Here is a 144,179-nt window from a genome sequence, read left to right as displayed (position 1 = left end):
AGCTAAGCTGGAAATCTGGGTTGCCATAGAGGAGGTATGTTCATCTACTCACGCTCCAGTTGTTAACTGTTCATGGATTTTGGATAGTGGGGCATCCTGATATATGACTAGCAAAAAGGATCAGTATAGTTCCTGGCAGACTTTACAGGAATCCATCAATGTTATTGTCATGAATAATGCTAAATGTCCAGTCGAAGGATCTGGAACTCTCGTTTGTGGGGCAGCTACATGTGAAGAAAAGAAGCTGTCTGATGTGCTCTATGTGCCTCAAATAAAGAGGAACCTGCTCTCAATTACTACAATAACAGATCATGGCCTTGAAGTACGCTTCAAGAAAACAAGAGCAGAGATTCTAGATGCTAACAGGAAGATAGTTGGCAAAGCTATGAGGAATACAAATTTGTGCGAGTTGAGTGCTCTTACAGCTATAGCAAACAAGGACACAAGCAAACTTTGGCATGAGCAATTTGGTCACATCGGATTTTTTGTGCTAAAGGAGATACAAAAAATAGGGATGGTGGACAATTTACCTGCATTTATAGAATTGCAAGAACTATGTGAAGCTTGTATGATAAGCAAGCACCAATGGAAGGCATTTCCATAAGAGAGCAGCAATCAAACAAAGTCTCCTCTAGAGCTCGTACATGATGATCTTTGTGGTAAGATGTCTACTGCTTCATTGGGGGATCTTCTTACTTTATGTTGCTAGTCCGACAATTACAGTAGGAAGATGTGGGTTTATTTCCTCCGTGATAAGGCTAAAGCTTTGGCAAGTTTAAACAGTGGGGCATAAATTTATGGAGAATGAGACAGGATAGAAGGTGAAGAAGTTCTAGAAAAATCGAGGAGGAACGCTTTTGGGTGAGGTCAATGAATACTTCAAGGAGCATGGCATCAAGCGCCAACTCTTGCTACACATACGCCTCAACAAAATAGAGTTGTGGAATGCCACAACCGCACAGTCTTGGAAATGGCAAGGTGTATGATGAAAGGGAAAGGGTTACTAGACTCTTTCTCAGCTGAAGTAGTCAACATTGTAGTTTATATTCTCAACAGATCCTACACAAAGGATGTAACATACTCATGTACGTATTTTTGGGTCCATTTGACTTGGCAATTTTTAGCATTTATATTTAATGTTGAAAAGTAGGAAATACTTAGAGGACATAAAAGATTAAGTTTGGTCACAAATTAAGTAATTTTAGATATGTCAATTTTGGGTCAATTTGAAACTTTTTATGCATGTTTTGTGGTGTCATTTGTAACTGATTTCTATTCTATACTTAACCATGTTAGATAATGTGTAAGAGGGTCATAGTGAGTAGTTTAGCCTAAAGCAAACTCATATGGGGTTTACATAGTAAATATAACTGCAACGAGCGCCCGAAACGGGACCTGGACACCAAATTGACCCTTAATTTTTAGTAACGGCCTCGCATGAGGGTGTAGATAACTTTATTTGTCAGAGAGACATATTAAAGAAAGTTAGTTCATCACAGGAAGAACAAAGTCGGTGTTCAGATAATTGGGAGATTCTGCATGGGATGGTCGATATTCGCGAAACGAATCCGATACCACTTTCCAGTGTTTTTTTTTTAACGTATCTTCCCTAATTTGGTTCGAGACCATGTTTTTAGAAGGGAATTCTATCTTAAACGTTTTCGTGCATGATAGTCTACTAACTCTCATGAGCTATTTTTTGGCTTCTTCCAGAGCCTTGAGGATTTCTGTGCACGATATAAAGAGAGAGAGATTTCGAGATTCAAGCCAGCCGTCCTAGATAGGGAACACTGAACACAAAACGTGATTTATGCCCTCTGGGAGCCATTTTGTAGAACCCAAAGTGGACGAGATTTACGAGGCATACCCGAGATAGCCGCCGCGATGTCCAGCATGGTAGTTGGGTGGACGAGCGTCGGAGAAAGGCCCTATTAGCTAGATTTTTTTGTTGGTGATTCTCTCTCTAATTTTGAGCTTTTGTATTGATGAATATTATTATTACTTTGGATTTGTAAACGATTATGGTTTATTGAAAATCGCTTTGTTTTCTGAAGTATGATGTGATTTTTCTATAAGTTTCGAGAAATTTTGTGCTTAGATCATGGAACAGAATATGGGTATGTTTCAGTTGGTATCAGAGCCTAGGTTGGGCAATCCGCACTTGATTGCAAATATTGCAGGTCTTGGGTATTGCAGGTCTTGGATGACTAGTATTATTTTTTATTTTTGTGATATAGCCAGGAGTTTCTTTCTCTTGAGAATTATTATGCAATTTTGTTGTGTACAGTCACAAGATGGTTGCACATCAAACAAATTCAATAGTTAACCCGAGGCCAAAAAAAAAAAGGAGCATTTACAAGGATTATTGCATGTAGGTGTAACTCCAGAGGAAGTTATCAGACTTATTGACAGGAATCAAGAATTGGAGGAAAGAATGAGAGCCATGCGCGCTCGAGCTTCCATGAATTTAAATGAAGAAGACAGAGATGATCGAGAATATGGGGAGATGGAAGATCGTCTAAATTTTGATGAGATAGACAGGGTCAACGCGACGAGAAGGACAAGGAGCAAGAAATTTTGATGAGCGACAAGAAGAACCTGGTGAAATTCCTATAAGCCCTCAACTAAGAGCTGCTGCAAAGGTTGGTTGCAAAGGCTGGTTTCAATTTTTTAGTTCATCGAGCTATTAAGGGGTTGCAGGATACAAGCCATGAAAAGTTCTATGGGCATCGGGACATGTAGATGATTTTGCCCTCAAAACAAGTTACAAAGAAAAGGTCTACCAACCTTTAATGGAAAGGGAAAGAGGAGTGAAGAAGCAGAAGCATGGATTGATCAGCTTGAAGATTATTTTAGAACATGTAACTTCAGTGAGGAAGCTAAGGCAAAGACGGTAGTACTTTTTGAAAGTTCTACAAAATTATGGTGGAAGTCTATTATGCACTTACAGAATGAGGACATCACATGGCCCCTAATAAAAAGGCATATGATTTAGCATTATTGTCGCCAGAATACCACATGGAGGAAATGAATGAATTTTTGAACTTGGAACAGATGGCACTTACTGTTGCAGAATATCATGATAAATTTTGGGCCTTGCAGAAATATATACCCTCTTTAAAAGAAAAGGAAAGAGCTTCTCGATTTGTGAATGGCTTAAACAGGAAAATCAAATTTCTGGTTAAGGGTAACAAGCCAACTACAATCCAAGATGCTATGCTGCGTGCCATGACATATGAACATATGGGAAAGTCAATGATGTTGTTCATGTAGGTAAGGCCGAAAACCGAGCTTCAATTATAAAAATTCCTATCAAGATTGCGAATAATGTTTTTCAAGTGTTGATTGACTCGAGAAGCACCCATAGTTTTCTATCACCCTACGTGACAAAACAGTTAGAAATAACTGAATTTTTTCAAAAGAAGCTTATGGTAGAGCTTGCTTCGGGAAAGCAACAAACATGTAAGGATTATGTCAAGAATATGCCTTTCGTCATAGGTGACCTCAAGTCAAAAGAAGATTTTCATGTGTTGCCTTTAGGAAGGTATAATGCCACATATTTTCTAAAGATCTGCGATCTGGATATCATCAGATTCACATCAGAGACAATGATATAGCAAACTACATTTAGAACACGTTTTGGGCATTATGAATTTGTTGTGATGCCATTTGGATTAACAAATGCACCTGCTACTTTTCAGTGTGTGATGAATCGTATTTTCTAGGAGAATAAGTACCCATTGCCAAGAGAATGGGGGAGCTTTTTGATCGGCTTGCAGGGAGTTGCATATTTTCTAAAGATCTACGATCTGGATATCATCAGATTCACATCAGAGACAATGATATAGCAAAGACTGCATTTAGAACACATTTTGGGCATTATGAATTTGTTGTGATGCCATTTGGATTAACAAATGCACTTGCTACTTTTCAGTGTGTGATGAATCGCATATTCCAGGAGAACTTGGATGAATTTGTGTTGGTATTGTTTAAATAATTGGGAGATTCTGCATGGGATGGCCGGTGTCGCGAAATGAATCCGACACCACTTTTCAGTGTTTTTTTTTACGTATCTTCTCTAATTTGATTCAAGATCATGTTTTTAGAATGGATTTCTATCTTTAACGTTTTCATGCATGATAGTCTATTAATTCTCGTGAGCTGTTTTTTTTTTGGCTTCTTCCAGAGCCTTGATTTCTGTGTAGGATATAAAGAGAGAGAGAGAGATTTAGATTCGGGCCGGCCGTCCTTAGACAGGGAATGCTGGACAGAGAACGTGATTTATGCCATTTGGTAAAACCCAGAGTGGACGAGATTTACAAGAGGCATACCCGAGATAGCCGCGAGACATCCAACATGGTGATTGGGTGGATGGGCGCCGAAGAAAGGCCCTATTGGCTAGATTTTTTTGTTGGTGATTCTCTCTGATTTTAAGATTTTGTATTGACGAATATTTTTGTTACTTTGGATTTGTAAACAATTATGGTTTATTAAAAATCTCTTCGTTTTCTGAAGTATGATGTGATTTTTTTGTAAGTTTTGAGAAATTTTATGCTTAGATCATGGAACAAAATATGGTACGTTTTTCAAAGGAGCTCAAAGGAATCACACCATATGAGGCCTATTTGAGTAAGAAACCTTCATGTTCTCACTTTCCAACAGTCGTTGTTGTGAATGTTACATGTATATACCACATGCAAATAGAACTAAGATTGCTACCTAAAAGCAAGAAATGTATCTTCCTTGGATATAGTACAAAGTCAAAGGCATATCGACTATTTGATCCAGAGGCTAAGAAGATAATGGTTAGCCAAGATATGGTATTTGTGGAGCATCCACATTTAGTGGAGGATAGGGAACCGTCCACTTTATCATTAAACGGAGAAATAAACCACCATGTACCCAACCCAAGCACCAGAAAAGTAAGGAGGAGGAGTTTTTGGATGATGAAGACTCTCAGAAATCACACCAGCCTTCCCCTACACCTAAAGGACAATCACTTCCTACATGGGTAAGACAACTCTCTGATGATCGCAACCCCCCACTTGATGTTGCAAAAACTTCAGTAGATGGCTTACACAGATCAAGGAGAATAGAGAAGCAAAGAAGGTCTTCTGAACACATTGTCAATATGGCCTGTGGATTTAATGAAGAAGCCCACAAATGTAGAAGAAGCTTTAGTAAATCCAAAGTGGAAGACAACGATGCAGCTAGAGTATGACAACATTATAAAAAATAACACTTGGGAGCTTGTTGATTGGCCACCAAAACAAAAGGTAATATGCACCAAGTGGGAGTGTAAAGCTAAGTATAAATTCGATGATTCATTTGGATAAATACAAAGCTAGGCTAGTTGCACAAGGTTTTTCACAGGTTAAAGGTTTTGATGTCAATGAAACCTTTGCCCCAACAGCTCGAATGACCACTATTTGCACAGTACTTGCCTTGGCTACTTATAAGAAGTGGCTAGTTTTTCAGGCATGATCTAATTGATACCTAAGAATATTGTTCAATTGTACAAGGTTTAAAAGATTGAAGAAGAGGAGCCACAACCTTAAAGAAATCAATTGAGTTATACATGAAAGAGTTCAACTCGAGGGTACAAGAAGTGAGGAATAGGAAGAACAAAGAATTTGTAGACTCGACGTATAAGATGACTCAGGATATTATGCACCAATGGGGGAAGAGAAGTTGAGACCTCATGCAACATACAAAATGGAGGAGAATTGGAAAGTTCTTCCTAGAGATTCTGGAGCATACCCGAGGAGAGAGGGAACATTGGTGTCCTTATTGTCAAGGAAATCACACTAAAAATGAGTGTCCATTCAATAGGGAATCGATGGGCTCATGGTGTGGTTACTGTAGGAGATACACAAATCACTATACTCGGCAATTGTAGGCAAGAAGGAGCATAAACTCATACGAGAGCAGCTAATGGGGAGAATCCAAAGTAGGATCCTTTGTCCAACAATAATAACTAATCTTAGTGATTTTAGATAGAAATAAAAACCCTATAAACTTTGTAAAAAGGGTTTTGAGAGTTTGAATGATTCTCGATTTTATTGTTTATTATCTAAGCCTAAAAGCTAAGCCTTCCTAGGTTACTTGTACTCTCACTATTAGTGTAATCCAAGCTTCATTTGTATGATGACACCTTTCTACAATATAATGGCAATCCTTGTTGATCACATCTTAATTGTACATGTTAATCCTTGTTAATTGTTGCAATGAGACTGAGCTACAGCTATCTGGCGAACTGAACCCAACCCTCTCTCAAGTTGACAAGAGGGCTAGACTGCTAGTAACGACAGACTAATTCTCAAAAAGCACCCCGAACAACAAGTGTCAAGATCGAGCGCGTTGGCTGAAAACCCAAACAAGTTCTCCACCAGTGACAAGGGACAGGTGATCCCTCCACCAATGTAGACGAGGGACCATCTACACTTTATTACACATGGAGTGAGACCGATGATCCGTCTGCCTGCCTGCTGGTGGTGGTGGTAGAGGACCATCTACACTTTATCATAGAGAGAACAATTCATCAAAGGCCAGATCTTTTGCACACAAGGTTGTGAGATAGGTGATCCCATATGATCCTCTGGGAAAATCAACCTTGCCAAAAGATGATGTGAAGAGGATAGTAATGTCTTATACACCACGTGTGAACAGATAGGTCATCATGGAGTTATGGCTGATATCAAGAGCAAAGCACTATGGGACATAGTGGTGAGGGATGCCAATCTCTTAAATCCCCATCTTGCAAATCTATTGGAAAATAGAATGTTTACCTTTATCATTCACATGTGCTTTCAAAGATGGAGGAATAAACATCGATCTGCGTAGCACGAGGGGGTTATACAATCATAGAAGAAGACAGAGTTACATAGAAGTAAGGATGGTATGGCAATTAACTAGAGTGAAGAAAGAATATCCAAGAAAAACATTACTACTCAAACATCTATACCAATGCACCATGCTCTTCAAGGATTGAGCCCACTTACATGCCACATGAGAGAAGGTGGTCACATTTGAAGTTTCACAAACTCCAATGCTAGGATGCCAACTATGTTTACAACTTTCCAAGGTTGAATCAAGCGCATCAATTTTCTTTCTTTAACTTTAGGGCCTGCATACTCTCCCTACTCTTGTAGTGATCCCTGACCTAGATGTTGGTATAGTGTAATGCTTCCTCAACCTTATCATCATCTTAATCGACTGCAGCCAACATTTTGGGGTACATTACACTTTATTTTTTATCTCAATGAAGGCTCGAATGTGAATCATGTAGCTTTCTACCATTATCAATCATAGTACAAGCCAGACTAGCATGTAATGTTTGAAAATATGATCCAAACGCACTTCTAGACAACATATGCAGTGGCTCACCATCAACACATGCATGTCCTCGATCATCAACAACAACTCAACTTTAGGGATAAAAAATAATTCACTTGCAACCCCAAACAATTTAGAGTCTACTCAAAGCCCAAAATGTGGTGGAGAGTTGTCAGTCTTGGTCAGTCTTTGTAACATTTTGTGTTAGGCTTTTCTTTATTTTCCCATTATTCATCATTGTCCAAATCATGTGTGCTCAAGAGGACATACATAAGAGTCTAAGTCAAGTTTTTTGTGTCAAGATGGACAAGCATAAAGTGTCAAACAAGACATGTATTTGTGGAGGGAGAAGTATATATTACAAAAACTCTTTATGGTTCTACATCACTCATGCACAGTGCACTAACATTCATGCACTATGTGCACCATGGTTAGAGCCTTGATAATGAATGCCCTCCCCTATAGATACTCTTGCTTACAGTGCATACAGTTTTACTTTTATGATGCATATAAGTAGTACGTGCTTGCACCATTCAAGCATATGAATTAAGCATCCTTACGTGTATGCACCTAGGCACATGTATTTGCACCAACATCCTTACGTGTATGCACCTAGGCACATGTATTTGCACCAACATCCATAACCTCTCCATCAACAAACCTCTAACAATGATCCCTCCGTGATTCCTTAACCTCACCACATCCGCACCTACATTTCCTAGGCCGCCCAAGCATAGATCTAGAAATGAGAGGGGGAATATAACCCAAGGTTCAACTATATTGGGTACCCAACATCACTTCCACACTCATAGGCCACATGAACACTAAGTGAAGGGAGTAGAAGAAGCCATTATTAAGCAATAAAGTATAAACAAAGCCAAACAAACCTAAGAAATCAAGGTCATGCAAGCTATGAAGTAGATATGGACTCAAAGTAGCATACCCTATGTGTACATGCTTGCCTAAGCAAGATAGGATTAATTCTAGTGTGTTATAATCTTGCATAAATTGCACTTTAAGTTGTAACACAAGGGACGGACAGGCCTTATGTAAAGCCAGCATCCCCACACTCTTATGCCTACTTTAGACCAAAATTATAATAAAGTCTACTTGGGTCCCCAAAAGTGAGTGAAGTCTTGACTTAATGCCGAAGACTAAGTGACTTGTATATAAGTGAACTTATCTAATGAGAAAGGGAAATTCCATTGGGTTGGATTGAGAACTAATCTCTTGCCCCTTGTGCTCTTACTCTCTCTAGCTCCATGCTCTCTTGCCTCTTGGTAGTTCTTTGCTTGTGTGTGGGTGTGAGAGTATGTGTGCCATTTCTTCTCTCTCCCATAGGCCTTGTTGATGTTAGTGAGAGTGTGAGGGTGTATGTAAGGAGAGAGCTATTATCTTGAACCTATCTTGGAGCTCTTCAACCCATGGAATTCCCAGGCTCAACATAGACAACTTCCATGGTGACAACAAGAGAGGCAGTCTTCTCGATGAGTGCTAGCTTACTACAGCAAGGTTGCCTCTTCTCTAAGATTACGAGTAAGCATCCAAATTTCCCACAACATGAGAAAGGTAAGTGCAATTCACTTGGTTGTATTTTGGCTTTCCAAAGTGACGCAAAGCTATGGCATGCCCACTTTGGTCACTTAAATTTTGGCAGTTTGTTGCACCTCAAACTAAAAGAGATGGTGTCAGATTTGCAAAGCTTGAGTCCCCTATCAAACATGTATGTCAGGGATGCATTTTGGACAAGATGCAACGAGCATCATTCTGAAAATATGTATCAATAAGGGCTGCAGTTTTTACATACTAATATATGTGTTCCTATGAAGATACCATCGATCGAGGTATATATATATCTACTTTGTGACCTTTGTGGATGACTACTCTAGGCACACCTAGGTGTATCCGTTGAAGGCAAAGTCAAAGGTTTTTGCATGCTTTAGGCACTTTCTTTGTATAGATGAAAATGTTTCTATATGTAAAGTTGGCACCCTTTGTACAGATCGAGGGGGGTATATATTAAAGGAGTTTCTATGGCTAAAAATGTTTCTATATGTAAAGTTGGAACCCTTTGTACATATTAAGGGGGGGTATATGTCAAAGGAGTTTCATGCATATATGACTGAAAGAAACATTTTTTCTTGCGTAGAAGGTATGCTATCTTGTGGTGGCAAGGTACCATGTAAAATTGAGTCCATGTCTGCAGATGTTCCTATTGTTCCTTATGTGTCTACCACCTCTGTGGATGAGTCAATATGTGTGAGTGGAGACAAGGATATCACCATGATCCATGGTGGGTGTAAACAAAGAGCTTGAGAATAACATAGCTCAGAGAGATGAATTGAAAATCCTTATTGAATAATGTTTTATGTGTGGGAGGGTAACCATGGGACGGTCGCATGGTAGTCAGTCACATAAAAGAGAAGTTCTTTGACACCAAAAGTTGGCAACAAGTGAGAGTCTTTTGCACAGTCATTGAGATTGCATTGTTGATGGGACTTTAGAGAATGAATATGACAATCCTTATTATATATATTTGCAAGATTTTTTTGTGAACTTTTTGATGGGGTTATTAATCAAATATATTTATTTTCATATTGTTATTGTTGTGTAGTCTATCTGTGCATGCCCTTGTGGTGCCAACTCTCAGAGACGAGGTTGTTATCAACACTGCTAACATTTGCAAGCCTAACTCTCAATATTATTTGAGAGAGCTTCCGAAGTTGGATGTAAACACAATAGATGGAGAACCACCAAGGGAGTTCCCCTTGACACGTAGCTATCTTGGGAACCTTGTGTATAATGTAGGTTCGGATATGCATTGAAAAATTACTATTAGTAGATGGATTGTGTTGTGTAGCTTGATGGACATGCTTATTTTGTCAATATAGGTGCAATATCAAAATGCATTGAGAAGAAGCTTGGTCCTATCAAAAGTCGAGTTTCAAACTAGGAGTATGCAAAGGTACAAAAGAAAGAAAGTGAGAACCTCACTAGGAAGTACTCTGATAGAATGGACAAGGTAATAAAATTCTTATGGTAATGGCTTCTGGATGTCTTGAAATTCACTTGTCACCCTTGATTTGGAGAATGGTTTTGCTATCTTCACATATCTTGAACATTTTGGATCCAAAGTTGGGTGATGAATGGAGGAGGGCATTACTCTCTTTGAAATGGACTAAGGATAGTGTTTCTTCATTAATGAAGCTTAATCTCCTTGCTATGAACGATGTGAGCACGGATGTTAGGTTTCTATGGATTTCTCTTTTTGAAGCAAACAAGTCTACAAAGGCTATGATTTTCTCTTCCTAAAGGTGACCATGATTATCAATTATGATCTTCCTTCTCTTTTCTACTACTTGGGTTGTTTCTTGTTTTGAAATTCCTATCATGAGGGATTGATCATGTGTTTTGTTTGATATTCCACAGATGGCTCCCTCGAGAACTTGTTATGGACAAAATCTAGAAACGTTCTCTTGAGATTTTGGCTAACTTTGTTGCCATCTTGGATGGCATTGTGTTGCCATCCGATCGTTCTCTTGAGATTTTGGCTAACTTTGTTGCCATCTTGGATGGCATTGTGTTGCCATCTGATTTTACCCTCTAGGATTACTATGAGGAGGTGAAGATAGAGGCAAGGAGATGCCTGTTTCCAATAGTAAGAATGATTGAAGTGCGTTTAAGAGAAAAACAAGTGAAGCCTCTCAAGAAGGTGGATATAGTGTAGATGGCAGCACAATGTCTTTTGTTCACGTGTAGAAAACTTGTGCTTATGCATTGGATTTGACTCTTGAGGGTACCACCATAGTATTTGACTTATTAGCAACACGGTGTAAAGTATGTTTTTTGCTCTTCTTAAATTTAATTGTGGATTGTAGGCAAGGCAAAAAGGAAGAAATCACAGTTGTTATAGAATAATTTCAGTGCTCTAAATATGTTGCATGATTTAACTTATTGTAGTTGCATGTGGAAACTAAGACACTAAAATAACAATACGTATCAATTCCCCACATATGTGTTTAAAGTATTGTTGGTTTAGCACATATGTGGAGAAAAGCTTTAGCATAAATGTGGATCATAACTTAAGTAGATAGCCATATATGGTTTTAATCACTTATGTGGGCCATAGCTTAAGCACGTATGTGGGGCATAACCTAAACACATATGTACTTTATAGTACTGTAAAGTATGTTTTTGGCTCTTCCTAAATTTAATTTTGGATTAGCAAGCCATATATGGTTTTTGCACTCGCTCGTGTTTTGGGCTTGCTCGGTTACATTTGCTTGGTGTCTTGTAGCACTCCACACAAGACAAGCACACATATATGGTTTTTGCACTCGCTCGTGTGTTGGGCTTACTCGGTTACATTCGCTCGGTGTCTTGTAGTACTCTACACACAAGTCAAGCGCACAAGAGAGATGGATGGCTGAATTTTCTTCTATCCTCTTCTCTTCTCTTTTAAACATAAACAAAAGAGATAAGAGTATATATGTCACGTAGGCTGTAATGCCTGTGAACCGACGGCAGACCAGATGGCCATATCCGGGGTTCAGTGGGAGAGGACACCCATGAGGAGACATGGGCGGCCAGGCTAGTGTGGACGGCAGGCCACACACTATATAGCCTGGGGGATGAGGGGCAATCCTCATTCTTCCTCTATGGCTGGGTGGTGAGCCAGAGGCCGTCCCCTCTTGTGGTAACGCCCGTAGCGGCGTTACGGATATCTAACACTGGTATCAGAGCTAAGATAGGAGTTTATCAGAGGAATTTCAGGATGTTTTTCTTGATGATTTACCAGATGGTTTACCACCATCTAGAGAAGTAGACCATGGCATCGAAGTTATGCCAGGATGCAAACCTGCTTATAGATTAAGCCACTCCAAGGCACAGGAGGTGGAAAAACAATTGACGGAATATTTGAACAAAGGCTTTATTCGGCCTAGTTCAAGTCCGTGGGCATCACCTATTCTTCTGGTAAAGAAAAAAGACGGATCTATGCGGATGTGCATAGACTATAGGGCTCTTAATCAGATAACAATTAAGAACAAGTATCCGATGCCACGTATGGATGAGTTGTTTGATCAACTCTATGGATCGAGATACTTCACAAAAATAGACCTGAGATCTGGGTATCATCAGGTTAGAATAAAAGTAGAAGATGTTGCGAAGACAGCATTTCGGACCCGTTTCGGGCATTTTGAGTTTTTGGTTATGCCATTTGGGCTAACCAATGCTCCAGCGACGTTTATGACGCTAATGGACAGCATTTTACGTCCATATCTGGGAAAATTCGTAGTAGTTTTCCTAGATGATATTCTTGTGTACAGTAAGACATAGAAAGAACACATAGAGCATTTGCGTCTAGTGTTCGAGTTGTTGCGAGAGCACAAATTATTTGCGAAGAAGAGCAAATGTGAATTTTTTGAAACAGAAATTCACTATCTTGGCCATATTATATCCACCGATGGTACGCGGATGGAGCCAGAAAAAGTAGAGGCTATTCTTAAATGGCCAGCGCCGAAGAATCTCGAGGAACTGCAGATTTTTCTTGGCATGTCGGGGTTCTACCGACAGTATGTGAAGGACTACGTGAAGATCGCAGTCCCGTTGACTGACCAGTTTACGGTCAAAAACTAAAAACATTAGTTGGGGGGACGCCCAGCAGAAAAGCTTTGATAAGCTCAAGGTGACCGTAGCAGCTGCTCCTGTTTTGACAATTGTCGATCCAAATGAGCCGTTTGTTTTGGAAACAGACGCTAGTAATGAGGCCATTGGGGCCGTACTTATGCAAAGGGGACGCCCAATTGCATTTGAGAGTAAAAAGTTAGATCGTGCGCAACGTAACTACTCGACTTACGAGCGAGAGTTACTAGTGATAGTTCATGCACTGAAAAAGTGGAGACACTATTTATATGGTGCCACTTTTGAGGTCCGGATGGACCATGAAAGTCTGAAATGGCTTTCAAGTCAAAATGAACTGAAGGGTAGAAAAGCTCGGTGGGCGAAGATTCTACAGGAGTTTGACCTTCAGATACGTTACCAGAAAGGTAAGTATAACGTGGTGGCAGATGCACTTAGTCGCATGCCACAAATTAATGAACTTAGTTTCACAGTCTTCAAGAATGATTTCTTGGAGTCCCTACGTGGTTTATGTGAGCACGATCCATCTTTTACAGAGGTCTGGCGTGCTGTACGCGTACGCACTTCTTCACAGACGCGACCACCTCCCTCATTGGCACGTATTGCTAGTCCGGAGAGACTGGCCGAAGGTGCAACGGGAAGGGAAGCGAGAGTTAGTCCAGAGAGACTAGCTGTGTCTTCTGGGTATAGTTTGGAGCCGGAGAGTTCTGACGTAGGCCCTTCATCACCTTTGACTGCCACGGCTTCAAAGGAGAGTGATAAACTTCGTCAGGGGGAGAAATATGCTAATTACTCCATTGACGACGGGTACTTACTCTACAAGGGTAGAATATGTGTACCAACTATTGGTGACTTTCGGGCCCATATTCTTAAAGAAAGTCATGATAGTCCAAGTGCGGGTCATCCTGGGATTCAGAAGACCTATGCACTAGTAAAAAGACAGTTTTATTGGCCTAGTTTGTTTAAGGACGTCCAGACTTATGTGCTGAAATGCAGTAAGTGCCAGGTCAATAAACATGAACGTCTTAAGGTTGGAGGACTACTCCATCCGTTGGAGATTCCTCAAGGGAAATGGGAAAGCATTTCCATGGATTTCATTACCGGTTTACCCAAGACGAGTTGAGGGAATGACTCGGTGTGGGTGGTAGCGGACAGGTTAACTAAAATGGCAAAGTTTATTGCCACGAAGAAAACTGTTAAAACGCCAGAGTTGGCAAAACTCTTTATTGAACATCTCTACAAGCTATATGGCCTGCCCGCAGATATAGTGTCGGATAGAGATAGAAAGTTCAACAGTCATTTTTGGAGGGAAATCTTCAAAAAGTTGGATACTACTCTGAGTATGAGTACGGCAGATCATCCGGAGTCTGATGGTCAAACTGAAAGAGTTAACCAAATTCTAGAGGATATGTTGCGTTCTTATGTTAGTAAGAAGCAATCTAATTGGGAAGAGTACTTGCCCTTATTGGAGTTTGCCTATAACAGCTCCAAACACTCAGCGACTGGATTTACACCATTCATGTTAATGTATGGATTCCAGCCGAGATCTCCGATGGCTGTAGGCCTAGAAAAGGAGAAGATTCAATCTATCAAGGATTTCCTTGAAGATATGAATGATATGCTCAGAGCCGCACGTGAGAGCATTCATAGCGCCCACGATCGCGCTAAAACTTATGCGAATAAAGGACGAAGAAAGGTGACCTTTGCAGAAGGTGACTTTGTATTCCTCAAGGTTCTTGCGCAGTCAGAAACCATGAAAACGAGAAAGTGTAATAAACTTTCTCCGAGATATTGTGGTCCTTTTAAAATCCTTAAGAAGATTGGGGACGTAGCATATAAACTTGAGTTACCGGAGAGTTCTCAAGTCCATCCTGTCTTCCATGTCAGTAAACTGAAGAAATCAGTTCACGGGTTAGAGAACGCAGTTTCTCCAGAGATTTTGGTGGACTTGATAGAGCCACCAAAGATACCACATGAACCTGAAAAGATTCTACAGTATCGTGATAGACAAACCCGACATAAAGTGTACCAAGAGGTACTTGTTAAATGGACAGATAGGGATGAGGAGGTAGCTACCTAGGAACGCCGTAGTGCAATTTCCAAAAGGTTTCCCCAGTTTGTTTTCGAGGACGAAAACTCTTCTTAAGGGGGAGGTAATGTCACGTAGGCTGTAATGCCTGTGACCGACGGCAGACCGGATGGCCATATCCGGGGTTCAGTGGGAGAGGACGCCCATGCGGAGACATGGGCGATGGCAGACCGGATGGCCATATCCGGGGTTCAGTGGAAGAGGACGCCCATCTGGGGTTCAGTGGGAGAGGACGCCCATGCGGAGACATGGGCGGCCAGGCTAGTGTGGACAGCAGGCCACACACTATATAGCCTGGGGGATGAGGGGCAATCCTCATTCTTCCTCTATGGCTAGGTGGTGAGCCAGAGGCCGTCCCCTCTCGTGGTAACGCCCGTAGCGGCGTTATGGATATCTAACAACATACTATAAAAGAAAGTACTCTCCTACTATAACATACAACGTTCGGTCCATAATGTGAACCCAGCTACATGAACTGGCACTATAATTATGCCGTAACTATAGTTTACCAAAGTGGCTCTCACACAACCTATAAACCATTAATGACATATCGCCCATAATCTCACCAACCATGCCATGGCGTAAGTGTAGAATCTATCAACCAGCTAGTTCATTAATATTTGCAACATTAGTTGAGCTCGATATCTCAACATGCAAGTGCTAGAACTAATGGGAGGATCTCATAATTAAGCTAAGATAGGAGTGTGCAAGGACCAATGATGTAGCACGCTAATATTAACCTTGTCATCCTTGGGAACAGGAAATTGAAGTTGGGGCTTCGAGTCCAAAATCAATATTGTTGTAATGAGTTAAACAATGATCATCATGCGAATATCTATAAGGCAAATTAAAGATCTTTTGACTTTTTTTAAAAATAATTTTTTACCTTGGGTAGCCTAACATCCGTGCATAAAAACAAGAAAGGATAGAAGGCTACATGGCAATGTAATAAATAAAACGAAATGCCAAAAAAGAAGGTTAAAACACACTTTAAGGTGGACACTCTTCCTATGGAAGTCCACGACTGCTCACCACATCGTCCCTTCTGCCCCCTCCCTCGTGGCGTACCTCCTCCCTTGCATGCCTTGTCTCACTGCTTCTCATTGCCTTGTCTCATGGCTGCAGCCTCCCTCCCTTATCTTCATCTCATCCTGCTTCCCCCTCCCCGTGCATTGCCTCTCCATTGCAGCACCTTTTGGCTACTTTCTCATCCTCATCTGTGCTTCTACTTGGGGGATTAGAGGATATGATCTTGTAATTTTTGAAGTGTATTCTCAAGGTGATTTCGGTGCTTGTGGGGTTTGTGGAACTTAGTTTCATGTATTATGTGTATGCCACTTGTGTTGGATATGCTCCATCATATGCACACATGAACATCCTCTTGATAGAGTTCAATCTCAAAGGTTATTGAGGCATTAGACTTGGCCCTTTTTACTCTTGTAATAAGCTCATAGATCAACCATAAAAGGCACGCCTACATTCCCTTGCTTTGGAGATATTCTTGGTTTACTAATCAAGCAAGAGGTGGAGATAATCATGGAGATAATGAAGGATAGGATTATGGAAGATATTAGTACCTAATATCTTTAGCTTATTTCTTTTGGCTGCCCGACTGAGCCTTAAGCCTTTAAGTAAGGCTTTGTGTAAAGCCTTTCCATAAGGCTTATTAAAATTCAATAAATTCTTCATCACCTGAGCGGGGCATGGGGCGAAGCTGAGCTGAGTTGAGCTAAGCCAGGTCTTCAATAATAAAATTCAAGGTTTGAAGCTCAATTCCATTGAAGGATCTAAAATTTCAAGATGTGGAGTCCTTCAATTCCATTGAAGGATCTAAAATTTCAAGATGTGGAGTCCTCTCTTATGGGAGAATATAAAAAGAAACAACTACAACATGAAGCTTATGAAGAGAAGCAGTTGGATTAAGCATATCTCACTCAAAAGAAGAATGTCAAACCTCCTCAATGTACTCATTGTGGTAGGATTGGCCATCTCATGAAAAATTACTATCATAAGGATAAACCAAAGCTCTGATGCACAACATGTAGAAAGCTAGAACATCTTGCAGAGAAAAATGCTACAATAACAAGGGTGGAGAAAACATTGCTAGCACACATGAAGCAAAAATTGCACTATGCAATCATGCGCAGACACATCTTATGATGATGAAGAGGCATCATGGAATTTTTAAAGCCATGTAATGCTCTCCATTACCCATATGTAAATCACCTCTAACCACCTATTGTTAAAACCCTCAGGCATAAACTCATCCACCACCCCCAAGCCCAAGGGATGCACACATGAAATACAATGAAATACAATGAAATACATCATACCTCTACCTTGATGTCCTATACCATCAAGAGGTATAACTCCAATCCAATAGCATGTAGCTATAGTGTGAAATGGTAGGTGAGTAGATATGATCCTCTACACAAGAGAGCATAACATAGCCTTGGCCTCACAAGCCCAAGCCTCCTTTGAGTGTGCCCCATGCCCCTATTATATAGGAGGGCCCTCAAGTGACTCTTGACTCTCCATTTCCCATGTGTGACCCTTGGATGCCTGACCCTAACCTTAACCCTTAAGGCTAGTCCTAAACCATGCTCCACTAGAGCTTGTTTCCATGCTCCCATGCTCACAAGCCTAATGTGGGTTAGCCTCCTAGTATATGCACACATAATGTGCTTATAACATACCTCCCCTCTCTCAAAATATTGTACTTTTGCAATGAAAAGAAGGAGAACTGCACTGAAAATTCTCAACTGACTCCCAAGTCGAATCCTCTATTTCCCTATCTTTCCACCTAATTTTAACCTCAGGGATTAGTCAACTACAAAGTTTTCTTTCCCTGAATTCAAGTACCTTATCAGGTTCATGTGGAACATAGAATAATTCTTCAACTTCAACAAGTTCTTGAGGAGTAAGTGTGTTATCCTCACCTCCCAGTTTCCCTTTCAATCTATTGATATAAAAGACTGGATGAACTCTAACATGTAGAGGTAGTTTTTTTTAGTTCATACGCAATCGTGTCAAACTCAAAATTGACCACAATATTTAGGAGATAAATTCGAGCATTTTTCTTTTGACAAAGTCTGAAAATCTTTAGGAACTTTTAAATAAACCAAGGCTCCTGGTTCAAAAGACCAAATTGAGCATCCTCTATCAGCATAGAACCGTGCCCTATCCTAAGCACTCCTGATAGAATCCCAAGCTTTGGTCAGTATTTCCTGCATATCACGCAAGAAATCCCTCGATGCATCAAGCTCGATGTCCTTAAGACCGACATCAATAGGTGCCCTGGGTTGATATCATACATAAGCATGAACGGACTAAAACCAATAGCCGTATGTTTAAAACTGTAGGCAAATTCCATCACTGGAAGATAATTTTTCCAATTTGATGCTTTTCCAGAGACATATGCACGAAGCATATCCTCTACAATCTGATTCATACACTATGTTTGCCCATCAGACTACGGATGATCAGAGGAATTCATACTCAAAGTAGTTTCCTCGTTGTAAACCATTTGGAATAAAGTAGGAAAACATGGCATTATAACAGCAGGAACCAGGGATTCATCGGCGCCCCGACGTACCCACATCTGCACATGGAATAATCGACGCCCCGAGTTACCCATATCAACATAGAGAGTCATCAGCGTCTCGATGAGTCACATATGTTCATCTGTAAACCATCAGGTTGACTGTATAAATCACCTAAAGTACGGAACTAGAGAAAGAAATGCCAACAAAGAAAAAATCCAAATTTCCTTAATCTGATTACAACAAGATAAACTCATTGAAATTCTAAAGAAAAAGATTTCAACAAGTGAAAGTGTCAACGAGATTACCCTCATCAATACATGCAGGCTATAGATAAAAGAAGTTTATCTAGAGAATGCCCACACTATAACTTCTAGTGAATTTAGAAAATGAGATTATTTTTGAATGTTGAGGTCAACATGCTAAGTGATGTAAGCAAAGCAACAATCTTGAGCCCAAATTATTCCATAAGATAATATATATGAGGGATCACTAGCATCCCATACCACCATGATACCACCCATACATACCTTAACAATTTGAAACTCCCTAGTATGCCGTCCAGGAAATATAAATAAAATCCTGTATACAAGAAATAAGATGGCCTTATCCTAGACTTTCATATACTAAAATCTGTCTCTATATACCTAAGACCACATCGAGGAATAACTCTTTCCGAGTACATCATTAGAAAAGAATTTTGAATTATTGGCACCTTTCTAATGATAACTACCCAATAAACAATAAAGTTAAGGTAGAAAAATAACTCACCTAGATACATAAGCAACTAGGTATCCGAGTTGAAATATGTACAAGAGTACAAGGAACACAATCCAAAATTATGTGCAAAAAACAAAGGCAAATGCTACCTTCAAAGCACATGAAATTATTCAAAAGATCCTCATAAAACCATGGATAAAAGCATAGAAGCTCCTTGAATCCATAACAACCATAGTTGATCATAACAATTACTGCATGCCATCTAATGGTCATTAATCATGCCAAAAGAAGCATTAAAATTGGTGGCCAACTCATCAATCCCTCTAGAGTGTATGAACGTAGTGTTGTTCAAACAAAACTCCAAAGTAAGCAAGTGAAACACGTGTGTAGCACTCATTAAAAAACCCCTAGACACAAGTGATCTAGGCAAAACGTGATGAGTCCATATAAAACTTGAAAAACATCCAATAAAATCCACCAAAATAAACCGATCAACTGACCCATGATAGAATTTGTCTTAGGCTTAAGAAATTAAGCATAGACCACACTTAAATAAGTGTAAAATAAATTATCATATACAAGTGTCAAAGGTGAGATACACTTTGAATGCAAATTATAGCCATCAAAAGTATGAAACATGTCCAAAAAGAATGGCTAAAAAATGGTAAAAAATCATGAAAATATCGTTCAGAAATAATCCAAACAGAAATATCTACTAATACGAGGTATAACTATATTAATAATATGCGAATAACCTGCATCTATCTGATGTCAGCAGCACGAGAAAACATACTTCAACATTAAATAACCCTCAAAAATATTAAATTCTCAAGAAAAAAATTATCATGATTTTTTTAAATTTTTTCTAATTTATAGAGTCTCAAAATACGATAATTTGGAATTCCACCAAACCTATCTTATGGCATTCCAAACCTATATTTTTCCAGAAAATTTTTAGCAAATAGATTTGCTAAAATACCATTGATATTTTAAAAATACCAATTTCAGGATTTTTAAAAATAATCTCTAGAATATTCCTAATTTCTCCTAAGAATCCCATCGTTCACGAAATTTCCATTCCACCCGATAATTCTTAAAACCAATGAAAATTTATAATTTCAATGGATTTTCCAATTTTTTGGGTCAAAAAATATATTTTTTAAAGGAATTTGAATGTTCATGGGCACATGCCAAACACTAACCCCACATTTTTCAGAAATTTAAAATAACCTTTGTCTAATTTTTAGGAATTTTTTGAAAATTTTAATTAACCCCGAAAGCACTTAGAATACGAACGGTCAAAAAATTTCGGAATCCCAATGGTTTTCCCGGAATACGGAAAGCCAAAAGTTTTAGGAAAATGAAAAGACAAAAAAAAAAAATCAGAATGTAAAAGGTCAAAATTTTCCGGAATATGGAAGGTCTAAAGTTTTTTCGGAATTCGGAAAGCCAAAAGGTTTTGGGAAAACGAAAAGCCAAAAGGTTTCCCGAAAGATGAAAAGCCAAAAGGCACCAAGAAAAATTTCCAGAATTTTTCAGAGATTTGTTTTCCTCATATTTCAAATTTTCTCTAATTTGTAGGCTTTTTCCAAGCTTTTTTTGAAACAATTTCAAAAGCTTTTTTTTTGTAAATAACAAACTCATTTTTTTAAATAAAAAAACCAATTTTAATAAAACTTTATTCAAAGCTTATGAAATATTTTTTTTGGGGGGGGGACATTTTTTTTTTCACCGGCGGGCTGCTGCCCCCCCCTGTGTGCAGAAATGTGGGAGAGAGAGAAATCATCTCTCCTCTCCATCTTCTCCACTCAATTCCTCCTCCTTCTCTCCTCTCCATCTTCTCCACTCAATTCTCCCTCCTTCTCTCTCTGTTAATAGAGAGCTTAACATTACATTAACTTTTAATTAACCTTTTAATCATAATTATGATTAATATTAATTAAAAAATATGTTTTTTTAAGAGAGGTTTATACACATGAGAGGAAAATTCGAAATTGAGAGACGAAGAGGATCCCACGTACACGGGAGAGCATTCCATGCATCAACATGCTGCCTCCTATACTGAATTTCAGCAGAAAATCGACAGAAATTTGATCGCATACCCGCGGAAAAACCCACAAAAATGTATTAAAAAATACATTTTTAACCATAAAAATTCTGTAAAATTTTCTAAAATTTTAGAAAAAATTCCTAAAATTTTTAGAAATTTAGAGAATCCATTCTACCAAAAATATCTATAGTAAAATATGTGGTACTTTTGTAAAAATTTTCATTAATGCTTATTTTAAACCATAAAAAATAGAAAAAAATAGCATTAAACTCACGAAATTTTTCCGCAACGTCGATTCATCCATTGAATAGTAGTAACATGCGTTCCAATCGCCATATTGATGATCCACGTGCAAATCATCAACATAAATTAATAAAATAATATTCTTATTAGTAAATATTAAATTTTACTTCAAAAAAAGCTAAAAATTATAATAAAAAATAAAAATCAACAAATAACTAGAGATTGCTCTGATACCACTATTAAAACCCTAAGATCTCTCTAGATAATTGTTATGCATAAACATGCATAAATCATGCATAAACTCATCCACCCGACCACCCCCGAGCCCAAGGGATGCACACATGAAATACAATGAAATACATCATACCTCTACCTTGATGTCCCATACCATCAAAAGGTATAACTCCAATCCAATAGCATGTAGCTATAGTGTGAAATGGTAGGTGAGTAGATATGATCCTCTACACAAGAGAGCATAACATAGCTTTGGCCTCACAAGCCCAAGCCTCCAAGCCTCTTTTGAATGTGCCCCATGCCCCTATTATATAGGAGGGCCCTCAAGTGACTCTTGATTCTTCTCCATTTCCCATGTGTGACCCTTGGATGCCTGACCCTAACCTTAACCCTTAAGATTAGTCCTAACCCATGCTCCACTAGAGCTTGTTCCCATGATTAGAACTTGAAAAGGCTTTATAGGCAACAGTGATAATGCCACAAGGGGTATTGATCTTGTGGTTCAACCACCAAAGCCTTAGCAAGTCAGAGAGGTGCTTCATAGTTATGTTGAGGGATACCCTTGCATTGACATTAAGGAACTTCTTTGCTTGTTTGGCTTGGTTGGTTTGAGGCCCCTGTGTGATCTACAAAAAATGAAGTATAACAATCTGTGGTATCATTCTACCCATGCTTCCACCAAGCTTTCCCAAGAAGAGCTCTGTATACGGGAAGATCTAGCTCTAGTCAAAGCTTATTTGCACCCTTCTTGGACATGATATAATCATTTTAGAGGATTGGCAAACGGTACTTTAGAGGACTATGCATGATATGTATGCCAAGTGTGGTGCTTGCATGTCCTCTTTAGGCTTAGCTATTTGATCAAGCTGCCTTGATAGTCACTTTTGCAGGAGAAGTTTTGCATGCATCTTAATTTTGTTGCTGATTTGAAAGTTTTTTTTTGCAGATTACAGATTTGGCTATGAGGTTGAAGATAACTTGTGCACGCTGATAGCGGTTATAGCTCTACATTAATCAGCGATCGTGAACCAATATCACATGAGACTCGTCGCATTATCGACTTTAATATCGCAGGCTGACAAAGATATTTCTATTTTTCTCTCTTTTATATTCAAACAAATTTATGGCCACTTTTAACATCAAAGGTGTATCATTGATCCACTTTCGATATCGAGAGTGTTATTTGGTAAACGAGAGAAGGGCACGTTCTCTTATGTTTATAAAATTTTGGGAAGGACTGTGCCAACTCCCCTTAAGTTTGATTTTTTTTTCACTTACACAAACAAACACAAAAGTCGTATGACTTGAACAATGAAGTGTAACTCAAATTCAGATATAGTAACTAATTTGTAATTATCTTTTTTGGGAAGTACTTCAAGATCTCCATCAATCATAAACGTAGAGGTGTAGCATCTAGCACCCTTTCAAAGTATGTTGAAATAACTCTTGGAAAAGGTTGAACTGGCGTGAGAGGGGTCGAGAGGAGCGACATGATCGATCGATCGCTCACGCATGCCGTACACCCCCTTGCCCGTGAAGTGCATGGAACTTGTGTGGTTCATCCCTTTCCCATTGGGACGTGAGGTTTCACCCTGTGCTACCCCCCTCCACGATAAGACCTTGGCCGTCTCTCTCCATGGGCATCGGTCCAGCTGTTCTCGCATTTGCAGGGGTCGAGCAACAGTGAGAGCAGATCCAGAGCGACCGCGAAGCTACCAGTACAGATCCCAATTTCAAGCTGAGACAGTTCTTCCCATACATACCGGCAATGCTAGCTCAATCAAGACTCCTGAGAAGGCCAAAAAGCTAAGCTCCGGGAAAAACAAGCAGTGGCTACACTTCATCGGCATCGGAGGAGCCGGGCTTTCGTCCCTCGCATTCTATGCACTGAAACAGGTGACCTCCTTTTTACCCTTTTAAATTCACTGAACAACATCCAAGTTGATTCGGATGCACTGAGCTCAAAGAGCAGTTAGTCATGGGTACTCTTTGGCAGGGTTGGCAAGTTAGCGGTTCTGACATCTCTTGGAGCAGAAAAGTGGAGGACTTGCAGAACGCTGGAGCAAGGGTGCACATAGGTCACCATGGATCTCAGCTTTTGGGGGAAGATGGGAAACGACTACCCGATCATGTCATTCTCTCCGCTGCTATCCCATTTAGCAATGAGGAGCTTGTCATGGCTCGAAACTTGGGTATTCCAATGTAAGAGCCCACAACCCTTTTGCAGATTTCCTTCCTGCTTGTACCTCTGCATTTCAATAATCTTAGTGGGATAGAATAAAGACTTCATCTCTCCAAGCAAATTCATTTGTACATACAACCGTACCAAACCTTGATGTGCTTTGTGCAAGCATTGAAAACCTCCGTTGACTCCTGCTGCATTTTTCTATACCCCCTAGAATTTACATCTCAATCACGAGATGTGGTGGGGATGCTTGCTGCATGCCAAAGTGGAGACTGATGTACGTGGTGATTCCACCACCTTGCCTAGCTAGCCACCAGTAGTGGATGTATATCATGGTTTCCTTGGGAAGCTTATTACACAACCAAAAGCTCATCACTGCAAGTAGTGCATCAGTGTTCGAAGAAGCATGCTGCCACATAGTCGATGGACAATGGAATCACCTTTTTTTTTGGGGGCGGGGGTGGGGGGTTGGGCTGCTGTAGAATGCTTCAGAGTGAAACACACCTGAAGCTGGCCCTGTCTGTTTTGTTGACGAGTTGGATGGGAAATTATCTTGGAAGTGGTGACGAGATGGCTTTCTACCCTGATTTGATTCATCAAGATGACAGAATCGAGCGTGATGGAAAGCAGCTGGAGATGGTCTGCTGAGAGTGCATTTTCTATTGCACAGAGGTCCTTGTGTGGAAGAGACCAGAGGAGAGAAAGCACAAATCTTAAACAACTAGGAAGACTGCAAAGAAGATAGGAGAAACCAAGTTTATAAGCAGTATTAGGTGGAAAAACAAGGAAACAGGGTATATGCTTGCGAGCTAGGAAGACGTGAGGAGGTAAGGAAAGAGTGGCTGGAAAGGTAAGGATTTGCATGTGCTCATGAATGGGCTTTGGAGGTGTATGTGCTAGCAAGGGGGAAGAGGCAGTCCTGTGTACACACAAGGAGAGCATTTGTTACATTCTCTGTATTTATGGGAGAAGTGCAAGGATGGTAGGAGTGCACATGGTCCTTGCTGCTGCAGGAAAGGTCATAGCTTTAGCTTGTCTTGCTGCTAGTGCAGTTGTTTGCAAGGGATATTTTTAACATTATGTCTGTTTGGCTTCTCAAATGGAACTCTCAGCATTACAGACGGGTTTCTTGAGGTACACTTTGGTTCTAGTCGATAACTCTAATGATCTGCTTAATAAAAGCGCTATACCACAACACACAACTTATGCTTGAGAGTTTCTAGGTTGTTCTGCAGCTAATTGTTCTGATAAGCCAAACATCTGCTTCTATTCTTGTTCACCTACCTGAGTCTCTTCTAAATCAAACCTTTTCTCCTATTTACTGATTATAATCATAGTTATTTTTCTTTCTTTTGGTACATTTTCTCACTTGCAGTCACAAGAGGGGCTCATGGCTTGCTAGAATCACGAGTACTTACGACCTGATTGCTATTAGCGGCTCCCATGGTATTCCCTTGTTTTTCTCTTCCATACTTATCTAGTGAATGGCATATTGCTCTAGGAGAATTAGCTTCTCTTGACACGATGTCGGGAAATCTGATCATTATTGTGCTAGACGCCTTTTCTTGTACTTTTTTTTTCTTCAAAAATTTTCTAAGTCAAGAAGATTGTATGCGACATTCAATTTGAAAACTTTAGATATAATATGAACTTATGAAGGTATAATTGCAAGAATGTGATTATCTATCAAAGGACATCTATGCAAGGGAGTTTCACAGCAAACTGTGCTTAGAGGAATGCACTTTTGCTTTGAATAAGACATGGCAATGTCGTAGTTTGTACTCTTTTGGGGCAGTCCTTCCCCACTACTCCACCACTATCAGAACCGGCTTCAATCTTTGTGCTTAAAGAGGTGCTGGTTGAGCTAGGGAAACAAGAGAATTGAATTGGTGGGTGTGCAAGCTTGCAGCAGTAGGAGGACGAGCTGAGTGAGAAGCGGAGAAATGGGGGAAGTGTTATGTACCTAATACTAACCCTTGCGGTTAGGGACTAATCTAGCAAGGTTAGGGGAGCCTTGAGATTAGAGAAACCAAATAAAAGAGGTGCAGGCAAGCTCACTAGCCAACTGTAGGTTTGCGTTGGCAACCTCCCTCGAGCTAGGGCCTAAGGTTCCATTCCTAGAGTCCATGCCAGTCAACCTTGGCGTCCCATAAAACCAGTGCTTGCCCACAAGGGCCCTTGGCAAGACTACATGTGATCCATGTCCATCGCATGAGAGCCTCTTGGTCTAGGTGTGAATCACAATGAATCAACAATAACCTAAGCCTCACTTATATAGTGCTTATTGCTGCTATAAATAATAGTCCATTTAACCCTCTTTGTCTGCCCATCGGACTGAAGATGATAAGAAAATCGAATCTCCGGATGACTTGTTGTAGGAGCGTCATGACAATTATAAGAGCTCTCTCTCCTAATCTTAGCACAATCCGGCACAGAGACTAAATCATCACGAAACAGCAACGGGTTTCGAATAAGGTACTATGTCACGTGCATCCCGCACTTGGATGCCACGTAGACATACCTGTACAGAAGGTGCAGGACCTGGGGTGGAAAACTGGTCCCATGTGAGTCTAGTCTGGGACGAGTCAGCCAGGGTTCCACTCAAGTCGTCCGATGTCAGGTGTGCATTGTCCTGCACATGCGTCCAAGGTCAGGTGTGCATTGTCCTGCACATGAATCAGTGCCAGTCCGCGTTGAGAGTCTCCCTCTAGAATGATGTCAGTGGTTATGTGTATATGGTATGACACTGGATGCCAAACCGTTGTTTAGACAGGTAGGATTTGCAAGTAGAAGGGGGCATCTGTTAGTGCTACCCTAGAAAGGGGATTATACCCCATGGTTGGGCAGGGGGTAGGCCTTAGGCCACCCCAAGGTCTCCATGGCCCTTGCCCACTAGCCCAAGAGGGGCTGGGCAGGCTGTTGGCCAGACCAAGAGGGCTTGGCCAGGCAGCCAACTTGCCTTGGGCCAGTCCATTGGGCAGCGTGGACTGCAGGCGGCCAGAGCCCAGCAGGCTGTCCAGCAGCCTGCGCAAGTGGCCAGACAGCCCAGTGTGAACACACCTAAAAAAACAGAATTTAATGCCAGATAAACAGGTCGTGGAGGGAAATATAGCCAGCCGACCAGCATAAGTTGGGGGTATAAATACCCAAGGCATATTTCAAGTCATTCATCTCATATTTCACCAAGTGCTGAAGCTACTCAAGGGGCCAGGACAGCCAAGGAGGAGTTAACGCAAGGGTGGATTCTGAAGGTCAAGGGCAGAGGATTATCCTCAGCTAAGAAGGTTCAGGTTCAGTCTTTTATTTTCAGTTTTGCATCATTCTAATAAAAGCAAATACACCATTCGTGGTGGGGGCCCTACAGAGGGTATTCGGGATCCAATACTGTGTTCTCTTCTCCCTCTCTCTCTCTCTCTCTATTTTTCTGCACATCTACATTCAGTTTTGTGTGTTAATTTCGTCGTTTGACAAGTGTGCTGATTTCTGAGCATTGAAGTTACCGATCTCCCCCGAAGCTTCTACATGTTACAGTGGTATTAGAGCACACTTCAAGTGTAAAGATTGAGCAAGAAACCAGAAATTTTTTCTCGCTCGTGTGGTTGGTTTTCAGACTCCGGTGGACCACCCCTTTCGGAGTAACTCCTGTCCCTCGAAGTACGGTTGGTTTTCAACCTCCGGAAGCCTCCGGAAGTCTCCCGCACACATAGTGGATGGTCAGATTGTGCTTCGGAAAGGAGGTGCATTTTCTTGCTATAGCAAGCTTCGACAACGAGAGAGACCAAGAACCTTGGGACCAAAGTGCACCAGGCAGCCCAGCTAGGGCATTAGGCATGAGTGTTAAAGAGATGTTCCAACAGATGATGCGAGCAAGCGCAGACCAGAGTACCAAGTTGGAAGAGCAGAAAGCAGATATTGGCTCTGGAAGAACGCACCCGTTCTCCAGCGCTTCGCTTTTCGTCTTCTCCTCCCTCTCCTTTCGTATCCCAGATTCCAGATCCTCTACACAGGGATCCTCTAGAAGGGTCATGACCGCAGCCGAGTTCGATGCTTGAGTTGTAGATGCATGGAGATCTCACAACGTGAAGACGAAGCTATGCGATGCGTGGAACATGAGCGATACCTTGCGGCTTTGGACGCAAGAGTGACACCAGCGGCTTCCTCAAATCATTTTCTCGAGAAAATGAATTTCAATAAGTATAATGGTAAACTCGACGCAATTAGGCTTATCTAATACGGACAAGAAAGGGCAATTTCTATATGGCCTTGACACGCAAATCTAGTGGGAGGTGCGTATGTTTCGGCCAGCCACCTTTGAAGACGACTCTCGTGCTGAAATGAAGCACAATGGTGTCAAGCCCAAGACTTCCGAGCCGACTACTCCCAAGGTTACCACCTCGGGGGGAAAAGGCCAGAACCAGATGGGGTCTTCCCCAAGACAGAGCACGGGACTCTCTGGCTCCAAGAACTCGACCAATACGCCCAAGCTTACTTTAGACCAGAAAGCGGAGGCAGGCAAGACGAGGATTATTTTGCGGATTATCTTGAACTTCTGAAGGCCTACTTGGAAGCTTTTCAGTTGCGGTCAACTGCTTAGAAGCCGGGGGGGAATGTCCCAAAATTCCTTACAGCTTCTATTTTTCTACTGTTCATGTGTGGCATGTGGAGCCTGACATGACATACATGTATGGTTGGTGTAGCCTGACATGGTGTGTCTGTGTGGCATATGGAGCCTGACATGACAGTACATGTATGGCTGGTGTAGCCTAACATGATAGTACATGTGTGGCTTGTGGGGCCTGACATGGTGTACATGTATGGCCATGGAGCCTGACATGATGAAAGTCTCTAGGTCTAGCTATCTTGGAGATCTTGTGTATTTATGTTCTGGGAAGGTTCCGGAAGGATCATGAGCCTTGGACATTTTGTCGGATACAACTGTGCCAGATGGGTGTTTCTTCCAATATAATTGCACTCATGTGTGCATGACTTTGATTTTATCTTTGGATGACTTGTCTTGTTTGCTTGGACAATGCCTGAGATTTTTGCCTGTGTTGTCCATGGGGCCGGGGACGCCTGGGCACCCTGTGGACGTGTATGTGCACACCTGTTTGGGACTGACAGGTGGTCTACATGTGTTTTGCACAGGTGGTAAGTATTCCCAAAAACTCAATTTACAGCTTTATGAGTTCACATGTTAATAATTATGGGTGCAGGTTCACCATAGTCACAAGGGACGGGGGACGGTGACGGGGGACGGGGACGGGGACGGGACGGGGGACGGCCATAAGTAGGGAACGGGGACGGGGGAGGGAACGGCACTCAAAAAATACTTTTTTTTAAATTTTTCTACTCTACACTTATTCTACTTTGGAAGTACATCAAAATGAGCACAAATTTACACTAAAATGGTAAGCTTTTGAGTCATATTAATAATTAAGTAGATACAAAATGAGTCATGACTCAAGACTCAAGAGTCAGGAGTCAGGACTAAGCCTTAAGGAGGCAGAATACATGGACAGACTCAAATGAGTCAATGACAAAAAAGTGCTGAAGACTAGAGGCTAGAGGCTAGAGCTAAGTAGTAAGTCCCATGAATCATGATCCATGAATGATCATCCACGTGAAGTGCTCGCCTCATGGTCATGGGTAGCTTGTGCCAAAGAAGCATCAAGCTCATCCTCAGTCTCATCCTCACTGGCATGCTGCTCCTGCACCTCATCCTCTTGTTGCTCTTCTTGTTGACTCATCTCCCACTCGGTGAAGGAATCTGCCTTCTTGGTCACGCTCTTGCAAAGCATTCGCAAGTTCGCGCTGACGAAGACAAGGTCATTGACACGCTCTACCCCGAGTCGGTTCCTCTTCCTAGAGGCAATGTGGCTGTAGGTACTCCAAAGTTGCTCCAAGCAAGAGGAGTTGACGGCCTGGCTAAGTATGCGGATGGCAAGCTGCTGCAGCTCCGGTCCATCTGAACCAAAGTCCTCCCACCATAGAGCAGCACCAACTTTGGAGCGGTCAACCTGTGCATCATGATAGCCATAGGAGCCATGAAATGACCTGTACATCGAAAGCTGGTCCCTGATCTTGCGCCTAACCGATGCATCCGGCACAAGACGATCCAAGATGATCCTTCATATAGCGCTCACCTCCCGGTCGCTCTCCTACTTGTTGCCTTGGAATTCTGGGTCCACCACATAAGCTGCTGCTGCTGCATGCAATGGAGAGTAGTAGGAATTCCACCTTCCTAGACACAAGGCATGGATCTCCTCGTATCTGTCTTCGTCAGGCACGAAGTCTTTCAACTTCTCTATCATGCGATCCATGGCCTCGTAGACCTTGCCTATGCATGGTTGCATAGCGTCTACAATCCTCAATAGGTGGACTATGGGCCTCACCATAGCATCTGTGGTCTTCACATGCTCCCACCAAGAGGCGTCATCCGCCCGTAGCCTATACTCTTGGCCAGTGTTTGTATGGGACTCTTGCATGGCGACAAACTCGTCGCTAAGGAAAAGCCTCCTCAAAGCACCGCTACAATCCTTCAACCGGTCCAACATGAGAAAGTTGTAGGCAAACCGGGTGTCGGAATATTTGAGGAGAGAGAGACAGGATCTCTTGTTGAACTCATGCCGAAGTCTCTGGTGGTTGAGGACAAAGGAGACCATGGTGTTGGCCTCCTCAATGAGCGGGCTGATCCATGGTAATGCCCCGATGTCCTTGAGGAGGTTGTTTAGGCAATGAGCCATACAAAAGGACACCGTGACATGTCCATACATACCTTGGAGAATAGCTCCCGCCGCCCTATTGGAAGGCTCCCCATCCGCAACAAAGCCCACTACATGCTCGGGACCAACGATCTCCATGGTGGTAGCCCACTCCGCCGCAAGCACATCCGCACTCTTCTTAGTGCCGGATGCATCATGAGATGAGATGAAGTACATCTCTCCGCGGGAATATGCAACCATGCCGTGAATACTCCTCCTGCGGGTGTCACTCCATCCATCCACAATGAGGGAGACTCCGTTCCTCTCCCATTGCCGCTTTGTGTTGTCGGGCGACTGCTCTACAATGCGCTCTCGAGCAATGTAGTGCGCAAGCTCTCGGATGAGGGGGGCGTATAGGTTGAGCCATACTCCCCAATCTTCTTAACCATGACCTTGAAGTATTCCGATCTATTCAAGAAAGTAATTTACTAATGAGAAGGGGACTAGGATGATGAAAACATGAATGATGAATTGGCAATGATCGATTGCACTTACCTAGCCGCTTGAAAGGCAATGTGGTCATGGAAGAAGAAGCGGGCCACTGCCATATCCACCTCCTCCTTTCAATTTGGGGTTCCAATTCTCCCCAAGTGTAGATTGTCGCAACTTGGGAATTCTCCCCAAGTGTAGATTGTCGCCGTGGGCCACGTAATGATTGAGAGGCCGTGGAGATGGAGGGTGCCGGCGTCGTGGATGGAGTAACATTCCGACTTGATGGTGAAGGTGTAGCTGGGTCTAATCACAAACCCATCCTCCGTGAGCTGGAGAAGATGATCTCTATAGAAAGCCATCTTCGTACCAAGCTCGTGTGTCGGCTGTATCCATGTCCTCCTAGTGTCCAGCTGAGTCAAGTCCTGCCTGATAAGTTTGGTAATCTCTGCCCGTGTGAGAGAGAGGGAGGGTGCATCCAGGGAGTACTGAAATGGAGGTAGCCTGTCCATACTAAAGCCATGCAGCTGGAACCAAGCTGTCATCTGTGCATACCAACATGATCCGTCTCCTTGTGATGCCAACTGTCGTGAAGACTCCAGGGCTAAGCGAGCATATCTGTCTCTAGGGAGAGCCCAAGTGCTATGTATAAAGGAGACTGATCGAGTGAGTGCCTCTACTACCAATGGGGGGGCAGCCATCTTTGCACGGATAATATCATGTGGTACGGAGGCCTTGGCCCTAATCATCCAAGAAATCATAGAAACCAAGGACCTCTCCATACGTCTCCATCCATCGGTGCTACTAGCTCGGCTGTGGTGATTCACTGAGGGTCCCCATATCTCCATACAGCATGGCTGAAGTGACCAAAGTGTCAATGAGCCAGAGCTTTGTTCGAGGTACCTGAAACTGAACCTGCGAACACATCCTCTCTAGTCTCCCCAATGCTGCATAAGCTCTGGTCAATCTGGTCTCCGTTGCTCTCCTCAAGGAAAATAGTGGGCCACTAAAAACCACACCAAGGTAAGAGAGAGAGAGAGAGAGAGAGAGAGAGAGAGTCTAGATTCTAGAATCTAGATAGTAGGGCGGCGGCCCGCGGGCCTTGTGTGAGAGCCTCGGCCCTAGAGGCTTGGAACTTGGAAGCTGGAAGAGAGAAGAAGCTTGAGCCTTGAGAGTTGTGAACTTGTGTGTGCTTGTAGCCTTGTAGAGGCTTGTTCTTATATAGATAGGCAAGAGAGAGAGAGAGAGGAAAGCCTCAAGGGCAAGAGAGAGAGAGAGAGGGCCAAGCCTCAAAGAGCCAACAGCCATAAACGGCTAGAAATGGGAAGCGAAACGGCTAGAAACGGGAAGGCGCAACGGCAAAAAACGGCGACCAACGGCTCTCTGTCGTCCCCGACCGGCGTCCCCCGTCCCTGCGCCGTCTCCGTCGCCGTCCCCTGTGAGAAACGTGCTGTGGGGGACGTCCGTTCGTCCCCGTCCGTGGTCCGTCTCGCATCGCCGTCCCGGCGTTCCAAGCCTCCGTCCCCTCCGTCCCCTGTGACTATCAGGTTCACACTCACTTATAAGTAACCGGACAACTTATAAGTGAGTACACATCGAGCAAGACTTATTTAATACACGTGGCGGCCAAAGACCAGGCACTGGACATTATTTGGAGGCCCTTCATGTAGGCGCCCCTTTCTAGACCAGAAAAGCACACGTGTGGGCTATTTTCAGCGGGGAAGCCTCTATTATTGCCAAAACTCTAGATTGGAGGGGGGCGCATGCTTTTAAAGGGTGCATGAGGGCTAGTCGGCTGGTTTTTAGCTTGTTGGCAAGTTTCCGACTAAAGTTCACCGGATGCATGGGAAAAGCTGGCCGACTCCTTCTGCATGTTCTCCACTGCTGTCCGGTGGATTTACAGCTTGAATAGAGGCTGGACAGAGGTTAAAAACAGGGAGGAAGAGCTGGTCGTGGGCTTCTAGACAGTTTTCCTTCCGACCGGAGGTTTGCAGGCTTGTGCACATGTAAACCGGCCTGACGGGCGGTGAAACAAACACTCGCACATAAAACACTTCAACACCATTGGGGACCTAGAAAAGGAAAACAAACAGGGGGAGCTAGAGTGCTCCTACAAACAGTACATGGACACCGATTGGCCCCAAATCGCAGTGGCGCCCCTTGCGGTATTTCTTTAATTGATTATAAGAGCTTTGATTACAATAAGGCTGGAAACTCAGCCGTCACAGTAGAACCCCTGAAGCCTGCAAAGAACCTGCATCATGGCTTCTTGTCCACTCGGCATCCACAAACAAGTCCAGCCATTGTTCGCATCGAAAGACTCTCTCACATTGAGTCTGCATACAGAAGCTTTCTCCCATGATCAGGGCTGCCACAACCATCCATAGCCTCTCACACTATGAACAACATCACACCCTGACACATCTAGTGCTTCTGCATCACAACACAGACTCCCAAACTGTCTCTCAAAAGAGAACTCGTATCACAGCACAACATACCATACAGTCGACACACCTGTACCAACCCTCTCTACCTTCCAAGGGTACTATCCATCTCTGTCATGGATTCCCTGTCCCCTGCCCAATCAGTAGCAAGGCTATACCAAACATGTGTCCATTCCTGTACCTTCTGCCTGCATGTGACCTATCTCCTAGAGAAACCCAAAAACATGTCTCTTCGAGAAAACCTACGACCTTTTCCACATGAAACCCTTAGGCCTGTTTCCCTTTGAAACTTCTGTCCTGTTTCCATACATCTAGTTACCTGTTCCCTCATGAAACATCTAGCAACATAGAGATGCCCATAACTGTAGGTCCCACTGTTCCTTTCTAGCAGGAAGAAAACAATCTGCTCCATGAGCACGCAGCCATGCGAGCTTGTTTCACTCCCATGCCAAGAAACATAACCAAAAGATCTGTACTTGTAGCCAGAAACCCAAGTACATTGCTGAATTTGCAGCCAAACAAAAACAGCCCATAAACTGTCCCAAAACAGTCCCGGCTATGCGCCTCCTTCTGCCCGCCTCCTTGAGAGAGAGAGAGAGAGAAAAAGAGAGACTGTGCGTGCTGCCCTACCAACCTGCCAACCTGTTGCAAAGAGGGAAAAGCCTTTGTGTGCTGTGTGCTGCAGCCCGACTGTGTGCCCAGAAAGAGAACCAGCCAGCGTTGCTGCCCAACTGTGCGCCTGGAGAGAGAATCAGCCAGCGTCGCTGCCCGTCCAGCTCACTGCTTTTCCACGATCCCCAGGACCTGCATGCAGTCCAGCCGCCAGCTCTTTCCACCTCCAGCAGCCCTGTAACTGCCTGCACAGCTTTTCACCAGGAAGGGGGAGAGACCCACGCTCTGTTCAGTCCCTGCCCGACTGTCTTCTCCTCCATGCAGCTGACTTGTACCTGCTGTCCAGCCCATGTGCAGTCCAACCACGTGGAGTTCAGGCTATCAGACGACAGAGAAAGACCTAGAAGCTCCCCCCTTCAGAATCCAGCAGTCGCCTCCCAAAAAGCACATGCGACTGGAATTGCAGCTCGACTCCCTCTAAGAAAAGCATAAGGCCACGATTATCCCCTAAAAAGGGGTTCTTTTAAAAAAAAAGGCTTTTTAAACCTTTATCCCCTCCAAACCCCTTTATCCCCATGAGTTATGAGAGAAGACTTTAATCACTTGGCCCCCTTCACACTTGGGGTTGTCCACACATGGGCTTACTTTTTGACTCCAACCTGATGCCATTCACACTGTCCACCATGTCCCCGTGCACACCTGCATATTGTCCAGAGAAAAACACAGGGTCGTGACATACCCCCCTCTTGAAAAATGGCAAGCGTCCTCGATTGCACTCAATGGCACAGTAAAGCATCTTATGAGCAAAGACTCCCCATATGGCAAAAACAATGGCCCTTAAATGCATCTGGGTGATGAAAACAATCATCCTGCACAATAAGCCACACTGTCACACCAAAATGACAAACACCTCTTGCTTGTTCCTTCAGAACCTACAGCAAAAGTCTAAAACCAAATGGAAACACGTTAACTGTGTTAGCCAAAAACAAAACCATGCATCATTCTACATATGACAAACATATGCATGACACATATATGCATTCGCAAACAATATACTCCTCAAAATGCTCTACCTACTCCAAAGTAACAGTCTAAGGGCTACTCGCAAGCCTTACGCCCATGGGCATCCCGCAGGACCCACGATTGATGGTACAACATAAGCATATGCAAGCACTCAATGCATCCAAACACTACATCCACTAAGTACTTTCCCACATATGTTTCATGGCCATCCTGCAAGAGTTACACCCAGTGGTGCATCCATGAACATAATAAAGCACTTGATGTATCATACCAACATACATGCAGCACACGACACAATGCAGAGTATTTCCCAATGTATTCTCAATGGTACTTACCAGGATCCAATGGCACCAGAATACAAAAATACCTCTACCTCAAAAAGTGTATGCATACATGCACAAATAGAGTTCGATCCATATTTCCATGAACCAAACCAACTCTAGGATTGCTCGCGAGACTTATGTCCTCCATAGAGTTAGCCATAGTTGCAGTTATAGTTCAAGGTGCGCGCGACTGTGAACCATACTCAACCACCATCTCATGTGACTAGTACACAAGATCATAGAAGTTCCATAAGTAGATGTACTGTCAGCCTCAGTACCTTCGGGTGAATACAAAGATGTCACCAAGCGACTCCTAGATGACAACTGAGCCTGTCTGTAACAAGGGAGCGGAGGTGCTACCCCCCTCTTGAGCATCAGGCAATGCTCCAGACCTATGCTCTGCTGAACCTGAATGAGCCGTAACAAGAGTCGACTCCAACTCATAGGCATCAAGATAAAGCTGCAACTCCTGAGGTGAATCTGCTAAGTCACCCTCCTCCATCCACTTCGCATCCATCAGTGAACCTCCTCCATCCACTTCGTATCCATCAGTGAACAGCTCTTGAACTTCACAGGATTGGGACGGGAAACCTTACCCTGTACCTTTCTTTCCTTATGTGCCAGTATATGCTCAGGAATAAGAACCTCGTCAAGTTCCTCCACTTCCATCTGAGCCTGTACCTTTCTTTCCTTGTGTGCCAGTATATGCTCAGGAATAAGAACCTCGTCAAGTTCCTCCACTTCCATCTGAGCCTCATCTGATACATCCTCAGGCACCCAAAACCTGCTTGCACTCCCAAGTCCTCGATGAAGCATAGTAGATCACCACTGCTAAACATAGAAAGAAACTGTCTTCCGAACCCATGAAGCCTCTATGAAGATACCACCGGTAACAAACTGGCGAAAGCCATAGCCTTCAACGCATCTCCTGCACCATAACACTTCAACTGCTTCTTGTTCCTGGCCGACTACTTCTTGTCCTTGGTGTCTTTTCTCCTGAGCTTCATCTTCAGCTCTTGCTCTTCACCTCATATAGGCAAAGACACAAAATCCTGTACTGTCCTGCACTTCCTTTTCACTTTCCTCATGTTGAAGCTTTTGATGTGACTCTCATGAGACAACCACGAGCTCGCCCCCTTAGGAAAGTTGGCGATTGTCCCGACCAAAGCAACCACGGACTCGCCTCCTTGAGAAAGTCGAAGATGTGTCCCGGCAACGGAACCTTGTAAACTGGCCTGACGGGCGGTGAAACAAACACTCGCACCTAAAACACTTCAACACCATTGGGGACCTAGAAAAGGAAAACAAACAGGGGGAGCTAGAGTGCTCCTACAAACAGTACATGGACACCGATTGGCCCCAAATCGCAGTGGCGCCCCTTGCGGTATTTCTTTAATTGATTATAAGAGCTTTGATTACAATAAGGCTGGAAACTCAGCCGTCACAGTAGAACCCCTGAAGCCTGCAAAGAACCTGCATCATGGCTTCTTGTCCACTCGGCATCCACAAACAAGTCCAGCCATTGTTCGCATCGAAAGACTCTCTCACATTGAGTCTGCATACAGAAGCTTTCTCCCATGATCAGGGCTGCCACAACCATCCATAGCCTCTCACACTATGAACAACATCACACCCTGACACATCTAGTGCTTCTGCATCACAACACAGACTCCCAAACTGTCTCTCAAAAGAGAACTCGTATCACAGCACAACATACCATACAGTCGACACACCTGTACCAACCCTCTCTACCTTCCAAGGGTACTATCCATCTCTGTCATGGATTCCCTGTCCCCTGCCCAATCAGTAGCAAGGCTATACCAAACATGTGTCCATTCCTGTACCTTCTGCCTGCATGTGACCTATCTCCTAGAGAAACCCAAAAACATGTCTCTTCGAGAAAACCTACGACCTTTTCCACATGAAACCCTTAGGCCTGTTTCCCTTTGAAACTTCTGTCCTGTTTCCATACATCTAGTTACCTGTTCCCTCATGAAACATCTAGCAACATAGAGATGCCCATAACTGTAGGTCCCACTGTTCCTTTCTAGCAGGAAGAAAACAATCTGCTCCATGAGCACGCAGCCATGCGAGCTTGTTTCACTCCCATGCCAAGAAACATAACCAGAAGATCTGTACTTGTAGCCAGAAACCCAAGTACATTGCTGAATTTGCAGTCAAACAAAAACAGCCCATAAACTGTCCCAAAACAGTCCCGGCTATGCGCCTCCTTCTGCCCGCCTCCTTCCAAGAGAGAGAGAGAGAGAGAGAGAGAGAGAGAGAGAGAGAGAAAGAGAGAGACTGTGCGTGCTGCCCTACCAACCTGCCAACCTGTTGCAAAGAGGGAAAAGCCTTTGTGTGCTGTGTGCTGCAGCCCGATTGTGTGCCCAGAAAGAGAACCAGCCAGCGTTGCTGCCCAACTGTGCGCCTGGAGAGAGAATCAGCCAGCGTCGCTGCCCGTCCAGCTCACTGCTTTTCCACGATCCCCAGGACCTGCATGCAGTCCAGCCGCCAGCTCTTTCCACCTCCAGCAGCCCTGTAACTGCCTGCACAGCTTTTCACCAGGAAGGGGGGGAGACCCACGCTCTGTTCAGTCCCTGCCCGACTGTCTTCTCCTCCATGCAGCCGACTTGTACCTGTAGTCCAGCCCATGTGCAGTCCAACCACGTGGAGTTCAGGCTATCAGACGACAGAGAAAGACCTAGAAGCTCCCCCCTTCAGAATCCAGCAGTCGCCTCCCAAAAAGCACATGCGACTGGAATTGCAGCTCGACTCCCTCTAAGAAAAGCATAAGGCCACGATTATCCCCTAAAAAGGGGTTCTTCTTTTTTTAAAGGCTTTTTAAACCTTTATCCCCTCCAAACCCCTTTGTCCCCATGAGTTATGAGAGAAGACTTTAATCACTTGGCCCCCTTCACACTTGGGGTTGTCCACACATGGGCTTACTTTTTGACTCCAACCTGATGCCATTCACACTGTCCACCATGTCCCCGTGCACACCTGCATATTGTCCAGAGAAAAATACAGGGTCGTGACAGCACAACTGTTGATCGCTTTCTTCTGTGGCTACTGAGGGCTGGTCGACTGCTGAAAACAGCCTTTGAGGGCTGGTCGACTTGCTCTATGAGCTAGACAGGAGGAAGATGATGATGTTGAGTTGTCCCGGGCTGATGTGGGAGTGCTATGGGCTGTCCATAGTTGTCCTGCATGTGCTTGATGCCAGGAATGCTCACTTGTGCTGAAATTATCAGCTAATTGAGATATTGTGATGTTTTTTCTTGTTTTCATATTGTATTGGAAGAAACAGGTGCAGCCAGTGGTGAACCCTGGGCACCCGCAAAGTTGTATTGGAAGCAGACTCCTTTTTGGTAATCTAACCATAAAGGGGGAGGGGGGGGGTGGGGTCAGCCCATCTTCTGGTCCCTAGTGTGGTGTACTGTGCAGCTTTGTCATCTTGTTTTATCTGGCATGCATATGTGTATTTTCAGATTTCATGATTGATTAGATTTTCCGTGTTTAGTTGCCCCTTCCGTTTACATTGGTATCAGAGCCTGGCTTTCTACACAGTTGTGCCTAATATGGTGCTGGATATGGCTGTAAGGAGTCATTATCTGTGAGAGAAGGTTGGGATTCTGAGGTAGCCCTCGTCTTATTGTCGTGCCTCGAAAGAGGTTACCTTTGGTTTAAGTGGCAGTGAGCGTGTGGAAAGACTTCGTGGCCCTCCTGCTTGTGTAGGGGCACTGTTGCACCCTTGTAGTCTATTCGGTATCATACTTGGGAAACTGGTAGAGAGCGATTCCGGGGCAGGAAAAATTCTTTTCTTTCTGAAAAGCTGAAAGACACATTATGGCATGCCAGTCTGATCATTCTGTGGAGGACTCTATCACCCGTATTCGCCGCATGCGGGAAGAAGATAGAGATAGGGATCATGTTGGGGCTTTGGCGGGTAACGATCCACCGTTATCTGCTAGGGCTGAGGATCAGCAGGATATTGATGCCTTGATGAATGAGCTTGAAGAGCTCCGTGCTTTGCAAAGAGATCCTGATGTACAGAGGGTCATAGAATCAAAGTCTTATGTCAAGGCTGATGTGGTCACTTTTGATGCAATTGCCCAATAGATGGGAATCGACAAACCTTGAGAGTTGGCTGTTGCTTATTTAAAAAGCCGTGGCGAAGTTGTTTCCGATGATGAGGGCAAGTGGGTCTTCACACGGCAGCCTCGTAGGCTATCCCGTGAGTGAAGGGAATTCCGATGATGTTGTGAGAGGGCATGCAGCCCGCACCAATGATGTGAGAGGGCATGCAGCCCGAGCAAGTGATGTAAGTGGGCATGCAGCTTGAGCAAGTGTTTTGAGGGGGCTTGTAGTCCATGCAACAGATTTGAGGGAGCATGCAGCCTGAGGAGATGATGTACATCGACATGCAGCTCGTGGGAATGATGAGGGGTTTTCAGCCCATTTGAGAGATGCAGAAGATCTTCATGCATTGTCGGTGGTATCTCCACCTTCTAGGTATGTTCCTGCTCCTAAAGTTCCATCTAGAGTGGAGGGTGTTACGCGGGAAATCAGCCCTAGATGTGGGCATTGTTGCCAACGTAGGCATGATGAAGAGGATGATGTATTAGAGTGTTGAGATGCCCGTCATGGCAAGAAGGCCAAAGAGTTCAAATCAGAGGACAAGGACATTAAATTCGAGAGCTATAATGGAAAGTTGGATACTACCAAGCCACTTGCTTTCATAAGGCAATTTGAAATAGCCTTTTGCACTGAGGAATTTACCGAGAAATCTATGCTCAGGCATGTGGGTATGCATCTTAAAGAGACTGCAAGTGATTGACAGCTGCCTGTACATGGAGTGCTTTCAAAGAGCAATTTTATGATCAGTTCCTTCCTCCTCACTGTGAGAAGGATGTACGAAAGGAATGGGATTGGCTAACACAGGATGAAGGCGAATCCGTTTTTTCTTATGTTTCAAAGTTTTGGCGGATTCTTCTCAAGGTCACACCTTTCATGGCGATTAGTGAGGACGAGAAGAAAAGAAAGTTTGAGTTAGGGTTGCAACGAATCATACAAAAGAGCCTTGCAGTGTACCCCCAGTGCCCACAACACTTTACATGAGCTCATACACTCAGCAACTGTTTCTGAGGAGTTGCATGGCAAGGGAGCATCAAAAAGACAAGAATTCAGCTCATTCAAGGGAAAATTCAGAGCTGGAAATGAGCAGAAAAAGGGTAGATAGCCACCTAAGTTTATGTCTCATGAGTCCAAGGATGAAAAAGGGGGCTCAGAAAAGAAGCTGGGGGGTAAAAAGGATGATCCTAAGCTGTCCAGACAGTATATCTTTGATTGCATGAGAGAGGGGAAGTGCTTCTCATGTGGGAGCAAAGATCACATGAAAGTTCAGTGCCCCCAGAATCTCAAAAAGAATAATGTGCAGGATGTCAAACCAAGTGTGAATGTTATACCCGATGTTCAGGGTAACGCTAGAGAGCTGGATTTTATGCAAAGCTTGGGGCAAGTTAAAGGACCAAACAGCTTTATTCCTTTTTGATAATGCCTCAACAGATAACTTCATATCCATACAGATGGTTGTTGCTCTTGGGTTAAAGCCTGAGGAATTGGGCATAGACTTTCATGCAGATGCTGCCTTTGAGGGCAAGGAAGTTAAGGTCGCCCCCCATCATTGGGAAGCTTTGCATACAGATTCAGGGATATTTGGATCATGAAGACTTCCTCGTGGCACCACTTACGGGATGTGATATGATACTTGGGATGCCTTGGCATTATCGTTTGGATCCCAAGATTCTTCACAAAGAAAAGAAAGTTATGTTTACTCATAGGGGTAGGGAAGTTTGTATTGATGCGGGTACACTACTGGGAGTACCATACCTGTTGTAAGCCATATATCTATTTCAAAGGCAATAAAGAAATTAGCTTGTTCGTACTTGGTCTTTGTACGTGATAATGTTGAGCATGATGTTGTAGCTCCCGTAGATCAAGATAAGATTGATTTCTTGAGTGAATATGTTGATTGTTTTGCCGATTCACTTCTAGGACAGTTACCCCCAGAGAGACCAGAGGATCATTGTATTGACATAATCCCTGGGAGTTCTCCTCCTAACCGACCTCCTTATAGGGTGAGTGCGGCCCAACAAGAAGAAATCACGACTCAAGTAAATGATTTACTTTATTGGAATATACAGAATGTGTGTTGATTATAGGGCCTTTAACAAGATTACTATCAAGAACAGGTTTCCGATTCCTCGAATTGATGATATTCTTGATAAACTTGTGGGAGCTGCTTGTTTCAGTCGCATTGATCTTAAGAGTGGTTACCATCAGATTCCAGTGGTACCTTAAGATGTGCACATGTCACATGCACTCTGCACTAAGTGCATGGTGACAAGATGGCTTATCATCAGAAGTGCAGCATTTGTACAGTTTTAGAACCCAATAGGATGATAATTGTCGTACGCCGTGACCCCATTGTACATCCTCAGTCCAGGATAAGTCAGGCACGAGCTACGTAGGTCATTCCTCAGCCTTAGTGGGTCAGTCAGTCAGTCAAGTCCCTTAACCCACTTGGAGAGAATCATTCATGCATGTAGAGTCAGTAGAAGCCTTAGGGTTTGCATCAGAAAGCACTCTGCATCTTGCATAATATGCATACATATGCCTGTGCATCATTTAGAACATCCCCAAAGCCTTAGGGAATTTACTGGGATTTATCTGGTATTTTTTCCATATTTATTAGTATTTATTTATCATTATTTGCATTATTGGACATTTATAAATATTAAGTTTATTAAATGACCAACCTCCAGTTAGTATAAATAGGCTTGCCTAGAGCCTCTTTTGCTCATTCAGTCTTCATTGTGCTAAGAGCTCTCCTCTCTCTCTTGCTCTCAGCATAAGACTAATCCATGCCCTAGTGCCCATAAGCTTTCTTCTCCAGCCTTTGAGAACCATAGCTTCAGTCCAGCCCTAGGTGTTTGTCCTCAGCCTCTAATCAGCCTGAATTCAGCATCAGTTCATGCCATAGATTCAGCATACTCCTCAGCATAGTTCCACGCTAGAAATCAGTAGCAATCAGCCTGCATACCTGCGTTTTGGTGCAGCCGTACAGCAGTTTACCTGCGTTTTGCTCCAGCCGTACAGCAGCAGCACTACAGTCATCTATTGCTCATGCGTTTCAGTCCACAGCCCTCTCCAGACACCTGCGTTTCTGTCCACAGCAGAATCCAGCCTTGAAGCAACAGTCTACAACAGTTTCCAGCCCTGAAACAGTTGTTTGCATCAGTGTCCAGCATTCTGTGCATCATCAACACATTCAGCAGTCATCTGGTGAAGGTAACTCAGCATTCATATGTGTTTTCAGCATTCTAACAGTGTGTAGAACAGTCCACCTTCTTCTTCTTTGAGCCTCAGGTGTGCAGCCCTTCCTCATGCCCTTGGGAGGAGTGCATAGGCTCGAGATCAAGTCATTGAGGTGTTTCTACAGCAGTGTACAGATCAGCCATACTCCGATCCTCCGAGATCTTGCGTTTGGCTTATCTACAGTCCAAAGTCATTCTCTCTAAAGTAATAAAGCAAATACTATCTCGTTATCGGGATAGGGGGCCCTTCAGTGGGTAATTCGGGACCCAATCTGGTGTACAGTGTTCATATCTCTCTCTCATCTCTTTAAAGTTTGAAGTAAATGAAATGGATTGCTAAACTCACGAAACTCAGGATACAGAAGACGGTGTGAGCATATTGTGTGACAGGATTAACCAATACAAAGACTTCCGCTGCATATCACAGCACAAAACGGCTTTTCAAACATCATTTGGATTATATGAGTATTTGGTTGTGCCATTTGGACTTACGAATGCTCCCGCCACTTTCAATAGAATGATGGACATAATTTTTAGACCTCACCGCAAGTTCACAGGAACTTTCTTTGATGATATTATCATTTTCTCAAAGAGTGAGGTTGAACATAAAGAGCATCTTGCCATTGTTTTTGAAGAGCTAAGGAAACATAAGCTTTTCATCAATGGGAAGAAGAGTGAATTCTTCTTGTCAGAAATTCACTATTTAGGGCATATTGTTTCCAAGGATGGAGTACGCATGGATCCCACAAAGATTCAAGCAATCAAGGATTGGCTAGAACGCATGGATCCCACAAAGATTCAAGCAATCAAGGATTGGCCAGAACTGCAGAATGTGCATCAAGTTAGGAGCTTTATTGGTTTATGCTCGTACTATCGTCGATTCATTCGACACTTTACTTTCTTAGCTTCACTGTTACATGATCTAACGAAGAAGAAAGTAGCATTCCGTTGGTCGGAACCCGAAAAGACAGCTTTCAGAAGTTGAAGGATGCCATCATATCAGGGCCAGTTCTTATTATTCCAGATTTGCCTAGGCCTTTTGTGGTCGACTGTGATGCATGTGGAGATTGTTTGGGAGCTGTTTTGAACCAAGAGGGACATGTAGTGGCTTTTGAAAGCCGCTGCCTGCAACATCCGGAATTGTATTTGCAGGTTTATGAGAAAGAGTTGTTAGCCGTTATTCATGCTCTTCAAACATGGAAGCGTTATCTTTTGGGAGTTGAATTTATGGTAAAAACAGACCACTAGAGTTTACGGCGCTTTCTTACACAGCCTAAACTCTCGGAAAAACTTCTTGTCCATGTTCCATTTGCAGATTTTGCATACCTCGGGCAAGAAGAATTTGGTGGCGGATGTTTTATCACGCAGGCCGCAAGTGCATGCCGTAACTACCGCCTACCATCAAGACTTATCAGGGATGCCAGAAATGTATGCTTTGGACACAGATTTCAGCTTATTTGGGCTGATTTGAATCATGGTACTGCTGTCCCATCCTATTCGATTAGAGATGGGTTTCTGATGATACAGAATCGTATTTGTGTAGTGTGTGAATTACGCCAAAAGGTTATGGAAGAGTGTCATGCTCCGCCATATGCTGGTCATTGTGGTATTCTGGCTACTACAGAGGCTTTGGAAAGATATTTCTTTTGGCCAGCTCTACGCAGGGATATTGAAGCTTATGTGCGAGAGTGCATACTGTGTCAAAAAGTCAAGTTTGACAGACACACGACACCTGGTTTACTTCAGCCCTTACCCATTCCACAGAAACCATGGGAAAGTCTTGCTATGGATTTCATTATGGATTTGCCGAAATCGGCACATGGAAATGATGCTATATGGACTATTATAGATCGTTTTAGCAAACATGCACACTTTATTCCTGTGAGAAAAACAATCAAGCCAGAGTACATGGCAAAGTTCTTCTTAGCTCAGATTTTCAAACATCATGGCATGCCCAAGTCTATTGTGGGGGATAGAGATTCTCGGACTACCAGTTTATTTTGGCGGGCATTGTTTGATAATATGGGCACAAAGTTGAGCTTTTCATTAGCCTATCATCCTCAAACGGATGGTCAGAGTGAAATAGCAAATTCAGCTGTGCTTGACTTGCTCAAATGTTATGTATCTTAGCAGAAGTCAGATTGGGAAAAGTATTTGCCATTGGTTGAATTTGCATACAATAACACAATGCATTCTTCAACTAATAAGACACCATTTGAGATAGTCTATGCCATATAGCAAGGTGGTGCTTCCACCTATCTTACGAACGAAAGATGAAATCTTTGCAGCAGATGAGTATGTCCGTGATTTGGATACTGCGTTTGCACAGGTTCGGACAGCCATAGAAAGATCTCAAGCTAAGCAGAAAAAGGCAGTTGACAAACACAGGCAAGAGGTGGTTTTCAAGGAAGGTGATTGGGTATTACTAAAGTTTGAGAAAGCACGTCTTCGGAAATGGCCAGGTAAGGAAGGCCGGTTTCCTAAGCTTTCAAACAGGTATTACAGGCCATTCCAAATTTTGCAGAAAATAAATGAAGTGGCATATAGATTGGTATTGCCCGATCAATGGAAAATCCACAATGCCTTTCATGTCAGTTTGTTAAGACCTTATGTGGGACCACCTCCTATGGAACCAGTTTTGGAAGATCCACTTGAAGTGGATGAACTTGAGGAGGTATTGCAACCTGAGCAGATAGTTTTTCATAAAGAGCGCAAGCATGCAGGTGGCAAGCTAGTACGTAGGTATCTTGTGAAGTTCGAAAACTATTCGGCTATGGATGCAAAATGGATGGACGAGGATTATTTTGCGGATTATCCTGAACTTCTGAAGGTCTACTTGGAACCTTTTCAGTTGCGGTCAACTGCTTAGAAGCCGGGGGGGAATGTCACAAAATTCCTTATAGCTTCTATTTTTCTACTGTTCATGTGTGGCATGTGGAGCCTGACATGACATACATGTATGGCTGGTGTAGCCTGACATGGTGTGTCTGTGTGGCATATGGAGCCTGACATGACAGTACATGTATGGCTGGTGTAGCTTGACATGATAGTATATGTGTGGCTTGTGGGGCCTGACATGGTGTACATGTATGGCCATGGAGCTTGACATGATGAAAGTCTCTGGGACTAACTATCTTGGAGATCTTGTGTATTTATGTTCTAGGAAGGTTTCGGAAGGATCATGAGCCTTGGACATTTTGTCGGATACAACTGTGCAGATGGGTGTTTCTTCCAATATAATTGCACTCATATGTGTGCATGACTTTGATTTTATCTTTGGATGACTTGTCTTGTTTGCTTGGACAATGCGTGAGATTTCTGCCTGTGTTGTCCATTGGGCCGGGGACGCCTGGGCACCCTGTGGACGTGTGTGCAAACCTGTTTGGGACTGACAGGTGGTCTACATGTGTTTTGCAGGTGGTAAGTATTCCCAAAAACTCAATTTACAGCGTTATGAGTTCACATGTTAATAATTATGGGTGCAGGTTCACACTCACTTATAAGTGACTGGACAACTTATAAGTGAGTACACATTGAGCAAGACTTATTTAATACACGTGGCGGCCAAAGACCGGACACTGGACATTATTTGGAGGCCCTTCATGTAGGCGCCCCTTTCTAGACCAGAAAAGCACACGTGTGGGCTATTTTCAGCGGGGAAGCCTCTATTATTGACAAAACTCCAGATTGGAGGGGGGCACATGATTTTTCAGGGTGCATGAGGGCTAGTCGGCTGGTTTTCAGCCTGTTGGCAAGTTTCTACAACCATCCATTATGACTAAAGTTCACGGATGCATGGGAGAATCTGGCCGACTCTTGCTGCATGTTCTCCACTGTTGGCCGGTGGATTTACAGCTTGAATAGAGGTTGGACAGAGGTTAAAAACAGGGAGGAAGAGCTCGTCATGGGCTTCTAGACAGTTTTCCTTCCGACCGGCATAGTGACAGGGGGACGGCAGGACGCCCACGTGGGACGTGAGAACGCCGTCCCGAACAACGACATTTGCGTAACGGTGGCGGGACGGCCTGGGGGACGGTACGGACGGGATGTGACCAGGGGACGCCCGTCCCCGCCCGGGGGGACGGGGGGACGTTGTCAGTCGGGGACGGGGGGACGTCTGCAACGGCTACAATTCCAGCCGTTTTTTTTTCAGATAACGGCTACTAGCCTTAGGCGGCTGGCCGTTTGAGAGTTTGAGAGAGAGAGAGAGAGAGAGAGCCAGCTGCCATATTCTATATAATGGGCTGCTAGCTACTCCTCTTCTACTCAAGCCTTCCAAGACTTGAGTTCCTCTCCACCATCTCCCTCTCCTACTCAAGCTTTCCTCTCCACTATATCCCTCTCCTACTCCACCACCTTCCTCTACACCCTCTACTACTCCACCACCTTCCTCTCCACCCTCTCCTACTAGACTACTTCAATCTTCCCTCTACTTCTTCTCCTACTCTACCCTCTAAGCTCTCTCCACCCTCTTCTACTAGACTACTACTAAGTTACTAACTATTCATGGCATCCTCTTCTCGTGCGGGCGGTAGGCGGGTGGTGGTGCATCTTCATCTACCCCTCCATCACGTCCTCCTCGTGGCACTACTCGAGGCTTCACACAAGCCGCCTTCTCAATGCCGCAACCTAGTCCACCCTCTCTCTCTCGTCGGCAAAGTACTCTTGAGGGGAGTTGGGATCCCAAAAAGAAGGAGGAGGTTGATGCCGCGGTGGCCCGCTTCTTTTTTCATGACCACATTGCTTTTCGTATGGCACGGTACGTATTTCACTCACATGATTTCATCATCATGTCTCACGAGTCACGATTCACGGGTCACCATTTTGCCATTCTAATTACTTACCCTCTTTTTTTTTGAAATGATAAATAGTGTTGGGGTAAAGGCGTTATGCTCACCCTTATAGTGTGTACAAGCCCATAAGTTATAGTACATAGTACACTTAGTACTTTTAATGTACTAAGTGCACTATGTGTACTAGTGCAATATACAGGGGAGTCACACACTCAATATCATGAGTTGACTTATCCCCACAACTCTCTCTCTCTCTCTCCCTTGTTCTCTCTGTGTATGTCTCCCACATGAATTACTCTAACCCTAATTCTCCCATTCAAATAGGTCCGACTACTTCAAAATGATGGTGAAGAAGATTGGCGAGTACGGTCCTCACTACACACCTCCATCCTCCGAAACCTTGTGGACCGCTATGCTTGACAAGGAGAAACGCCTTGTTGAGCAAGCGGCGGCAAACACACAGAGACAATGGGCTCGCAATGGAGTCTCTTTGATTGCAGATGGATGGAGTGACACGCGGAAAAGGTCTATCCATGGCCTTGTGGCATACTCACGGGGGGAGATGTACTTTGTCTCCTCACATGATGCTTCAGGGACGGGAAAGAGTGCGGATGTACTTGCTGCTGAGTGGAGTAGTGCTGTCGAGATTATCGGCCCCGAATGTGTGATCGGTTTCGTCACGGATGGTGAGGCGACAAATAGGGCAGCGGGAGCTATTCTTGAGAGTACGTATCCTCAAATCACCGTCTCTTTTTGCATGGCACATTGTCTCAATAATCTTTTGAAAGATATTGGGAAATTGTCATGGATTGAATCGGTGATTGATGATGCATGTGTAATTGTGACCTTCATCAACAATCACACATACCTTCGATCCGAGTTTGGGAAGAGGTCCACAAAGGTCCTTCTCAAGTACTCGGACACTCGCTTTGCATACAACTTTCTTATGTTGCATCGCTTGAAGGATTGTCAGGGTGCCGTGCGGCAACTATTCATCAGTGATGAGTTTTGCTCCTCATCTTTTGCACGTACACAGGTAGGGATTTCATGCAAGAAAAAGGTCGACGATGCTGATTTTTGGGAGGACCTCAAGCGTACTGACGCCATGGTGCATCCCATTGTCCACTTGCTCAGGATTGTTGATGCTATGCAGCCATGCATCGGCAAAGTATATGAAGCCATGGACCGGATGATAGAGAGTCTTGAGAAGCTTGAGCCAGACGTAGATAGATATGAGGAGATCCACTCGCTTTGTGTGGCGAGATGGAGCTCATATTCCTCTCCTTTACATGCAGTTGCTTTTATGGTGGACCCAGAATTTCAGGGAAAAGGGCAAGAGGGTGATAAAGAGGTGAGCAACGGTTGGAGACTCATCTTGGATCGCCTCATGCCGGATGCAGAAATCAGGTGCAAAATTAGAGACCAGCTCTCTAATTACAGGGCATTTCAAGGCTCATATGGATGTGCAGATGCGCAGTAGGACATATTCAAGGTTGGTGCAGCATTATGGTGGGAGGACTTCAGATCAGATGGACCAGAGCTACAACAGTTGGCGATCCGGATCTTGAGCCAGTCCGTTAGCTCTTCTGCCTAGCGCAATTATGGTCCTCCTACAGTCACATTTCATCAAAGAAAAGAAATCGGCTTGGGGTGGAAAGAGCTAATGATCTTGTCTTCATTAGCGCAAACTTGCGCATGCTTGGCAAGAGTGCAAGATGCAATGGCGATACTTTTACACAGTGGGAGATGGAACAAGAGGAGGCAGCTACAACTATTGCACAGGAGGGTGGGACAGATGGTTCATCATGAGCCTTCATCGGATGACACAACCCCCATCCACACTTCACGCACTCATGATCATGAGGCTAGCACCTCTCTTATTGGGAGCGCAGAGTATGAGAGCGAGTGACTTATATTTTGTATCGCCTAGGTCCCAACATCTTTTGAGTATATCTATTTAATGTTATCAACTTTAAAGTCCTTTCTTTTCCGACTTTGCAAGTCTTGACTCTTGACTCTTGCACCTCGTAGCGTAATTTAATTTTAAATGTAATGTGTATCATGATTCATAACTTTTGGAGTTAGAAAGCTTGTTGTTATTGATTGATTAATCTTGATTCTTTACTCCTCTAAAATTAACAATTTTGAGTGCCGTCCCCACCCCCCGTCCCCGTTCCCTACCTTTAGCCGTCCCCGTCCCCTTCCCCGTCCCCCGTCCCCGTCCCCTGGTAACTATGCCGACCGGAGGTTTGCAGGCTTGTGCACAACTGCTGGTCACTTTCTTCTGTGGTACTGAGGGCTGGTCGACTGCTGAAAACAGCCTTTGAGGGCTGGTCGACTTGCTCTATGAGCCAGACAGGAGGAAGATGATGATGTTGAGTTGTCCCGGGCTGATGTGGGAGTGCTATGGGCTGTCCATAGTTGTACTGCATGTGCTTGATGCCGAGAATGCTCACTTGTGCTGAAATTATCAGCAAATTCAGATATTGTGATATTTTTTTTGTTTCCATATTGTATTGGAAGAAACAGGTGGAGCCAGTGGTGAACCATGGGCACCGCAAAGTTGTATTGGAAGCATACTCCTTTTTGGTAATCTAACCATATTTTGGGGGGGAGGGGGGGGGGGGGGGGGGGGAGTCAGCCCATTTTCTGGCCCCTAGTGTGGTGTACTGTGCAGCTTTGTTATCTTGTTTTATCTGGCATGCATGTGTATTTTCAGATCTCATGATTGATTAGATTTTCCGTGTTCAGTTGCCCCTTCCGTTTACATGCCACCCGTGTATGACCAGGATGGCGTCTTACCTATGGGATTGTCACTCCATAGGAAGACCAAGACATATATTCATATTTCTGTCGTGCTAGTTTTGTGCCCGACATGAACTTTTTGTACAAGTTTGCATTTATGACTGTATGCATAAACTTATTTTCGCATGATTTTTTTGCATGTGTTTGCTTGTTTTGCCGTGCCAGTACACTGGACGGGGACGCTCCCAATGTACCGTGGGAGTGCAACTTGTTGACACATTGGTGTGGCGTGTGAACAGGTGGTAAGTATTACCATTTTGGCCATCTTAAAATGTAAAATCCATAAGCTATGGTTAACTTTAATGTTTATAAGCTAATGTGCTCACACACATTTAAAATTTGGGCTGGATATTTTCTTTGGATGGTGCCCATAAGTGTTAAATAAGTATTAAGGCTTTATAACCTAAAAAAAAAAGGTTTTGCATGGAACTTTAGAATATCGCCACACATGGATGATGGAAGGAAAAAAGAGCCGGCTATTGAACCCTTGTTGTACCCGCCTCCAATTTGATTGTACCCGCCTCCCATTTGCACCCGTGTGCTGTACCCGCCTCCAGCTCCAGTCCATTTGCTACTGTACTTGCACCCATGTGCTGTACGGCTGCTGAACCTGTACCCGTCTGCTGTACTTCAATTGTACACGTCTGTAACTAGACTGTACCCGACTGTTATACCTGAATTGTACCTGCTGAACCCGCCTCCAGTTGCTGCCAGTGTGCTGCACTTGCCTTGTACTTGCTTGTAGATTGCACGTGTATCTGTTGTACTTGTTGTACTTGAATTGTACTTGGCGTATCAGATCTGAACTTGTTGTATCGGATTGTACTAGACTGTACTTGATGTACGAGCCTGTACCATATTATACCAGCATGTATCAAATTGTACCCTGCTATACCACATTGTACCCTATTGCACCATATTGTACCTTGTTGTACCTGATTGTACCATGCTGTACCTGAACTGTATCAAATCTGTACTTGTTGTATCAAGACCTGTACTTGCTGTACTAGGATTGAACTTATTGTACCAGGATCTGTACTTATTGTACTAGGTGGACCTGATTGCATAGTGATAGGAATGCATCTCCATTGACTCCTGCTATACAAGCTATACCAGGTACCTTGTATTTCCTATTTGTGTAAAACTAAAATTTGTTAAATTAAGTTCAAAGATTTCTTTGAGTTTTGTGTAGAGCAGCAACAAAGCATGTTTATGCTAACCTTACTCAGGAAGCTTTCCTAGTTTGGTTAATTTTTTCCTGAGTGGTAGTGCTAACCATGCCTTCATAATTTCTGAGAGCCAGTGAAGGCTAGAAACACTAGGAAATCCGGGAGCAAAGCTTAACTGGGAGAACCAAGCATAGTTTCCTCCGCGGTGTATCCCTTTGCCTGTGCTAGTACGGGCGTGCCTGTTGGTGCACGGTCCCGGAAGACCAGTGAAAGGCAGGTGTGCACCCAGTGAAGGTGGGAGTGTGCCTGTGATTTGGGACTTCTTCGGTTGTCCAGACTTCATCGACAAGCACCCAATTTTTTGAGTTGTATTCACTCCATGTGAGGAGAAATCTGGCCTATTGGCCCGTGACACTTGTTTATATAAATAGTCACAGGGAATGGGCATTTTTAGGCTTGGGAATGTTGGGGATGGCAGCATCTTCCCGTTCCCATTCCCGTCCCATGTCACTCTATAGTCACAGGGAATGGCCATTCTCAATCTTTTCTGTCCCCGTTCCCCGTCCCCGTTTCATGTCCCATGTGACTATGGTTATTGGTCATTTTCAGTTTTAATGTTGCTAATAATGTCCATTGTTGGTCTAAAAATGTGTATTTTGTCTTCCGATTTGTAGGTCTCCTCTAGGGAGCGATCACACGGCGGATCTCACCGATATGCTTAAGGGTGGTAAGACAAGAAGGCAACGGATTCGAATGACTCCACGAGCGTTGGAGGCATTCAAGAACCTCAAGGTGGCTTTATCAGAAGCGCCTTGTTTAGCACTTGTCTCGTGGGACGAGCCATTTCAGGTGATCATCGATGATTCAGACCACTAGATTGGATTTTGTTGGTACGTGACTTGACGACATGAAGCACATGTACGTGGATTCTGAGGAATTCGGTACACAATGGGAACAGGCATTGGATGCCACAAGACCATGCCACTTTTTGATACGCGATGGTTGGCTCTTCTACAAAGGCTGACTATGTGTCATGAAGTCGTTCAGGGCAGCTCTTCTTCATGACGCCCATGACTCCATTATTGGTAGTCATAGGGGCATGAATTCGACTTTGGAGAAATTGGAACGGCGATATTATTGGCCAAAGATGAGGCAAGACGTGTTTTCATATGTACAACACTGTGATATTTGTGAAAAGGTGAAAGCTCCTCGTGGGAAGAAGATAGGGTTGTTACAGCCCTTGCCAACTCCTGAGGGACCTTTCCAAGATATTTCGATGGACTTTGTTACGAATCTGCCTCTCAGTCCGGGTAAGCGTAATACTCGGTGCTTGACTATAGTTGATAGATTTAGCAAATTTGTTATGCTTATCCCATCCAGGGCCAATGTGACCGCGTCGAGGATGTTGCCCAATTGTTCATTCGGCATTGGTACTTGATCGGCGGGATTCCTAGAACCATAGTGTCAGACCGAGATGCCAAGTTAACCACTCATTTTTGGAGGTCATTGTTTGATAACTTTGGTACTAAATTGATTTTTTCCAGTGCATTTCACCCACAGACAGACGGCCAAACAGAAATCTACAACCAGTTGGCCTTTGATGTAGTGAAGTGTTATGTCCACGATCAGCAAGATAAGCCGGAATCATATTTGCCTTTGGTTCAAGCTGTTTTGAATGATTCTTTTTCTTCAGCTATTGGCAGGACTCCATATGAGGCAGCGTTTGGAAGACCATTCCAGTCGCTAATAACCAGAACTTCGTCTTCAATACCTGAAGCGAACAGATTGATGGAGTCTTACCAGGAGATTTTGGAGTTAGTAAAGGACAGGTTGGCTAAAGCGTAAGAGGCCTACACTTGACAAGCCAATAAAGACCAAAGGGATATGAAGTTTTCGGAAGGGGATTGGGTTTATCTTCGGATTATGAAGCAAAGGTTGAAGCAGGTGGGCAAGCGATGCCCAAAGTTGTCTTTTAGGAGCTTCGTACCTTTTCCCATCTAGAGAAAGATTAACGAGGTTTCAATGAAGTTGAAGCTACCTCCGAGTTGGACTATGCACGATGTGCTCCATGTCAGTTGGTTAAAGCCATATGCAGGTCCGATCCCTTCAGAAGTTAAAGAGGAGGCGGAACCAGATATTATTGTGATGAAGCTGAAGTTATGGTTCCAGAACAGATCTTTTTGCACCGCTTCAAGCATGGCTTAGGCCGAAGACAGAGACAGTTCCTCACAAAGTTTCAGGACCGGGATCCACGAAGCGGTATGACTTGTCAAAGAGTTTTTCGACGACTATCTGGCGTTATTGACGGATTATTTGGAGGCTATGTAGCTTCTGTCAAGTTAAGCACAAGGGGATGTCACGTGCATCCTCCACTTGGATGCCATGTAGACATATCTGTACAGAAGGTGCAAGTCCTGGGATGGAAAACTGGTCCCATGTCAGCCCAGTCCGGGACGAGTCAATCAGGGTTCCATTCCAGTTGTCCAAGGTCAGGTGTTCATTGTCCTGCACATGCATCCAAGGTCAGGTGTGCATTGTCTAGCGCATGAAACAGTGCCAGTCGGTGCTATGAGTCTCCCTCTAGAATGATGTCAGTGGTTCTATGTATCTGGTATGATACTGTATGCTAGATCACTGTGTAGACAGTTAGGGTTTGCATATAGGAAAGAGGCCAGCCCATAGGGCTACCCCAAGGACAGATATGGGTATGGAGGAGGTGTAGAACCACCGCCATAGGGGCCAAGAAGGCCTTGGCTGTACCCACCACCCATGGGATGGCCATGGAATTGCTGTAGGACAGTCGTAGGGCTCTTGGACAGGCAACCGACAGGGTACACAGCCCTAGAGGACTGTAGGCCAGGTGTGGGGCAGCCCAGCAGCCAGAAACTGAGGCGCGTGATGGCCAACAGCTTTTTTTAGGTGATGCTCAGATTTTATAGCATTTAATGCTGATTATTCTGGTCGTGGAGTATTTTTCAGTCAGCCGACTGGTGTTATTCTAACTGACTAGCATCCTGATATAAATACCCATTGCATGTTTCAATCCATTCATCTCATAATTCACCAAGTGCTGAAGCTGATCAAAGGGCCAAGACAGCCAAGGACAAGCTAACGCAGAAGGGGTGAAGGATTGAAGGTCAAGGGTAGAGATCTATCTCAGCCAAGAAGGTTCAGGTTGAGTCTTTTATTTCAGTTTTGCATCATTCTAATAAAAGCAAATACACCATTTGTGGTGGGGGCCCTACAAAGGGTATTCAGGACCCAATACTTTGCCACCACGGAGGAGCCGGGTGGAGGAGAGGCTAGTGAGTCTTCATACTCTGTCTTATCTGAGGAGATCTCACACTATTCGACACTGGGAGAAGTCTTCTTGATGGGGGACTTCAATGCACGGACTCAGAGCAGACAATGCGAGATCTATGACTTTGAGGATCCCTTGAGACTAGAGCCGCTAGCTACAGAGGATACGGGGACCACTTGGATCTCCGCTGTGACGGAGGAGCTGACAGCACTGGATATGGGCAACATTTGCTGGAGCTTGGGGCCCGACACCATCTCGTTATTTATAACGGGATGACTCAGTGGCCAGATTCAGGTGGGTTGACTTGCTTTCCAGTGGGAGGCGACACTAGTACAATGGACTATGTGATGGGATCCCGGGAGGCAGCAGATATGGTGTCTCACTTCACCGTACCACCATGCCCCATTGGGGCGGATCATACATACCTATCCCTCACTTTTAGGAGCTTATTGGAGACCCACAGACCCATCATACAGCCACCACGCACTATTTTCCACTTCACTCAGGACCTAGCCGATGTGTACGACTATCATGTTCATGATCAGCTATTTGCCTTAGATCCATCGGCACCCATGGCTATGCTCACCTCCCAGCTCTCACATGTACTGCACCCCGTAGCTGCGAGGAGTTTCCCATACCACATACAGACAGGACAACCACCTACATCTGGGAGCATGCCCCAGAACCGATGGTATGATGATGAGTGCAGAAACCTTTACCGCAGTCTCCGAGTGCAGAGGGCTCGCGGGGAGATCACCCAGAGGTAGGCAGGCAAGAGGATGCATACTCTCACCCGCCGTAAGCGGCGAGCTTATGAGGAGGCTCAGTACTGGGACACATCACATGCTCATGAGCAGGGATGCTGCTGCTGCTTGGAGGAGACTCAGAGAGCCCCGTCCTCCCACACCTATTACCGATCCTCAGACTTGGCAGACATATGTAGAGAGACTTTATGATGTGCCTGCACAGCCCCCTATACCACAACCCACAGAGCCATGCTCCACAGTCTCCACCTTCTTCACCCCACCTATGGTTAGGAGGGCCATATGCCGACTCCAACATGGACGGGCGACGGATCATACAGGATTACAGGGAGAGCATCTCGTCTATGCTATTGATACATTGGCACCATTTCTTGCTCATCTCTTCAACAGAGTTCTGTCAGAGGGGTTTCCGGCTGAGTGGACGATGCACACTATTGTGCCGATCCATAAAGCGGGAGATGTACTAGACCCCGGGAACTACAGGACAATCATGATTGGCCATATATTGGCCAAACTATACGGGGCAGTTTTGGAGGCAGAGCTGAGCACTCATGCAGAGGTTGGGGGATTGAGAGCAGCAGGCCAGGCAGGCTTCCGTCGAGCCTTCTCGACCATCGACCACATTTTTACATTGAGGTGTCTGATTGATCAAGCCAAGGCACGGAGGGAACGGCTCTATTGTTACTTTGTGGATTTCCGCAAGGCATTTGATACTGTGTCCAGAGAGCGCCTCTTTCGGCGACTACAGACACTAGGCATACCTTCAGACATGATGTGGGGCATATACAGGCTATATGAGCAGGTCTTTGGGAGAGTCCGATGCCCAGGAGGCTTGTCCGACACAGTTGCTAGCACCATTGGTGTGAAGCAGGGGTGCCGGCTCTCCCCCACGCTCTTTGGGCTCTGTTGGGGTAAAGGCATTATGTCCACCCTTATAGTGTGTACAAGCCCATAAGTTTTATAGTACATAGTACACTTAGTACTTTTAATATACTAAGTGCACTATGTGTACTAGAGCAAATATACATGTGTGATAGGGGAGTCACACACTCATACTGTGAGTTGACTTATCCCCACATGTCTCTCTTGTTGGGAATAAAGTCCCAGTTTCGCCTCCGGACCTTGATCATCGCGTAGCTCTTTTCGAGAGCTTCGCGGCCATATATTTACTTGTACATTTGGCCCCCATTTGGGCCTTGTAACGGCATTCTTTGTATTTGGTCCGCCGGGCGCCCCATAAGTTGGGCGCCCGCCCATACCCTTGTATCACTATAAATACGAGGTCTCCCTTGAGCCTCATCAAGACAATCAAGATATTCTTGAGCATTGTGTGAGTTCTCTCTCTCTCTCTCACTCTCACTCTTCTCTATCTCCTCTGCACTTCCTTGGCTGCAAGCTCTTGTGTTTGAGTCATTCTCTTCCAACAACTGGTATCAGAGCTATGGAGGGAAGCTGTATGCAGAAGCTATGGAGTTAGAGGTGTCTTCCACCACTTGACTACGGGATCGTCTGCGTTTTTCGCGTCAAACACCTCCCTTCTATCATCAAGATGGTGCGTTTTTTTTAGAGTGCTGCTCTCCTTTTTTTAACGCAGGAGACTGTTTTGCGTTTTTTTCTTGCTCTTCCCCTCTCCTGCGTTTTCTGCTCCACTCTACGCTGCCCTTCTGCTGAGTTTTCCTCTCCCCTGCTGCCCCCTTTGCTGCGTTTCTGCTGCTGTGCTGCTGCAATCAGCAGCGTTTGCTGTTCTGTCCTCTTCCTGCTGTACGGCTGCCATCAGCAGCAGCCAACGCTGCTGCCAGCAGCCCCACGACCACCACCAGCAGCTAGGGCTGCAGCCAGCAGCCCCACGGCCACCAGCAAGCAGTCCGGGCTGCAGCCAGCAGCTCCACGGCCACTAGCGACAGCCGACGCTGCCTCCAGCAGCCAGGAACTACGAGCAGCCCCCAAAGACAGCAACATACTGCCCCTCGGCGGGTTTACATCGACATCGGGTGATTCTCTTCCGCCGTCTCCTTCACTTGAAGTTGTTTCATCAATCTACGAGCATCCTACAGTCAACCCATATCTGGTACATAACATCTTGCTATTGCTTACTTTCTGAAGTGTCAGTTTGATAAGTCATGGCGTCTACAAGTGATCTTAAGGGTCTACTAGAGATTAAGAAGTTTGCAGGCACTGGGTTTGATCTTTGGAAGGTGAGGATTCAGAATATCCTCTATCTGCGGGAATGTGATACTGCACTTGAGCAGTTCAAACCCGCTGCTATGACAGATGATGAATGGGGAATCCTGAACAGAAAGGCCGTTGCCTATCTCCAGATGGCTGTTGCTGATGAGGTTCTTGTAGACCTCAAAGGGCTGACAACAGCCTATGCCGTCTGGGAGAAGCTGAGAAGCACCTATGAGATCACCACGCCAGTGAACCAGGTACATCTCATCAGGAAACTCATGAATATGCAACTTGATGATTCTAAGAATGCAGTAGAGCATATTACTGCTTTCACAGGGGTGCTTAATCAGATGCAGGATTCTGGATTGCCTGTTTTTGATGATAAGTTAAAAGCTATCTTTTTGCTCACTACTTTGCCTGACTCTTGGGAGACACTTGTGGTGTCACTTGGGACAAATCCCAACCTAACTTTTGATGGAGTCAGGGGTGCTATTCTCAATGAAGATATCCGGAGGAAGACCTCAGAGACTAGCGGTTCTGCAAATGTCTCACGAGGGAGGACGACCAAGCGGGGAAATACTACTACCAATTCAAAGGGTAGAAGCAAGAGCAAGGGCCAGCAGTCTGATGTTACATGCTACCAGTGTGGTCGTAAAGGCCACAAGAAGCCAGATTGCAAGTTTTACAAGATGGAGCAAGACCGGAAGAAGAAATCCAGTCATTCAAATGACAAAAAGAAGGAAAAAGAGAGTAATTCCAGCAAAGCAGAAGAGTTCGAAAAGGACAAGAGCAAGGCCAATGTGGCCTCTGGTGTTGTCATAGAGGAACTGTCTGACTCAGATGATGTGCTATGTGTTTTTTCTGCTAATGCTCTTGATGTTCATAACTTGCATGTCACAGAACCAGATGCTATTCATGCCTTGATGTATGAATCTGATGTGCTTTCACAGACTTGGATTATTGACACGGGTGCCTCTTTTCATGTAACTCCTATCAAGGAGTGTTTTGCAACTTTCACTGCAGGCTCCCGAGGAAAGGTGTTCTTGGGGAATGATCATGCTTGCAATATTGAAGGTATGGGCACCGTGAATTTGACTTTGCAGGATGGTAGTGAGTTTGTGCTGCCAAATGTGAGGTATGTGCCTGGTTTGAAAACCAGTCTCCTGTCTGTGGGCCAGCTTGATGCCTTGGGATACACGGCCATATTTGGAAATGGCACATGGAAATTGACCAAAGGCACAAGGCTGATTACAAAAGGATGCAAGAAAGGAACATTATATAGCCTTCATGGTCAGGCTTTGTCTGGTAAGTTTATTGCTTTTGCAGAGGTACGCTCCCACATGGAGCTTTGGCATAAGAGACTTGGCCACATGAGCCATAAGGGTCTCTCCATTTTGTCCTCCTTGAACAAATTTGATGCAAAAGGAAGCAAGCTTGATTTTTGTAATGATTGCTTGTATGGGAAACAGAATAGGAGTTCTTACTCCTCTCGTGCCTCTCGCAAGGCTGAAAAGTTGGACTTGGTCCACTCTGACGTATGCAGCATGCCCATTAAATCTAAAGGTGGTTCAAAGTACTTTGTGTCTTTTGTGGATGATCACTCACGAAAAGTATGGATCACTTTGTTGAAATCTAAGGATGATGCTTTTGCTGCTTTTCAAAAGTTTTATGCATTTGTTCATACTCAAACTGGAGTGAAGATTAAATGCTTACGCACTGACAATGGGGGTGAGTTTGTTAGTACTAAATTTCAGAAATTTTGTGATGATAATGGCATTAAGAGGGAACTTACACCCCCTTATAGCCCCTCTTCAAATGGTGTGGCTGAAAGGTATAATCGTACACTGTGTGAAAGAATTCGATGCATGCTGTCCACAGCTAATCTCTCTCAGGATTTTTGGGGAGAAGCCTTGAAAACTGCAGTTCATGTTTGCAATCGATCTCCACACACAGCTTTGAAAGGTGGAATCCCTGAGGAGGTTTGGTCTGGCAAACCGTCCTCATATGACCACTTACGCATCTTTGGTTGTGATGCATATGTGCATATCCGCAAGGAAGACCGGAACAAGCTTGATGCTAAGTCCGAGAAGGGCACCTTCGTTGGCTACGGTGATGAAGGTGAGATGGGCTACCGTGTGTGGTTGCCATCAACCAACAAAGTGGTTCGCAGCCGGGATGTTGTATTTTATGAGGCAAAGCTGCTCCGTAATGTTTGTGCCTCTCATGGTGATCAGAAAAAGGTCAAATTTCAGCAAGGGCAGCCACCCATTGATGCTGAAAATGAGCCCCAGGATGCTTCACAAAGGGCTGAACATAATGAGTCCGTGATATTTGAGCCAGAAGAGGTTGGACAGCCGCTTCATGCTCCTGGAGGTGTAGGGCAGCAACCCCTATATGCTGAAAATCAGGCTGTTCGTGAAAACCCGCAGCCTTTTGATGCTGAAATTATGATTCCTCCCGATATTGACCCCCAACCAGCCAATGATCATTGGGTACGGAGGTCTACTCGTTTTCGGAGGGAACCTCAGCGTTTTGATCCCTCTTTGCAACATGTTTTGCTTACAGATGAGGGTGAGCCTCTTACTTTCAAAGAGGCTAAGTCTTGTGAACTCCGAAACAAGTGGGAGCATGCTATGCAGGAGGAGATTAAGTCTCTACATGCAAATGACACTTGGGACTTGGTTGAGTTGCCCAAAGGAAGGAAGGCTATTCCTAACAAGTGGGTGTACAAAGTCAAGACAGTTGACGGCCAGCCTAAGTATAAAGCCCGCCTTGTTGCTAAGGGCTATGCTCAGAAGGAAGGGATTGATTTTCAGGAGGTCTTCTCTCCTGTGGTCAAAATGACCACCCTTCGTGTTTTGTTTGCTCTCACTGCTGTTTTGGATTTAGAACTGTATCAGATGGATGTAAAGACAGCTTTCTTACATGGTGATTTAGATGAAGAGCTGTATATGAAGCAGCCTGAAGGCTTTGTCATTCCTGGCAAAGAACATCTGGTTTGTAAGCTGAAGCGTAGTCTCTATGGGCTGAAACAAGCCCCGAGGCAGTGGTACAAAAAGTTTGATGCTTTCATGCTTAACCAAAAGTTTAATCGTAGCCATGCAGATCATTGCTTGTATACTAAAACTGATGCAGATGGCAGCCCAGTGATACTTGTGCTGTATGTTGATGACATGCTTCTTGCCGGGAAGAATAAGAGCGTTTTGGAAGCTCTTAAGGACCAGCTGAAGTCAGCTTTTGCTATGAAGGACTTGGGTTCAGCTGAACATATTTTGGGTCTTCGGATTAGACGGGACAGAGCACAGAAGTTGCTTTTCCTCTCGCAAGAGAAGTATATCCAGAAAGTCCTTGATAGATTTAACATGGCTGATTCTAAGCCTTTGGGTGCTCCATTGCAGCCCTATGTTAAACTATCCAAGGATGATTGCCCAAAAGATGATGATGCAGCCAGTACTATGCGTGGGATCCCTTATGCTTCTGCTTGTGGATCTCTTATGTATGCTATGGTTGCTACACGGCCAGACATTGCTCATTCAGTGGGAGTAGTCAGTCGTTTTATGTCCAACCCGGGCAAAGCACATTGGGATGCTATAAAGTCTATTTTGAGGTACTTGAAGGGGACACAGAAGAAATGCCTTATGTATGGTAAAGGTCCACTTGAGGTGCAGGGTTATTGTGATTCAGACATGGCAGGTGATTCTGATACCCGCAAGTCTACTAGTGGGTACATCTATACTCTTGCAGGTGGTGCTGTTTCTTGGTGCTCTAGACTCCAGAGGATAGTAGCACTTTCTACTACTGAGGCCGAGTACATCTCCGTCACAGAGGCTTCTAAGGAGGCCATTTGGTTAGCACGCCTTGTCACAGAGTTTGGATTGCCAGAGAGGGCTCCGGTCCTTGGTTGTGATAGCCAGAGTGCCATATACCTGGCTAAGAATGCCATGTTTCATGCTCGTACCAAACACATTGATGTACGGTACCACTTCATCAGACAGGTGCTAGATGATGGTTTGGTCAGTTTGGTCAAGATTGGCACTCATGAGAACCCTGCAGATGCTCTCACCAAAAGTTTGCCAAAAGCACAGCTTGATATGTGTCTACAGCGGGTGGGAGTTACATAGCTTAGAGGAGCTTCACTGGCCCTTTAAGTGGGAGGTTGTTGGGAATAAAGTCCCAGTTTCGCCTCCGGACCTTGATCATCGCGTAGCTCTTTTCGAGAGCTTCGCGGCCATATATTTACTTGTACATTTGGCCCCCATTTGGGCCTTGTAACGGCATTCTTTGTATTTGGTCCGCCGGGCGCCCCATAAGTTGGGCGCCCGCCCATACCCTTGTATCACTATAAATACGAGGTCTCCCTTGAGCCTCATCAAGACAATCAAGATATTCTTGAGCATTGTGTGAGTTCTCTCTCTCTCTCTCACTCTCACTCTTCTCTATCTCCTCTGCACTTCCTTGGCTGCAAGCTCTTGTGTTTGAGTCATTCTCTTCCAACATCTCTCTCTCTCTCTCTCTTCTTCTCTGTGTATGTCCCCCACATGAAACCCTAACTCTCTCCCTTCAACTGGTATCAGAGCCAAGGTCGTCACCGTAAGCTGCAACGTGGGCAGGAGCTATTGGGCAGAAGCTTGTGTAGGTGCTAAGGCACATGTGTGTATCGCTGCTGTGTGCAGAATAGGGCAAACCAGCTCGAGGTCAACGCCAGCATTGGAGATGCTGCAGGTGAAGCGCAGGCAGGTAGCTTGCAGGTGTGTGTCCAAGCAGGCATGGGTGAAGGTCGACAGCCTGTGCGTGTGAGCATTGGAGATAGCGCTGGACTTTGGGCAGCGTGAGCAAAACACGTGGTAGCGGGCGGCAGCAAGAAGCCGGCGAGCGAGGAGGAAGGGCAACGGCGCCTCACCAGCACGCTTAAGGAGTTTCGCGTGTAGCTGGAGGAGTCGGGCGCCGTGCGGGAGAGGCTCCGTTCCAATCGGTAGCTCCCTACCGTCGACCGTGTGACTGGTTCGTCTTCTGGCAGCTCCCGTCCGTGTGCTTTGTCACGGCCTCCACTCCGCCGTCTGTGACTTCCCAACATCAGCCCTTGCCCATCTGCTCTACAGTCGTAGCTGCCGGCTCCAAGGTATAGTCGCCCTACTCGTCTGCACGTTGCCGGTTCTCCCACGCCGCCTGTGTTTGCAGCCTGCCGTCTACGACTCAGTCCGGCAACCACCTCTTCGTCATAAGCTCCCGCATGCGTAGCTCAAGGTTCGCTCATTGCAGCCTGTGAACTCGGCTACACGAGTCAGCAAATACGACGCAACCCCCTTTCTGCAACAGAAATCAGAAATTGTCTGAGGTATTTGCTTCAATTTTGGGATTTGTTTGTCCATTATCATCAATTGAGCAGGTACAGGTCCTAATGGCTCAGATTTGAGCGCAATTGGCAACATTGGGTGACATTGGTCACATCCCGGGTCAATTTGCAAGAAATTGGGTGTCAACATTTGGGGCTTTTGATGTAATTGTGCCATTGGGCATTCATACATGCTGTATGATGTGAGCAATCTCACATTCGGGGCTAAATTGCAGGAAATTCGAGTTCAAATCAAAGGGCTTTTGTGCCAATTGGATTGATTTGCATGCAGGCACTGGCATTTGATGCTTTGGGCAATGTGTTGATGCTTGTCAAGCACTCAATGTGCCAGTAAATCAAGGGGCTTTTATGTATTGGATGTATATGTGGCCAGGGGGAAGCATTGTGAAGACTCTGGATGCCTTCATGTGCATTAATGTGCCATTCATGATCAGAAATTGATCTTGAATCAAGGGGCTTTTCAAGATTTTGTGCTTGTTGAGCTTGGCAAAGCAGCAGGGAAGACTTTTATGCCTTGAACCCTCAGTAATCCACTTGCAGTCAAGGGGCTTTTGCCCAATTTCTGTCCGGGACTGTTGTATGCAGTGGTGGGGACTGTCAAGGTCTGATTTTCACTCATTTGGACAGCCAGGAGAGCATTTATTGCTGTTGTACTTGCTGGTACAGATTTGGTACAACTTTGTACAAGTTTTGGCATGGCTGTACATTGATTTGAGTGAGGAAAAGGTTCATTTTCAGTTGCTGTACTTGCCGGTACAGATTTGGTACATCATTGGTGAGCACTTAGTACTGTTGTACATTACTTTGGAAGGGGAACAGAGCACATCTAAGGTGTTGTCATAAATCTGCAGCAACCAGATTTTGGTGATTTTATCACATTCAGTGGGAGGAGAGTTGCATTCTTGCTTCCGCAGTGGGAGATAAACTTTGGGAGAACAATTGTGAGCACTTTGTGTGCTTTTGGTGCAGTGTTTGCACATCTTGCAGGGAGTCAGGCATTGACTGTGTCAAAGGTTGCATATTGCTATGGCAACCCCACAGGTGAGAGCTCTTCATTGCTTCACATCAAGAAGCTTGAAGGCTCACATAATTATGACATTTGGCAAACCCAGTGCTATAATGTGTTGCTCCAGAAGAAACAGCACAAGCCCATCAAAGAAAGGGGTGTAATGCCCGCTTCTCTTACTGCTGAAGAATGGGAAGATATGGATGAGCTGGCAAGATCCACCATCATGTTGTCTGTGTCAGACTCTTTACTTTTCAGCATACGTGAAGAGAAGACAGCTTGGGGAATGTGGCAAAGATTGCAGGACTTGTATGCCCAGCAAAGTGCCTCAAGCAAAGTGTATTGGCTGAAGAAACTCATAAGTCTTCAAATGAAGGAAGGGGCGTCTATGACAGTCCATCTAAATGAGTTTAATGGTGTTGTCAGCCAGGTCATCAATCAAAAGTTGGCAATGGACGATGAGTTCAAAGCCACCTTTCTCTTATCACTTTGCCAGAGAGTTGGGACACATTCAGGACAGCCACTAGCAATTCAAATGCTATGCTGTCATATGCAGATGTGAAGGGTGCTCTCCTTCAAGAGGAGATGAACAGGAAGAACAACTCTGTTGGAAAGTCCAATGCAATGAATGCACGTGGGAGATCCCAGCAAAGGGGTAAAAGCCAAGAACGGGGAAGGAGCAAGTCTCGCTCCAAAAAGGACTTGCAATGCCATTATTGTGGCAAGAAGGGACATTTCAAAAAGCAATGCTACAAATGGAAGAATGATCAAAAGGAAAAGGGCAAAGGAAAAGACAAAGACAAAGATGAAGCCAAAGATGCAAAGCCAAAGGGCAAAAGTGGAGTCAAGATTGAAGAAGTCAATGTGTACATGCGGGTGACAGTGAGGATGAAGTCCTATTCACGTCTTCACTTGATGCCCATTCACTCCTTGCAGGAGATGGTCATGATATGCACTCATGGATCATTGATTCAGGTGCCTTCTTTCATGTCACAGGTTGCAGAGACTTGTTTGTCAGGTATACCGCTGGCAATGAAGGAGTAGTTTATTCGGGTGATAACCATGCATGCCAGATTCTTGGCAGAGGTGATGTGAGGCTTGTGTTTTCAGCTGGCTCACAGCTTATGCTCCATGATGTCAGGCATGTGCCTGAGATCAAGAAGAACCTGATTTCTACTGGACAGCTTGATGATGCTAGTTATGTTACCACATTTGGTCGTGGAAAGTGGAAGATTAGTAAGGGCTCACTGGTTGTTGCCAGAGGCTCTAAGGTGGACACTCTTTACCTGATGCATGCTAATGTTTGTCACCATGCCAATGTAAATGCAACTAAGCTGCCGGAAATCTCTATTTGGCATAGCCGGTTGGGACACATGAGTGTCAAAGGAATGCAGCAATTGTCTCGTTATGGTTACTTGCCTTCTCTAAAGTTCGCAAGTTTTCAGTTTTGTGAGCATTGTATATATGGTAGGCAACTCCAGTGCCCCCACAAGAAAGCTCTTGGACAGAAAGATGCTCAGTTAGAGCTTGTGCATACAGATGTATGTGAGATGCCTCAGCTTTTTTTGAAGGGGCAAAATATTTTGTCACATTCTCAGTGTTTGAGAAGTTTGTTGCTCATGTTGAGAGTCAAACTGGCAAAACACTGAAGGCTTTGCGTTCCGACAATGGTGGAGAGTATATGTCCAAACAGTTTCAGGACTTTTGTGATGCTAAAGGCATCAAGAGGGAGCTCTCTACTCCGTATGATCCTCCACAAAACGGGACAGCAGAGAGGATGAACAGGACCATTTAGGAGAAGGTCCGTTCTATGTTGTCACATGCTACGTTACCTCATAGTTTTTGGGCTGAAGCTATTATGACAGCCGTTCATCTTATAAACAGGTCACCTAACACGAGGCTTGGTGGGAAAGTGCCAGAGGAAGTATGGACAGGGAAGCCTCCGTCCTACAAGCACTTGAGAGTGTTTGGTTGTGTTGCGTACGTGCACATACGCAGGGAAATACGCACCAAACTTGATCCTAAGTCTCACAAATGCATATTCCTAGGATATGGTGACAGAGGTGAAATGGGGTATAGACTTTGGGATCCAGTGAATAGAAAGATTACACGCAGCAATGATGTCATTTTTGATGAAACATGCATGTATAAGGAGCCTGCAAGGCAACACGAGCCTGGCAGAGTCATCTTTGATGATGATGGACATCATGGACAACAACCAAGGGCTGTAAATCAGCCATTACAGCAACAAAACCAGCCCTTAAATGGTGCTGAAAATGGTCCAAATGGACAGCCAGAGATGGCAGAAGATATCCCTATGGATATCCCACAGTTAGAGGACATATCGGGCATGATCTTTCAACCTTATGGCATGGAACAGGAGCCACGAATAGGTGATATGCAGGCTGGACAGCAACCTGCAAATGATGGTCATTGTGTAAGGAGGTCCACAAGACCCTCCAGACCCCCTGACAGGTTTGTTCCAGGGGTTGACTACTTGATGCTAACTGACTGTGGGGAGCCCTCTTGTTATAAGGAGGCTTTACAAAGGGCAGACAAGGCTCTTTGGGAGCGTGCTATGAAGTCAGAGATGGATTCTCTGCACAAAAATGGAACATGGAAGTTGGTGCATTTGCCTACAGGCAAGAAGGTTCTGCCATGCAAGTGGGTTTACAGGCTCAAAGTGTGAGGATTACTGTTATTACTTAGTATTTCATCCACTTATCTGTGTATTTAAGACTGAAACTGAAAGTAGACTCGAGAGACTTGAGCACAGATGTTTGATTGATTGATTGAAACTGTGATACAACAGGCTCCTTATATAGGAGTCCAAGAGACACGAATGAAAAGACACATCCCATGACCAATAGTCATGACTCTAGGCGAAGAGACACATCCTTTGGACGAATAGCTGCAACCATTGGGTGAAGAGTTGCAACCTTAGAGCGAAGGGGTGTGACCAGTCGTCGAAGGAGTGTGGCTCTTGATGAAGAGGCATGTCTCTAGAGCGAATAGTCGTGACCATCCGAGTGTAGGGGTCCTCTGTAATCATGTCACTTCAGTATCTGTAACCATGAGGAGACTATGTATAATGAACTAAGTCACAATCGTGACATTCCCTCCCATTTAAAATAAAACCCATGTGATTAAATGAGAGTCTGTCGTCTGCCAAAGAATTCTTGGAGGAGTTGAGGATATTGTTGCATTTCTTCATCTGTCTGCCAAGTAGAATCTGACTCATCCAAGTCCATCCACTTAACAAGAAATTCTGTAGTAATCTTCCGTCTTGTTTCTTTCTGACGAACGTCAAGAATCTTCTCAGGAACAAGAATAATGTGATCATCTTCAATCTCAGGAACATAAGAAGATAACTCCGGAATAGATGAATCTCCTTGTATGTATTCCTTGAGCCAAGAGATGTGAATTGTCGGATGAATTTTTTCCCAAGATGGTGGAAGATCCAACTTATAACTGACAACTGAAATCTTCTTTATAACTTTAAATGGACCATAGAAACACGGTCGCAACTTCGGAAAGATTGACTTTACTGTCTTATATCGATGCGGTGCAACATAAAGCAAGACCAAGTCACCTTCTTGAAACTCAGTATGCCTTCTGTGCTTATTCGCATACTTCTGATACTTCTGCTGAACATGGACCAGTTTGTCTCGAACTTGCACAAGAATATCTTGCATTTCTTGAATCAACTGATCTGCTAATGCCACCTTGTGTTGAAGAACAAAGTTTGTAGGCACAAGCGGAGTGTGACCATATGCTGCTTGAAAAGGAGTCATTCCAGTGATTGAATGCGGAGAATTATTATAAGCAAACTCCACAAGAGGCAAATATTCTTCCCAAGAAGCTAATCTTGTCTGAATATAATATCTAAGCATTTCTTCCAAAATTTGATTTACTCTTTCTGTCTGTCCGTCTGTCTGAGGATGATAAGCAGAACTAAACAAGAGATTCGTACCAAGAGATTTGAATAAGGAAGTCCAAAAATGTCCAGTAAACTTCGGATCTCTGTCTGAAACAATAGATCTTGGCAATCCATGAATTCTGAAAATATGCTGTACGAACAACGCTGCAAGATCTGGAGCAGAAACTGTCTTCTTGCAAGGAATAAAATGTGCCATTTTGGAAAACCGATCAACCACTACTAAAATTTGAGCATTGCCTTTCTGCGAACGCGGCAAAGTAGTGATGAAATCCATGCTTATGCTTTCCCATCTTTCTTGAGGAACTGGCAAAGGCTGAAGCAATCCTTGAGGAAGTTGTTGTGAAGCTTTCATAATTTGACAAGAGTGACAAGCTTTAACAAACTTAATGACATCCTGTAGCATCTGAGGCCAAAAGTATGTTGCTGATAACAGACGATATGTCTTGTTAATTCCAGGATGAGCTGCAAAGGGTACTTCATGATGCTCTTGAATAAGGAGTTTCCGCAAAGATGCATTGTGAGGAACACAAATGCGATCTAAGTAATAAAGTAAATCATCTGCAATTGTATATGCGGCAAACATATTCATTTCTGCAACAGTAGGATGAAGAGATTTGAGAGCTCGAAAGACATGTCCAAAGTCTCTATCTGTCAAATACTCATGCTTAAAACATGCAGGAATCTCCATCTGCACATTTGAGATAGCAAAGTTCGTAGCTCGAGGCATGCGGCTCAAAGCATCTGCTACCACATTCTGTAATCCAGGAACATAGAGCATCGCCATGTGAAAATTTGCCAAAAATTCAACCCATCGTCCTTGACGAGGATTCATCACTGGCTGAGTAAAGATGTAAGTCAAAGACTGATGATCTGTCTTAACCACTGAATCTGCACCAAGAAGATAATGCTTCCACGTTCTATAAGCATGAACAATTGCCAAAAATTCCTTGTCATAAACGGGATATCGCATTTGAATAGCCGAAAATTTATGACTATCAAAAGCAATAACACGATCATTCTGCATAAGAACGCCTCCAGATGCTCTATCCGAAGCATCTGTCATGACGTCAAACGGCTGAGTTGGATCCGCAATAGCCAAAACAGGCGTAGTTGTCAACACATGCTTAAGATCATTAAAGGACTTTTCAGCTTCAAGTGACCAGTGCAATTTATCTAACTTTGTAAGGGCCGTCAAAGGAGCAGCAATATCTGAGAACTTGTGAACCTTGGTGTGGTAAAAATTTGCTAATCCCAAGAAAGATCGCACATCTGAAATTGTAAGTGGCAAAGGCCAATCAACAATGACCTTTATCTTCTTAGGATCAACTGCAATACCATGTCCAGAGATGATGTGTCCAAGATATTCCACATGATCTTTGAAAAACTAACTCTTCTTCTTGTTGATGTACAAGACATTCGTATGGAGTACGTCGAAGACAATCTGCAAATGCTGCTTGTGATCTGCTAAAGTCTTACTGAAGACCAAAATGTCATCTAGATAAACGATGACAAACTTATCCAAGTAAGGACCAAAGATGTCATTCATCAAAGTCATGAAAGTAGCTGGGGCATTGGTTAACCCAAAAGGAATGACCAAAAATTCATAATGTCCATACTTTGTTCTGAAAGCTGTCTTATACTCATCTCCAATTCGAATCCTGATTTGATGATAGCCTGACTTCAGATCAATTTTCGAAAATACCTTCGCACCAAGCAACTGATCAAAGAGCTCATCGATGCGAGGCAAGGGAAACTTATTCTTGATTGTCTGCTTATTAAGGGCACGATAATCAATGCAAAGTCGCATAGATCCATCCTTCTTCTTGACCAATAAAAGTGGAGCACCAAAAGGACTTTTGCTTGGACGTATATGACCTTTATCCAACAACTCTGCCAGTTGTCTCTGAATTTCTTGAGATTCTGAATAAGAAACTCGATAAGGAGCTCGAACTGGCGGTGGTTGTCCAGGAATTAGATCAATCGTATGATCTACAGAACGTCGAGGAGGAAATGTCGTTGGCAGCTCGTCAGGAAATAAATCCTTATAAGGTTGAAATAAGGGCTGCTGTAAATAAGAAATATCTGATGGCGAGGATTCCGATTGGTCAACTGTATTGTCTTCTGCTTCTCGCAACATAACTAAGGCAGAAGTACTGTCGCGTTTACGCACTAAGCGTTTGACTTGCATAGCAGAAACCACAGTAATCGGCTTAGAATTAAACAGACCTCGTAATTCCATTTCTCGATGATTATGATAAAGTCGAATGGAATGATCTCGAAAGCTGATCAAAGGATCATACTCATATAACCAAGACTGTCCAAGAATCATGTCATAGTGTGACAAAGGCATAATAGAGAAATTCAGCTGATCCTGATAGTCCTGAATCTGAAAATGCAACTGCTGAATCCGTTTACTGTAATGCAAGAAAGAACCATGTGCAAGTTCCACTTGGAAAACTTCCGCACTCTGCTGAGTAGGTAATCGTAACTTGCTGACGAGAGTAGTTCCCACAAAATTAGTCGAGCATCCACTATCAACAAGAACATTGATAGGATGCTGGCCAATAAATCCCAATAAGCTCAAAACTTGATTGGAAAGGTTAACAGGCACTGAAGTATGGTTGTGGGCATTTAACATTAAAGCACTGACAACTTTAGAAACTCTTCACCTTCTGGGCAACATTCCATGTTGGAATTCTGGCGAGAATTACGCTTTGGGCACACATACCACCTGTGTGGTCCATTGCAAATTGTGCAAAGACCTGGAGGGTTGTCTTGAGAGGTTGAAGGTGCCGATGTAGAGGCTTGCTGACCTGCTGAGGTATCGCGGCGAAAATTGCGGCGATTGTTAAGTCGGCGACCTTGCCAGTTGCAGATCCGGTTGATATTAAAAACCATATTTCCCAACTCTTCTCCTAACTTGGGTCCATATTCTAGATGATGTATGCCTTGATTCCGATTGTTGTTGTTGGAAGAGGATCCTGTTTGTGAGGCTGCTGCCTGACCTGAAAATCTAGGCCGAAAGGGCTGTTGCCGAGTAGATTGCTGACCAGAGGATTGGGAATATTGAGACTCAGGTTGAGATAAATTTCCTCTGCGATTGTGCTGGGAGAAACGAGCACTGTTTGAGGACCGATTGCCAAAGAAGGATGTCTTGGGTTGTCGTCGTAGATCTCCAAGGCGCTCTACATAGGCAATGGCAGCATCTATGGTGAGAGGGTTAAACTTTTGCACTGTAAGTTGGGTTCAAGCCCATCGATGAAGCTGTGTAGCTTGTCAGCGGGGCTGAGGCTCTCAATTTCCAGAGTTAAACGTTGGAACTCTGTGATATATGCGGCTGAGTATCCTGTTTGCCTCAGGCAGCGGAGAGCAGACCGGGCATGGTAGTCCGCACTGGCAGGTTCAAAGGCCTTGCGGAGGACGCGCCGGAATTTATCCCAAGTAGGAGTGTGCTTACCATCTGCAACACGTCGTTGCCACCATAGAAGTGCTGTATCCTTGAGTAGTGAACTGGCTAAAGCAACCTTCTTGCTTTGGACCAAATCGGTATTGGTCAAATATACCTCCATTTTGAATATCCATTGGTCAAGCACGCGCTTGTCGCGGTGACCATTATAAGGGGCAGGCAGTTTGACATCGAGTTTCTTTTTTTGTGCAGCAGTAAATATTTTATAAAGGAGTTGGAGTTCTGCATTGTTTACCTCGGCAGCTGGATCTGGTTCATCTTCATTTTCTGCTACTGAAGTCTCTGAAGAAGATGGTTGTGGATCACTGGCTGGTGTGCGCGCTGGATGGGGCCGCTGCAACTGGTCGAGTCGTCTGCTGATGGTAGAGAGACTTGTCGAAAAAGTCTGTTGAAGTGTCTCCATCTGCTCGCGTAATGATGTAATGGCCTGCATTTGCTCGTCTTGTTGCTGGCCCTCCTCCTCTGAGATAGATGGCATGTTGGATTTGCTAGAGTGAGTAGCGCGGAGAAGCTGGTGAAATATGTGGTACTGCTGGAGGAGAGAGTGACAGTGAATCGTCTCCCAATTCTGCTAAGAAATTGGAGCCTAACTCCGAAGGCTCGTAGTCTTCCACCTCGTCGACAGGAGGTGTCTCTGCAGGGGTTAATGGAGTGTAATCTGGCACAATGAGCTCGCTCTATACTCGAACCAAGGGCTGAAGCGAGATGATCCGGTTTACTGCATCCACACGGCACTCGTCCAGGGAATATGCAAGATGTGGGTACAGTCCCAAAATAAACTCGTAATGAGCAAGATGGTGTGCTGGACACGTCAAGTAAATATGCCAGATCACCCACGCCTGTAACTGAGTGGCGTGGCGGTGACTGACGTATAATAAATATTCTAGGGGACCTGGTACATGAACTGGAGCCGGGAGTGGTGCTAGAGCCGGAACAGGTTCTGCAACAGGTTCGGGTAATGGGGTGGGCTCCGGTGTGGGTGTATCGGGTATAATAATTATTTCCGAGGCTGGGCGAGGATTTTCGGGCAATATGGCTTCCGGGACCTCGTCTATGTACGAGATGTAAAGCTCTGGCTGATTGCTGTTGGGTTCCATTGGATGCCTGGTTGAGAAGGTGAATATGTGTCAGAGTGGAGAGAATTACCTGGCGTGACAGAACCGTCCTTGGAACAGCGTGAGAGAGGAGCGAATGGGCTGGCCGGCTGATTATTTCGTTGCGCTGGCCCCATATTCTCCTTTTTTTTTTTTGACTTATCGAAAGGGCACGTAATTTAATAAAAGGACCGGCTGAGGTGTGAAAACGCCCAAGTTAATTAATGGGCTGGCTGGGTAGGCTGCCGTTTATTAAACCCACGAAGGGCTGCGCGTAAAAAGGGACCTGCGCTGGCTGAATTGCAAGTGAATGGAAAGGAGAAGCTTGTATGCAAGCTGAAAAAGAGTCTTTATGGGCTCAAACAGGCACCAAGGGAATGGTATCATAAATTTGATACATTCATGAAATCCCAAGATTTCAGGAGGAGTGACATAGATCACTGCTTATACACCAAGAAAGCTTTGGATGGCAGTCTATTGATCCTCATCTTGTATGTTGATGATATGTTGATTGCCGGGAAATCTCCCAACAGCCATAAACGGCTACGAAGGGGCAGGCAGGCGGCAAGTAGGCGCAACGGCCAGAAACGGGCGCGGGCGCGGGCGCGGGCGCAGGCGCAGGCGGCTCTCTGCCGTCCCCGCACAGGCCGTCCCCCGTCCCTGCGCCGTCCCCGGTTTGAAACGCCCGTCGGGGGACGTCCGTTCGTCCCCGTCCCTACGCCGTCCCGTTTCGGCGTCATAGCGTTCCTAGGCTCCGTCCCCACCGTCCCTTGTGACTATGGGAGCATGACCTCAACCGAAGTTGTGATTTTCAACACATCGAGGGCAGCAGCAAAGAGAAATCGGCTTACATATGGTGGCGGAGTGGTGGAGATAGTCTCATCATACCTATATATGGGCATTACCTTCTCAAGACCGATCTTCACAATGAGGCCAGTAGAGATCCAGATGGCATAAGGGCATTACTTTCTCAGGATCGATCTTGGTTCCTGATGAATACACAATGTAGCGGAGATAAGAGTGTGTGTGTGTGAGAGAGAGAGAGAAGAAAGAAAGAAAGCTGATGTAGATTTTTACATATAATATAAAACACCATTTCACGAAAAAAAAAGAAAGAAAGCTGTATTAACGTCTACTAGAGGCTGAACTCGACCTATGAGACAAGGTACACCCGATTGGAGATCTTCCTTGGCTGTAAACCTGCAGCCTGAAGATGACCTGGTTCTTGACGTTCAAGTTCACCTTCTTTGCTTGGGAATTTTCTTGGCTGTCCTGGCCCTTGAATACCTTCAGCACTTTGTGAATATGAGATGAATCGACTCTTGACTGGCCCATGCTTTTATAGGCTGCTGGTCTTTATGCTCATAAACAGCTGTCGGCCAATTTATTTATGCTCCACGACTTGTTTTGGTCAGGATTAAATATGCGCCTTCCTTCATTATACTGGCCGCCTTGAATTTGGTGCTGGTTGATTGCTTGTCAAGGTCTTATGGGCTGGCTGACTGGGCCACTAGCCCATCTAGGCCTAGCCGACTTACTGCCTGGCTGTCTAAAGGCTGGTGGACTGTTTGTGCAGCCCTTGCTAAGGACTGGCCGACTGGGCTACAGCCCTTTAGGCTGGCTGCCATGCTGCCCATGCCTCCTAGGGCTGGCCAACAAGGCGGTACCACCCTACACTCTATGCAAATATACATGCTTCCTTAGGTGCCTTGCATCTGGCTACAAGCCTAACCATGCTTGGAATACCTGTCATCATTCCAGAGGGTGACTCACAGTATGGACTGGCATTTCTTCATGTGTGGGACTTGTACACTTGACCAAGACCATGTACGAGACTTGTACACCTGACCTTGGACGCTTAGAGTGGAACCCTGGTTGACTCGTCTTGGACTGGGGCTCACAAGGGACCAATTTCCACCCTAGGTCCTGCACTTGTTGTACAGATATGTCCACGTGGCATCCAAGTGCAGGAGACATTCCCTTCTGCTTAACTTGATGGCAGCTGCAAAGCGTCCAAATAGTCCGTTAATGATGCTAGATAATCTTCGAAAAAGTTCTTGTCAAGCCACACCGCTTCATGTGTCCCTCCGTTCTGAAACTTCGTGAGAAACTGTCTTCCTTTTCAGCTAGAGCCGCGCTTAAAATGATGCAAGAGAATCTGTTATGGAACCATAACTTTAGCTTTGTCCATTATGTCTGGTTCTTGTTCATCGTGAACATCGAAGAGAGGAGGTCCAATATAAAGCTTCAACCAAGTGACATGGAACCTATCAAGCATGGTCCAACTAGAAGGTAGATTAGCTTCATAGAAACCTCTTTCATCTCCTTTAGAATGGGAAAGGGTCCAAGGCTTCGAAATGATAACTTTGGGCATCGCTTGTCCACCTGTTTCAACCTTTGCTTCGTTATCCTGAGATACACTCAATCTCCTTCCGAGAAGATCAAATCTTGTCTTTCCTTGTTGGTTTGTCGAGTGTAGGCCTCTTGCACTTTAGCCAACCTGTCTTTTATAGACTCCAAAATCTCCTAGTAAGACTCTGTCAACTTGTTAGCTTTAAGCATTGAGGACGATGTCTTGGTCAAAAAAGACTATAACGGTCTTCCAAATGCTGCCTTTATGGAGTCTTGCCAATGACTGAAGAAAAAGAGTCATTCAACACAGCTTGAACTAAAGGCAGAAATTGTTCCCACTTACCTTGCTGGTCGTGAATATAACACTTCAGCTCGTTGAATGCCAATTGATTGTAAATCTCTGTTTGGCCGTCCCCGTCAGTGGGAAGTTGCATTGGAAAATTCAACTTAGTTCCAAAGTTATCAAATAATGCCCTCCAAAAATGAATGGTAAACTTGGTATCTCGATCTGACACAATGGTCCTAGGTATGCCTTGGGGTACCAATGCCAGATAAACAACCTTGCAACATCTTCGGTAGTAACGTTAGCCCTATAAGGAATAAGCATAACAATTTTGCTAAAACGATCAACAATTGTTAAGGACTGGGAGGCAGATTCGTCACGAAATCCATCGAGATATCTCGAAAAGAGCCTTTGGGAATGGGCAAAGGTTGCAACAACCCTATCTTCTTCCCACAAGGAGCTTTCACTTTTTGACAAACCAAACAATGTTGCACATGAGTGAACATGTCTCGCCTCATTCTGGGCCAATACAATTGCCACTCTAACTTCTCCAAAGTCGAGTTCATGCCCATCACTAATGGCATCATGGGCCTCGCGGAGGTAACTGGCTTAGGCAAACTTGATAAAAACACGACGACACACAGACCTTGCTTTTTGTTGCATCCGTGATTAGGCTTAATTTGATACCAAGTGTGGGCGATTCCTCCCAAGGATCACCTAATACACATGCATAAACAAGATTAGAGAAACCAAATAAAAGGGGTGAAGTCAAGCTCACCACCCAACTGTAGGTTTGCGTCTACAAACCTCCCCTAAGCCAAGGGCTAAGGTTCCACTCCCACAAGTCCATGTTGTCAACCTTGGCATCCCATACAACCAGTGCATGCCCACAGGGGCCCTTGGCAAGACTACCCGTGATCCGCCATGTCCATGGTAAGAGTAAGCCTCTTGGTCCAGGTCCAAACCACAATGAATCAATAATAACCCAAGACTCACTTATATAGTGCTTATTGTTGCTATAAATAACAGTCTAGTTATGGATAGTCAATAACCTTGGATTTATTAAATCTGAACCCTACCACCTGAATCAGCCTGCTTTCCCTAATCCCAAGGCTCCTCTAACCCTGTTGGATTAGTCTCTTACCCCATGGGTTAGTGTTAGGTACATAACTGGAAGGTTAGAGGAGTTGGGAAGAGGAACTCTTTTGAGTGGAAAAAGATGGGTGTCAGTCAATGTAAGGGGCTATTAGCATACATTAATTTCTAGGGTATGAATGCCAAAACTCCAAAACTCAAGGAGATAACCACATGTGACTCGCTAGGCTTGTTGTTGCTGGGCTACATATTAATATCAGTTACTTAAATATGGTTAAAAACAAGCTTCCTTGGGTTTCTGTGAAGTTTGGGAAATAACCTGAATTATCCATCGGTATATATTCCTCTTTTTTTAAAATGTTTATGTGGTCCTGTATTCCACTTGTTCTTATTGCACATTTGCACTTGCCCACTCATGTGATCTTGTTTTGAATGGACTAGTGCAGACAAACATTGTTGAAGTAAACAGACATTGAAGGGAAAACTTTATGGTTTTCAGGGAAGAGCACAACTACAGCTATGCTTTCCGTGGCACTAAAGGACATGGGCAATAACATATCAGCTATTGTAGGTGCTGATGTTCTACAGGTATTGCAGGCTTTAAAAAAAAAACTCTATCAAGATTGAGATAAAGAGGAGGCCAGACTTGTAAATTAATGTGTATATGTGAGACTTTCTTGGATGATTGTCTCTCGGAATACCTCAATTAACTTTGAATCCAGGGATAAACCTTGGTTGAATCTCGGCAAGCCTATCCATAACTTTGATAGACACCAATCGGAGAACCATTGATGAAGAAGTTTATGAGGATTTAATGGTTTATGTGAGGATTGAGGGTTTGTGTGAGTGACAAATAGTAACTATTTGTAGTTGCTATTATTTTCCTATTTAAACATGAGAAGAATGGGGGGGGGAGGGTGAGCTTGAGCTCCTTGCAAGCAAATACCCACACACAAGAGTAGACAAGCACACGAGAGATGGATGGCTGAATTTTCTTCTACCAATACATGGCGCATCATATAGGACCACAATGGGTAGTTGGCCCCGTCAAGCTTATCTTCAGTAGATTGCATCCCAATTACATCATTGCTTGCCATTTCAGCTTGCAAATAACTAATCTTTGATTGTCAATGCCCACTGAATGCAACCAAGATGGCGATTTATGCTTTTCACTACTATTGTATTCTTTCAATCCCTTTGCCCTTGTGCTAATAATCTTGTTGGTCAACACATCTCTCTCTTCTCCCACTACCTGTGTGCTTGCACACTTATCCTAGGCACACCTCACCAACAACCGTGTCAAAACCTTGTACTCAGTTCTTAAAATGAAATCACTCTTACTTGTGTCGACTGTCTTGTATATTTTCCATTATGCTTTCATCGACTGACAAGTGAGCGAGAGAATGAGAGGGTGGAAGTATGTGATCTAGCAAGTGCGTAATCTAATCTTAGAGAACGAGCGTCTAGGCCTGGCAACCTAGACGGTAGCTGCTTGCTATGTGGAAATCCGGATCTGAGGTCCTTACTTGGTTGTGAGAGACGTCGCAAGGAGTAGGAAAATAGACACGAGAACACAACATACCAAGTACCGAGCAGAGGACCAATTTCGACCATCTACCTTTGGCGATCCAGTTGGGGAGCCAGTGGTCAAGAAGAGATCTGAAGCAATCTCAAATCGCTCAAAGCAGCCCGCAACAGTGCTGAAGCAAAATGCACATCTTCTCAGCCTGTTGAAGGGAAGACACAAGGCTTAGGTGCTGTCCAGCAGGTGCTACAGCTAGCAACCAGTAACCAGCCTTGCCTTCAGCATCTGTACATCATTTTGGTCAGTACAATCAGGGAGTTACAGTCCTACAGTCAGTCCTTTACATTCATACAGCATTACAAGAAAATACACCTATGTGTGGGGGCCCTTTTGAAGGTTATTGGGGACCCAATCATGTGTACAGTTCTCTCTCTATCTCTGTTCCATATCTCTCGTGAATTATTTCAGGTTGTGATTGTTCTCTGCTAATCAAATAACAAAGGTCCCAGAAGCTTTCGCATGTAACGAAATCTGATCTCCTCTTCCTTTAGGCTTGGGGATGAGCTGGAGTTTGCTGCACTTTTATTGTGTCTTGAGGCCAATTCTTTCGCCTGTCTGGCTGCTGAGTTGTATAGCAAAGGGTCGTCTCGGTTTCTGAGTTCATTGAATGAGCAAATGAGGGCTTGGTGGGGATTATCTGTATCCCTTTTTCCTCTCAATCTGCTGCTGATCATCCAGCTGCACAACTTGAATACTAGGGACATACGTCTCTTATGCCCTGTTAGGCACTTGCAGGCTAGCATACCATCCTTCACATGCTGAATCATGCCCCCTTATATCCTTGCAATTTGAGGGAACTGCCACATTTTTTTCTTGCCCTGATGTGTGTTTTTGTCTAGTTTTAAACTTGTGAGACGTGTGTAAGTTTGTTAAAACGAGTGGTTGATTATGTTATTTTTGTAACTTCAGTTTCCAGGAGGTGGGAGTGTACTGTATGGGAGTGGGACTCAGTTTGTCCTAGAGGTAAGATTATTCCTTGTGTAAGTTTCTGCTTTTGTCCATCAGGTTTTATATCCATGACTTATATTTTTTGTTTGTATAAGCTACAAAAGTGCACTGCTTAGGAGTGTACGTTATCATCTCATCCAGTATGATACCCCTTCTTCCTGTAAAGCTTTATTGTACTCTAAATGTGGTGTAGCAATGATAATGATGTCAAGGTGTTGGAGGCTCAGGGTTCGGATGCGGGGTTTCACATCCTTCAAAAACTCTTTGCTGAGGCAACCTGGCAATAAATTGAGTTTTTCCCAAACGAGCACAACTGCAATTTTGTGAGACATTTATGATACACAGTTATGAACATACAGCAAAAGAGTATAAAGACCAAGATGAATGAACCTGAAATAAGAGCTCAATGGGTCCTCAATAGCCAAGAAATGCAAGTGAAGCAATGCTCCTCATGGAGGGTCATCACTTTAGGTCATTTAGTAAGTTGCATTTGGTTCGGGAAGTTTTGAATGCATAAATATTTTCATGACTTTGAGGGCTAGTTCACATGACTAGATGACATAGGACACATGGTCACATGTGATAAGGAATTAGTATTCAACATGGGCAATACCCCTAGAACATGAGGCGACGTCAGTACACATGGTTGGGCATCCTTCGACTCACCAAAAGAGGGTCTCTATATTTGGGAGTAAATTGCTTAACTTTAGACGGGCTATATTCAGGCAGTGATAAGCATGGGCATACATGCCCGAATGGAAGGTCCAAACATAAGGGTAGTAGAGTAAGCATGGGCTTCACATTGGTATGTGTGTGGCATGTCCATGAGTTGGCCGTACATCATGTTTGGTCCTCCAGTTTCACACTAGGTTTATTGATAAGTGAGCATATAGGACAATACATTATCTAGCAATAGAAGTGTGTGGATTGAATAAAATGAAGAGTAGTTTCTTCTATATCTTGTGTGAAGTCTCTATCCATAATTCAATTCTGAAAAAGCTGAATCTCATGTGATTAGTGATTGAGACTTTACTAGTTGCATTGTTTTGAACACTATAATAGAGGTTGTTTTAGAGTAGAGATTTACATTGGAGCTAAGGCACAAACCCTAGGTTCTTCAAGTCCCAAGAGTGCCCACAGGGTGTTCAAGGCAGACCACATTTTTACAGGAGTTCATGCCAATGTTGCCCAGCCTTGTTGCCTGGTCACTCATGTGGTTCGTGATGTCTTGCCATCATTGCTTTTGTTGTGAATTCATAATTTTGTGTAGCTACAAGAGGTGCACAAGTAGGGAGACTTATGCCAATTTCACAATTCGAAATACATACACCAGCTATAACTTGTCCTTGTGTGGGTAGGTTGTAATGCCAATGTAAGTTAAGATTCAAGGAATAGGATCACAACATTTTGAATAGGATCACAACATTTTGACTGTGGTCGTTTTGGAGGAGAGGACATATACGGCCAAGCCCTCAGTAATAGCCATAGTTCATGGTACGAAAATACGATACCGTACGAGAATTTTTGGTACGATATAAAATTTTCGGATACCGTACGATAAAATACGTTTTTTTAAAAAACACTTACAAACTATGGAGCTTCAAGCTTGAATGTGAGGGAAGGTTGGGAGGGGGGAGGAGTCTAGAGTGCTCGAGGAACCAGAACATGGAGATGTGTCTCTCTCAGTTGGATCTCCCAGTTGTCTCCAAAAAAGAACCTGCATGGGTAATGCAATACCAAAGGTCTCCTAGTGTAGCGTTTAGGACTAAGGGACCGTCCTTGCACAAATACGAGAAGTGCATCGAGGGTGATAGGTTTAGGGACTCCTTTCTAGATCAAAATGGTGATAGGTTTAGGGACTCCTTTCTAGATCAAAATGGCCATGTACAAATCTTCTCCCTCGTACATAACTTGAGACTCTGACTGTCTAGCCTACCTATACGAGGGATCTCCAAGTGATGTAGCAAGATTCTCTCATCCTACCAATCAAGTGTACACTACCAGTCTACCTCGCCAGATTTTTTAGGTCTCTCAGCAACCCTATATGAAATACCGAGTGGACACAAAAGTTGCGAAGTATTGCGGGCATTTGGGATCTTCGTTAAGCAAGATTTCTATATTTTTTTTAGCATTTGGAATTTTTTTCTCAAGGAAAAGGGGGGGGGGGGGGGAGAGTAAAAAAATAATAAATTTTACCGTACAAACTGTACGGTACGAATGGGTTCGTACCTGTGCGAGAAACAACTATGGTAATAGCTGTAGAGGGGGTTGAGAAATGTTGATTGGAGCGGTTATTGAATGATATCTGCGCATGTTTCTTGCAGGCTGATGAGTATGATGGCTGCTTTTTGAGCTTATCACCCCATCTGGCTTTAATTACAAATATTGAGTGGGAGCATGTTGACATGTTCTCAAATGAGGTACACACAGGGAATGCTTTTGCAAATTCAAGTCTTTGATGTCCAATTATTTTTATGTTATTAATGCAAGCAAATTATTTGGCTGAATGCATGCCAGGCAGCTGTAAGGGATTGTTTCAGAAGATTTTCCTTGTGTCTAAGACCTGGTGGCACCTTGGTTTTCTGTGGAGATAAGTAAGTATTTTGGAATTTTTACCAGATATGCTATGTTAACTGATTTTACAATTCTTTGATGGCTTTGACACCACCATGTAGATTGAAAACCTGCTTTATAATGATTATCTTGTTGATGTAGTGCTGCAGCCAGATCTGTAGCAACAGAATTGGTGGTACAAGGAGAAGTTCTTGAAGACAGATGTGATTCGATAAAGTATACTAGAAGACAGCAGCAAGTTATTTCCTATGGGCTAGGGGATGGAAACAACTGGCGGGCAGTTATGATTGAACCAAGCATGTGTGGTGGAAGTGACTATCTTGCTGTGAGAATCCTCTACCAACTCTTTTCACTGACACTCTACGTAGGGAAATCATATGCAGGATCTTGACATGGAGTCATTGAACGTTACTATATCTTACCTGACTAACATCTAAAAGGGTCTTTGGACATGTTTTGTGGGGCATTGTGAGCAAGCATAAGCACATGGTTAGACAGGAACTGAAAAAATCGAGAGCTGGAGCTCCCCCCAACCAGCCCCGCCCCCCCCCCCCCCCCCCCCCCCTTCCTCTGTGCGCAGCCCTCCCTTTGCTGCCCCTTTGTCTCCCTCCTTTGCCGCCTCCTTCCCACCTTCCTCCCGCCTTGCCCACCTTTGCCGCTTCCCTCCTCGCTGCCATTGCCTGTCCCTTGCGCCTCCCCTTTGCCGCGCTTCTGTCTCGTGCCTCCCTTCTTGAGACATAGGCCCCAACCACCCCGCCCCCTCCCTCGGCAGCCAACCATCACCAGTTCCTTCCGGACCCAGGAGGTGGAGGACACCGACATAGTGGATCTTGTGGATCCTCCACGAGCTGCTCTGGACCTACCTCGCCCGAGAGGAGTTACCTCGGACCGAGCCTCTGCACTCCAGCGTGCCCGACGCCCTCGACCCCCCCCCCCCTCCCCTGTCAGCCACGATCACCTCATCAGCTCCCGATCAAGACATGCTCCACCGCCATCGAGCTACCTTGCCACGTGACATAGCTGAGGGAGACCTCTGTGCCATACTCGTCAGCCCCATGCTTGACATTTTGGAGAGTGGTATACCATCTACTCGGAGCTGATGTTGCTCCCATGTTTTTATGTTCTTAGTATTCCATGATGAGTTTCCATGGACAGTTTTGTATCACCCCAATGAGATAGCTATATTTATGTTTTCTTTCTGTTTTATTTTCCATTCCATGATGAGATATGCCATGGACATTATTGTATCACTTTGGTCTCATAGGCCCACTGGGTCTTTAGTAGACGCTTAATATATCTTTCTTTCTTTCTTTCTTTCTCTCTCGTGCCTTTTGCTTTTGGGACCCGATTTTGCAAAGAGTTGAGTACTCTGGCCTCCTAGGCCAATGTTTTTTCTATCGCCGAATGGCACACCTTGCTAGAGTCCGCTCTCGCCGGCAATCCAGTTGTCCCCCTCCGGCCCAAACCTCCTCAAGGGGCTGGGTGATCGAGGAGGATACGATTTTGTCAGAGAACCATTTTGAGCATTTATCTTAGCACTCCCCCTGCAAAACGCGCCGGGGGGGGGGGGGGGGGGGGGGGTTTCGAGGGCGTCGGGCATGCTGGAGGTGTGATATAATATGATACCCACAGTGTTATGTGGCTTGCCTCATAACAGTTAACCTTGGCTTACAGCTTAAACCAAAGCTGCCTCAGTGGTCCATGCTGCAGTTCAAGGCAGGGATTCAGGAGGTGTGCTTATTTTAATTAAGATAGTTGGATGTATATCAAACACTGTTTAAGGGGTTCGGTGGTGTGCTTAATTCAACTAAGTCTTTTGGATGTGATCGATTTCTTACTCATGCTTGCCTTCACAAATATGGATATGATTGCTTAGCACACAGGAGGTCTCTGAATGCTGCTTTGAGGATGATCATTCATCCACCATGATCTACCTTGGGCACTTTAGAAGGGTTTTATAGATCTCCAAGGGCTTTGCTTTCACACGAGGATACAAGGCTTATGAGGAGAAAGACAAAGATCAATTAAGCTGTGCCATTTTTGGAGGTTGAAGGGAAGAGAGTAGGCATGCTGAAGGGATCGAACATGGTTGTTCTTTGTAAAGATAACACTAACAGAAGCGTGATTCTTTGAACTACTTTGAAGCATGAAACTGAAAGGATGGAGAGAATAGAAGAATGATAGCAAAAGACTTTATCCTCACAATCTAACCTAATGTATGTTACAAAGCTGAAATTTTTACAGTGAATCTTACTAGATCTATTGAAAGCTTCCTATTAATTACTCTCCAAACCCTTCTTCCATCCCATTGAATTGGAAGCCTGTTGAATCTACTACTCATCTCGACTTAATCTTCTCTCTCTTGATTGCTCCCAAAAGGCTTTTAGAAGATGTCTAGAATGAGGAGAAGGGAGTCCTATTTATCGATTTCTTACTCATGCTTGCCTTCACAAATATGGATATAATTGCTTAGCACACAGGAGGTCTCTGAATGCTGCTTTGAGGATGATCATTCATCCACCATGATCTACCTTGGGCACTTTAGAAGGGTTTTATAGATCTCCAAGGGCTTTGCTTTCACACGAGGATACAAGGCTTATGAGGAGAAAGACAAAGATCAATTAAGCTGTGCCATTTTTGGAGGTTGAAGGGAATATAGTAGGCATGCTGAAGGGATCGAACATGGTTGTTCTTTGTAAAGATAACACTAACAGAAGCGTGATTCTTTGAACTACTTTGAAGCATGAAACTGAAAGGATGGAGAGAATAGAAGAATGATATCAAAAGACTTTATCCTCACAATCTAACCTAATGTATGTTACAAAGATGAAATTTTTACAGTGAATCTTACTAGATCTATTGAAAGCTTCCTATTAATTACTCTCCAAACCCTTCTTCCATCCCATTGAATTGGAAGCCTGTTGAATCTACTACTCATCTCGACTTAATCTTCTTTCTCTTGATTGCTCCCAAAAGGCTTTTAGAAGATGTCTAGAATGAGGAGAAGGGAGTCCTATTTATAGAAACAGTAGGTGAACTAGTTGGCTAACTTTGTGTTAATTTGTGTTGGCTGTGTTAATGTGAGTTTGTGTTAACAACATTCAAACATAGCCTTTTTCGATTAAGGCTCACAAGATGAACTGATTCTCTATGAAACTCACCTAAACCTAAACCTAAATGTCTACCCTATACATGTCCTCATGAAGCCATAGTGCATGCATCTGAGCACTGATGCAAGTGACATCCCTTCTGCTTATTTTGGAATAGGATAGTGGAGTGTCATCATTGATGCGCCACTAGGATCATCCACACTTCGATCTCATCTATTCAAGTCTTATATGTGGTTCTAGAATGGATCTTTCTTATCACTATGGAAATAACTTCTCAATCTTTATGAGCATTGAGATCTTATGGATGAAGGTCAATCTTACCTGCAAACATGTCCCAATCCAATGAAAAGTGTACAATTGATTTTTGTATGATCAAGTTCATCCTCTTGCATCAGGTCTTCCGTGGGTACTCCATTGGTGAAAGCACTCCCTCAGCCATCTTAGTTGTAGCCTCTTTTGTCTCTTTTTAGATTAAGACTCACAACATGGGCTGATTCTCTACAAAACCCAAACGAAAACTGTAACCCTATGTCTACTCTATACATGTCCTCACGAAGCTTCGGTGCATGCATCTCAGGATTGATGCATATGACTTTCTTCTTATTTTTGAATAGGAGAGGAATGGATCCAGCCAATTGTAATGGAAACAATTTCTCAATCTCTGTGAGATCTTATGGATGAAGATCAATGCTATGCTTGGACTTGTCCCCAACCAATGAAAAGGGTAGAATGGGTTTTTGTTTGATGAATCTGAAAAACTCATCCACTTGCATTAGGTCTTCTAGTGGGACTCCAATGGAAAAGCTCTTCATTTTAGCTGTTGTTGATACAAATTCTTCTTCATGAATCGGGTGAAAGATTCTCCTTCTAAAGAGCAGATCTTGAACTTCCTAGTATTGCTGAAACTTGTGATATGTGGAGAACTAGTTGGGTGAAAACCACCTCATCCACCATTGTAGTGATCTTCATTGTTGGTATTTCCACCAATTCTGGGCTTGGAACATTGGTTGCTTCAGAATTAGAAAGCGGCACCTCCTCTTATTAAATCACTAGTCCAAGTTGTTGGAACTTCCATATCTTGAACATCTCGATTCTCTATCTATGGAGTTTTAACCCTTGGTGAAATAGTATCCTTGGTGCTCTTTTCAACCTTGTGTGCATCTGCAAACTTGGTCTCTTTCTGTGTGTGTTTATTCATGTGATCACACGACGCAGTCATCTTCTAGACATGGAGCAGCTATAAACATCATGTGCATCATTGGCATCATCTGCATCATCATATCCTCTAATGCCATTTGCTCCGATACGAATGTCAGGAGAACCATGCTATGATACCATTCACACTTCCCTTGAAGTATGCAATAAGATATAGACAGAGAATAGGAATAGAGGAAGGAGAATTCCAACATAAAACTGGAGTCTCTCATCCTAAGCTACTTTATATCACAAAACTCTTCATAATGAATCTTACTGGATCTATTGAAAACTAAACTTTTTACTAACTTCTCTCTGAACAGAGCAAGAAATCCTTTTACGACCAAACCATGATATTGGAAGGTTTGGATTGACTTTGTTAATTGCTGCTGCTCTGGCTGCATCTACTCTTCTTGACTCGTTTTGCTGGTTTAGGGTTTTGCAGGTCATCTCCTTTTTTTTAAAGGGTTTCACAGGTTATCATGTCTGCATTTTGTGGGTTTTTGCTGCTCAAGAGACTGCATTTTTTGGGTTTAGTCTACTGTTTTCAGGGTTTCCTAGGTCATCATGGATGTGTTTTAGGGTTTCATAGGTCATCATGGCTGTGTTTTAGGGTTTCGGCTGCTGGCTTAGGGTTGTTCAGGTCAGCAAATTGCACTGAGTACACAACTCACAGTTCACACGGCAATCTTTTCAACCTGAGTACTCACCTGCGCACACATTACCGAGACTGCTTGCTTTTCTTTAGTGATCTCTCCAGTTTGGACTCCCCTTTTCTCTGGCTCTCTCATGAAGATACCAACCGGGTTATCCGGTTAGATCCTCTCAGCCTCTACACCCATTGCACATGGATCACACCTCCAGAGCTGCCAATGAAGATGCACTTCTACAGAGATCACTTCCTCTCGCTCACTGAGGATGGATTCATCCAGCAGCCTGGCTACCTGAGTGTTCACATGTCCCATGCCATGTGGATTGCGATTGGCCAGATACGGGTTTCATCCCATTGCCTCAGAGTGGAGACAGGTAGAGTTGACCATGTCTTCAGAGCTGGGGAGCCCATACGGAGACCCAGAGGAGAGGATTTGCTGATTATGCCACACAGAGGTTGAGACAGAGGAGCATTACATATGCCGCTGCCTAGTATACTATGAGATCTGTGGGTGGTTTCATTGTCTGTTTCTTGAGGGATTTGGTTCACTCTCCATGATCATTGACTTCCCGGACTAGCGTTTGCTAGGGCTCTTCCTTCTTGAGCTCCGCAGACACAAGGACACTTTCTTGAGAGAGCTTCAGCCCCAGTCCACCCGACCCCTCCCTTGCTAGCCAACCATCACCAGTTTTTTCCGGACCCAGGAGGTGGAGGACACTCATGTAGTGGATCTTCTAGACCCACTCTTGGCTGTTCGAGACCAACCTTGTTTGAGAGGAGTTACCTTGGATCAGGCCTCCACATTCCAGCGTGCCCGACGCCCACGGCCCCTCGGATGCCGGCCACAACCCCCTCATCAGCTCTAGATCCAAGACATGCTCGGATGCTTCACCGCCATCGAGCTACCTTTCCACGTGACGTAGCCGAGGGAGACCTCTTGGCCATACTCATTAGCCCCATGCTTGATATCTTGGAGAGTGGTATACCATCTACTGGGGGCTGATGCTCCTCACATGTTTCTATGTTCTTGGTATTCCATGATGAGTTTCCATGGACAGTTTTGTATCACCCGAGTGTGAAAGCTATGTTTTGTTTATTTTATTTTCCATTCCATGATGAGATATGCCATGGACATTGTATCACTTTGGTGTCATAGGCCCATTGGGTCTTTAGTAGATGCTTAATCTCTCTCTCTCTCTCTCTCTCTCTCTCTCGCACCAGCACAGAGAGCTCTCACGGACTTCTTGCATACCAGCACTCTGAGGCCCGATCCACCCATCATACCTAGACCACAGGCTAGTGTAGGAGCTCGGCCGAGAGGTGTGACACTCGACAGAGCCACTAAGTTATGCAAAGCTGGACGCCCCAAACCCCATGGCCCTCGCCCACGGCCACGCCACCACAGGAAGATCCGGGCCATCATCTCCTATCATCGCAGGACCTTCTCGTGCCAGCTCAGTTTTACCACCTTGAGCACCATGTCACAGCGGCCCATGAGGGATGCATTAGGGTGATATGAGAGCTCTCTGTTCATGTACCTAGATTAGATTTTAAAGTTCTAAATTTTTGTTATCTTTCTTTATTACTATTTTGTACCCAGGATGATGTACCTCATGGATATGATGTAACCTTTTGGTCTCATAGGTCATTTTGGCCTTTTGAAGACATTAATACAACTCTCTCTCTCTCTCTCTCTCTCTCTACTTATATTACACATCACCTGCATCACATTATCTACATTACTTGCACTACACTTTACACACTACTTGCATCACATTACCTATAGTACTTGAACTCTCTACACAACCCGTGCACATCTGCATCACATACACATACACCTACATTCCCCACTACACATTGCACATCGCATTACACACTTCACACATCATGTAATTGCATTCTCTGTAACCTAAACACAAACACAAAAATAGAGATGGGCTCTAAACAGTTAGATGCATAAATGGCAATTGAGAACAGATCCAAAAAGGAACTCAAGGATAACAAAGATGCTTGTGTGACAGAGCCTTGAATACGAAAATTAAGAAACTAAGAGATATTTTCACAAACCTACAAGCGTTCGTCATCGGACGAGTGAGAGCCCCAGGAGCTACATCGTAGGATATTTTCAGCACTATTGGGGTGAAACATGGCTGCCCTCTATCACCCACTCTTTTTGGCCTCTACATTGATGAGATCTTGAGCTTCATTGATGAATTAGGTGGGGCTGGTACCACACTGGCAAGCATATTAATTCCCCTACTACTTTATGCAGATGACATTCAACCGAGGGGCTTCAAAGACAGTTAGATGCCTTACAAGACTTCTACACTCAGCAGGACCTTTTGTTAACCTTGGTAAAACCAAGGTAATGGTCTTCAATACCTCCCGCCCCTTCACGTCTAGACTGAGCTTCACATACAGAGGGGATCTAGTGGAGATTGTCTCATCCTATGTCTACCTTGGTGTCACTTTCAGTGGCCCACGCTTCACCATGGTTCACGTAGTACATGTTAGTGACATGGGGATATGCAGCCTTGAGCTTACTTCAGTGGCAGTTCTTCCAGGCACAGTTCTAGGAGCCGAGGACGAAGGGTTGGCTTTTTGATACCCTCATGACACCAACCTTGGTGTATGGAGCAGTCTTTTGGGGGCCAGATTTATCTGATGAGGATTGGTAGCGAGTTGAGAGCCCTAGGTCATGAGGTTCTCTCGTATGATCCAAAGCAAACCATCAATCCACACCAGATTATCCAGGGTGAGTTTGCGGCAGCCCCGATGGTAGTGGATGCACTCTTCCAGATAGTCACATACCTCCATTGCATTAGTCACATGGATCCTTGTAGGTACCTGAGGCTTGCCTTGGAGTCCTCGAGACAGCTAGCACTCGAGGGCTACCCTGGATTACGGTATGTCTTAGTTTCCACTTGGTTCTTAGTATATGGGCTCCGCATGGACATCGTTCCACCGCTTCAGAACAGTTTGGACTCCACTTTTCTCTAGCTCTCTCATGAGGACACCAACCGGGCTATCCAGTTAGATCTTCTTAGTATCTATACCCACTGCACATGGATCACACCTTTGGAGCTCCCAACTAAGATGCACTTTTATAGAGATCACTTCCTCACACTCATTGAGGATGGATTCATCCAGCAAGTGGGCTCTACTTGAGTGTTCACTTGGTTTTCAGTACATGGGCTTTGCATGGACGGCCTCCCACCTCTTCAGTACAATTTGGACTCCCCTTTTCTCCAGCTCTCTCATGAGGGACACCAACCGGGTTATCCGGTTATATCTTCTTAGCCTCTACACCCACTGCTCATGGATAACACCTTTGGAGTTCCCAACGAAGATGCACTTCTATAGAGATTGCTTCCTCACACTCACTGAGGATGGATTCATCCAGGAGCTGGGCTACCAGAGTGTTTGCTTGTCCCATGCCATGCAGATTGTGATTGGTCAGATACTGGTTTCATCTCACTGCCTCGGAGAGGAGATAGGTAGAGTTGAGTACGTATTTAGAGCCGGGAAACTCATACAGAGACCCAAGGAGGAGAGGATTTGCCGATTATGCCACATAGAAGTTGAGACAGAGGAGCATTACATACGTCACTACTGAGTATACTATGAGATCCGCAAAAGGTTTCATTGTTTGTTTCATGAGGGGTTTGGTCCACTCTCTAGGATCATTGACTTCCCAGACCAGCGTTGCCTATGGCTCCTACTACTTGAGCTTTGCAAACACAGGAACACTTCTTGGAGAGAGCTTCGTCCCTAGCCACCCCGACCCCTCCCTTACCAACCAACCATCACCAGCTTCTTCCGGACCCAAGAGATGGAGGACACCCATACAGTGGATCTTGTGGACCCATCTCAGGCTGCTCCAGACCCACCTTGCCCGAGAGGAGTTACGTTGGAGCAGGCTTTCGCATTCCAGTGTGCTCGACGCTCTCGGCCCCCGGGCGTTGGGCATGATCCCCTCATCAGCTCCATATCCAGGACATGCTCCACCGCGATCGAGCTACCTTTCCACATGATACAACTGAGGGAGACCTCTTGGCTATACTCATTGACCCCATGCTTGATATTTTGGAGAATGGTATACCATCTATTGGGGTTTGTTGCTTCTCTCATGTTCCATGTTCGTGGTATTCCATGATGAGATTCCATGGACAGTTTTGTATCACCCTAGTGAGATAGCTTTGTTTTGTTTGTCTGCTATTTTATTTTCCGGTCCATGATGAGATATGCCATGGACATTACTGTATCACTTTGGTCTCATAGGCCCTAGTGGCATATATGATATGAGTAGTGCAACTTGTGAACATGGGCTAACCAAGAGCACTTTTTCCCTTTGGCATTTTCCCCTTGGAGATCTACCGTTCGGTGCGATCAGGCAACGATCTTCCGTTTGGTGTTGGCATTAAACATGGAACCTTATGGCAGGACATTGGGGTGAGGTGATGGTCTTATGGTGGCCTCGGACAAGTGGCATGGCGTGAACTCGGGCTAGCAGATTTGAAATTTCAGTAACATAGTAATAAGGTTTTAAACCTTGTGTAGTATGAAGAGGAGTTGGCTGGCCAATGGCCACATTGCAGGCAGATATGGCAGTGTGATGGCGTCCTCATACGGGAGCTGAGGAAGGAAAGAGATGGGGAGACAATGGGTTGGCCATGTGACTGCTAGCCGATTGCAGTAAATGGGCATGAACGGCATGGTAGGGGTCTTCGTGGACAAGTCGGCGCAGCGTGGCAGGCCAGAGCTGATCAAGAAGATGATAGAAAGGGCATGGGCAATGGCCCACGTGGCTGGTGGGCAAGGCACCAACTGCAGGTATAGGTGGCATGGCACATGACTTGATGATGACCGCATGGCCACTTCCAAACAGGGCATGGGCTGATCGACCCTTCATGATGAAGTACACTATAAAAAAAGGTGTGGGGGAGCTTGTGAGGGAGAACAGAGGAGTGGAGGCCAAAACACGATTGGAGGTGGGAAAGAAGAAGGAGAGCTGAAGGGGACCGGACCATATAAGAGGAGGAGATGTTGCTGAAATTAAAACGAATTGTGAAGACCCATTGCGAAGACTATTGAAGATCACAAACGTTGAAGCTTTTCACCCTCTTGGGAAGACATCTTGCTTTTGGAGATCACGAAGTTTTTGGAATTATCTTGTGTGATTGAGTTCCTCCATACTCCTCACAAGACCGGATGCTTGCTTGTTGGCTGTCTTTTCCATAGCCATCTGGCATCGACACTTACATGATAGAAACCTTTACTTTGATCTTGAGCATGGTACTTCTAGTCTTTGTATGAGTTATATGTGGTGCCTTTGGTGTGAGTATTGTGGTTAGTTTGGTTATGTTGGGAATCATATGGATTGTTATCTTGATGTAACTTGGGTATTGATTCAAAACTCTTTCAATCTTGAGCTTGTTTGGGGTGGTGTTTGCCAATAAAGCTAAAAGCCTCAAGTGTGCTGTAGAGTTGGTGATTGTGGATTGTCTTTCCCCTCCATGTTGTTGAACCAGTTGTATACTTGGTGTGGTGTTAGCCAGTAAGTCCAAGTTGTGGTTGACTAAAGGACTGGGAGAGTTGTGACTGTATGTATGTGTATTGGGTTTTCTCTTCAAAACCAAACATTGGATATCATGTACTTACCTCTTGTGCTTGAACCATGGGTGCAACACATAAGCAGTAAAGGTTTCCAGATGGATGTGGTTGGCTCACTCTGGACGGAATTTGAGTGTTTTGTGTTGATCATGCTTCCTTCGTGGATGGTAAGTATGTTGTTATCTGCCCTAAACTTTTTAGATTCTCTCGTCTTAACTCTACTAAATTTGCTTCTCTCTCAATCATGCCATCTTATTTTGCTGCTTATCGAAAAAGGTTATAGTTTCAATAAGATTTTGAAAAAGGTTCGTTCTTTCATGAATCGTAGTAAGTTTATCTTTGGTATTTTAGCTTTTGGAATGTTTAAAATGATAAGGAGTAAGATTTATAGAAGTGGGGAGCTGAAAAACCCACTTAAGTTATAATTCAATGCTCTTTTTTGTAAAAGTGGCTTGTTCTAGCTTAAAGTAGGGTTTGTTTTTTTAACTTGAGTAGGCCTTGTTTAGTCTTTTTGTAATTCTTTCTCGCTCTAGCTAATGTTTCGTTCTAGCTCTTAAGTGCTTTAGGTCTAGAGTTTAGAGTTCTCTGTTTTGCTATTTTGTGGTGTTGTTTAGTATCTCTAGTTCAAAAGGTTTAAGTTCTTATTAAGAAGAAGTGTGTATGCTTGTGTTTTTTTTTTTAAATTTTTTATTTTTTAAAGTTTCTGTCATTCATGTAATTGTTTTGTTTTGTTTTCTTGTTTCTTGTTTTTTGTTTTGTTTTGGTTTGTTTGTTTGTTTGTTTTTTTTGTTAATGTCTTAATTAAAAGTCTTTGTTTGATGTTATCTTTTGATTTCCTCACCCTAGTAGCTAGGTTTGTTAGTTTATTTATTTTTGATCTTTCAAATGCTTTGTTTTTGTCTTTGTTCTTCTTCACTATTGTTTCTTTCTCAAATCTATCACTTCGTAAGTTCATATTTTTTTGACCTTATGAAGGTATATGCTTCCTTCGTGGATGAGGAATGTTACTATTCTTTGGGAGTTGCCTGAGGGAATCATAGATGCGGAATTGTATAATGATGATGAACTAGATTGATGCCTCCTTTTGTACTTCAACCACCCATCCATCTTGATGTTTTGTATATAAATGAACACTTGCTATTAGCTCACATGTTCAGGTACCCATTGTAGTTGTACAAATCCACTTGAAAGCTATCTACTTTGCTTAAACATAACCTGCTCCCATATTCATGTCAGAGTTATATTGTGCATTTGGAAGAAGAGCATTGATCGTATATAGGTTCTGTTGGTGTTCAATGGTGTACGGTTGAGTGTGCTGTAGAGGCCTTGGTTTTGTTTTGCTCAACCTAGCACCGACACCACCTTCAGTCTGGCGCGTCCACCCTTCCGGCCAATTTGCCCACCGCCCTGCCTGGCGCTTTCCGGCCGCAGCTCACCGCTCGCCGCCCATTTTGGCTTTCTATCCCAGCGACGCTTAGGGGGGGGGGGGGGGGACGGGTGGGTTGGTCGGGGAACGCACAATGGGCAGAGATATGCCCACTCTATGCCTTGAGTGACACGGGCCATTTTTTCTTTAATTTTGGAGCTTTCCGTCCATCCATTTCGTTGTCCGTCAACTCGTCGGTTGCCGTGCTATCCCCCCGTTTTGTCGTGCTAGCTTCTAGCCAACTGTTTGCCAGCCGACTGTCTTTCGTGTTTGCCGGTCGGTTCCCGCTCGCGCACACCTGTCCCTTTGGTGCTCACCGTCCAGCCTCCATGTCACTCTCCGCCATACATCATCTGCCTGGTGTCTTCGCTGTTCCTTGGCTCGATGCTTCCGTCTCAGGGCACCTTCCCATTCAGCACCCACTCCTTCTGCAGACCTCAACACCCTCGTTGCTTCCCTTCAAGGAGAGAGAAAATTCGGAAATTCAGCACTGTTTGAAATTTGGGCCTTTCTCATGCTTATTTGCATAATTCAAGGATAACATGACAATTTCATGCACACAATTGCAGAATTTTTGCTTAATTGCAGAAATTAAAGGTGCAGGATTTACAGAATTTGGGGGTTTTAATGTATTACATGCTTCAATGCATAATTTACACTTTGGGGCAAAAATTCGAGGCTTATGCAAAATTCATGCTTAATTGCAAAATTTAGCTTGCAATTTTTTTACAAGAATTTGGGGGTTTCGAGAAGTTAGTGGTTAATTGCACAATTGAAGTTGAAAGGAACACACATATTTGGGGCTTTTCGCATTTGTGTGCATCATACAGCTCACCGGTGCACAAAAATTTGGGGCTTTCCATGTACAAGCCTTGATTGGATGTTTGTGCAATGTGCAGGGATTTGGATTGCACGTGTCACACTCCAAACATCTATTGCAACCTTGTATTAAAGGCAAAAAGTTTGGTTAGGAACTTGTGATTGCTTGGCATAACACTCAGGTGCATTGGGTTTTTGTGTGTAGGTGCTTTTTATAGCATACTTGGTTGCAATTGTTTGCATATCTCTTGGAAGAGAGATTTCAGCATTATGGTTGGGAATATTTGGGTTTTTGTCCCAAGAGGACAAACTGGATGGCAGTAACTACTCCCTGTGGAGTTTCATGACCTTCTTGTGGCCAAAGGTTTATGGGGATATGTATCAGTTGAAGATATACGCCCTACAGACATAGCACCTAACACTTGGTTGTGGTGCTGAGCAAGCTGTAGTACTTGCTTCTCCCTCACAGGAGCAGAAGAGATGGGATACTCATGATGCCTAAGCGATGGCTTTGATTGCTTTGTTAGTAAAGAAATCAATCATATTGCATATCAGCTCTTGCAGGACCTCATGGCGAGCTTGGGAGGTATTGGAGAGCCAAGAATGAGGACAGAGTTGCCTTTTTTAAAGATAGAAGATGGGGACAGCATGGTTGATCATCTTACGAAGATCCAAGATCTTCTTAATATTGATGAGATCATTCCTGAAAAGGAGTTGGTCTCCAAGACACTGTCATCACTTCTAGAAACTTACCTGAACTTCCACACATCGCTCACTCTATGTATGCGGGAAAACCTGGAACCAATCTTGTTTCCAGAGTTGGTTGGTTTGTAGCTACAGGAGGAGCAGAATTGGAAGAACAAGTCTTCTGTCATGCGTGGCAGTGATGAGGCTTTTGTTGCCCAAGGCAAGGGCAAAGGAAAAGCCAAAAGTAATTTTTAGCCTAAGGTTGATTTGGTCTTCACAAAAGTAATTTTTAGCCTAAGGCTGATTTGGTCTTCACAAAAGGCTAAAATGGATGCAAGCAAGCCTAAGAAAAAGGGCTAGTGTCACTACTGTAAAAAGCCGGGTCACTATTTAAATGAGTGCAAAAAGCGGCTTGCGAAGGAGAAGAAAAAGGAAAGCGGCATGGTTGTAGATTCTTCTTCATTACGTGTAGTGAAAAATGATGTGTCAATAAACCTTGTGCAAGATGAGTGGACTTTTCTTACTTGCAATTATGATGCATCATTAGAGCATATGTCTCTCAGTGTCAATGAAAGACTCGACACATGGTACTTTGACAGTGGTGCTTCTAAACACATTATCTCGCAGAGAAATTTGTTTAAGAAGCTTATGGCTGTCTATGAAGGCAAACAGGTAACATGTGCAAACAATTCTTCTTATTCAGTATAGGGTGTTGGTAAGGTGATCCTCACAATAGTAGATGGTGCAAGACTTATGTCTTTCAGATGTATTGTATATGCCTAGGATTAATAAAAACTTGTTGTAGGTCTCCACTTTTGCTAAAAGAGGATATGCAGTGAACTGTGAGGATGACAGGTGCACAGTCAAAGACCGTGAAGGTTACTATGCATTAGTCACATCTGACACAGTGTACCATGGGTTATATCAGCTTGACAGGTTTGATAGGAGAGGGCATGATGCTCATGTGGTTTTCACTCTTACACCTGCCATGCAAGAGGCATAATTGTGGCATGCCATCAAATGGTGTAGGACATGCCTGATGCGGAGATTACAGCTTGTTTATAGTGACGTGTGTGGTCCTATGCGAACACCATCTATTGGAAAGCATGTATACTTTGTAACCTTAATCGATGACTACTCCAAATTTGCTTGGGTGTATCCCTTGAAAGCAAAATCTGATGTATTGCATGTTTTCAGCATTTTGTGGCACAGGCTGAAAATCAAATAAGTTGCAGAGTGGAGACCCTCCGTACAGATCGAGGGGGGAAATACATATCCATTGCTTGCAAAGCTTTTATGGCAGAAAAGGGCATGAAGCATTAATGCACGATGTCATATTCTCCTTAGCAGAATGGTGTTGCTGAGAGAAAGAACAGGTCATTGATGGAAATGGCTAGATGCATCGTTAAAGGCAAAGACTTGCCTCACAAATTTTGGATGGAGGCAATCATGTGTGCTACACATGTGTTGAATAGATGCCCGACCGAAGCGTTGAAAACTATAACGCCATATCTGGCATGAGAGGAAACCTAAAGTTGATCACTTTAGAGTTATCGGATGTATTGCTTATGCACATATACCTTAGCAATTTTGTGGGTTACAGTAGTGGCAGTAAAGGCTACCGTCTCTTCCTTTCACAGAAAGGATTTTGGACAGCAGAGATGTTGTGTTTGCTGAAAATTCAAACCAGCCATTGGCTGAATTTTTTGGACAGCCACCTTTAGGCTATCATAACATGTTTGAAGGACTTTTCTAGTAGGGAATTAATGGCACAAAAGATCAGCCATAACTTTACCTAATGGACAGCATCTGGGTGCTCAAAATCATTCCATAAATGGGCTCATTACAAGAGGAAGCAGTGCCTCGTTGGTTGCTCCATACCTTACAGGAGAGCAAGCTTTCAGCTCCACTTGGTAGCAGGACACAGGCTGGTTCACGTAATGCAAGAGAACATGGAGATGAGTACACTTTGTGATGCATGCATGAATACACTTTGTGATGCAGATGAGCTAGATTCATTTGAAGAGGCTCATGAGGATGAACATTGGGTAAAAGCCATGCAAAATGAGATGGACTCTATCCACAAAAACAACACATGGGATTTGGTAGACTTGCTCGCTCTGGCAAGAAGTCAATTGGCACAAAGGGGGTGTACAAGTTGAAAAGAAAGTTTGACGGTAGCAGTGACAGGTACAAGGCCAGGCTTGTGGCCAAAGGATGTGTATGAAAAAATGGCATTGATTATGATGAGACTTTTTCACCTACTTCTCATATGGCCACGGTTAGATGTGTTGTTGCTTTGGCTGCCCATCATGGATAGAAAGTGCATTAGTTGGACATAAAATTAGCTTTTCTCAATGGGGATTTGCAAGAAGTTTATGTAAATTAGCCCATTGGTTTTGAGATGCATGGTCATGAAAGGAAAGTATGCAGGCTTCGAAAAGCACTTTATGGTCTTAAACAAGCTCCCCAAGCTTGGTATGAGAAGATACATACTTATTTGACTAGCGAGGGCTTTCGCAATAGTCCAATAGAGAGCACCCTGCATGTGAAAGAGGATCATGGCACTTTGATTATGCTCTTTCTTTATGTGGATGACAAGTTGCTAATTGGGAATGATAAGGAGAAAATTTCAGCCTTCAAAGCTGAATTGCAAATGTCATGACCCTGTGAAATTGGTACAGCGCAAGTGTGGGCATGGTAGTCGGTGAGCAAGATAAATAGTTAATTGTTCATACTTGGGTGCCCGGACAAAAGGTTAATGTGTGGACATCCCCAAGTGTGAAGGGGGACCAAGGGAATAAAGTTTTTAATGTTTATAACCTTGAGTGGCCCCTAGTAAAGTTCTAATAAAATTTATGAGGCCCCTAGGATAAGTTTGGGGAGGGGCTACTCCATTTTTGGAAGTACACGTCTCTCTCCCTCTCCCTTATTCTCTCTCTCTTGCTTTTAGAAAGGGCAAGGCAGCTGGCAGCGTGGAGAGGGTCGCTTGAAGAGATTCGTATACGGCTGTTTTGGCCGGTTCTCTCCATAGGCATATAGTCGGGCTAGTGCAGGTGGCTACAGGTCAGCTGGTACAGGTGTCGATTGACAGCTGGTGCAGGCGGCTGTAGTACAGTTGGTGCCGGTGGCTACAAGACAGCTGGCGCCGGCGGCTGCAAGACAGCAAGGGCAAGGCGGTTGCAGGACAACTGGTACAAGCGGGTACAAAAAGGGATGGGCGGTTGACAAGACAGCGAGCGTAGCCTGAATCACTCTCTCTCTCTCTCTCTCTCTCTCTCTCTCTTCCCCTCGTGTGAGCTTTGGAGGGCAAAGGCGGGGTGTTGCTGCAATTCAGGACAGCATACTCTATACTCTAAGGGCTGGTGTTTTTGAGGAGGATTGGACTGAGGGACAGCAGTGTACCTGCTGAATATCTTTCTCTCTCTTTCCACTGGCTTACGACTGCTTCAGAGTTGTTTCTTCAGGCCCTTTGTGAGAGGAGGGGTGTGGCAGTTTGAAGGGTGGAAACAGAGTTAGATTGTGGATTTGTTCTTTGGCTGAGTTTGAGGCTATGATCATGGAACAGCCAGATGCGTGCTTAAGGCTTCCCTGTTGCATTGTCTTGGTTGATTAGAGGAGATAGCAGTGTGTTGCTTTTGTGGGACACAGATCTGTGTGTGTATCCTCTATGCTAAGAGGTCTTGAGGGTTACCAGATTGGACATGCAGGTTTCTTTTCCTTGACTGGCTTTGTTGTACTCAGTTAAGTTTTTCCATTGAAATTGAATAAAGAAGTCCGAAAGGGGCGCCAAGCTTTGGGGCCAACAGGTGTCGTTCTCCTTTTTGTTTTGGAGCACTCTAGCTCTTGTTTATTTGTTTATTGTCTGGACAACAATTGGATAGGTGATTGCTAGTCTACTGCACTTTGGTTTCTACCAGAGGGCGGTTTCAAGGTTCCGTTGCCGGGACCACCATCAACTTTCTTAAGGGGGTGAGCTCGTGGTTGTCTCGAGGAAAGCCATTGCTGAAAATTTCAGCAGGATGTCAGACATGGAAGATGACTATTTTTATGATGAAGAGGAAGAGCAGGAGACCTTTCCTGAGAGAAATGAATATGAGGATATTCTTGCAGGACATCAGGTTGTAGAAGATGCATGTTATGAGGATGTAATGCAGCCAGAAGACATGCCAAGTCAAGAGGAAGATGATGCCCAGTTTAAAGCTCGTTTGGCAGGCGCAGTGGATGTGTTTATGCAGCTCACACAAAGTGAGAAGTTTGCTGAATTTATGAGAGCCCCTTCTGAACCTAAGAAGAAGAAGAAGAAAGAGCGTTCTAGGAACCCACCTCAGGGCAATAGTGGTGCCTTCCCACAGGATCCTGCTTTTGGACCGTTTCCCAACATGTAGAACACTTTTGGTGCAAACCAACATAGTTCCTTTTTCGGACAGCCACCTATTCCGCAACAGTCTATGCATCCAGGCTATTTTTGCGGTGGTTCCGTGTTCCAATCAATGATTGGGGGATACCCTCAGGGAGGCATGGAAATGCAAGGGAATTTTGGAGCTAATTTTCAACCTGCTATGTAGGGGAATATGTATGGTGGTATGTAGCCCAGAATGCAAGGAAACATGTATGGGGGCATGCAGCCCGGTATGCATAGTGGTATGTTTGGAAATATGGGGGGATCAGCAGGAATGTAAGGTATGCCAGGTGTGGGAACTGACAATGTTGACCCTATGATAGGCATGAATGCTGGGGGTAGCAATCTTGTGAAGCCACTTCCTTACGATAATCTAACGCCTATGGGTAAGGCGAAGGATTATAAGGAAGGGGGAGCTGTAGTGAAATTTGACACGTTCAGCGGAGCCAAAGACAAGCTAAAGGCACTTACCTTTTTACAGCAGTTTGATGCTGCTTTTTCTGGTGGAAATTACACGGAATCCTCAAAGGTGAGAAAAGCTGCTACTTTTCTCAAGGGCAATGCATTGCAGTGGTGGTCCACTCTTCTTTTGCAGGGCATAGCACCATCTACTTGGATACAATTTAAACAGGTGTTCTCTTCCGTGTGGCTCACATCTACTTTTGAGGTGGATGTAATGACAGCATGGCACAAGTTGGATGCATCGAAGTGTGAAAATATTGAGGATTATAATAAGAAGTTTTGGGAAGCTTTACTCCTAGTTACTTCTTATCGTGCAGTGCCTTTGTCTGAGCAGGCTGAGAAGTATTGTCGTGGGCTGCCCAAGGAAGTGCGTGACTATTGCATAAAGACTCGAGTAACAAATATGTCGCAGATGATAGAGAATGCTATGACGGCAAATGTGTTACTCACTGGAGTCTCATCTGGATTTAAAGGAAGTAAAAGCACAAGCAAGAAATCTGAAAAGTTAGGGCATGCTTCGCGTGATGCCATAGGCATATAGTCGGGGGCTGGTGCAGGCGGCTGCAGGTTTGTTGGTACAGGCGTCTACTGGACAGCTGGAGCAGGCGTCTACTGGACAGCTGGTACAGGCGTCTAGTGGTACAGCTGGAGCAAGCGGCTGCAGTACAGCTGGCGTCGGCGGTTGCTGGATAGCTGGCGCCGGCGGCTGTAGGACAGCAAGGGCAATGCGGCTGCAGGACAGCTGGTACAAGCGGCTGCAAGACATTGGGTACAAAAAGGGATGGGCGGTTGACACGACAGTAGGCGCAGCCTGAATCTCTCTCTCTCTCTCTCTCTCTTCCCCTCATGTGAGCTCTGGAGAGCAAAGGCGGGTGGCTGCAATTCAGGACAGCATACTCTATACTCTCAAGGCTGGTGTTTTTGAGGAGGATTGGACGGAGGGACAACAGTGTACCTGCTGAATATCTTTCTCTCTTTCCATTGGCTTACGACTGCTTCAGAGTTGTTTCTTCTGGCCCTTTGTGAGAGGAGGGGTGTGGCAGTTTGAAGGGTGGAAACAGAGTTAGATTGTGGATTTGTTCTTTGGCTGAGTTTGAGGCTATGATCATGGAACAGCCAGATGTGTGCTCAAGGCTTCCTTGTTGCATTGTCTTGGTTGATTAGAGGAGACAACAGTGTGTTGCTTTCGTGGGACACAGATCTGTGTGTGTATCCTCTATGCTAAGAGGTCTTGAGGGTTGCCAGATTGGACATGCAGGTTTCTTTCTTTTACTGACTTTGTTGTACTCAGTTAAGTTTTTCCATTGAAATTGAATAAAGAAGTACTGAAAGGGGCGCCAAGCTTTGGGGCCAACAGGTGTCGTTCTCCTTTTTGTTTTGGAGCACTCTAGCTCTTGTTTATTTGTTTATTGTCTGGACTACAAGAGGCACAAAGCCACCTTCCCATGCCCGGTGGATCTGCAGAGCCTTCTATAGGCTAACCTGATGCTCGATATCCTTGAGGGCCCCCTCCCCCTATCGGGAGGTTAGCTCCATAGGTTGTATGATGATGATGGTCCCACTTTGTATCATATGGCTCGGATTTGACATTCCCAGCTCATAGCTCTAGTCTTTGTTTTCTTTTGTACCATGATGAGATTACATGAACACTATTGTCTCACTTTTGGTTTCATAGACCCATTGGGTATTTTGAAGACATTTAATAGAACTTTCTTTGTGTGTGTGCATTCTTATCTTCTCTAAATTGTGCCATTCATCGTCAAGAACCAAGGGCTGAAAGTATTTATCAAAGTGTAATGCTCGTCTGGAAGCTTCTGCATATTACAAGAGATCCCATTCTAAGGATTTTTCTAGCTAGATACTCCTGATTTGCATTCTTCCCTCCTTTTCTCGACATTTTTAAAGTCTCGATGCCGAGTAGTTTCTTACAAATGTTGGAAGGTGCTTACTTAAGCTGCATATTCAAGGGCCACCATTGCTATTGTTGTTGCAATTTATGTGGTTAGAGGATACTTTTTTCATGTATAAAGCCATTTGGACATATTCATTCTTGAGATTTTTTTTTTGGCAGGTGTGTAATGGCAAAGTCATGGCAAAAGTGCAATTAAAACTTCCAGGTGTTCATAATGTGCTCAACTCTCTAGCGGTGTGTACATTTTCCTACTTTTGAGCTTTGCTTTTGACAGGTACCATGCTTGATGTGCCATTTCTGATTTGTAATTGTGCATATGGACTAGCATGCACATTTGTAGAGTGAGGACATGTTTTGAACATCTCATTTATTAGAGATAAACTAGGATTAGTGTTCTTGATATTAACGAGTGTTTGAGACTAAATGTTTTCTCACCCGAGGCGAGTTTGTATCTGGCCCTTCGTGGTTGTACTTAGCCCTTTGTGGCTGTTTTTCATTAACTAATAGAAGGATCTTAAAAAAAATGTTTTCTCACCCGCATACTTTGAGGTAGCATTCAATGCATTCATCAATTTTAGTAAAGCAATGGCTACTTCTCCAGAGGGCGAACTCCTCTTTAGCTCTTGTAACCTTGTGCAGCTGCAATTGGCTGTTTTGGGCTTCCCATGGCCTGCCAAACTTTTCTGGTCTGGCATTGCACTTGTTTTAGCTTAGAAACACACACTTTGGCAGTGTTGCACTTGTTTTAGCTTAGAAACACACACTTTGGCAGTGTGGGGTATTTCCAATAGGCCCCAACAATTTCAACACCAGTCATGGCACATGCATTTGAGGCCTAATGCATGTGACATCTGCTTATCTTAAAACATATGTGGTTTTCGATCCTTCACCTAGATCCTGCACATCCTCAAGCCTTCGTAGCGTTTCACACATGATCACACCCCACCCGCCCCCCTCGCCCCCTCCTCTCTCCCCCAACCCAAAGAAAAAGTCCTTCTATTAGTTAAAAGGTTTGCCCAATGGGAACTACAACCCTCAAGAGGAAACATGCGCACAAAAATCCTTCATTATACAAGGTAAAAAAAACCAAAAGAACACAAGGAGGGGAGGATCTCTCTTCGGCTGGATAACAATCGAGGCAGTAGAAAGTGCAAAAAACACACAAGAATAATTTTATTCATTTTTTGGGGAACTTCTTGGGGAGAGAACTCTTGACTCATGCACACATGATAAATAATAAGACCCAATCACAATCTTCCTCATTAAGAGAGAGATTTTTCACTACTATGAATGTTTTGCCTTCTGTTGCTATAGATGCTTCTGCGTCATTTTCATCGTCTTCTTGTTGTACAAGGTTGGCATGTGTCTTCTCTTGCTCTTTGGCCACCTTTTTGAAGCACTTGTTTTTAGTCTGTCCAAGCGTCTTGTAGAAGTTGCACCTGAATGTCCTAGCTTCCTTCTTACCTTTGAACTTTGAGAGCATGGCTTTGTCTGATTCAAGTGCAGCTTCAGCTTGCTTTTTGGTGCAACGGTCTTCATATATGAGGACTGCAACCATCTCATCATAGGCCATTTCTCGGGCCACCCTTATTACAGTTAGGGTTTCAAATTTTTTGAAACCCCTTCGAAACTAGATAGAAGAACTGCCTTCGTGTCATCTTCATCAACGTTTGCTTTTACGCTAGAAAATTGCTCTAGAGCCTATGTTAAATGTTCTCCTAGGGTATTACTCTTTTTCATTTTCATAATAAAGAACTTTTTGTTGAGAAATACCTTTGAATTGTTAATCTTGTTACCAAAAAGATTCTCTAGCTTGTCCTAGATTTCCTTGGTTGATTTGTCAAAGTCCACATGACGTTACATGTATGAGGCTGTCTCTGAGGCTGAGTCCAATGAGTGCAAGGGCTTTGTCATTCCTGTCTTGCCAGACATGAATCTTCTCGGCACTAATATATGCCGCAGGTTGCTTTTGGACGCTCTTAATGATATTCCACACTCCATCCCTCATCAGGAGAAGCCTTATCTCTCTGCCAGGTAGGAAAGTTGGAACCATTGAATTTACTCCAATGTAATGTTGATCTGTTGGTTTCCATAGCTCACATTTTTGAAAATCCCTGAATTAGCAGTATGTGGTAACGACACGATGGCAATGGGTGAAGGCTGTAGAGGCAGTTGGTGATGGTGAACATCAATGGGCAGTAGTGGCGTCAAGTGGAGGTGCAGGCTATGGCGGTGATCAGCTGGGCATATCAGCACATGGTGATAGATTATGGTGAGAAGAGGTGGCAGGTAGAGTGGCGCAACTGTGAAGATGGCGGGTGTAGAGGGAGATGCTTATCCCAGCTCTAACACCATGTTAGTTTACATGGTGACAAGGTGATGGCTAGATGGGCAAGAGAGAGAAATAAAGAAAGAAAGAAAGAAACTTTTATTAATGTCTTCAAAAGACCACTAGGGTCTATAAGACAAAGAGGTGTTACAAAGTATCCAAGTGTTACACTGATCTTGGTAAAACATGAAAAAAAAACACGAAAAAAGACTAGTAGTTACAAATACAAGTAGCATCCTCAGGAATACATCATCAGGAATAAAATAGCACGATGACCCAAGGTCCAAGGAACATCAAGCTAGGGTGGCTGGTGGAAAGGTCTCATCATCATCCTCGAGAATTGTGTAAAGGGCATCAATGTCCACATGTCCTGTGTGGGCATCTCTGTATCGTCGGAGCATCTCCTAGACTTGGAGAGCGCCTTTGCGGCCCAGTAGGTCTTGGGCGCCTAGCTTGTTGCATTTGAACTGCCTGGTCTATGGTAACCTCGAGGAAATGGAGAGGCTCTTGTGTGCACTGTATGACTTGTCTGAGAGGTGGGGGTGCTAAGTGGGTTCCTCACTCAGGCGGCGACGAGAGGCTTCTTGGATGTGGGAGAAAAAGTTCGTAATCCGAGGCTGCAGAGTATCTGTGCTTGGAAAATCACGTGGATATACTGCCTCATGTTGCCATGAAATCTTGTAGTTGAATTGGCAAGATAGCATCGCTTCGCCTCATCCCAATTCTCTCCATATCAGCCTCCCTATTTCTGACTTCATCATTAGCCTTTTGTTGTACATTGTGCCGTGTGTCACGCAAATGATTGCCCTTAGTCTCTTCAGTGGAGTGCTTCCTTGTCTCCTCCATGATAAATAGAGCGGGTAGCTCTAGATCCTTCTGTGATGGTGACTCCTTTGGCCTGAAGATAGGCTTTAGCAACTTCAACTCCTTCAGCTTTGGTGGCTCAATCCTTGATGAAATCTTCAAACATTTGAGACCTTCTTTGGTCCCGTTCCCTCTTGGTTCTCCATGCAAGGAATTCTTCGTCTCCAAGAAATTGTCTGAACTGCTGAAAGTCATGGTACTCTTCTGATGACATGGTTGCGGTCTCATGAGTAATGGATCAACGACTCTAGTTCTTATCTTGAAGTCTTGGATCGGCTTGATAGTTGTTCCCTTCATTAGATTCCCTCTTTTCTCGACATGGTTCTGTCACCCCAAGAAAGTTTCTTCAAGAGAAATCCTGCTCTGATACCACTCTAAGTCCAGCGAGGCGTGCCGTCACAGACTCAACCACACGTCCAAGAGATAGAGATATAGAGAGAGAGGGGAGAGATAGAAAGGAATAGGGATCTTGCACAATTTACCATTTTGAGCGGGGAATAGACCCTGCTCCTTTTCAGGAATTTATTCAAGAACAATCCATGGGCACGCTGGCCAGGATCAATACAATCAATGAATACAAAACAAACAGATATGCTGATGTAGGATATCCAAGTTGATGTCGATGTCAAGGCACGAGATCTCTGATGCCGAGCACACCACGGGGATGACCCACAAGTATCTCTTACGGGGCTAGTACCAAATCTAATATCCAAATCCAAATCCAATGAATCCAAGTCCAAGTTCCATAACCAAGTTCCATGTTCATGTCCAAGCTTCATGCCCAAGCTATATGTCCAAGTTCCATGTTTATGTCCAAGCTCTATAAGAAGAAGCTCTCCATGATCATAATGGTGCCCACGCACACTCCACGATCTCCTTCAATCTTCAATGATCTTGTTCATGGTACTACAAGAGAAGTCCAATCCTTTTTATACTTGTAAGAGACCCTGCTTTTTGCCAAAAAGCCTTCATGCTTTTGCTTTGCCTTTTTATGCTTTGCTTTTCTCTTTTTGCCTTTGCTTTTGGTCTTTTTACTTTTATTAATAAAATATTACTCAACTTTTGGTACTTTGCTTTTCTAGCTCTTTTTGGCCTTAGAGCTGCTTTTTGAGAAAGCACCTTTCAGCCTTCGGTCCAGCTTAGTCTCCTCTTTCCAATGGTGCCCTTGGCTCGCGGTCAACCTTGTTTACTTTTTGCTTTTTCTTGCTTTTTGACCAAGAATGGTGCTTTTTCTTAATCAAACCTTATGGACCCTGTCCCCATGTCTTCTTCCACCTGTCTGGTGTCCGGGCATGGATTTCATCATGTGAAATAGGGCTAGGAGGGCCAAATAGTTACATGTTGCAAGGAAAGTAGAAAATGAACTTTAATTTTCTTGGTGTTCCTTTCTTCTTTTTCCTTTCAAAGTATGATGCTCAATTTTAAAATTTTGAAGTGTGTCTAACTGACATGCACTTCTTTGGGGCAGATTATTGTCATTGCAGCAGTTCTTGCAGGTCAAAAGTTGTCCAATGATGCTGAGTTGTCCCTCAAGGCTCAAAAGGAAGCTGCAGAAGCGGCCAGTAGATCCTTGCGAAACTTTCTCGGTGTTCGACGGCGCTTCGAATTTATTGGCAAGGCAAGAGGTTGTCAAATCTATGATGATTATGCACACCACCCAACAGAAGTACATGCTGTTTTGGGAGCAGCGAGGCAGAAATTTGGCATGCGACCATTGTGGCTCGTGTTTCAGCCTCATACATACAGGTGAACAGCAGGTTTTACTGGATTCTCATGCTGTGATTTAGATACTTTCCATTCGACATGAGAATGATATGCTCCTAAAATGTCATACATTGTTCCAGCCGACTTGCCAGGCTTTTAGAAGACTTTGCTGCTGCATTGACTGCAGCCGACCGTGTAATTGTTACAGAGGTACAATTCCAGTTCTCTAGAATGCTGGGTTTTTGACCTTACGGATTTTCTTGGTGTCTTGAGCATCCATTATGAAATCCATGATGTTAGAAATTACACAAGCAGCTCATGAATCAAACAATGATGTGCATGGCTGTGATGTCTATGAGTGGTATCAACATTTTCATCATTTCTGGCAGGTTTACTCTGCCAGAGAGAAGAATGGTTGGGGAATCAGTGGAGAGGACCTTGTAAACCTTATCAATGGCCCCCCTGCTGTATTTGTTCCAGGACTGGTAAACTTCTGACTTGGTTGACCTGCTTGCTTTCACTTTGTTGATTATATTATATCTATCTGTGTGCGGGCATAATTCAGATGCTAAATCATTTTGATCACAGGAGGATGTGTGCGCATATCTCTTATCAGAGCTAGCTGCTGCTCAACTCAATGGAGCAGCGGATGTTATTATTTTAACTATGGGAGCAGGTGAATTTGTCATCTTTATGATATAATGAGTTTTCGCTTTCCTCCCAGCTCTTATAAAAGGCTACTTTAGAGTCATTTTGTGGTAATTTCTTTTGGTGAACTTAACAGGGGATATCACAAATTTAGGACCAAAGCTCCTACAATCTCTCTCCAACAAATTGGACTGAGGTTGGTTACACGCATACAACCCACCCGTGGGATGGGCAGGGGCTCGAACAGGCAAGATTGCCCATCCATCCTACTTACGGTGGTGCAGCTACATGTGTAAAGGCTGATACATACAAGGTTTTTCACACCTCGCTGTGCTGTATTAAATGCATTACATATAACTATGTAAGTTTTCCTCGGAAAGCTGTCCAATATGTTTGGAATCATGATTCTGTTCTGAACACTTGGAGGTCTTGCATTTATGCTTTTTCTGTTTTGTTTGTGTGCTTTATGTGAAAACCATGCATGGGTCATAACATGTGGCCACACATAGGAGCGAACCTCAAAGTCAATCACGAAATCACCCGAGACTTAGATGTCGAAGGTTGTATGTGCATTCTCATAAATTAGAGCCATCCATACACTAGGTATCCTACCAATTAGTGTCAATCACCACCAAGATTGAGCAAGCGTTTGCATGAGTGCTTTTTTTTCCGGGAAAAAGATCCTTCAATTAGTTAAAGAAAAACAGCCACCAAGGGCTAAATACAACCACGAAGGGCTAAATACAACCACGAAGGGCTAAATACTCATATAAGGGCGGGAAACAAGTGATCAAAAGGGGAAGAGATGCTTCTCCTCTGGCTAGCCGTTGTGTGAGGAGAAGGCTATCTCATACAGGGAGGGGGGAAACAACCACACAGGTGGTCTATAATGCCAAATGGGGTCACCGCCTCTATCTGTGAGGAAAGGGCCAGACCTCTAAAGTCTCAGAAAGGCTTCCCGCCGCTTCTGCATGCGGTCAGAACCTCCCTGTAACTTCCCCCACTGACCGCGGAGAGTGTGAATGATATCAAGCCATATGCTCTTGATGGTCTCAGTTGGCGGAGTGTGGGTACCCTCGATGGCCTCGCTGCATCTAGCACGCCAAATGTGTTAGGTTGCGGTGCTATTGCAAATCTCCCATCTCTGGCATGAGCTTGGCTGCCAATCACCTGAGGGAGGGGCTGTGACTGGTAGCGCTGCAATGTGATGGTGAGAGACCTGAAGGGCTAGTCCTCCCCCATCCTCCTCATAAGCCCTGATCACTCTAGCCTGTGTGGCCCAAGCTACAATGCCCCAAGTGATGATCCGGGTTGATGCCTTGTCTATAGCGAAGATGCGGAGAATCCGTTGCCAAATTTGCTGAGCCTTCAGGTAATCCCAAAGACAATGTCCGTGAGACTCCTGATGGTGGCCGCACCACGGACAAGCTGTTGAGTGACGTTCAACTACCAGCTAAGTACTGACCGCGAAACTCCCGTGTGCCAACATCGAAAGAAAGAGTGATCTTTCTAGGGAGAAAGTTGTCACAGAGCCTCTTCCAAAAATCTGAAAGGAAGCGCTGTGATAGGCCTTGTGACTGTCAATGTGCTGTTGTTGCGGGTGTGCCATGTATCTCAGGCATGTAGATCCTGCGGCTAGCCGCATTGTATATGCATAGAAGGGGGCATCCAGAGTCTCCTTTCGATCCGCAGGATCATGCCAAGTCCACTCTTTCGGGTCCCACTACAGCCGTGTGAGAGGTTGGCACTCCTAAGTCCATAGCTGCCATAGTCTCTCCCTGGCCACCATGGCTGGTGCTGGATCTATGTGCCATTCCCGTTCTGGAAAACCGATCACCGTCACCCTCACCCTCTGCAAGGTGCAACCTCTAAAATCCTCCAAGGGAAGCTCTGATCTCTCTAGTTTGCCCCGGGATCCAATAGAAAAAGTGAGCAGACCACTGTCCTCATCTGCTCCGTGGACCGCCACGAGGATATCGTGTTTGGTAAACACTCCTAACCACACTGGGGGGGTGGGGTCTGGAATAGGCATCAGCCACTCTTGAGGGATAGCTGAGTCAATGTCGATGCTGAGCCTATCTCGACCCCAGATCCCTGTTAGGCCTCAGTCTTGCTCCTCCAGGGGTAACTGCTTGTGCGCAATCCAATCTCCAAGAGACCTGGTTGGTCCCGTACTCAAGGCTCCCTGCGGTCGGATTACTAATATGTGGCCACTGGGTAAACGGATCAGGGGGTTTTAGACCAAAGGCTGTTGGAGCCGCTGCTCTGAAGCAATTGGAACTGTCTGTATGAGGGCTGGCTTGAGATGATCCCAAGCTCGAAGTAAACTGGTTGCAAATCTGTCCTCAAAAGCTGGGCTGTTGGAGCCGCTGCTCTGAAGCAATTGGAACTGTCTGTATGAGGGCTGGCTTGAGATGATCCCAAGCTCGAAGTAAACTGGTTGCAAATCTGTCCTCAAAAGCTGGGCTAAAACCACGGGCTTGCATCTTTGTGAGAATCCATTGGGTACTCTTTTGCCACATGCCCCCAAGGCTTGGAGTGCGAGCTGAAATCCGGGCCAATAAGAAATCCTTCCAAGGCTCACCAGTCCTCTGACAATCAACTTGCCCAGCAAGGCACGACTCTGAATAGTAGGATCGATGAGGCCAAGCCCCCCTCTGCTAAGTGGTTGAATGATCACTCGCCATGCCACCTTGGCCCTAGCTGGCCTTCCATCACTTCCTGCCCATAAGAAGTTTCAGATCAATTGCTGTACCTGGCCAATGCATGCCTGAGAAAAGGCACAACACAAAGTGATGTACCACATGGTGGCTGGAAGTACGTGGTTCCCCACCACCACTCTGCCTACCAGGGAGAGCCCTGTCGAGCTCCAATATAAAGGTTCTTCCGGAATACTCAGAAGAAGCGGAGTGAGTTGTTGCTCCGGAGAGATATCAATGCCAACCTGGCAACTGAGATAGCGAATTGGAGTGCCCCTCAGGATCCACTGGAAGGCCTCAACTGGTCGCCAAGTCGTGGTGTGCTAGTTGATTTGCGCTCCTGATGCCCAGAGAGAAAGCTGGTTAGGTGGGTGGAACACATGAAAGAAAATCTATAAAACATTGCTAACTAGTGCTTGGCATAGCTAACTACTATTTGGATTGCTAACTAGCACTTGCAATTGTTCACTAGCATTGCTAGGCTACCACAAGAATTGTTTCTGATATCAACTAGATAAAACAACTTGATGATGAACTTGATTTTCATGGTCACAAAGATGGGGGCATTTTAAACATAATCAATAAGCCACACTTCGTACCTTTTCTCTCTCCATTTCTGAACCAACATAAGTTTCATTGGATATTCATAATGAAGCTTTTGTGGTAGAGGATTGCACAATGGGGTTGTCTTGCAAGCATGACACATCTTTCCAATTACTAATAATCATCTCTAAATGATATTGTGTGGATAGAAGCACACTATAGTTGGCTACATTTCGCAGAAAAATATTCCTAACTCTATTGTTCTTTAGGCATCAGTTAGCTCCACGGAAGTTTAAATTATTAGCATATGATTATAGGTCTAGATGGAATTAATATAGCAAACTTTGTAAAAAGGTTTTCCATGTAAACAAAGGTGCCTTGAAGTAGTTTCTTTTCACCAACCAGCATCTTTGATCTTTAATATATTAATGGGGAGCTTCCACGTGGTAGCTCCCCAATCAGCCACGTGGAAGCTACCCAATCCGAGCGTGAGCTCGAGTGTGATCGCCAATGGATGAAAAGACCAAACTAGACTGTGGGCCCCATATGAGACTGACTCGAGAGGCATGCCAGACCAACATGCTAAGCAAGACCCTGAGCTCGAGGCAGAACTAGAGTGATTGCGAGTGAGACAGTGAGCAAAACATCACTAGTGTGCGCATGAGTGAGCTCGTGGTGAGTTCTAAAGGAGAAGAAAGAAAGATATATTAACGTCTTTAAAAGGCCAAAGTGACCTATGAGACCAAGATAACTACATCAAGTCCATGTGATACAATGTTTGAGTTACTCAAAAAATGGCAATGCTAGGAACTAAAAACGAAAAGCTAAAGCTAGTACTAGAACTGAGAGCGTAAAGCTCTCTATCCTTGTTCTTATATGTCCCTCATTAGAAGTTGTTGCATGGTGCTTAGGGTGGTAGGATTGAGTTGGCGAGAGAAGCTCGTCCTATGGTGTGTGTGTGTGTGTGTGTGTGAGAGAGAGAGAGAGAGAGAGAGAGAGAGAGAAGGGAAAGAGTTGAAAAAAGTGTTTTTTTTTTGTTTATTTGACCAAAAACATGTAGAGTTGTAGAGAGAGAGAGAGAGAGAGAGAGAGAGAGAGAGAGAGAAGAAAGAAAGCTGTATGAACGTCTACTAGAGGCCGAACTTGACCTACGAGACAAATCAATGTACAACTGTCAATGTCTTCTAGATGTCCATAAAAAAAAAGGACAATGAACATGAAATAAAGTATGAAAGTACTGAGCTAGTTGGGGGGGGGGGGTGATGGATGGAGCACTACTGCTAGAGGCTCAGTATGCAACCTATATGCGTAGGGTATACAAGAATGCAATGTAGATCTGTCTAGCTCCAACTAGTACCATAATGGGGGTGTAATATGTGATACATAGGCGATGGCGAGGCAAAAATACCTCGGAGCATGATCTCCGGGTGTGAGTGTAAGTGAGCTAGCCGCTCCTGGATATGGTGTTGATGTCGAGCCCGTATCTCTGTGATCTCCCTCTGATAGAGTGTGGGAGTTTGGTAGCCTGGTGCTCGGTCTCCGTCTGGCTCGGAGGTCCGCAGCGCGCTGAGAGAGAGAGAGAGAGAGAGAGAGAGAGAGAGAGAAGAAATAGTTTAAAAAATGTTTATTTTATGTGATTAGAAAAATGTACATAATTGTAAAATGAGAGAGAGTTTACTAAAGACCCAATGGGCCTATAAGACCAAAGTCATTAGGGAAAGTTTGAGGTCTATAGGGGTCCTTTAAGCTGCCATATTATGATTTTAATGACTTTTTGTTAAAACGTTAAGTTTCTTTGACTTTAGATACCTTCTTGTTCTTCAAACGGCTAGAAGTTTGAATTTCAAAGTTTCCCGCCAAAATTGAATTTGAAATCGAGCGAGCAAAACTATATCATGTGATATATCTATGGAAAGAGCTCGATGAGTAGATTCTGGATCTGTAATCTCCGACAAATTTTGAGCTCATATGTAGAAGTTATGGACGTCCGAAATTTCAAAAACTTCCCCCTCTCCACTTTTTGGAAATGAGAAGTACAAAAAGGTATCTTTTAGAGAATCTTTTGACTACTTTTAATCATCCAACATTTTTGTATACATGGCATTCCACGATTGGCTCTTTTTCTTAATAACCTTTTAATCACATGGCATCTTAAAGGGCCCCTATAGACCTCAACCTTCCCCTAATGCCTACAATAATGTCCATGGCATTTTATCATGGATTGGAAATTAAAATAGAAATCACTGGAGTGATACAAAACTGTCAATGGCACGAGTCCCAATAGATGGTATACTACTTTTTAAAATATCATGCATGGGGTAATGAGTATGTGTTCAGGTCAAGAATTTTCGTACTCTCTAGCAAGGAATCATAGTGCTAGTGGTTAGACTACTTGTCTTGGATCATGGAAGTCCTTATTGAAGAGGCTAAAGAGGCCAAGAGGCATGTCAATCTCTCTTGTTTGAGCCCTTTCTGTACTCTCTAATCAACTAAGCAATCCTTCCAAAAGGCAATGGTTAAGCTAGAAAGCTTGAACGATCTTCCAAAAGGCAATGGTTAAGCTAGAAAGCTTGAACCATCCTCTACTCTCTAATCAACTATGTAATCCTTCCAAAAGACAATGGTTAACCTAGAAATCTTGAACCATGTTCTTCTCTAATGATGCTCAATCACACTCTTACTCAAGCAAGTAAGCATGCACACGCAACAAACTCCATCCACACACATAAGCATGTATCCTATGACCAAGCAAGCAAGAACGTAAGAGCTCAAGAGAAGAAGAAAGCTTTGCACTTGAGAAATGATTCAATCTCCATTCACATTATAAAAGGTTGTAAATATACAAATAGGCTTTGTTGTGCTGTCCAACGTAAGTGAATAAATCTTAGGCTAGAGGTAGGGATTTTGGATGTACAAAAAAGAGTTAACAAACCTCTTGGCTTGGCGAGCTTTTGTCCTTGGAAGTTGTAAATGATGGGCATGCTGATGAGAGGACGTTCACTTTATCTTTGCGATGATCTCATTATGTGGAAGTGTTACACCGCCTTTTGATGTTGGAGAGGCTTTTCATTATGTAGTTGACACAAAATTGTACGCGGAGAGGATGAATTCAGATGATAACTACTTCTCGAAGGCCCGCATCTTGAATGCTTCCGAAAACAACCCATAAATTTTGCGAAGTGTGGCCCTAAGGTTGATGTCCAAGGCAAGGTCCTGCACATGAGATTCATCATATTATGCCATTGCGCGGAACCCTTCTTTTCTTTGAAATTTTGTAAAGAGATACGGATTGTGTCGAAAAACTTGATAGTAACTTGGATGACATCATGATACTGGACTATCAGTCCGCACATCCACTCTTTTGTCGGGATCATGGCAAACACTAGAGTCTTAAATTCAAGGAAGTTGAGGAGGAGAGGGTTGATGTTCTTTTTGGCTTTGTATTCCTTCCATCTCATGCGCCTAGGTATTGGCATGTACATTGGATTTACTCTTTGTTTAATTGGCGTAGAGCAATGTGTGGTCCGACAGTCTAGCTTGTGGAGGTAGCGGAGCCCACTTGGGCTAATTCTTCATTTTCGCATTATTAAATGTTCTATCATTTGGTGGCCTTTCTATGTCATTCTCGCTCTTCAATGGGCACGTTTTTTGGCCACCATGAATGGCGGGTTGCTAGAGGAAGATCTACATGAGCGGAACCTCAAGCCTGTCTACACCATGAATGGCCTCTCGCCAAGGAAGATTCTTGGCAAGATTGTAAATGGTTTCATCGTGTTCAAGGATCTATGGTCAGGTGGGAGAGATCCTTGGGAATCTTCTCTTGCACTCTTTCTTTCACTTCAGAACAAGTTCGTGGGATTAAAATGTCTAGGTAGGGGGCCACTATTGCGTGGTTCTTTTATCAGGGCCGAACGGAATCTCACCTCCTCCTACTACCCTCTTGTAGCTGTGATGGTTCCATTGACATTCAAGTCTGAGAATTCCACCCCCTGGGATTGGCCTTCATTCTTTGTTGCATTTCTTTGGAAGGCCTCGACATCCTTAGGTTGCTTATGAGTAGTTGTGCCAAAGGGTGGCTCTTTGGCTCCTTGTTCCAGATCCTTGTTGGCATCCTTAACCTCTTTGTTGACTTCTTTACTGGGTCCTGTAGGGCCTCACCCTCCTAAAAAGAATGCTGGGGAGAGGGAGAGAGCTTGAGTTCCTTCCAAGCAAACACACACACACGCACACACACACACAAGAGAGAGCAAGACACAAGAGAGAAATTTTCTTCTATCTTTTTCTCTTCTCTACAACCGTTAACATAAAGAGATAAGGTTACAAACTATAAGGGAAATTACTTTCCTACTATAACATACAATGGTCGGTCCATAGTGTGAACCTAACTATATGAGCTGGTGCTATAACTATGCCATACTCTAGTAATCCAAATATGGTAGTGCCTTCGTGAAGATGTCAGCCACTTGTTTCTCTGTGCTAACATATACCAAATCTACATCACTTGCTAGAACCATCCAATTGTATGTTATTCATGACATTATAATAAATGATAACTATCCTATCCATATGCTCACCCATATATCACCAAGTAGCTTTTGAAACCAAGCTACCTCACAAGCTGTCATAAGAGTCTCCATGTACTCTGCCTCTATACTCAACAAGGCAACAATCGACTGTTTCTTGCTGCTTCAACTCACAACAATAGTCCCAAAAGAAAACATAAAGCCACTAGTAAGCCATAGCAATGACACCTCTCATGGTTGTCATTCTCGTAATCGTGTTGAATGTTTCCTCATGGTCAATACTATAGGTTTGCACACAACCTTTGATATAACCAATCTTGCCTTATACCTGCTTAGTGATCTATTTGAGTTATGCTTGACCTTATACACCCACTTACATCCAATTGCTTTCTTTTTTGAGGCAGAGGTAGTAACTTCCATGTTGTATTTGCATCCAATGTTGCTATCTTCTCAACCATTGCATCATTTTTTTTTCTAAGCTCCTTCTCAAAAAAAGTGGGCTTGAACTCCTGTATTACTTTAACTATGTAAGCATAACAATAGATTGTATATCCATCATATCTGAATGTGTCAACATGCTATCTAACCCTCGTAGACTTGCGTACATCTGGATCAGTGCCAGGTGTCTTCAAACAACCCTAGTTTTCCTGGCACTAGGAGTAACTACTAAAACGAAATGCTAAGCTTCTCATCAAGGCTCTGCTTAGAGCCACTAGAGTCACCATCCACGTATGAGTGACCTGCTGACAGATCACCCACAAAAGGTTGATCTACCTTTTCCTTCTCTTTGTGTGATACATGTATACCTACATCTGTCCTCAACTTGCTTGACCATGGACTAACATTAGATCTTGAAGGCTTAGCCAAAGGCGACAACGAGGATCAGGTACCGTCTGGTGTTAAAAAAAAAGAAAAAAAGAAGCAACAGTAGTCATATCATTATAGACGCCAGTAAGCAACATTGACGTTTAAGCAGCTCAGCAATACTCTCTATTATGCTGCTGTTAGGCAAAATTTTGCAAAGGTGTTTTGGGCTTGTGTACATATGGATGCATGGTATATAAAAAAGCTTTGCCCTGAATGCCCTGGCAGGTGTACAGAGTGGATGGCTTGGTAGTAGGCTAGTGCAAGCTTGTCCGGAGCGTGGTCTGCTGGAGATGGTATCAGTCATTCGGTTGCTCCGTATGTGTGCGTGTCCCAAAAAAAATAAAATGGGCACTTGTAAGTTGTATTCAAAGGTGTGCATGGAAGCATGGGGGCAACTAAAAATGGTGGGAATTACTCTTTTGGAATAACATAAAAACAAACTTTCTTTCCATAAAATTGTTGATGTGAAGGTGTCGTGTATGTAAGGTTGTGTGAGGAAAAGCTTCTGTGTCGGAAGAAGCTTGTATGGAAGTGGTGACTGGGAATTCAAGGATGAATGATACTCGTGATGTATCTGGCTATGGTTGTGTATTGGTATCCTGCGTGTGTTGATTTGCAGGAGAAGGCGTGATTGACGTGTTTGGTGTAGTCCACAGGTTTACACTCTCACAGCGCACTTTGTGCCAGCCTTCGATTACCTCGTCATGCACACGGTGGATGTGTATGTGTTGCTGGGCGATTACTTGTCTATGATGCCCCTGTTTTGGACTGTTTTTTTGGTGTGGGTGGTGTGGTGAGCCGTGTGAGAAGTGTTCCAGCTAGTGTGTTGGTGGTGCCCCAGGTTGCTAGTGATTCCAAGGATTGGGGGAGTGGGAAGCTATAGAGGCCTGTTCCCGTGTTCCGCTCCGCATCTTTTTGGTGCCCCCACTGAGGAGAGCTCACTACACTTTCATCGCTATCACAGGGTGTTCGCATGGGCCTTGATAGCTTCTACGACTCACCCACGACATCAAGTAGCCATCATCTCATTGTTTCTCATTTACGTAGACTGACTCATTCATTGTATTATGATGGGGATGATGATGTATTGTACACACACATGATGATATTGATGTATCGCACACATGCACATAATCATAGTGATATATATGTGCACAAGATACCACTGACACATGCACATGATGATGATGATGTATGTGATAGTGATGTGTGAGTTAGATCATGTGGGCATGATCTTGAGGATAGAGTTGGCAGGCGAGCATACCGAGCATACCGCACATCGACATTTCTATGCCTATCATCTTTCTTACGGATCATGAGGATACTCTAGTTGATTGTAGGACATGCTAGAGAATCATGTGCATTTGATTAGTGATGCATCCATTAGCGCATTTGGGATGAGTGTATCCATGAGCACATTTGAAGATATTGATACTCCGTATACGAGTAACAGAGACACTTATGCGCATAGACATGAGGTTTTAGTGTTAGATGCATCAGGCTATTCTTCTAGGATTTCTGTTTGCAGAGATATCGTTGAGATAGAACCACTGCTCCTAGTATTCATAGCATTCCTAGCAGTGTTCGTGTAGATAGAGTTCATGTGTTTGAGCAGCCAGGGATAGTGCATGAGAGTAGTGACAGTTTTTATCAGATTAAACCTCGTAGGAGGTAGGATTGTGCATATGGATCTAGAGAGCTTTGTATTTGATTTGGAATTTTTCCTAGATGCAGTGGTTAGAGAGATCGACCTATCTTTGGATATAGGTTATACATGGATTCCATTGATGGATACAGACCATGATCATGATGATGATTTTAGAGATTATGAAGATAACATGGTTTGTGATTTGATGGATGAGAGATTATGAAGATGACATGGTTGGTGATTATGATGATGATTTTAGAGATTATGAAGATGACATGGTCAGTGATTTGATGGATGATGATTATATCCATAGTAGATCGTATGGCATAGATCTTGAGGGATTTGTATTTGATCTAGACTCTAGATCAAATACAAATCTTTCTTAGATCCTATACTATTGGAGATAGATTTATCATAGGATTTATGTCACATAGGGGCATCATTAATGGAGATAGACCATGTTTATGAGGATAACCTTGGAGGCCTTGGAAATGCCATAGATGATGATACCATTTACCTTTCATGTGTGAGGATACCTTTGCATTTTTTAGTGATGACTGACGATGTTGATGATTATGTTGATATCTTGGATTATCATACACACATAGGGTCTTGCACATGAGGATATAGTTCATGGGTCGGATCACACTCATGCACATATAGATGCAATAGATCATGCCTTCGACTTTTCGAATAGAGTTATGGGGGTTGATGATGGCATGGATTTTCTATTTGATCTTACACGAGGTCAAACTCAAGCCGCTTCGACGCTAATGTGCTCAAACCGTCGATGCCCACCAACCATTCTGATCGTCGTCACCGCCGGTGTGCTCCGACCACTCCGACCCCCGGTGCCCTCTGATGGCTCTGACCGTCGGTGCCCTCCGATGGCTCCGACCGCCGTCACCGCTTGTGTGATCCGATCGCTTCGATCGCCGCTACCCTCCGACATCTCCGACGTGCATGGCCAACTTCGATGGCACTCATGGTGGCAACACCCCTCTCCCTTTCCCAACATAGGGAGAGATCCTCTTCGAGACCCTGAGCACCTTCTTCCTTTCCCCTCTCCCTTTCCCAAGGTAGGGATAGTTCCTCTTCAAGCTCCTCTTGAGCACCACCCGAGGTGGAGGACACCCAAGGAGGAGATAAGGGGAGCACTCTCGCCGACAGCAAGATACACATAGTTTGGGACACACTCTCCCTTTCCCAACGCAGGGAGAGATCCTCTTCGAGATCCTAAGAGCACCTTCTTCCTTTCCCCTCTCCCTTTCCCAAGGTAGGGATAGATCCACTCGAGGTGGAGGACACCCAAGGAGGAGATAAGGGGAGCACTCTCGCCGATAGCAAGATACACATAGTTTGGGACACACTCTCATAGAGGAGGACACTCTCTCGTGTATCACCTTCATTCTAGCACATTCATTCTATTGGAGCAGAGTCTCTCTTGTATCATTCTTTTTGGTATCGTATCATTCTTTTTGGTATCGTGATATGCTATGTTGCGCTCTGTTGGGGTGGGGTCGCCCATCAGAAAGCAACTGTTCCCACTGGATCTCCCACACATTTTAGAAGGCCATCGTGTACATTGTTCCATATTATCTTTCACACCATTCTTCTCTATCAGTCCCATGATGTTCTCTTGGCATATGATGTATGTGTATTCTTGATATTATAAACATGCATTCCAAAACCCACTTTCAAAAGTCCATTCCAAATACTGATACGCATGTATCAACTCATTTACTATGTTCATTCCATATAATTATATGTACACATTCTAGATAACTATGTGTGCACATTCGAAATAACCAATATGCATGTTCCAATTTAAAAATCTATTCCAAATATTGATATACGTGTATCAACTCATTTACTAGGTTCATTCCATATAATTATGTGTGCACATTCCAAATAACCAACATGCATGTACTAATATAAATATGTATGTATCTAGTCACATATGCCTTAATCAATACTCCACGTCTTGCAATTAGAATACTATGTACCTATTCAAGATCACACACTTATCCAACTAATAAAAAACATGTACCAACTATAGACATGTATATATTAACTATTAAATTGATATACATTAATCATTTACTATGTTCATTACATATAATCATATGTACACATTCTAGATAACCATGTGTGCACATTCCAAATAACTAGCATGCATGTTTCAATTTAAAAATCTATTCCAAATATTGATATATATAAATCAACTCATTTATTATGTTCATTTCATATAATCATGTGTACACATTCCAAATAACTATGTGTGTACACTCCAAATAACCAACATGCATGTCCCAATTTAAAAAGCTATTCCAAATATTGATATGCATGTATCAAATCATTTACTATGTTTATTTCATATAATTATGTGTGCACATTCTCAAAAACCATCACACATGTACTAATATAACTACATATATAGCTAGTCACATATGCCTTGATCAATACTCCATGTCTTGTAATCAATATACCACTTAAAGTATGTACCTATTCAAGGTCACACACTCATCCAACTCAGAAAACATGTACAGAGACTATAGACATGTATACATTAATTGGTAAATCAATATAGACATATCAATTACAAACATGTACATATTCAAAAGTTATGCATACCAATCAAAAACATGTAGTGATTGATCAATTATGTACTAATTGATTAATGGTAGGTCCATGATTGTTTTTATTTTATAAAACTTTATGATTAGGAATTTCTTGTTATTTTCTTGAATTTGTCATTAATGTGATCATGATGTTGAGTTTAAAATTCTTGAAATTTTATACGATTTAAAGAATTTTTTCTTTTTGAATAAAATTTTAATTATAATATATGCTGTGTTAAATACACACACACAAATATATATAGATAATAAATATACATACATACATACAAACATCATCGTATGAACCAAGAATACACACGTGCGTGCGCGTGTGCACACACACACACACAATAACAATAAAATCTATATTTTAAAAAAATATTCTCACACACAATGTCACACATTCATAAAACTTACATGATTACGTATGTATTTTGATGTATATACATATTGATGTAGCTAAATATATATATAAATGTAGTATATGTCTTAATATACATGAGTTTTTCATATCATAAAGAAAAAATCACAGACACAATAAATCTATACTAGAGAAACTAATACCACAAAGCCTTATGGTTGCAAACCATTATATGCTACACAACAACCTAATTAGGCTCAAATAAGAATATGTTTGACAACAAAGTAATTGGGCTCCAATAAGAATATTCAATTATAAATTAATTACATAGATTTATTTATATTACCATTTGTATTAAATCATCATTCATGAAAATTTATCATATCGATTCAAGAAAACATTATATTATAATTATGCAAATAAATCTCTAATATAATAATAAGATTCTTATAGAATCATTAATTGTTGCTTGGTGATATCATATAAAATATATTGATGGTTTTATTATGAAAATTTTAATACACTAAAAACTAAGAAAGTAACATTTAAAAGACATCTTTTTCTTACAAAGTTGAATAAAAACTTTATAACATAATTACTCTGTTAAATATTACCATCATACTATAAAAAGATACTACATATATATAGCATTGATCTATGATTGCTTATTAACTTTCTCAATAAGTAACCTTAAAAGCTTGGAGAAAAGAAAATTATTTCAAGTTTCTTTTGGATAATGCTTTATCTTACAAGGCTTTTTTCAAAGGATAAAATATTAATGTTTTAGTGTCCTAGGTGTAGTAACATTATCATCCTCTTCTATTTCATATTATGTATTAATATAGAAATAGGCATGAATATAAAGATAAAATTTTATGTAATTTAAAAATACTTTAAATTATCAAATCCTAGCAAAATATACGTTTGATACCTAGTTTGGACAGGTTGAAAAAATAAAAAATCTCTGGTAGAAGAGAGTCAAGGGATACAAACTATCATTTTTGGTATAAATTTCTTAAATATATTTTGTATACACGAATTCTTGTGCTATGTCTCCAAGTATCCATTTTCAAGTTTGAATACCAAGTATCCAAATTGTATTGAAAACACACAAATCTAGATACTTGGTACCTATTTTCTAAAATGGATAGAGAGATTCCAAAACAAGTAAAGCTCCTTATTTGTTTTGAAAATTGGATACCAAGTATCTACATTGTGTTAAAAACACACAATTTGGATACCAAATATCTAAATTATGTTGAAAATGCATAAAATTAGATACTTGGTATCCATTTTTCTAAAACAGGATAGGAAGCTTTGAAGACAAGTAAAAGCTGCTTGTTTAGAATATGGATATAAGGTTGAAAGACGTGTGTTTTCAATGCGAATTCATACTAAGTTGAAAGATTTGTGTGTTTTCAACATGAATTATGTTTTTCTTTTCTTTTAAAAAGGGATATAAAAGTACAAGCTTTAAAAAAACACAATGCTCAATTTTTAAAATTTTTGACACCAACATAACATTTAGATTATAACTAAAACACATGCATGTAATCTAAATGCTACGTTGGTGTCAAAAGATGTGTGCAATCTAAATGATACATTGGCGCCAAAATATTTAAAATTTATGTATTGTAGCTCAAGTTATTGTATTTCAAGAAACTTAAATTTTGGTATTGTTTTTTAGGAAAAAAACCAAAAACAAGTAGAATATCATTGTTTGTTCAATACAAATAGATATACCAAGTTAAAAGGCTTGTGTGTTTTCAACACAGTTTGTGTTGAAAACACACAAGCCTTTTAACTTGGTACCTATTTTCCAAAATAAATAGCTCTTTGCTTGTTTATAACACAATTCGTGTTGTAAACACACGAGGTTTTCAAGTTGGTATCCATTTCCTAAAACATGTAGCTTTTACTTATTTTAGCTTTTTGTTTGTTTTAGAAAATGGATATCAAGTATCGAGATTTGTGTGTTTTTAATTTTGGATACTTTAGTATCCAAATTGTGTGTTTTCAACACAATGTAGATACTTGGTATCTACTTTCCAAAAGAAGATAAAAGGTTTTTACTTGTTTTGTTCTTTTTTCTAAAAAAAGGGATCTAACTATTTCTAATACAATAAAGCAATAACTAGATTTATGGTATCAAAAGTTAATCAATAAATAAAATATTATAAATAATTTGAAATAAATTATTCACTATAGTGAATAGTGAATAATTTGGAATAAAAAGATTTTTAATATCAAAATCTCACCAATAAATAAAATATTATAGGGAATAATTTGGATTAAAACATTATAGTGAATAATTTGAAATAAATTAAAGCGTTAAAAAAACTTGAAAATGCATACACAGTATCTATTTAAAAAAGTAATCTTTCAACATCTCAATATTTGGTTTCATATCGAAAATCAATACCCAATATGTACTAGTTTTTTATTCAAGAAATCAATACTCAATATGTACTTTTTTATTGAACTTAAAATCTTTATGTATACTAATCATATTTGAAATCAATAACCATTATCTATATATCATCTTTAATATTTTTATGATATTAAATATAAAAAACTAAAAAAATATGATAAAATAAATAAATATTACTAAAAGTTTAAATAAGATATTTACTATTTTTTATTTTATGTTTTTATAAATAATAAATTTAGTCAATTTAAGTTCAAAAGTAACTTAAAATAATAAATTAATTTATTTAGCATAGAGAAAATTTATATCACTTCATTATCCTTGATTGAATTAAGAAGTGTGTCTTTCTTTTTTTAATGTAGAGGACTTAAAATTAAAGTATCATAAAAAATTAAAATTAAAGTGTGTCTTTCTTTTTTAATGTAGAGGACTTAAAATTAAAGTATCATAAAAAAAGTTGATGATTCTTTTGAAAGCTATTGTCATAAAGCTTAAAAATTTATTTTGGGGCTATTTTGTACACTTTAATTAAACAAAATTCAGATTTACCTTTTTTTAATTTATAAAGTATATTTTTAAGGGTATTTTCACTTTTAGATCAATTTTAGCAAATCCTAAAACATATAAGTTTAGTGTACTTTTAGATATGATTGTATGTAAGCATCATGTTTTTTTCAAAATATGATTAAAAATGGATCTTTTTTTTAGAGAATCTTTTAAAGATATCAAATAGTTCTCATTCTTAGGAGATATTACCCAGTGCATCTACAATCGTGTTACATTCAAAAGGCACATCAATCCAAAACATGCACATTTCAAAAGGCATATTGATCCCAATCATGTACACATTCAAAAGGCACATTAATCCAAAACATGTACATTTAAAAAGGCATATTGATCCCAAACATATACACATTCAAAAATTGTATCCTTTCGAAAACTTACTCATCTCAAACCATGCATACTTTAAATGGTGTGTATATTCTAATTCCAAAAATATGCACGTATCTATTCAAAAACAACATACTCATATACCAATTTTGAAATTGTGCACACATACTTATTCCAAAAAACAGAGGAGAAGAGAAAAATAAAACTTGTACATAGTTCTCTAGCTGACCTAAGTACCTACATGTGCAGCTTGTTCCCACGTGAAATGGTAGCTATTCACAGAGAAATGGCCAAACACCTAAACATAGATACTTGCTGCTACAAGTGAATATGGGAAAATTTTGGAGCTTCACATGGGAAAATGCCCATCCTTAAGTAATAGGATTTTATCCCCAGCCACCACTTAATCCCACACCTTCTCCAAGCTATACTAAAGACAACTTCAAGATGGTACAAGCCCTAGGATGATAATTAAGGCCACGTGTGTTAAAACTTGAGCCAAAAGAACCGTAGCTAGTTGAAATTTCCAAGCTCATGAACAAATTTGGTGGAACAAGTAACCCTATTCAATATATTTATAGTGCCATTTTGTATTATTTAATGCTCTAGTCACATTTCAAAGGTGCATAACGGAGAGCTTTGCTAATTTTTTGCATAGGTTCTTGGTGATATTTTTGGATGACTTTGTAGCTTACTAAGCTATAGTGAAGCCTTTAAGAATAAAAAATATAAAAATACTGAGATTTTTTTTTTCTAAAATGCTTTAAGTGTGATCTACTATGTATAAGGGTGGGTGGATTTATTGGGTATATAATCTCCTTACAATGAGGTATCTGTACATTCTCCCAGGAGAAATCAAAGTCATTAAAAAAATGCCAGTATCCATAAATCTTATTTATATTTGATCATTTTAAAGTATGTAAGTTTTTACTATAGGTTTATAAAACTTTTCAATTAGTTCCACACCTCTTTATAATCTTACCAAACAAAATGTCAAGTTTATATGGGAATCAAAAGAGGAGGAGACCTTTTAGATACTCAAACCTCGAGCTATCAATGCATCGATGTTAATGCAGTGAGGTGGGCTAAAATTTTCATGTATATATGTGGATGCTAAAGGGATTATCCCATTGGAGCTATTCTTCCAACCCAAGAGAAGTATTAACTTTCCAATATTGTGTATTTTGATGGCCGAAAAGTTCTTAATAGGCAAGAAAACTTATACCATCATAAAAGGAAAATCCTTGGGTATAATGTGCAAAAGTCTTAATATTATCTACTGAAAAATGTTAAATCCATTTTTTCTTTGTAGATTACAAAGCATTGTTGCATTTAATTAATGAGGTAGTAATTTAAGGTTAATTAAATATTATAAGAATTTGATTTCATGGTTATCATTGAGGAAAACCCATTTTGTAGCCATCGTAGGTCCTAGAGGATATATTTCCCTGCCAGTTCATAGATGTTTAGTTATTTACAATAGGAACAATGAACCCCAAATAGCTGCTAGAAATCATTAATATTTATCCACAAGGGAGAATTTCTAGAGTGGATGGCCCAAAATTAAAGGAAAGATATAGCTCTAAAATGATAGAACACCATATTGGGGAATATGGAAATTTCTCATAAGTTTGGGACATGTGGTCAAAACTTTGGATTTGCCATAACTTGAACACCATTTGTCCAAATTGTGCGCTTTAAAGCTCAATAGATCCCATTTTTCAAGCACTTTCCAATGATAGGTCACATGATAGGGTTTTGAAAAATTTATAGACATGTTTACCGAGTCCCACCTTTTTAGTATTACAAAAATGGGACTTGGGAGATTCCCAAACTCACGAATATGGTGTTATAGAGGTTGTTCAAGATAATAGCTTACCTCAGCCTTTTTCCCAGAATAGGTTTCATTAGGTCTTGCTATAACACAAATGGAACTTTCCAATGTCAATAGATGAGCTCAAAATTAGTAGCTTGATTAATCTTTATTTAATTATTTATTAATTTACACATTAAGCAATGCACATGGTTTAGCAATTCAATGGTTAATATATTGATGTGATTAATTATGTGAATTAATTCATAATTAAAGCCTCTTAATCAATCCAAAAAGCAAAAAATTAGTGAAATAATTAATCTTAGATTAAGTCTTAATCACTAATTTTACAACTCATTAGTTGCTAATGTGCATTCAATGAGAAGATTCCTAGTGGGTTGGGTAGCATTCACATTTGGGTGTCATTTATTACATGTGTAAGGTGTTATAAAGTGTTGACTTTTTTTTTCCTCTCCCTTTCCTTTCTGGGATAACCTCATCTAGACACTAATTTGAAATTCAAAACCATCCTCCTCCACATAAACCAAATTTTAAAGCCACAAAAAAGAAGATAATCATGTTGCGAAAAACCTCCAAGATAGTTATGCCATGGAAAAATGAAGAAGATAATCATGCCATGGAAAAATGAAGAAGAAGAAGATAATCATGCCATGGAAAAATGAAGAAGAAGATAATCATGCCATGAAAAACTCTGAGATAATCACGTTATGAAAAACCAAAAAATAATAATTATGCTATGAAAACCCAATTTTTTGGAGATGCACCGTAAAAAAATCAAAGCTACACATGCTTGAAAAACTTAAAATAATCCATGTCGTGAAAAATCAGAAAGATGATCCAACATGAAAAACTCAAAGATAATCTTGCTGTGAAAAATTAGAAAAAACAAGTATGAGCTTTCTAGGATTATCGTATAATAATGAAAAGGTAGCTTTGCCGACGCTTGCGCTCAACGGACGAAATGCCGAGAAGACAGATGCCGCCGGGGGAGCAAGCTGTGAAACTGGGAAGTAGCCTAGTAGCTGTGAAAAACTCTAAGTTAGTCACGTGTGAATGGATAGGGTAGGGGAAAAAAGAGAGTATAAAAAGTCACCTAGTTTGGAGGCCTATATCTCCCAAATCGTGAGACTGGTGAATGTGTTCTAGTATTCATCTTAAAGCTCTTTTGTGGCTCTTTAAATCTTTCCTTGAGTGGACTAAGCCAATTTCCATCGTTTTGGCCTTCAACCAACAATTGTAAAAAGTCAAACCAGAAATCAAGGCAAAACAATACACTGAAATCAACCAAAATAAGCTTGTAGATCACATTCAGACTACCGTATGATCAGCAATTTCGACAAGGTCAAAGGAAAAAAGTTGTAGTAATCCAAAAGTACTACAGTTCTCTCATAGGACTTATTATCAAGTTCTTATTGTAACACATTTAAAAAAGGGTTATAAGAAGTGAAAGTGTCATTTGACATTTTTTTTGGTACAAATGCACGATTTGATAGTGATGAAAAATAGGTTTTGAGATCTTCTCTACCATCTAGCAAATGCACGATTTGATAGTGATGAAAAATAGGTTTTGAGATCTTCTCTACCATCTAGAAAACCACTAGCATGCGCATCTTTCGTTTTAGAGGGCATTCATATGTCCCAATGTGACTAAGAGGAAGTTTATACTAAGGGACCCTACACAGACTCTTGTTTGAGACATAGAGGGGTACACATACAAAGGTTTACGAGCCACAAGGAAGAAAAGAAGAAAAACAAAACAAAATTTTTTTTTTAAAAAAAGTGGTTTTTCGTTCTTGTAACACTCTCTTATTCATGAACACGAGGATGTGATTGATCACTAAGAAGGTGGGACGTGAAAATTTAAATTTCACGTATTTTTTATATATAAAGAAAGTGTTCTTACAAGCATAAAGCTTAACCCCAAAATAGAGAGAGATTACAGTGGACATAATGGCTAACCTGGGGGGGGGTAAACAATGTGCCAATATCGAAACTTAATCCAGCATCTAAAACCTACCAGTCCTTAAAAGTTGAGGTCCATGCCTAAAGTATAACCCCCAATCATATCTACCATGTAGTATTGGACCAATCTTATACCTCCAATCACGCCACTAAGTTTCAAACCCTTGGTAACTCCATTTCCTATAGTTACTGGTCTTATGCTAAATACAACAACTGGTCATACACTCTTACAAATGCTTGGAGTTGGTATCCCACAAATCTCACAAACCTTAGATGCCCAAAATCTAGTAATATTGAACAATCTAGGAAGGGTGGTTGCAAAAGGATTTCTTGGTGCTTTAACCAAGCAAATACCTACACATGACCTAAAGGGGTCATCTAGAATTACGGCCATAGAAATTTCCAAACTTATGGGTAAATATGATGGATCTACTGGTCTTGTTCAATTCGTGTGAATATTTGAGTACTGATGTAAAGCATTTGGAAATCCAGATTGCCCTACCAAGGTACATGCACTGAATCTATGCTTAGTGGTGGGCAAGACCAATAGATGGTTCATCACTTTGATACCTGTGATTAAGGCAAATTTCAAAACACTAAAGATGGCCTTTATCTATATATTCTTGAGACAAGGCCCTAGGTGGAGTGCTGTAAAAGCACTCTACGTGATAAAGCAGGGACCTGAGAAAATTGTACAAGACTACATCTTATGCATGAAAACCCCTAACTCATAATGCGAGGACTTGGATAAACTTAATAACACACAAAAGAAAAGAAATGAATGTTTCCCCATGGGATTAAAGAAAAGCACTTTGTACAATTTGATCATAGTCTCAAATTGAGATTCTTTTGAGACCAATGCTACAAAGAAACAATCCATTTAGATGACTTGTAAAAACCCATCTATTTTCTTCCCTTCTTTCCTGACTCCTTGCATGGGAACTCCCTTGCCATCTTTTTCCTTTTAAATTTTTATTTTAAAAATGTTTTAGGAGGATGATGTGACCACCACTGCCGACCACCACCACCCCATGTTAATCAGCCTCTCCTATGTCTGGGGCCATTGTCTTCTCGTCCCCACTGGGCAGTTTTTCATCATGTCCTTTGTCTAGTAGTGCCAGTGCTGATCCTCACCCTCACCCCCTCTCACTCCTGTGCTATACCTCACCATGCCACTCACTTGCAGCCAACCCCCCTCTCCCACTCACTTGCTACAGCCCCCTCACCACCCTCTCACTAAACAACCTCCTTACCACCCTCGTTACTCGCCCCAGCACCCACCCCCTCCCTCTCACTCCCCTCATTACTTCTTTCTTCAACCCATACTCCCTCTCACCCCCTCTCATTTCCTCGCTTTCTTTCCAGACACCTCACTCACCCCCTCACAATCCTAACTACTTTCTTCCATGATATAATCACTATACTCTCCCAATCCCACTCTTATTCTGAGTTCATCTACATCCATTACTATCACCACTAATATACCCTAAGAACTTGTAAGCTCAAGTTTAAGTACATCCCAAAATAGAATTCCCCCACCTAGGTCAGCCAACTCTTGAATATTTATACGGAGTTGGGGTAGCTGCTTATGATGATTAACCCACCACAAAGTAGGACGAGGGTTTCTTGTGGGATTGCAAACCCAAGCTTGATAGGTTTCATGTTAGTGTAGGTGAGTGAGGGGCATTTTACTTTACTAATATGTGATAAGTTATCGCTCTATGAATGGTTGCAATGCCTAGATTGTATATAACTCAATGTGCGGAGGGATGTTTTTCCAGATTGTATTGTAATTCAATTTTATGATTATATGTGTATTTTTTTAAATGATTTGTTGACATCAAGGGATAAAGGAAATCATGAAGGGAATCAAATTAAGGAACCAACAATGTGCCTAGTCATTAAAAGTCTTATAATTGACCATCAAATCTAGAAAGTGGGTGGTAGGCTGGACCCGATTAGTCAGGTACTTTTCAAAGAAAAAAATATAGATAAATACTAGATAAGACCCCCAAGACCATGAATGTATTCGTATATCGGATAGTTAAGAATTGAATTCGATTAGGCAATCTTCATAGAAAGCTTGGGGTGTTACTTAACAATGAGATCCCTCTCTATCTCAAAGGGTGAAAGGGTACAAGATGTATCTTACAAGTTGTATCAGGTCCATGCTAAGAGTAGAGAGAGAATTTAATTGGTGACAATTTAACTATAGGTACAATTACCTATGAGTATTGATCAAACAATAGAAATACTCAAATTAACCTTTGACCACTTAGCGTTCAAACCAATTGATGAATGGAGAGCTTGTGCAAGCCACTTTTTAGACTTCTACTGATCACCAACATCGAGGATGAAGTTTCTACAGTTTCCCTTTACTCGTGAATGTATATTGGAACGGATGAGGATTATTTAGAGGATTTCTTTTACAAAATCACTTTTGGGATTATAAATTTTATCCTCCTCAGCCATGGGTGCATTAGCTAGGAAATATAAATACATATATATTTTTTAAATGTTTCTCCTCCCCCACCCTCTTTTATGGCCAGCAGAGGGCACATCCTTTTTAGTTGTGGTGGACATAAGTGGTGCATCTCCTCTCTCCAACTGGCGGCCAGCAACATTGTGAATTCCGTGTTGCACTACAGGATTGGCCATGCGCTGATTAATTCACCTAAGATTATATTAAGCTTATGATTAATATTGCACTGGGTTTATTTAGTAAAAGAACTATGAAAGTTTAATTAAAAAGCTTTATTTGGTAAGCTTAAATTAAAAGCTATATAAGCTTTAACTAGTAAAGCTTACAAAATGTTTTATCAGACAAAAAGGGTTGTGTAGGATTATTTCTCACAAAATCTTATTAAGCTTTTATTAAAGCTATACTCTCTAGCTTTAGTTAAAGAGATTTCTTAAGATTTTATTAAAGCTATACTCTCTAGCTTTAGTTAAAGAGATTTCTTAAGATTTTATTAAGGCTTTGATAAATCCCCTTTTACAACAACAAACTTTATACACTTTATTTCCATTACCATCCATCTATCTCTCTCCTTTGGGAGCAATTTTTGTGACCAAAAATTCAAAGAGAGAGAAAAACCACAAAAAAAACTAGAGTTTCTTTAATACAAACTTTTGGCAAAAAGGGTTTTAAAAATTCCTATCCTCATCTCTCCAAAAGAATTTTTTTTCGAGAAAAATCAACTCTCCCCATAAAGGGCAACAATTCAACAAGAAATTCAGAACTCTCAAATCTTTAGAGACGGAAGTGAACCCATCAATTCGTGACTGATTTATAAGCTAAAACTCTCTGTCTTAATTTAGTGCAATGACTGCTTTACCCATTCCGCCCATGGTTCAAGAACAAATCCTAACACTTCAAGAAAAAATTGTAAATGAACAAGAACTCTGACGCAAATTAGAGCGTCAAGTCAAGCGTATCAAATGCAAACGTGATGCTTCAGATTCTTTCGACTCAGATAAGGAGGAAAGTGGGCAAGTTAGACCCATTGTTAAAGCTACATTGCGTGCTCAAAATTCTAACAAAGACTCATGAATCAGTTGAAAGGCGTTCACCTTCCAAAATTATGATGGCAAGAAGGATGCATAAGTTCTCATTGCTTGGATTAGCCAACTAGATCACTATTTCTCTGGCGAGAAGTTCTCAGAAAAGGATAAAATTAAATGTACTTGTAATCACTTGATCGAAAGTGTTGCCTTCTTGTGGTGGAATGTGGCCAAACAAGGTGAGCATAGACCTTCAACATGGAAAAAGTTCCAAAAACTCTTAAAGAAACATTTCCTACCTTCACAATACAAAGCTCAGACTTGACAACAATGGTTTACCTTCAGACAGCTTAACACAAAAAATATATCAACTTATGTGGACAGGTTTTGGCAAACTTTATTACAAATGCAGGTAATCGAGAAAGTTCACACTAAAGATTAAAGAAGAAAGTTCGTAGTAGTAGGTTTGAAACCTACAATTTGATTTGAGGTAAATATGTTTCGACCACATTCTCTTAGTTCAGCTATTTCTCTAGCTTTGAATTGTGAAAAGAAAATGATTTTTCTTATTAAAAAAAAAACTCTTCAAACCTCGGCATCAACATCTTTCAACCCTAAAACCTCTCCAAAATCATTTGACACATCTCTTAATGACCATAACACAAGTATTAATAATAAGATAGATGATTCACAAAAAGCTAATAAACATGATTTCAAGAAGTGTTACAAGTGTAACGAGATTGGACACATCACATTAAATTGTCCACAGAAGTCAAAGTTTATTTCATTGGGACTCAATATGATCAATGAAGATGAAGAAGAAGAATACCACAAGACGACTACTCAGACTCTTGAGGTAACATATTTATTACATTTGATTATTTAACACTTTTTGGTAAATTCAAGTAGAGTTTTTATGCATCAAAAGAAGAACTTCTTGAAGGAATTGGCCCTTCCATCTTGAATTATACTTTATAAATTTCTCACTAATCTTGTGGTATATATGGGACACGAGATTAATCGTGTGTGAAGGATTCCGATGCATACTTATGGGATAATTTCTGGTGGTATGTGACACTCGAATTTATTACACATAGAAGTCTTTGATATAATGTGATTTTGTTAGGGAACATACTTGAATCTATAAAGTATTTGATAATTGATCTCCTTTGCTTGCATAAGCAAACAAGCATTTGAGATAATTCACTTAATCAAGCAAGAGGGATGTTACATAATGTCCATCTTTTAGTTGTAAAGGGACACTCAGACACTAGTGTGCCAGAGCTAGTGAATTGGTATTGTGGGTGACTCCACATTAAATATTGATTACCTAGTGATATTGGCATAGCTTGAGACCATGCTTAATGGGTGTATGTTGTTTAAGTGTAACAAGTAGTGCCATGCTTGAAAATTGTATTGTGGTCAAGTGAAACTTGTGGACTATGCTTTACAACTGCACACGATCGAAGTAAAACAAGTGGTTTATGCAACTGATGTGCCATTCTCATTGGAGTGTAACAAGTGGCAACTCACACCATGCTAGACGATGTGTACACAACGATACTCTCATCATAGAGAAACAAGTGGTGGATATATGCTAAGTTTGTGCCTATCAATGTATCATACTGGGATATGTTTACAGAAATAGGTGATGATGAGCAATGTGTGTGTGTCACACATAAGGGATCTTGTCTATATCATATTATTTTTTATTATTTGTGATTTGATGAGATGGTGCGAGCCTCACCAATTTAGGTATCGCATGAGAATTGTTGTTTGTTGTTGTTGTAGCATTTTCTTTTACACAATTGAGGATAATTGCTTCCTCAAATGGGAGGACTGTTATACAGGTATATATTTATTCATATTTTTTTATGAATTAATAATCTTACAAAAATATGTTTAATTTAATTTGTGTAGGATTCAGTTTAATGGAATATGCAAATGGGCATGAGATTAATATATTTTAATTGGGCAAGGTTTATTTTTTATGAAATGCTTTAAAAGCATTGGACTAAGGTTCAATTTTGTAAAAAGCCCAATTTTGGAAAAGATATGCTATTTATGGCTCCAAGGGCTAAATTTATTAATATGATTTAAATATCGCATGTGGGAGTGGAGCCACACACATCGGGGGGGAGATTGCACCCAATTTTGTGTTGATAGTCATGTTATTCTTTCTCTTGCCTTATGTTACGCTATGTGATTTGATTTTCAATTTAATTCAAAGACTTTGTTTTAATTTTTGATATAATTTGAGTTTTTAATTATTTCTTCAAGAAGATTAAAGGGTCCCGTGACATAAACAATGACAACAAAATCATGCAAACAACAACTCAACTCCATTTTTGAAAAAAAAACCCAAAAATATACCTTTTTTTTTAAAATTTATGAAGTCAAAAGACACACTTTCATGTCAAACATTAAAAAAAACACTACTTTTGTGGAAAAAAATGCATAAAACATTACTTACATTTTTACTTTAAACCTGAAAACGTCCAATTAAAAAAAGAATTACAAAAGAGAAGAAACTCATCTAATCAACTACGAGAGTCACTGTACCTTTTACTTAAAAATATCAATTGTTTGTATTGGATTAGTGTGTTAAAAGACATGGTGTGAGCTTAACGATGATTAAAGGAATCACACAATGGAAATGATTATCACATAAGCAAACTCACACCACGACTTAGATAAGAATGAGATGTAACCAATGAGCAATAGAATGTACTCAAGGTCATCACAAAGCATCACATAAACACATGCTAATGAAAAATTAAAAGAGGAGAGTATTTCCACAAAGGACCACTTAATATATTGATCACACTAAGCAAGTACACAAAGCATGGGCATTAAACTCTCCACTTAGCTCTCTACTTAGCACTAGAAAGTGAGTAGTATACCCTATTTATATAGGCTTAGGAGAAGGGGGCACCTAGAGCCCATATATCTCTCCACCTCCCTGAGATTTCTCACCAATCTCACCTAAAAGTTGATGTCTCATTCATAGGAAAGTATCTACTAGACCTACACTCAGTTACTTTAGTAAATGAGCCTTCTAACCTTAGAACAAAACACTCTAAGGTATCATTAAGGATCTTGCACTAAGAATGGATGCTAGATCACATATTTTCTAACACCCTCCCTTGATCAAGCATCCATACCATGTAGGGTGTGATTGGAACAAATCTACCACTAAGATAAAAATCAATAAGATACAAAATGCCCCATGGGCTATAAAAATGTCAACAATACATAACAATTGCTAGAATAATGTGTTAGAGAAGTTTGCCTCCTCCTTCTTTGGTTGCTTTGCCTTGCCCTTCTCTTTCTCCTCTTCTGTTTCTTCCTTTTGAAGAAATATTTGATGATGTGGCCCTTGTTTTTACAATAGTAGCAAGTCTGAGGAGCCTTGGTCTTGACTGTAGTGGAATACGCATGCTTCACTGGAATTGTTGTTGAAAAAGTTGAAGCTTTGGAACCCTCCATGCAGGTTTCCTCCAGAAATGAGGGAAGAAGTCACTGAGATAAGAGTATGATTGATTTGATTGGCTATCACTGAGACACACTCTCACAATAAGGAGGCTTGAAGAGCAACACATAGATGGCCTCATGTTCATCAATGGTAACACTTGTACCATTGAGTTGATCAATCATACATCGTATGTCATTGACATGAGAAGCAACATTGGATTTTTCATCGTTTTCCATCTTGTAAAGTTTCTTCCTTAAGAAGAATCTAGTAGCTACATTGGTTTGTCCAAAGATAGACTTGAGCCTAAGCTATGCTTCATTGGAAGTCTTTGCTGAGCTCACTTGATGGATTTGGCTATCACCTAGCCCACAAGATGAGAGATAATGCTTTGGAGTCTAAATTGGTCCACTTAGTGTTGAGATATGGATCTTTGTTTGGCCTCTTCTTAGTGCCATTAACCACTCCCCACATGTCTTTTTCAATGAGACACATTTGCATTTTGATGCACCAGGTATGATACTTGGATCCATCAAATTTATCTGTTTTATCAAAAATATTTCCCACCATATTTGCCATGGTACTCAACCTGACACTCACACACACACAATGTTACACAAATAGGAAATTACTTTATAGCTCTAGGACTTTACATTGGAGCTTGTCTTTCACCCATAAATGCTCTACTCAAGTATCCCTTCACCAAATAAGTGAAGATGTGTATACATAAACTTTGACCACTCCAGGTAATGTGACTTTGCCTTGATCTTGAAATTGGTCTTTGAACCTTTGGTGGCTAATATAATTTGAGCTTTAGTTTTAGTGTGTAAACACCTTGGCATTCAGCTAATACACCACAGTCTTTAACCATTTTCACTAAGAAATGCAAGATGAGAGATTCTCTTTATAGCGCTATAGCATTGTACAATACGAGTGCCATAAATTCACCAAGAATGCAATGAGCCTTTTCAAATCTCACAAAGAGATCAAGTTTTTAATAACCTTTATAACCACTAAGGTTTGGAAAATTCAAATGATTTAAACCACAAGAGTCATAAAACTTTGTTTAACCTTCACTTTTCCTAAAATGGAGGAGGAAAAATAGCAGGCGGTGGAGGGCAATTTCTCCTTCAATCGTGGAGTAAATCGAGCTGTTTTGCGCTATGCTATTGCGCTCAAAGTTGCGCCAAAGGGTGATGTGGTCAATGGCTGCAATTTAACCACCAATTAGGGCTAATTTGAGAAGGGATGGCACCTGGTTCTCTGCAATGAGCACCTTCTGACCTTGTTGCTAGAATTGCAACAGTGTACTCTCAAAGGTGCCTGTTTGCTCTGCTGAGCCGACTTGCCACACAAGCAGGGCTGCATAAGCCCTCACCAAATGCATATGATTTCGTGCAATGTGAGGCTAATGAGAGCCTCCAACTCTCCTTCTCTTCTCAGCAACATAGGAGCTTTGTGACGCCCACCTGTTAATTTGATGGTAGCCGTCTGGTTTCATGCGATTTTTGCAAGCTCAAAACTTAGAGCTTGATTCCCTGAGGTGGGCTACTAAATACCTAACACAATGATTACAATGTGCACTCACACAAGTCTGATTGAAGCCTCCAATTAGTGCTTTTTTTCACTTTGTTTTGCACACAGAAAAGAACAGATTTTGGTACCTTCTTTGTGTTGATGCTTTCAACCATCAATGTTGGCCTACCACTTGAAGTTGATGATAGATTTGAAGAAGGCATCTAAGATCAGCTTCAATGCTTCAAGATTGATGTACTCAACCCTCTCTCGCAATGCAATCGTGCCACCAAATGCTCTGACACAAGGTTCAGTCTCCTCTCATATAGAGATTTGCTTCTTCACACCCACAACGGTGTATCCCACTAAGAGATGATCCCTCCCTTAATCTCTCAATGTGCCACTCACTAAGAGGATGAGAGGGACAGTTAAGGTAACGATTAGGGTTTTGTCACAAAAAAAGATTCACATAGAATTTTGTGCTCACATAGAGACTCACACACATGTGGACAGATTTGACACCTTCTTCTTCACGCCAATGTCCACCCAATGAAGTGATGAATCAACCCCAAATGCAACAAATATAACAATGAGTCTCTCACCGAAAATACCACTTAATGATAAGACAGAATTCTTGTGATCAAATCACACATACACCCACAATCACTAAGATGTATCCTATCAACACATGAAGGATCACACATACACCCACAATCACTAAGATGTATCCTATCAACACATGAAGGATTACACTCCCATGGAAAGGAGCTCTGATACCATGTTAAAAGATTGAAGCTTGCTAATGATTGAATGAATCAAAAAATGAAAATAATTATCACATAAGCAAACTCACACCAGCAACACATGCCACCACTCAGATAAGAATGAGATGTAACCAATGAGCAATAGAATGTACTCAAAGTCACCACATAAACACATGCTAATGAAAAATGCAGAGGAGAGTATTTCCACAAAGTAACACTTAGTATATTGATCACTAAGGAAGTACAAAAATAATGGGCATTAAACTATCCAATTATCTCTCTACTTAGCACTAGAGAGTGAGTAGTGTACCCTGTTTATATAGGCTTAATAGAAGGGGGCGCCTAGATCCCATGAATCTCTCCACCTTCCTTAGATTTCTCACCTAAAAGGTGATGCCTCAATCATAGGAAAGTATCTACTAGACCTACACTCAGTTACTCTAGAATGAGCCTTCTAACCTTAGAACAAGACACTCTAAGGTATCACTAAGGATCTCACACTAAGAATGGATAACATATTTTCTAACATAGTGTTGATGAAGTATATCGTGACATTTCACTGGTGCCTACTGTCTTGAATGCATTGCCAAACTCGTGTTAAGGTTTTACTTCTACCATCAAACTCATGATGAAAGGCAATCCAAATGCCTTGAAGTTTGAGGAGTTGGTTCTTGTGCTCTTGTATAAGAAGAGCAATCTAGGCAACATAGATTTGCCATGCGTACAAGAGATTAGGCTTTTGCTTCCTGTCAACAAAGACACAAAGGTAAATCCTTTCCTTAGGGTAGTTAAAATGAGAGTCATCAGGTAAGCATGTAGATAAGGAAGGCGACAAGCCAAAGAAAAGGAGCAAATGCAACTATTTTAGGAAACTTGGTCATTACATTAATGTGAGTGTAGGAAAAAGCTAGAGAAGGACAAAAAGAAAGACTTGGATATGGTTGTAGTAGTGTTGCTGATACGTTAGTATCTAATGTAGAAAACAAAGAATCTACAAACTATGCACATGATGATTGGGCTTTCATTGTGCAGTGTAATTTTAACCCTTCACATAGGCATGTATGCATGGTTGTTTATAGATGTATATGTCTAGATTTTGATAGTGGTGCTAGTAAGCACATTACTTCTCATCGCAATTTGTTCTCATCACTTGAATCTATTCCATAGAAAAACACTATAAAATGTGCTAATAACTCCTCATATCATGTAAAAGGAGTTGGTAAAATTGTTCTCACTGCTACAAATGGTGAAACAATCACGCTTTCATATGTATTACATATACTAGGGATCAAGAGAAGAACTTATTATCTATCTTTGCCACAGTACTAAGGCCGGCTTAGTGGTTCAATTTGTGGATGATAGATATATTGTTCATGATCTAAGACATTACAATTGTTGCTTCTGGTACTTTTTCTCATGGACTTTATAGGCTAGATGCATATCAAGAAAAAATCATGTTGTATATACAATTTCTACCACAAAGGCAATGGGTGATGCTAAGTTGTGGCATGTATGCCTTAGTCACTTGAACTTTGGCAGCTTGCTGCATTTGCATAAGTATGACATGGTGTCCAAGCTACCACATCTTGAAGCCCCCATGTCATACTTATGCAAATGCAGCTTGCTACATTTGCATAAGTATGACATGGTGTCCAAGCTACCACATCTTGAAGCCCCTATCAAACATGTTTGTGAGGGCTGTATTCTTGGAAACATGTAGCAGGTATCATTTTACAAAGATGGTTCAATTAGAGATGTCCAAAAATTGTAGCTTATACATAGTGTTGCATGTGCTCCTATGAGGACACCATCTATTGGGGGCTACCTTTATTTTGTCACATTCATTAATGATTATTCTAGACATACTTGGGTATATCCATTGAAACTCTATTCAGAGGTTTTATGTGCTTTAGACACTATGCTACCATGGTAAAAAATGTTTCTACATGTAAGGTTGGTACCCTATGTAGTACTGATCGAGGGGGGGGAGTATATGCCTAAGTAGTTTCATGCATACATGGCTGATCATGGGATAAAACACCAATGTACTATGCCCTATACACCTCAGCTAAATTAAAAAGTAGGTCTCTCGTGGAGATGACACATTGTATGGTCAAAATTCAACAGTTATCTCCTGGTTTCTCGCTACAAGAAGTCATGTGTGCAACATATATTTTGAATAGGTGTTCTACAAAGGATTTGTATATAATTACACCTTTTGAATCTTGGAATGGTAGAAAGCCCTCTGTGGCTTACTTATGTATTTTTTGGTTGTCTTGCTTATGCACTTATGCCTGAGAAAATTTGCTAGTAAGCTTGATGATAAGGCTGTTAAATATATTTTTGTGGAGTATAGTTCAGAAAGTAAGGGTTATCATCTCTGTGATTCTATTACCAAGTGGATTCTTGTGAGTAGAGATGTTGTATTTGTTGTTATCATCTCTGTGATTCTATTACCAAGTGGATTCTTGTGAGTAAAGATGTTGTATTTGTTGTGGAAGGTGCAATTCATCCCTTGCTTTCATGGAAAAAATTAGCAAAATGTATGTTCGTAGGACATATTAAACACTTTCCTTCCATTGTTCAATGTAGGACACATTGATGTAGAGCATTTGGGTAATCAAAGAAATGCTAAAAAAATCCCACCCATGTTACAAATTATCATGTTTTTTAGCCTACAAATCAGCCTATTGATGTAGAAAATGTGGATGATGCAGTTGATGAGAAAAAAAAGGAAAATTGAGGAGTTAAAAATTATGCCAAAATGGCTCGTACAAACACTAGGTGATAGAAAATTGGCCACTCCTTTGCATAGTAAAACACGTGTAGGTTATCATCATGCATCTCATGTTGATGAAGGTCATGTTCTTATTATTACCAGTTTATATAATGAAGAGGAACCTCTCTCCTTTGATGAAGCAAAGGAATCTAAAAATTGGATGAGTGTTATGCAACCTAAGTATGATTTGATAATGATACATGGGATTTGGTAGACTTGCCTCATGGGTGAAGATGGCCATTGACACAAAATGGGTTTACAAGCTTAAACATAAAGCTGACGGTAGTGTTAAGAGATACAAAGCAAGGCTTGTTGCAAAGGGTTATGCATATGAAAAAAGGTAGTAACTATGGTGAAACCTTTATAACCACATGTCGTATCATCTGGAGTATCATTGCATTAGCACCACATAAAGATTAGAATGTATGTCAGTTGGATATCAAAATTGCCTTCTTTGAATGGAGATTTGCATGAGGAGATCTATGTATCTTAGCCTCATGGTTTTGTTCACAAAAGTTAAGAATCAAAAGTATGCAGATTAAAGAAATTTATATGGTCTTAAGTAGGAATTAAAAGTATGCAGATTAAAGTTAGGAATTAAAAGTATGTAGATTAAAGAAAGCTTTATATGGTCTTAAGTAGGCTCTAGGAGCATGGTAGGAGAAGATACATGCATACTTGATTGCACACAGGGTTTTTGCAATAGCCCAACTGATAGTATCCTCTATATTAAGATGATTACTTCATCTTTGGGGTGACATTATCTTTTCCATTTGACCCTAGAGGATACCCTACTAGCCTCATCATGGGGATAGGAGTCCTTTATCTTTTCTATTTAACCCCGAGGGTCATGAGATTCATGTATTGGTGTTGGTGCTCTACGATGGTGACACTTGGTCATGTATTTGGTTCTTTGTATATACTCTTGGTATTTGTTTTTGTACACGACCACCCTTTGATTTTGAGGATGAAATCATTATAGGAGGGGATGGTTTATAATGAACAGATTTTAGTGTGCACATAGGTATGGGGGATGGGCCTAGGCACATGGGAGCTTAGAAGCATTTACATTTACACATATGTTGCATATGGGGCCTTGGGACTATAAAAGACACCAACCCTAGGATATTGTGTCCCTTTTAATACCTTTTATCACGATAAGACATCTTGTCTTCTTGGAGCTTATGCCCAAGCTTCCATGGCCTTCTTGGTTGTTTCTTAAGGATGGTGACCTACACCCATTTCTACTCCATGCCCCTCGAGTATTGCCTTAGGATGGTGACCTACACCCGTGTTTCTACTCCATGTCTTGAGTGGCCAAATTTCTTGCATCTAACCCTTGGATGATTCTACTTTTTAAGACCATTCAACACCTTTTATCATTGATCTTGGATCGTGGCGATCCGATACCTAGACGATCCACTTTCTCGATGATTCATTATCCTTCATTGTTGATCGGGATCTGATCTCACTGCTCACATCTTGAATCCTCAATCTCACTTCTATAATCACAATTTACCTCTTAGATTTCACCCTTTGATCGTTGTCTTCAAATTGTTAATTCAACTTTACAAATTGTAAGACCCCTCAAATGGATTGTTACGCAACCCATGTTTATATGACTTTAAAATAATAATTAGGCGAATCGAACTTTTAAGATCACCCATTTAAACCCTTTCTTTCTTCTTCTTCTTTTTTTATGAAGATTCTTGATATGCTTTTGGGTTCTTGTGTTTTTAATCATTCTCAAAAACAAGGTAGTGACTATACAATTACATGGGGAGGCTAGGCTATATATGTATATGTGAGTTAGGATTCAATGCTTATCGTGTGCACCGAGTGGACGATAAGTGAGGGCAGAGAGTCACTTGCTCATCCACCATGATTGGCTTGGTTGGTGCAATTTTTTGAACTTTGGCCTTCTATAATTGGTGAGTTGATGTTATGGTGAGATGCACGGTGGGGCCATGGGGATTCCTCTAGGCCGCAACTATGAGGTATAATAAAACACATGGCATCCTAGGTGGCTTATCAAGATTTTAAATTGCTTTGAGAAGGGCCACTATACATGGGCAAGGTGTTGTCTCTTGCTTCTTGGGCTCTTCGAACTTTTCTAAAGGTGGTGTCGGCACACAAGTCAAGGAGGAAGCCATTGCTCTCCAGTCTGGCTTAAGCTTTGGAGTTGGTGTTAAAGGCATGGCTTTGGGTCTCCACACCCACTTGGATTTGACATTTGAGGTCCAAGGCACAGTTGTCTTTAATCTCGACACATAGATGTGGGGGTTTTCTTGGTAGAATCCTCGTACAATTAGGAGTTTTGTTGGGATCCAATAAAGCATAGACTCTGGGGTGGTATTGGTATTGAGGTTGTCGTTGCTTGGATATTTTTGGCTCCTAGCGTCGCGCAGATGAAAAGATTTTTGGAACTCAAATAGATGGGTTTTCTTCGTAGATCCCTGGGCTTGTAATAGCTTGATGGGGATCTGATGGGGCTTGGGGTTTGGATAAAACTTTGTTGATTGGGGCGCTCGCTTGGTAGATCTCTGGTCATGGTTGGGCTTTGGGCCAAATTGTGGCTACTAAGTCCTTGCATGAGCATCGTAATATCCTTGGCTAGCTAGGGTACTCTTGGGTATCCATTCTTCCTTGGTGTGACCTCCTTGAAGGGTTTCTAAGGTTGAGGTTTTGGGAGTGTTCTTCGACGTTAGTTGGCAAGGTTTTGGATCTGTAAGATTCCTCCCCAGACTCTCAAGATGTCCAGCATCTTTCCCCTGTAATCAATCCCCTCTTCAGAAATTTAAAAGATCTTGTCTCTACCTGTTTTGACATAGAGAGAGAAAATATTCTAGAGAGAGAATATTCAGATTTTGAATATTTTTAGATAGAAAAATTTCTCATATTATTAAAATTAATTCCCCTGAAACAGAAATTCAAAAAGAACTTTCCAATGTGCAATTGGAATTAATTGGAAATGGGTATAAAGGACGTTAGCCTAAGGGTCTAGATTTTCAGAAATTTTTGGATTATGGTCCAATTAAGGGTCCTGTGGGCCAACAAGATCAATCCATGTGTGGGGAGGAGATAAATCCAATTTGTAAAAGAAAATATTCAAAAATGAGTAAATGCTTACATAAGATGAAGAGTTGACTATGTACAAGGTTTATTAGTAAGAAACTATGAGTAATATAAAAAATATGAGATATTTTGGGTATCCAAAAATGAGTAAATGCTCACATAAGATGAAGAGCTGAATAAGGACAAGGCTAATACTTAAAAAGGGGAGATATTTAGAAGTAAATACTCACATAAGATGAAGAATTGACTAAGGACAAGGCTAATAGTTAAAAAGGAGAGATATTTAGAAGTAATGATGCATTTTTGACACCTTTGCATGGGGATTTTTTCCTCATGAATGAGGCGCCTACTTCACATGTGCAATTGAGTTTTAAATCTTCAAAAATTGAGATATTTCATCTCTCCTCTCTCCTACTTCAAGTCTAGTTGCAAAAAGTTAGCTCAACTGACCTAAAAATGGTTAAATATTGACCAAATTGAATTGAAAAATTCTAGAATTAGTTTGTTTGGTTAGGAGCTCACTTTTTCCTATAAATAGAGGCCTTCCCCTTTGTTGAAACTCAATAGTGTTTTATGCACTGTTACTCTACTCCTCCCAAGCCAAGAACTGTGAATTTATTAATAATTCACTAGTTTTTGACATTTTCCTCTTCCAAAGATTGGTGGCCACTCTTGTCCAAACAAGAGTTGAACCCTCAAACCGTCAAGCCAAAGGAAATCTATCAATGTCATTAGTAAGTTGGTGATTCTTATATTTTTTTTACTTATTTTTATGGTTTTAAATGGTTTTTATGCTTTATGCTTTCTCTAAAAATGTTATGCCTCATTACAAAAAGGCATTCCCCTCTCTTCTCTAGCAAAACCAACCATTCTCTATCCTAGGTGAATGGTTAATGATTAAAGTCAAGTTTTTATAATGTTTGTCTTAATTAAATGGAAAAATATTTACTTTAGGATAATTTCAATACTCTTGGTGCACTTTTAATTTGTCTTAAAGACTTAAAAATTTTAAAAATGGTCAGCCATACAAAGGAGGTTATGGTGAAATTTTTAGAAATTAGTGAGATAAAATTCATCTTTTATTATCCTAAAAGAGTAGTCCTTACGGTTTCTATATTCTAAAGTATCATTTTCATGCATAAAAGATGCATTTTGATTATATGCATAA

General features: G+C 42.5%; 1 protein-coding gene and 1 pseudogene across 3 annotated transcripts; one reads left to right on the top strand and one right to left on the bottom strand.

Moving 5' to 3' along the window:
* Positions 1-23,282: 23,282 nt before the first annotated feature.
* Positions 23,283-107,944, top strand: LOC147620195 (uncharacterized). 3 transcript variants are annotated; one of them, XM_086772392.1, is made up of 14 exons: positions 23,283-23,749; positions 23,850-24,055; positions 25,414-25,484; positions 77,096-77,184; positions 79,091-79,144; positions 81,454-81,549; positions 81,647-81,723; positions 81,845-82,028; positions 102,140-102,214; positions 106,642-106,919; positions 107,018-107,087; positions 107,267-107,362; positions 107,466-107,553; positions 107,662-107,944. In XM_086772392.1, the coding sequence occupies exons 1-14, from the start codon at positions 23,366-23,368 to the stop codon at positions 107,718-107,720; spliced, it is 1,827 nt and encodes a 608-aa protein (XP_086628518.1). In that variant the 5' UTR covers positions 23,283-23,365; the 3' UTR covers positions 107,721-107,944. The 3 variants fall into 3 exon arrangements, with proteins under 3 accessions (XP_086628518.1, XP_086628519.1, XP_086628520.1); XM_086772393.1 differs by lacking the exon at positions 79,091-79,144; XM_086772394.1 differs by lacking the exon at positions 25,414-25,484 and having other exon boundaries at positions 23,334-23,749.
* Positions 72,261-72,869, bottom strand: LOC147620196 (uncharacterized; annotated as a pseudogene).
* Positions 107,945-144,179: the final 36,235 nt, after the last annotated feature.

Source organism: Cibotium barometz, chromosome 32, assembly GCF_041138505.1.
Source record: "Cibotium barometz isolate CiBa-2024 chromosome 32, ASM4113850v1, whole genome shotgun sequence".
NCBI classification, from domain to species: Eukaryota; Viridiplantae; Streptophyta; class Polypodiopsida; order Cyatheales; family Cibotiaceae; genus Cibotium; species Cibotium barometz.
This window is presented reverse-complemented; position numbering and strand designations above follow the sequence as displayed.

What these genes read in the sequence shown, in the direction of transcription:
- LOC147620195 (XM_086772392.1), top strand. Translation starts at nt 23,366, where the DNA reads ATGCCGTACACCCCCTTGCCCGTGAAGTGCATGGAACTTGTGTGGTTC. An exon ending in TTGACATGTTCTCAAATGAG is followed by an intron (nt 81,550 to 81,646) that starts GTACACACAGGG and finishes AATGCATGCCAG; the next exon opens with GCAGCTGTAAGGGATTGTTT. An exon ending in TTGGTTTTCTGTGGAGATAA is followed by an intron (nt 81,724 to 81,844) that starts GTAAGTATTTTG and finishes TTGTTGATGTAG; the next exon opens with TGCTGCAGCCAGATCTGTAG.